At 37.0% G+C, this 143,903-nt stretch overlaps 1 protein-coding gene across 1 annotated transcript; it reads right to left on the reverse strand.

The window, feature by feature from the left end:
• Positions 1-43,346: 43,346 nt before the first annotated feature.
• Fgf10 (fibroblast growth factor 10) lies at positions 43,347-120,407 on the reverse strand. Its single transcript, XM_052159829.1, has 3 exons — positions 119,778-120,407; positions 54,929-55,032; positions 43,347-43,743 (listed from the first exon to the last, which is right to left on the reverse strand). The coding sequence occupies exons 1-3, from the start codon at positions 120,121-120,123 to the stop codon at positions 43,546-43,548; spliced, it is 648 nt and encodes a 215-aa protein (XP_052015789.1). The 5' UTR covers positions 120,124-120,407; the 3' UTR covers positions 43,347-43,545.
• Positions 120,408-143,903: the final 23,496 nt, after the last annotated feature.

A 143,903-nucleotide genomic window follows, 5' to 3' on the forward strand; every position in this document is an offset into this window, starting at 1 on the left:
CACACTTGCGTGGTGATCCCTTTATTCAATGAGCCATGTCCTCTGCCCTGATTTATCTCATCTTAAGTTTTAAATGATTTACTGTATGTAAAGTAAATTTAGTGTGTGTGTGTGTGTGTGTGTGTGTGTGTGAACAACTGTGGGTGCTTTTTTTCAAGTGCTGTCTACCTTTTTCTTGATTAATGGTTTTTCCCTGCTTTGGAGTTCACTGGTTATTCTAGGCTGACTGACCCGAGAGCTAACCAGAGAAAACTATTCACCTCCACTCCACAGGACTGGGATTATAAGCATGTGCTGTTATACTCAGCTCCTTTATTTGAGTACTGAAGCTCAGATTCAGGTCCTCAGGCTTGGGCGACAAGCACTTTACACTTTGATGAGTATACCACAATCCCAGGGTCCAGTTTAATTTAATTTCTGTTAAAATTTTCACAATACTCATTTTACATAATGTTTCATTTGTCATGGTTACAGGGGAACTCAATAATTAATGATGATGAAGGATCTGCTATTGAAAGAAATCTAAGAGAAATTAACTGTAATAAAGCACACGCAGACAAGGAGATGTCTTTGGATCACACATGAGTATCATCATTTGCCTTTGGGCTACTTTCTTAAAGTAAGAGGAGTGGATTGTTTTTATGGGCTGTGACTTGAGGGAGAAAGTATTTGTTCTGGCTCAACTCTACAAGTGTCAGCCCACTGGGGAGGAGTGACATGACAGACAAGAGTTCAGGCTGTGACAGTTAGGAGGCCCGGACAAAGCAAGCTACAAGGATGAGCCAACATGTTTTGTCCTCGAAGGCCTTCTTGAAATGATGTGCTTCTTCCAGCTGAGTTCTACTTTGTCACAATGCCATCGTTTTCTCATGCCATGAAAGTACTAACTCAGTCAGAAGTTGGAGTTCTTATGCTCTGGTCACAGATACCCGAGAGGTGTATTTCCTTCTACCTCCTCTGCATTCTTTAATACAATCAAGATGACACACTGTGCTTGGCTTTTCCGAGTAACATTTTCCAGCAATTTTTCAACACAAAAAGTGGTGCTGACTACTCCTTCTCTCAAATGCTGATTGTCAATGACCTTGCCCTTTCTGACACAGAATTCCTTCTGCTCTTAAAGGTCTTCCTCTTCATCCTTAGACTAGACCTTAGACCTTAGACCTCAGTGATCTCTTTGCTGGTATATATTTATACTGGCATAATTCCCTCCCATTTGGAAACAAAAGGTAGCTAATGTGACCTGTAGACTGTGGTGGAAGTAATGGGATGTGGTTTTAGGAACAGGTGATCAAAGTTACTGCAGCTTCCTTTGTTAACTCATCGGACTTAGGGAAAGCCAGTTGTCACATTGTGAAGACAAAAGGCTGTGTGGAGAGGTTCATGTGGCAAGGGCTTCCTGACTAGGTAAGGACTGAGGTCTTGAGGTAAGGAATGAGAGTGAACAATCCCTCCAGTGTGCCCCCCAACACCAACAGAACAAAATAGCATAAACAAAAACCAAACAAAATCCTGCATCCCTGGGTGGCTTTTTGATGTCTGTCCTATGAGGAGACTTGAGGTAGAATCATTTAACAAAGCTGTCTATGAATTCTCACCTCGAAGAATCTGACACAATAACTCGTTCTCTTCAGCAGGTAAGTTAGACTATATATCTATAGAATTAATGCACTGATACTCTCCCACTCATGGGCACCTCTTGGATATGAGTCATATTAAGCAAATAGAAGTCCTAAGTTGAACTACTAAGAAAATTAGGCTTACCCATGTTTAAGTTATTTTGTAACTCTCAGATAGAATCACCTTTCCTTTATTTTGCATTTGAAAACAGCTTAGGCTAACTATTTTAAAGATAAATGTATAAACGGAGGAGAGAATTTCAGTCATAGTATGTGAATTGTCATTTGATGATCTTTAATAGTCATAGAAACAGCTGAGTCTTTTTATCTCTCAGTAACTATGTCTAATAGTAATCTTTACTCAGTTTATCAATTTTCCAGTTGTAGAAAGGAAACTAAGATAACATAATTTTAAATGCCACTTGTTGATATTTTCCAGTTCTGTGTAAACTTCACTAAATGCATAAAACATATTTTCTCCTGCTGTTGATTTTTTATTGTTCTGAGACTGTAGTAAACATGAGACTGCTGTGCTTAAGGCTATAATTTCGTGCAGGAAGCCACAGTTTGGTCTGGGAATAATTGCCACAAGGACTGTGATTGAAAGATAAAGTTAGTGAAACTCTTGTGACATTCCTATTAAAGTCTATCCTCTGTAAGAAATGCCTAATTATTTCTTCAACAATGAACTCAATATTGGAGGAAACACTATAGGTTTCATTTTCTAGCATAACCTAGCAGCTTTCTTACCTACATATCTATGCTCACTTCATGCAGAAAAAAAATTAGTTTTTTCTGCTTTTATTTGAGTCAGACTATTTGGCTTAAGAACAAAGTGGTTCTATCTACAATAGAGAAACTTTAAAAAATTCTTTGCTTTGGCTCCAACTATTTCTATTATGTTCCCCATCCCCACCCACAATATCAATCATTTTTTGAACCTTCACTTCAATTTCATTTTTGAAATTATAAAAAGTAAAATAAAATTGGGACAAATTTTATATGCTTTATTATTCTGGAAGTAGTATAGGGGTTTCTCAGAGGCTCTGAAACCACTTTTGAGATGGTTTATTTCAAATAGGAATTCTTACATTATTATTAATTATTATTATTATTATTATTATTATTATTATTGTGATTTAAAAACTTAATATGAGTACTGCCTTAGGGTTTCCATTGCTGTGAACAGACACCATGACCAAGGCAACTCTTATAAGAACAATATTTAATTGGGGCTGGCTTACAGGTTCAGAGGCTTAGGTCCATTATCATCAAGGAGGGAATGTGGCAGCATCCAGGCAGACTTGCTACAGGAGAAAGTGAGAGTTCTACATCTTCTTCTGAAGACTGCTAGCAGAATACTGGCTTCCAGGCAGCAGGAGGAGGATATTAAAACCCAGGCCCACAGTGACACACCTACTCCAACAAGGCCACACCTATTCCGATAAAGCCACACCTCTAAATAGTGCTACTCCCTGGGCCGAGGATATACAAACCATCACAAGCAACTTTTCTCCTATCTACACCTTTATCCCAGTGCTACTCCTAAGTTAACATGGAGTGCTGCTCTTTGCCTTCACTGTTTTTGGGAGCTTGCTTCTCATTGTCTGTCAAATCTGTCATTTCAATTGTTCACAACACCATAGTTCTTTTATCAGGAGATATGAGTGAGATGAACTCATGGAACTTCGAAATGGTCACAGTGATAGCCACTTCCCTGTCAGGAATGTCTGCTGAATCCAACAAAATTTACTGAAAGAAAGAAACTCATGGACATGATGGGAACCTTGATTTCCTCCAAATGCTAATTACATTATAGACATACTCATCTACTTCATTTCACATTTATTTCATACTGCTTTTGAAATGGAGCTGCATGTAATTCAGGATCATTGGCTTGAGCCTTCTGGGAAGTCAAGAATGATTTTGGACTTCTGGTTCTCCTAATCCTGCCCTCTGAGTGTTGGGGTCATAGGTAAACACATCCACAGCCATTTTTATGGGATGCTGTGGATCATATCCAGGGATCTGTGAATCCTAAGCATACACTCTACCCATCGAAATACTCCCGTAGCCATAGATTTATTTTAAGTAGAAGTTTTAATTATCTGAATTTATACAGATATATACAATAAATAGGAAAGCAGGATGTTAAAGGGATATTTTTGTTTACTTTTCTAAAGAAAACTTTAGATTCTATTCTCACATGTTATTAATAATCCAATTCAAAGACAAGTCTCAAAACTGATAGAAGGAACTACGTTATGCTGACTTCACCATATAAATCCTTAGTTATTTCGATGGGACTGGAAGTACATGCTGATTTGTCGAGCCATTTGAAAATGTACTTTCTTTTTGGCATTTGTGTATAAGAACATTAGTATTAAACAGAAAACTAGCGAACAGTAACCTCAGCTGGTCCATGTCCAAAGCTCTGTTTTCCACAGACACATAAAATTAGCTGCAAGTAGCCAATATTCTAGGCTCTAGTGAGGTCTGGGTGTGCTTCCTCAGCCCCCATTACTACATCCCGTCTGCAAACCAGGTGCACAAAAAGTTGCAAGGAAGTAAAGTCTGCTCACCAATAATTAATGGGGTTGTTTAGTGAATGAAAGTCAAAGCAGTGGCAATATATTCTCCTGGAGTTGTTAGAAAAGGTTTCCTGAAGCTAAAACAAGGACTTGCAAAGGGAAGCTTATAATTCCAGTGAACAAGAACAGTTTTTACACTCATTAAACCTCAAGTTTAACCATCAACCCCTACTTAAAGAATGGAGGGGCGGGATATGTTTTTTACAGAGTGGATAAAATGTTCCTTATAAAGAAAGCAAGGCCAAGCTAGTCATGCTGATGAACTGTGAAAATAATGACTCACTCAACATCTTCCTGTGTTTAACTGCTGAAAGTGAGTCTACATTACATCCTTACATACTGAATATGTATCCTATGAATAAATTCAGCTTCACTGGTGGGAGAATCTATATTTTCTGCTCTGAGGTATTTGAAATAATTTAATCTAAGTACAACTATGTTTGAATCATATTAATGATGAAGATGTGAGCACTTATTTAGCAAAAGAAAGAAGAAAAAAGAAAGAAAGAAAGAAAGAAAGAAAGAAAGAAAGAAAGAAAGAAAGAAAGAAAGAAAATTGGAAAGCTCTTGACTCAGTTGCTTACAGATTACCTGACACATGCTGACTATATCCTCTTATATTGTATATAATCTTCTGTTATAACAGAAGGATAATCTCATTAATTTAAACCAATTTATTTTAGTTAGTTCCCAACTCAAATAGCATTTTAATCGAAAATAGTTATTTCTTCATAACGCATATTCTGAAAATCAACTCAAACTCTTAAGTAAGAATGTGAATTGATCCATTTTTATGTCCTTGTACTAAGCTCAACTCCAAGTGGATCAAGGACCTCCACATAAAACCTGACACACTGAAACTAATAGAAAAGAAACTGGGGAAGATCCTTGAGGACATGAGCACAGGGGGAAAGTTCCTGAACAGAACACCAATAGCTTATGCTCTAAGATCAAGAATTGACAAATGGGACTTAATAGAATTACAAATTTCTGTAAGGCAAAAGACTCTGTTAAAAGGACAAAACGTCAACCAACAGATTGGCAAAGGATCTTCACAAACCCTAAATCCGACAGAGGGCTAATGTCTAATATATACAAAGAACTCAAGAAGGTAGAACCCAGAGAACCAAATAACCCTTTTAAAAAGTGGGGTACAGAGCTAAACAAAGAATTTTCACGTGAAGAACTTTGGAGGGCTGAGAAGCACCTTAAGAAATGTTTGACATCATTAATCATTAGGGAAATGCAAATCAAAACAACCCTGAAATTTCACTTCACATCAGTCAGAATGGCTAAGGTTAAAAACTCAGGAAACAGCAGGTGTTGGCGAGGATGTGGAGAAAGAGGAACACTCCTCCACTGCTAGTGGTATTGTAAGATGGTACAACCACTTTGGAAATCAGTCTGGTGGTTCCTCAGAAATCTGGGCATGACACTTCCAGAGGACCCTGCTATACCTCTTCTGGGCATATACCCAGAGGATTCCCCGGCATATAATAAGGACACATGCTCCACTATGTTCATAGCAGCCCTATTTGTAATAGCCAGAAGCTGGAAAGAATCCAGGTATCCCTCAACGGAGGAATGGATGCAAAAATGTGGTATATATACACAATGGAGTACTATTCAGCCATTAGAAACAATGAATTCATGAAATTCTTAGGCAAATGGATGGAGCTGGAGAACATCATACTAAGTGAGGTAACCCAGTCTCAAAAGATCAATCATGGTATGCACTCACTAATAAGTGGATATTAGCCTAGAAAATTGGTATACCCAAAACATAATCCACACATCAAATGATGTACAAGAAGAACAGAGAAGTGGCCCCTGATTCTGCAAAGACTCAGTGTAGCAGTATAGGGCAAAACCAGGACAGGGAAGTGGGAAGGGGTGGATGGGAGAAAAGGGGGGAGGGAAGAGGGATTATGGTACTTTCGGGGAGTGGGGGGGCCAGAAAAGGGGAAATCATTTGAAAAGTAAATAAAAATATATCGAATAACAAAAAAATTAAAAATATAAAAAATTACAGTAAAAAAAGGAAACACAAAAAATTAATTTATAAAAAAACAAACAATCAAAAAAAAAGAAATTAGGGCAAAAATAAAATATCAGTCCATCTCAGCTTTAGACCTACAATATTAACTTGCCAGACAAGATGTGTCTTTAGGTAACAATGGTGCAGATGTTATGGGTTATGATTGGATGTGAAGTCTACTATACAGCAAGGAGTTCATACCCAGTGCATAAACTTTGACCATGGATTCATGACTGGGGAGGTCACAGGCAATAGAAGTAAACCTATTACTTTGCTGCTAAATGAACATATTGTCAGTCCGCCTTCTAAATATTTTTATTTAATACCCATAAACCAGTGCTGCCTTTAGCCTTGATCAAAGAAGCTTCTCTCCGCAGAAAATGGTGATTAAACAGAGACTCATGATGGTAAATGTGATGAAAAAAAGTGAATGCTGCAGGTTCTGCCTTAAACTGGACACACATCTCATACTCTCCAAGTTTTAGGAGAACCTTGCAGAAGGGGAGACAGAAATAATATGAAAGTTAGATAAAAGATAAAATATTCTCAATATATTGTCTTATGAACATGGAAAGGGCATGACGTACATGAATTCACAGAGGTTGCAATTCTTCACATGGGGTCTGCACAGAACCAAGTCCCTGAACATCCATTCATAGATCTGGGAAAGATTCAAAGGGCCATGATCCACCTGAGGGAACTAATGGCGACTGAAAGTACTACTGGGTCCTAGTTGATAGCTCCACACCCATGCCCACTTGCAAAGTCCTGGTTAAGTCTAATGGGTCACTAAGTAAAGACAGTCACAGAACAAAAAAAAAACATGAAAATACACTGGGGTTGAGAGAGGGGAGGAGATGGGCATGGGAAGAGGTTTTAAAAGGGTAAGCAGTGGGTGTGATGAGAATGTGATAGAATTCATATTATAAATAAATGAAACTATTAAGGAAGTTCCAAAAATTTCATTTCCAGAGTGGTTGTACCAGTTTGTAATCCTACCAGCATTGAAGGAGAGTTCTGCTTTCTCTACGTCCTTGCCACCATGCGCTGTCATTTGACCTTTTGATCTTAGCCATTCTGACTGCTGTGAAGTAGAATCTCAGTATCATTTTGATGCACATTCCCTGATGACTAAGGATGTTGAACAATTCTGACCCAGAATTGTTCCTGTCTAAAAGAAATGCAGGGACAAAAAATGGAGCAGAGACTGAAGGAAAGGCTATCCAGTGACTGGCCTAACTTGGGATCCATCCTCTGGCTGGACACCAAACCCTGACACAAATACTGAGGCCATGTTGTGGTTGCAGACAGGAGCCTAGCATGGCTGTCCTCTGAGAGGCTCTACCAGCAGCTGACTGAGACAGATGCAGATACTTAACAGCCAACCACTGGACTGAGGTCAAGGAACCCTGTGAAAGAGTTAGGAGGAGGATTGAAGGATCTGAAGGGGATAGCAAACATAGGAAGAACGACGATCACAGAATCAACTAACCTAGACTTCTCAGAGCTCCCAGGGAGTAAGCCATCAACAAAAGAGCATATTTGTGCTGATCTATGGCCCCCAGAATGCGCTGCAAAGGACTGCCTTGTCTGGACTCAGTGGGATAGGATGAGCCTGATACTGTAGGGACTTGATGCCCCAGGGAAAGGAGATACTGGGGTGTGGGGTGTGGTGGGATGAGTGGAAGAACGCGGAACACCGTCTCAGAGGCAAAGGGGAGGGAAAGTGAAGAACCCTGGAAGGGGGAACGAAAATAGGGGCAATATTTGGAATATAAATAAATAAAGTAATAAAAAAGAAAAGAAAAGAGAAAATTTAAAAGAGAATTCTGTCACCTATTGAAATTTGCCACCTTTTAATGTGCATTCATTATGAAGTAAATTTCTGGGTATTTTAGATGGAAAAGTTTAATCAATTCACAAGTGGCTATCAATACCCATGGGATATTTTACATTGACTTTCTTCTAAAAATTTGGTTTTATTAATAAGTTGAATTTTGCTCCAATTGATCTTATTTTAAATAAATTTTTATTAAAAATAGAATGGCATTACTTTATCCCTTCTTTTTCCTCTCCAGCTCTTCCCAGGAACATTCTATTTAAATCTCCCACATATTCCCCTATTCTCAAATTTATAACCTCTTTTTTGATTATTACCATTCCATACATATACACACATATGTATATGTATGTAAATACAAGATTTTTCAGAGAATCACCTGGGCCACTTGTAAATGCAGGAGAATGTGCTAGGTACTGCAACTTATTGGAAAACAGCTTCATGTTTATTACTCTGAAGAGAGTTATCATGAAGAGGTAAAAGTCCTAAGTGAAATATCTGAGTCCTTCCTTAGTGGGAAGAGTTAGGATGTATAACAATACTAAAGAGTTTACATAGTCACAAAAATGAAACTGTGACAATTGATGACACAATTTTCTTCTGACTGTAAATGTTACTTCCTATTTTTTTTACATTAAAACAATAAATTGACTATTAACATTCAGTCAAACTAGACACGTTACATGACTTGTTTAAGCCAGTTTATGCTTAATGTTTCCTTGGTAGTAGCTTCCTGTCTTAGTTTGGGTTTTATTTCTGTGAAGAGACACCATGACAACTCTTATAAGGAACAGCATTTACTTGGGGATGGCTTACAGTTTCAGAGGTTCAGCCCATTATCATCTTGGTAGGAAGCATGGCAGTGTCCAGACATAGTGTTGGAGAAGCAGCTGAGAATTCTGCATCTTGATACAAAGGCAGTCTGGAAGAAGAGCCTTTTCAGGCAACTAGGAGGAAGGTGTCAAAGCTCACCCCCACAGTGACATACTTCCTTCAATAAGGCCACACACCTACTCCAAAGGTCATGCCTCCTAGCAGTGCCACTCCTTGGTCCCAGCATATTCAATCTACCACACCATCTTATGAATGTTATAGAATCTTTTTTTCCAAAATGCCTATTAAAATGATCATATTGTACATTTAAAAATAACAATCAAACCATTCTAAATTATGTCACAATTTTATAATACAAGTTGTAGACGATTGTTATTAATTATACTTTGATGAAAAAGATAGTTGAGGAATAAAAAGAAAGTTGTGGGGAATACTTTTAGTTGGACTGCTGGAGGATGATTCGAGTAAGAAATGACAATGATGTCACTATGAGATGTGGTCAAAGCCGGAAGAATCATGGAGAACTCAGGATCTGATAGGTGAAATTGTCTTTGATGGCTTGTTTTACCAGAGAGAATGGATCTGTGCACAAGTGACCAGGCTAGAGATAGGTTGTGTGGTTGGATCTTTAATCAAGAATACAGTACCGTCCTTGACTTGTACTTTCAAATCCTTCATCCTAAAGCATCAGTTTCTCCACATCACTTAGAGGCTCTGTCCAGTATAAAAGATGGGAAGAAACAGAAATTTGGTTATTTTTTTCATTCTTTCTTACAAAAGATTAAGTCATCTAGTATAATAACAATGGGGCTTTATAAACAACACAGGCATGCGTAAGTCATAAACCATCACATGTCACTAAACCAAAGGCTTTGTTTAAAGAAAGGCATTGTTAGTTGAGTTCATTAATGTGGGCATATCATAGACCATGCACACATATTTAATTTCAAAGAGTCAATCACTTGTTATAACTTGAGCATGTTATAATATGAGATACTTAATGATATGGTCATTGTAAAGTTAGCCATTACTATAAGTAGAAAGAATGCAACATAAAATAAAAATTGAAAGTGTATCATCATGGATTGAAAGATAAATTAGTGATTTAGAGCAATTATTTACCTACTATAAGGGTCAGAGTTTGAATTGTAGCGGCCATATTAGACAGCTCATGAATATCTATAACTCTGGTTCTAAGGGACCCACTATTCTCTTTAGAGAACCATCTGATCTCCGTGGGCATTTGCACACAAGTGCTCATACACTCATGGAGACAAGTATACTTAGATAATAAAAATTGATCTTTAAAAATTTATATTATTTTTGTATATGTTTTCAGTGCTGGTAACAATGGTCTATTTCTCCCACTCTTGGAATTCCTTAGTAACTTGTAGTTTTTTGGAGTAGGATTGAAGCCTTGTGACCTTTCTATCATGCATGCTAGCATGTCTGTTGGTATCATCCTTGTTCAGGTCATGTTTAGGCACAACACAAGTAAGTGAACAAAAACCAGCTATCATTTTAAGTAATTAGCAAAATATATAATTATAAATCATCTGAATTGTCTCCTCCTAAGTGTGGGAATGAAGAAGGTTCACTCTTAGCAACTCCTTTCACAACAAACTTGGTGTCAGATTCAATGCAATAAGTCAAAAAAAGTTAAAATGACAGCCAATTTTATTAATTATCATAGATTGGAGAGAAAGGGAGTTGGTGGTCTCTACAGATGAGTATAACTCCTAATTGATTATGAGGAGTCTACAAAGAAAGATACTAGAACTTGGAAGTGAACTCAGCAAAATCACAGAACTAAAACAAAATACCAAAGCAGTTATATTGTTGAATCCTAGAAACCTAGAATTAATGTAATTATAGACTGTCTACTCATCAATTCAAACAGATTAGTTTTTACTGTATTGGGATATGATTTAAGAACTTGTTCAGAGCTTCTTCACTTTTTAATAATCTTTAAAGATTATTTAATAATCTTTAATAATCTTTAAAGTTCCAATCTCACTGAAAATTCACAATGGAATGAAAATCCATCAGTTACTGTGTGCTGCACAAACTGATGAGAGCTCTTACTTTCAACACTGGCTTCAACTAATTTTGTTGGATTTAAAATAATTTATGGACAGAGACTATATCTGATTTGCATCATAGCATCTCATCACTCAATAACACATAGCTAATGAGTTATAGGGAAGCAACGAAAATTAAAGATGTTCCTAATAGAGTTTTAGTGTGACAGTTAAAAAGACCCTCAGATCTCTTAGCACCTAACATGTCAACATAAATTTGACAAAAGGCCTGTCTTTATCAATTTTTCATGAAGTAACTTACAAATAAGTAACAATGTATGAATAAAGTATTCAGGTAATCTGTTGTGATTCAGCTTTTGTTTGCATTTAACTTAAATGTACTTTTTAAAACTATCAACTTGAAACATTGTATATGTATATATATATATATATATATATATATATATATATATATATATATAAAATAACTAAGTATTCAGTCTATACATTGCAAGATTCACTATACAATTTGGTATGGTCACATTCATAAACTGTCAAGGTATTTTCCACAACCTGCTTTCATGGTAAATCTCTCTCTTTCTCTCTCTCTCTCTCTCTCTCTCTCTCTCTCTCTCTCTCTCTCTCTCTCTCTCTCCCTCTCTCCTCTCTCTATCATATATGTCTATACCTATCTTTTATCTCTATCTATCTATCTATCTATCTATCTATCTATCTATCTATCTATCTATCTATCTATCTACCTATCCATCCATCCATCCATCCATCTATCTATCTATCTATCTATCTATCTATCTATCTATCTATCTATCATCTATTTAATCTTTGTTAGAGCTATGAGACATTGAAATCATTTCTAGGCACACATAAATCCTTAAGGCCCTCAACAAAGGAAATAATTATTTTCAAATCACCACAATGAGCTGAGTGAAAATATCTGCTACTTCTATTCCCACTATTATAGTAGAAAAACAGTCCCACTAAAGACTATCCAACTGCTGCTGGTCATTTTATAGGACAGGTACTGTACAAGGATATCTTGTTTTTTCTTTTACATTTCCCTATATAAATTATGCTATTGATTCTTCCAAATACAGAAGATTTTATATATTTTAAGCAATAAACCAAGATACATACATAATTAAGAGGGAAGAGATTTGAAAATTGCATTAAATTTTTTTGTAATCAATTCAGAGGAACTAAATGATTCAAAACTAGAGGCAATGAAGTGTTTAGCAGTCTCAGATTCATTTCATGAATCATCATTGACGGTTACTTTGTTCTGGGCTTTGGTGGAGAACAGTTGAAAACCAGTTGCTATATGACTCAAAACTATCATAGTTCTATTCTATGACTTTGGATTTTATGCCTGATTTTATTTCTTCAAGGTTTCAGAGGAAAAAATGACAATTCCAATTAGACAAAAAATTGAAATACAAAGTGATGCTAAGTAGGTAAAAAGGAGCTGTAGCCTTCTGTTGCTTCTATCAAAATAGTTTGGAAATACAGCTGAGGTGGAAGAGACTGGCTTTGCACATTATATAAGGTTATTAGTTTCTCTCTATAGAAATTTCAGCTCAGAAATAAGGAGAAAGAGTGTTCAGGAGGCAAAGCCTAATCAATTGTCAGCAATAGTTGATATTCATGTCCTGGAATTCTGTTTACCCCACCCCAATACAGGGTGAAGAAGCCCAGAAACAATTCTTGGGCAGCTTGTGTAGTTCAAAACCAGTTTATTTGCTCTGGTGGCTAACTCTTTTTAAGCAGAATCTTCTGTTTTTCCAGCCACAGTAGCCACACCATTGTTCAGAGTACTATACTTTCAGTTTTATAATATTAATAAATAAGAGTGAATAGTTACCACAAATGTGGGAAAGAGAAGAAAAAGAAAGAAAACAAGCACATTTCTTTTATATGAATGATGCCATTGGAAAAAGAATTTCATAAAATTAAGGGCCGGACAGTACACATAAATCGCATCTATTAGGTTTTACAAGGTTGTTTTGAACTTACAGTTTGAGTTTTGGAATCTAGTTAGCTGAACACATTGTTAAAGGCCTTCTATCCAGTGATCTCAATTCACATAAAGCCAGTTAAAATACATGTGGGTCATTAATAGGATTTTGAGTTGAATTTAGATATTTAAACAGTTCTAGAAGATGTGAAGAATAAAAAAAATCTCTTTGATATTGTTACTCAATAGTGAAGGCTCTTATGTGGACAACAGAGATATATTTAAATTGCAAGAAGTTCTTCATATCCAGTAAAAGAGTATTTGAATTAGCTTGAGTTGCGACCTATGCATTTTACAGTACGGTAGAAATTCTTTATTTGTTAAACACATGAGTTTGTGATATCAAATTGTAGATTTGGTTGAATACATGAAAGTTTAGGGATGTTAGAAAAACAAAAACATCCATATTAAAGTTTGGGGAATTATACATTTCTGATTTCCAGAAGTTGGAGGCAGAGGGAGAGCAAACTGGTGACTAATAAATTAGAGAGTGCCTTGTGCCACACAGTAAGTCTAATGGACTTTGAGTTACAGAAATACATGTAATATAAGGTAATCAGATTTTGAACTATGGAATACTCCAGTACAAGTTGTTGCTTTGAGGAGACCTACTGCCTCTGTAAATACAGAGTGTATAGGTTTAAAGTTGGTAATTATAGAGCCCACCTTGCAAGATATGGAGGATAGTAATATATTGCTTGATTCTCAGCCTGGACTGCAGTAGGTCCCAGATGTGAATTGTATAATGAAGTGTGGTCTTCAAAGACAAATGCATTGAAAGATTGATTGGTTAATTTCTTAGCTTTGTTGGAGAAAGCTTAGTAGCAGGGGAGGGTGGAGGTTAGTCAGTCTTTGGAAATAGAGTATCCTTGTCCTATTGCCGCTCTCTGTCTCTCTGTCTCTGTCTCTCTGTGTCTCTGTCACTCCTCTCTGTCTCTCTGTCATCTCTCAGTCTCTCTGTCATCTCTCTGTTTCTGTTTCTATCTGTCTGTCTGCCTGCCTGTCTGTCTGTCTGTCTCTCTCTCTCTTTCTCTGTTTCCTTTCTGATATGAGTAGGATTTCATTGCTAAAATCTTCCACTGCCATGATGCTTATTCATGGTGTCTTTGGCCAAAAACCTACAGACTGAACCCTCTTAAAACACTCTTCTGAAGTATTTTTTATGCCAACCCTGTTGTTCACAGTGATAAAAAGTAACTAATAATCCCTCAATAGAATGCCTCTTTACTTATTGTTTACCATGGCCATTATATTTCAAGCACAGTAAACTTTGCAGTCATTGAGAAGTGAACTGTGAATCATTTATATTTCAACTTTCATCATCCTGTCATGTAACATGTGATAACTGAGTTGAAACTAACAAATGGAGCACCAATATTGGTGTACAGGAAGATTGGGATGAGAAATATTTCATATCAATAAACAAGTTGAACATTATTTAAACATTAGTAGCATTTCTGCTTTGGTAATGTTCCTTAAACAGTCAGATAAGGCTCAGTGCAGCAGTATAGGGCAATATCAGAACAGGGAAGTGGGAAGAGGGGATGGGGAATGGGGGAGGGAAGAGGACTTATGGGACTTTCGGGGAGTGGGGAGCCAGGAAAGGGGAAATCATTTGAAATGTAAATAAAAAATATATCGAATTAAAAAACTATTTAAAAAAGATGAAGATTTGAGTGTGAGCAGTACTTTTGGGGAAAAAACTCTCTTCATCATCATCAACAAAAAAGTTCCTTCATTACAGAAGCTCTGAAAATTTCAGAATTATTCTGACTCTGAGTTCTGATCATTCCTGGAAGTCCACCTGATGTCTTCGAGCCAAATGAGTGGTCCTCTAATGCACTGTCATATGTACAATACATGGAATGATTGCCGTAAGTGACCATCCAGGAGACACGGGCTGCTGCTTTATGTTTGAAGCTCTCTCCTGTGCCCAGGGGAAGAGCAGAATCGGACAAACTAGGTCTTAGTTTCTGTGCAGTTTAGATGATAGTTGGCCTTTTAATGCTAATAATCAGATCTGGTTGATACATAATTCTGTAGCTCTCATGTATAAATCTTGTCTTCATGATTTCTCTTCCCATTAAGAGGAATGGTTACACCAAATAAAGGAAATTGGGCTAGGGAGATGGCTCAGTGAGTTAAAGAACTTGCAGCAAAAATAAGGACCTGAAGTCAAATCTCCAGTATCTATGTAAAAGCTGGGAATAACCATGTGTTCCCATATCTGCATCAATGGGCATATAATTGAAGATAAATGGGTCCCTCAGTGCTCTCTGGCCTGTCTAACCAACCAAAAAGCTGAGCTTCATTGTCAATTAGGGACCCTATATTAAAAAATATGAGGTACAGAGGGATAAAGAAAAACTTCTGTTGTATTCAAGAACCATGCACACACACACACACATACTGACTCACACATACAGACACATGGATACATATGCAGGCAAACACAGACATACAAACACAGACACATATATACACACAGAGAGAGAGAAAAAGAAGCATAGACTTTAAGACAGAGAGATGGAGACACAAAGATGGAGACAATGAGACAGAGAAACAGAGACAGACAGAAACAGACAGAACCAGACAGAAACAGAGACAGACAGAGATAGAGAAAATTATCACAAACTTCTTCCTTGAAATTATTCCTTGCTAATATTTAAACAAACAAACAGAAATCTTAGTACCCTTGATGAAAATGAATATTTTTCAGTTTGTGATTTCAGCCTTGCCACATTACTGTTAGCCCAAAGGACAGTGATTTCAGGAAGTAGAAGTGGGTCACATAGGCATACACCCCAGTAGGAGTGGTTGGAGATACTCTCAAAGTAGAAGCTGCCTAGGAAGAATAAGAATAACACACAATACCAGGTTCCCTCGCTTACGTCACTTTTATACCCACCCAAATTAGTGTGTTTGCCACATTTTTGGCCATAAATGTCCCCACATACCACAATGTGAGAAAATGATATACTGAACGGTAAGTAGCCAATGGAATGGGTTTGGTGAAATTGGAATGGTACAAGAGTCCCTCATTCTTCCTCTAGCTAGTGAGAGGCAGCTGAATGCTCGCCCTCAGATCCATGGCTTAATATTATGGTGGGTTGATTTATACTTGAGAGATGTCAGATCCAGTTACCAGGCTAACGGTGCATGAGAAACGACCCAAAATGTATTTGCTAACTGGGCAATGTTGTTGGTCACTTAACACAATAAAATTGATAAAATTCCTTAACAGAATACAAAAATTAAAACAAAGTATGAGAAAGTAATAAAACTCTGAGAAATAATTAAGACCATTTACAGACAAAACTTATTTAAAGAAAATCATATAGTTTAACATGAAGATGAGTTTTTTTTCTGAACAATAGTATTTATGAAGAGTGATTTATATATTTAAGGGTCAAGTGATGAAATAACAGAACATATTTTCTAGTATTTTGTACTAATATAATGAAAATAAAATGATAGAAATACTTTCCTTATGCACTATGTCTATTCTGGTTTTCCTTCTCAGTAAGATTCCTCCCTTGAGTGATTCTTATTAATTAGATTCTTCGGGTCTGTGAATTGTAGCATGGTTATCCTTTACAGTGAGTACATGCCATGTTTGTCTTTCTAAGTTACTTCACTCAGAATGATCTTTTCTAGTCCAGTCTCTTTTCCTTAAAATTCCACAATATCATTGTTTTTAATCCATTAATTAATGAATTATTTCACTTTACATCCCAGTTGAAGCCCTCCCATCTCCTCCCAGTGTTTCTTCACATAGCACCCCCTCCTATTCAACCTCCCTTTCTCCTCTGAGAAGAGGGAGGTCTCCTTTGGGTACCAACCCACCATGGCATATCAACTCACTGCAGGTCTAGGCATAGCCTTTCCAGCTGTGGCCATTGTTTTTAATAGCTAAGTATACTCTGTTGTGCAAATGTATCACATTTTCTTTATCCATTCTTTGGTTGAGGGACATCTAAGTTGTTTCCAGTTCCTGGCTATTATGATCAAAGCCACTATGAGTTGAGCAAATGTCCTTGTTGTATGGTAGAGCATATTTTGGGTATATGCCTGGGAGCAGCATAGTTGATTCTTGATTCTTAGTTTTCTGAGAAACTGCCAAATTGATTTCCAAGTGACTTGATGGCAAGTTTGCACTTCCACTAGCAATGCAGGAGAGTTCTCCTTGCTCCACATCATTGCCAGCATGAGCTATCCCTTGAATTTTTTTTACCTTAGCCATTCTTGTGGTTGTAAGCTCGAATCTCAGAGTCATTTTGATTTGCATTTGCCTAATGCCTAAGGATGCTGACCCTTTCTTTAAGTGCCTTCCCACCATTCGAGATTCCTCTGTGGAGAATTCTGTGTTTAAATCTGTACCCCATTTTTACATTAGGTTTAAATTGGGTTGATGCCTGACTCTTGACTTCTTTATATATTTTGAATATCAAACCTCTGTCCAATGTGGGGTTGATGAAGATCTTTTCCTATTCTGTAGGCTATGGGGCTGTCTTTCCTGGATGGGATAGGGGTTGGAGGTGGGAAAGGAGGGATCAGGTTGGGGGAGGATGGAGGAAAAGGGAACTGAGAGAGGCAAATGGAATAGGGAGGGTATCTCTGGGACAAGCTAGAAACCTAGAACAGTGGAAACTCCAAGGAATCTATGAGGGTGACCCTAGCTAAAACTTCTAGTAATGGGAATATAATGCTTGAAATGGCCACCTCCTGTAATCAGGCATGACTCCCAGTAAAAGAATGAGAAAACCTTTGACTTAGCAATTTGTTCTGCCTACAAGATGTGCAGGAGTAAAAATGAAGGAGAAAGTGAGGGAATGGCCAACCAATGACTGGTCTCGCTTGAGACTCATGCCACGAGAGGGAGCCTACCCTGGCATTTTCAATGCTATACTCCTATACTTACAAACAGGAGCTTCACGTAACTGTCATCAGTGAGGCTTCACCCAGCAACTGATAGAAAGATATGCAGAGACCCAGAGGAAGGTTTGTAGGAGCCAGAGGATCAAGGGTATCAGAAGAAACTGTGGACGGTAGAAACTGTGGACAGTAGAAACTGTGGACGGTAGAAACTATGGACGGTAGAAACTGTGGATGGTAGAAACTGTGGACGGTAGAAACTGTGGACGGTAGAAACTGTGGACGGTAGAAACTGTGGACGGAAGAAACTGTGGACGGAAGAAACTGTGGATGGTAGAAACTGTGGTCAGGACTTATTGTATTAGAGGAGCTATTTTTAAAAAGTGTCTTTTACTAAAGAATGCTAAAATTAGATTGAAACTGTTGCCTAACTAAAATAAACCTGAAGACAATTTCTGAGTATCATTTTTTCAGAGAATAGGAGTATGACTGTCTTACAAAACCTATTATTGTACCTCACATTAAAGAGTTGTGTTTCTCCTGACTTTTATGAAGAACAGGGGCTCATTTCCCAAGAAGATTCCTTTGGCCTTAAAAGGAAGAATAGTTTGTTTGTAAAGAGTGATGTTGTCATACTTGGACTAATAAAAATATTGAATTTGGTGTTGTATAATTGTATTGACCTGATTTTTGAATTCTTTTCTGAAAGTTACATTGTGCTTACACTACCTGCATTGAAACAGTGCAATGAAACCTATTTTTCTTTTTAATATAGAATACATATGTTTAGTATTATATAAATTTTTTATAAAATATTCTTCTCTTTCAATATTAAAGCTGCACTGGCAAGAATATATCTTTCCACATGTTAAAGGTATCAAGAACAAACAAAAGGATTTGGATGACCTCACTATTGACATAATTATAGTCTGTGTCTTGTTTCTAGGACAATGTTAAAATGTAAATGAATGTCATGTTTCAATCTTAGTTTCAGAATGTATTTTCACCTAAATTTTGTCTAATCAAAGAATAATTATAATTAGGTAACAAAATAAAATATAATTTGGGAAGGCAATTGTAGTTGTGTACTGTAGTAGTTTAATAGCAATACTGAAGTTTTAATACATAACATCCACAAATCCAGAAGCTAAACTATAAAAGATATTTATGTAGAGAAATTAATAGCAGATATTTCCATATTTTAAAGACTGGAGGACAGCATAGCACATTCCTTGTGGCAAGCTATGATGATAAATCCTGAATTAAATAAAATAAAATTTGAATGTATATTTGACTTAATAAAACATTCATAGTATCTCTAAAGTGAATATAGAGTATATAACTACAATGAGCATACCATTGTAAATATTTATGTGAATATATGCATATATCTTCAGGACCAGTAAATTTAATGTTATTTGTTTATTAAATAGTATTAAAATTTTGAAGATAAGTCAATAATATTTCAGAGTAAGTCTAACTGAAAGCAAATATTTTATAATTAGTTCAACTGATAAGAGAAAAATAAGTTTTAAAAAACCATGCAAGTACTTTGTTTCAAGTAAACAAATTATTACTAAATGTTTCTGTATCAACTTCATTTTTATATAATGTAAGTTGGGTTTTCATTTTTTTTTTTGGCGTTTATGGTGATATTTTTGATAAACAGCCTTCATAGTCTCATGTGTTTGAACACTTACTTTCCAGTTGGTACTGTTTAGAGAGAGTATGGAATCCTGGGGGCAGGTTTTAAGGTTTTATAAATTTGACCTTCTTCACATTCTCTGTCTCTGCCTTCAGTATGATAATGAAAATGAGATCAGTTATTTCTATGCCTCCCCTCTGTAATGTACTCTATCCTAGAAGTACCATTAGCCGAATGAACACTTTCTTCTCTAAGGTGTTTTTGGTCAAGATATTTTATCACAACAAGTAAACTAGAAGATAAATTGATACCAAGAGTGAGGTTCATGTGATAAAGTGACCATGTGTCTTTTGTGTCCTGGAGTTTTCTGTGGGAGAATTTGGAAGTGTAAGTGGAAAAGCCATCAAGTGTTGAAAACGGCTAATGCGTGTCTCTATGGAAACTTGGAGAAAAAAATGCTGAGATAAAGACAAACTGTAGAGGCCCAGCTCACAAAACATCAGAGGGGAGTAAAAGACTATCTCCAACCAGGCTAGAAGTGATTAATGAAAATTTTGGTAAAATAAATAAATGTCAGTATTCTGCCATTGTCCTAGGAATTTGAATGTAGCAGAATTTAAAAGTAGCAAACTAATTTCTTTGATGGAGAAAGTTTCAAGACAGTAAAACATTGAGTTTATAAAATAGTTATTAATGATTACTCTTATGAAAGGTCTATCTTAAAAATTAGCAGCAAATGGGAGAGACAGAAAATTTAAAATGTGAAGTTTGAAGAAGGAATGAATATTTAAAGAGCTTATGATTACTGAGTCTATATTGAGTCTATATTGTATAGCTGCTTAAAGATAATAGGGTCATTCAATAGAAACATCTATTGGCACTGGAATAATGGGAACAGTGTCCTGAGGGCAAGTGCCCATACTGCTGAATCTTGAATTCATGAAAGGAAAAGGTCTAAGTGGTTTCTGCTCCCAGAGAAAAATATATATAGGTAATATTTGCACTAATATCAATAAGCAGAAGCTACTGTAACTATAGCTCATGGACACAAGCTTTATCTCATGTTGGCAGTTAAACTTATTATATAAGATTTAGGGGTCATGATTTTGTCCTCCAGGTTTTCAGAGAACCACTAAGACCAGGAAATGTGACAAAGTTGGGGTCCTTGCAAGGAGGCCCTGAGAGGCCCCATGGGAAGCTATGACAGTGAAGCCTGGGTTGTTCTGGGACCTCAAGATGTGGGAGTTCCAAAGACTGGAGACCTGCCAATGAACTTTGCATAAAGTGAGCAGAATCAACCTAAAAGATAAATGTATGTTTTAGGCGGCAATGATGGAAGGATAGGGCTATTTTAGCCCTTTGAAACTGAGTCTCCGGGCAATGGACAGCAAACTTCAGAATTTGGTGACTGCCTACTGGGCTTTGACTAATATTTCCTCAAGTCTTCCTTCTTGAATACAATAATATATTCTATGTCATTGCATGATGGAGAAATAGTATCTGTTTATTAATTTTACATGAAGTCACACTTAAGAAACTGACTTGAGTTTTCAAATTATGAATTTTTGAACAGCTTTGAGACTGATTAATACTACAGTGACTTTTAAAGTTGTACCAAGTGTGTTTTTTATTGTTAGTCATGATCTGTGATGTAGGGTACAGAATATACTAATTTGAATGAGAGAAAATCTTCCAAATTCCATGTATTTGAACACTTAATCTCCTGTTGGTGGTCATTTGTAGAAGTGATGAAATCATTAGGTGGTGAAGCCTTGGCTACTGGCTCCATAGTCAGTGAGTGGATTTGATGTTATAGAATCCTCCCATTTTTCCTCTCTGCCTCCTGTGTTTTGATGATAATGTTATCAGCCAGCTCCTTGTTCCTTCTGCAATGCCTTCCTTGCCTGTTTTCATCCCTTCCTCAACATGATGGAATATATTCTTCTAGAATCACCCATAAAAATAAACCCTTTCTTCCCTAATTGCTACTTTTTAACTTTTAAATTAAAAATGTATGATATAGTGTGATTGTTTCAACCACTGAAATGATAGCTCTTAAACTTTTGCTACCTCACAACCTCATCAATGTATTCAGAATATAAAAATTGTACCACTTTTTAAAAATTATATTTCAAGTAAAATACACATACACATATATACATATATGTTGCAAGATATTTCCTATCCAATGACATTGAGGCAGTGAGAGGCTTATGATTGGAGAGAACAGAGGAGGCAGAGCTAAGGGTTGGGAGGTCAGAGGAGACACACAAGCGCAGGAGAGAAGTTTGGCAGGGGAGAAGAACCAAGGAACAATGGAGTCCAATGTTAGTTTGTCCAAAGGTTAGAAAATAGATGGTATTTTCCAGTTCCACCCATTTGCCTAAGAATTTCATGAATTCATTGTTTTTAATAGCCGAGTGGTATTCCATTGTGCAAATATAGCACATTTTCATTTTCTGTATCCATTTCTCCATTGAGGGATATCTGGGTTCTTTCCAGATTTTGGCTATTATCAATAGGGCTGCTGTGAACATAGTGAAGCATGTGTCCTTATTACATGCTGGAGAATCCTCTGGATATATGCCCAGGAGTGGTATAGCAGGGTCAATTCTCTAAGGAACTGCCAAACTGATTTCCAGAGTAGTTGTACCAGCTTGCAATCCCACCATCATTGGAGGAGTAGTCCTCTTTATCTACATCCTCTCCAGCATTTCCTGTCCCCTGAGTTTTTGACCTTGGCCATTTTGACTGGTGTGAGGTAGAATCTCAGGGTTGTTTTCATTTGCATTTCCCTGATGATTAAAGATGTTGAACATTTCTTTAGGTGCTTCTCAGCTATTCAATATTCCTCAGTTGAAAAATCTTTGTTTAGTCATCCTGAGTGAGGTAACCCAATCACAAAAGAATACACATGGTATGCACTCACTGATAAGTGGATATTAGCCCAGAAGCTTGGAATATCCAAGACATGATTCACATATCAAATGAAGCTCAAGAAGAAGGAAGAACAAAGTATGGATTCTCTGGCCTTTCTTAGAAGGGGGACAAAATACCCACGGAAGGAGATACAGAGACAAAGTGTGGAGCATAGTCAATCCAGAGACAACCCCATCTAGGGATCCATCCAATATGCAGCTACAAAACCCAGACACTATCGTGGATGCCCACAGTGCTTGCTGACTGAAGATGGATATAGCTGTCACCTTGTAGGCTCTGTTGGTGCATGACAGATACAGAGGGGGCCACTCTCAGCCAGCCATTGAACTGAACACAGGGTCTCCTATGGAGGAGCTAGAGAAAGGACCCAAGGAGCTGAAGGGGTTTGCAGTGTCATAGGAGGAACAACAATATGAGCCACTCAGTACTCCTAGAGCTCCCAGGGAGAAAACCATCAACCAAAGAGTACACATGGAATTACCCATGGCTCCTGGTGATAGGCAGTGGAGGATGGCCTTGTTGGACATCAAAGGGAGGAGAGGCCCCTGGTCCTGGGAAGGCTCGATGCAGCAGTATAGGGGAATACCAGGACAGGAAAGCAGGAGAGGGTTGATTGGAGAACAGGGGAAAGGGAGATGGGTTATGAGACTTTTGGTGGGGGGAACCAGGAAAGGGGACAACATTTGAAAGGTAAATAGAGAATATATTTAATAAAAAAGAAAATGGGATAAAACTTTTACTATAATTGATTGGCTCTGTTATTACTGTATTGGCATCTTGAACTTGTGTTTTAAATATATTTAAATCTAATTGACAAATTAATTAAGTGTTAAGAATCTGTTCTATCAGGTAATTTGGAGAACTGCAGTAAGAGACCCATGTGAGTTGGCGGTTGGTGGGTAGTGTAGCGCTGGGTGGAGACAGGCCAGAGAGTGGCATAAAACTACTTCAAGAGTCTGGGCCAGTCTGGCTCTCCCGCTGGAGAGTTCCCAGACCAGAGGGCCTTGGCAGAGTGTAATATCCTGGAGGGTTGCACACCATTAGGGCCCTGGCTGTATGGAACAGATGGGGCAGGTTATTTTTAATTAATTCCCATTAAAAATGGCACCCAATATGGGTTTGTCTATCTGGAATTAGATAATATAAACCTGTGAGTCTAGTTAATTGTCTCTGTAACTCCCGTATGCTAATACAAAACCAACAGATGTAGAAGTCTCTTGTCACAAAGCACCTCACTGTGTGCTTCCTCACGGTTATCAGACAGAGCCAATGTTCCCTGTCTGAGTGCTGTCAGGACAGATTGATTGTTGGTAGATTTGGTGAATGTCTGTCTTGTTGTTGTTATGTGTAACAAATTTTTGATACAGAGTGTAATCTTGTGCTTTTCTAGAACCTCCTTTTTGAGAACCCATGAAACTGATCTAGTTATTGTCATAGGACAGCCAGAACATGAAGAATTACAAAGAAACATCAGTGTTGTTGCAAATGTATTACCTCCTCTTGGCTACCCTGGGCAAGTAAAGGATCACTTGCCTTAGGCAATAAGTGGCATTTTACGCTGATGTAAAGAAAAATGAAATTCATTAGCATGGGCTTCAGTGGAAAGATAATTAAGGGTCCAGAAGTCAAGACTATCAAACAAAGGGCCTTGCCCAAATAGGATATACATTTTTTTGTGTTTTCTTCTTTTAACTCCATTTCTCCTTCATTTACTTCTTAAGGTGTAAAATAACTTTTAAAAATCCATAGATTTCAGCTGTTCTCTCAACCCATGGATGAAATATGTACACAGAGACAGAGCTGCATCATCAGAGCAGCAAGAGCAACAGAAATTCTGCTTTGATGGACTTTTGAGACAATCAGCAAACAAATGTGTCCTACTGGCTTTGATTTTATATCAGGTAGTCTGTTTGTGGCTCCTTAGATGAGTCATTTGATCCAGTTGGGTTCTTGGACCCTTTATAACTTGAAGGTTATACAATGTACATACTGCTGTAAATTTTAGGGGACAACCCAATTTTTCAGTATAATAGAATTTTTTAAATAGTTGTTCAGATATTCATTCTCACTCCCACCTGTTTCATATTTTATTGGGCATTTCAAAAATTGTGATAGGAACATTATAAATAACATTTCAAATGCTTTCAGAACCCTTCAGGAACAAATAATAATTACGATCATAGAATTTTATCATGTCAACTGAACTTCAATTTAGCTACAAAATGACAGACCCAGATTCGAATGTATATATGACTCCAGTGTCTCCAGTTTCTTCTAATGAGCCTGTGAAGTATATTATGGAAATGTCCTTTACTCTTAGACAGGTCAAAGAACAATAATTTTAAAACGTAAACGGTGTTTGTGATTTTCATTATTTTCTCAGACTCCTCACCCAGGCCTTGTGACACATTAACATGTAAAACATTTCCTATAGGTCTCTGTGTTTTGTTTTCCTGGGTGTTTGAGACTCCTATGTGTGTGTGTAAACTATCACATATATTTACCCCCAAATCTGCCATTCTATCTAGGTGGCAATAAATCTGTTATGTATTTCATGCTCAATTAAAAGGAAATCTTACAAGATTCCCATGTACTATGGAAAGATCGCCTTCTGTCCCCTCCTTAATTAGGACCATCCTGATTATGTTAAACATGTCCTGGCTCCCGTTAAGATTCTCTAAATACACATGAAGGAAAAATTGTTAAAAATGAGTTGTCAGCAAGAAACAGGAGAGATTTAAACAAAGAAAGAAACCCCCCAAAAGAAAGTTAAACAAAGAGAAATATCTCAAACCTTGAGGCTTAGATTGAATGGAATAATAACCCTTCCCCTTCACCTCTCATGACTAATCCATACCAAGACGCAAAGGCAACTTGAAACGAATCATTCTGGAAGCTTCGGGAGTTTGGCTAATTTTTCCTTCCTGTTCCTTTTTTTTTTTGCTTGGAACACCTTTAGGCCTTGGGATCTTATTGGAGCCAGGAGGAGGAAATGCTGAAATCCTATAGGGAAAGCTAGCTCTTGGGGTAATTTAGACCTGATTTCGGGGGGGCAGGCAGAGGGGGGGACACAAAATGTTTCTATAAGTTTTATGTTGCAAGATTTCTGCTTGTGAAATTTCGGCTGGCTTGAAAGCGTAGAAGAATCACAGATAACAACGCAAAATCTAGATAACAGTGGAGAAGAAAGTGATTTTTGGAATTTTTATGGTAAAGGGATGCAACTAGGCTGGGTTCTTACCTTGTTTTGCTCTTGGCTGTGTTATTATTTTCAAATGTTCTTCCTGGCTTTTTCTGTGTTAAAATGTACTGCAGCAAGGTCTAACTGTGCCCAGTCACAAGGGAAATGCAAGCATTCTACTATAGTGTAAAATTCTTCCCCTCCCGGCACCCCCCACCCCACCCCACCTACTTGACTAAACAAATACTTGCTCAGAAACAAGTGTTCTAGGATAAGTTCTGACCACAAAACAATCAACAAAACGTACCTGCCAGTATGGATCTTACGTTCGCATTGTAAACACAGACTGCGTTAGATCCTGTTAAGTGATGTGAGGAAAAACGAATCCATGTGAGAATTTTTTTAAAGCAGTAAATTTAGGACTGGCTTGCCTAAAATGAACATTTAGGATATTTAGGGGGAAAGTTTCACAAGGCAGGATGGGTGGCTCCCGATGTCCTATCTGCTAGGAGGGGAGAAAAGTAAGGGAAACTCTGTGGCTGGAAAGAGAATCAGCCTGAAGATGACCTAAAATGCATGTGCAAGAGATGAGCCGGGAACACAGACAATTCCCAGGCTCTGTTTCGTGCTCACATGTGAAAAAAACAGTAAAAGCGAGTTCCCTGAAACAGCCGCTATTTCACCCTGACCGGAGAATACAACTGAAAAGAAGTTGCCACCTGAGTTACTATTTGTCCTTCACCTAATTCTCCGAGGAGATTGCTAGACATAACTTTAGAAATACGAAATCCAGGCACACAAGAAGAGCTTAAAAAGCTTATTTAAATGGAAATCAATAATTTGAGAACAGTAACATTTTTTAATTTATTTATTTTTATGGAATATCGTCTTCATTTACATTGCCAGTGGTAAAACCTTTCCCGATATCCCCCCTCCCCTAAGACCCCCCAACCTCTCCCCCTCCTCCTTCCCCCTGCCTTCACATATATGCCTCTCCACCCAACATACTCCCTCCCCCTCCTTCGGTTTCCCTTGGTTAGGGCCTCTGTTGAGCCTTTACCTGACCAAGGACCATTCCTCCCACTGATGCCCAACAAGGCCTTCCTCTGCCACATTTTTGGCTGGAACCATGTGTGCCCCTTGGTTGATGGTTCAGCCCCTGGGAGTCTTGGGGCATTTGGGTGGCCAAAATCATTGTTCTTCCCTTGGGGCTGTAAACCCCTTCAGTTCCTCTGGACCATCCTCCAGCTACTCCATTGGGGACTCCATGCCCAGTCCAATTATTGGTTGTTAGCATCTGCCTCTGTATTTGTAAGGCTCTGGCAGGGCCCCTCCAGAGACAACCATGGCATGCATTTCAAATAAATCAATTAAGATGCAGAATGAGGATGTGCAGGCCTCATCACCATGTTCCTCATCCTGCCTTGACTCGTCCTCCCTCGTTTTTTCTTTCCTTTCTTTAAAGCTTTTTGCTTTCTCTGCTTCTGTTCTCCTATCCTTGCTATAGGTTATGGGCTGTATGAATCCATTTGTATAATAGTCTTAAAGTTACAAGATTATACAAATAAATAAGCCTTTTGGTTTTCAGCTATAAAGAGTGGGTTGGGCAGGGCCTGAGTACCATTGTGGTAGCAACAGAAGGGATCATGGTGACTATGAGACATTTTATAGCATGATGATCATCTTATGTTCTAGAACACTATACCTTTTTATTTTTAATGAATATTTTAAATTTTTTTCTTTTTTTTCTTTTTTATTGGATATTTTCTTTATTTATATTTTAGTTGTTATCCCCTTTCCCATTTCCCCTAGCCCTACAAACCCCCTATCCCATCCCCCCTTCCTCTGCTTCTATAATGGTGCTCCCCCCCCCATTCACTCACTCACAGGACCAAGAGCCTCTTCTCCCACTGATGCCCAACAAGGCCTTCCTCTGCTACATATGTGGCTGGAGCCATGAAGATAGCACCACTGGGACAAATCAGTTGGGTTTACATAAGACATCTTTATATTATTTCTTAAACCAGCATATGAATACCAGTACCTTAGGATCAATATTTATATTAAAATATTAAGTTATCTTAGAGGACACCATTAAGCATCTGACACCTTTCCTCACAACATACTTTACCTGTGATCTTTCATGGATGAAGACATTTTTGATACCAAAATGTTTCTGTTCTGCTTATTCCTGGTATAATAAGGCAATAGTACCAATAATGTAAACTTGCAGGTTTCTTCTTAAACATTAAACTGTGATACTGTGACATTTGTGTTTTGTGTATTGAAGCCAATGAGTATAGCCAGTTGAGATCAAATATTCAGGTGAACAGAAGTGGTTTTCAGAAAGAAAGATAAATTGATCTCATGTCTGGAAGGAGGAAAAGGAAGGGAGAAAGTTATATAATTCTATTTTAATTAAAAGGTATTAAAAATAAAAACTCAATTAAAAGGGGCCATTTAGAATGATTTTGTGGTGAGGAAATGAAGTGAAGTTGACAGTGATTATTAGCATTGATCATAAGCTTGATTGGAATCTGGTATTAACAAGGAGACACGCCTCTGAGCAGGACAGATTAGGTATTTTTGGAAGGATTAGTTGAAGCAGATGTATCCTTCCCTGCCCTGCACTGCAGAGGTTGCTATCTTCTGTTCAGCCAAGAGGAAAGCTAAACAGAAATAAGTAATGTTTGCCATCTGCCTGCCTTACTCTTGCTTTCAAATGCATCTACTTTGGTGTTGTTGCTGCTGCTGCTGCTACTGCTGCTGCTGCTGCTGTTGCTGCTGCTGTCTTTCCCTGACATCACCTTCTCCATCTCTCTGGGCTCTCCTGGAATCCTCCTGTTCTCCATCACTAAGCTGGGGCTGCTGAGACACTGAGCCTCTCGGATTGCACAGCTACCGTGATCTCTGACCCTCCACTGTTAAGACAGCCATTGTGGAATGACATGACTCAAGTTTTATAAGCCGATCTAATAGAAACTGTAGGGGGAAATCTCTTGTGTACTGTGCGGAAGCATCACCTGACAATAAAAAGCTGATGACCAGGAGGCTAAGGCAGGATTAGAAGGTAGGGTATGTGGCAGAAAGACTTGAACCCTGGGAGATAATCAGGGCAGGAGATTGACCACCAGGACTCTAGGAAGCCAAGCTGAGGAGAGGTAACCAGCCATAAGGTAGAACTTAAATTGGTTTAAACGGCATAATTGAGTTACAAACTAGTGGAAACAAACCAAAGCTTAAGGCCTAGGCATTTGTTATCAAATAATAAGCCTCCAAGTCATTATTCAAGGACTGGGACATATGTGGAAAAGCCCCATGGTTAGAAATGACCCTTTGTTAAATAGGTAATTGTTGTTGTTTTTCCAAAGACTAACATCCTTTTGGATCTTCATGCCCAAACCATTTTCCATCTTTCCAATTTTTTACAGTAGTTGGTTCTAAAATTTCTAAACTTTCTCTCCTGATAGGTATATGCAATAGTTTATTGTAACTTTTCTTATTTTACAAGAATTTATAAGTCTTAGGACAGTCTGTGAAACCTTAGTTCTCTTGAATATATACTGAAAATATAATTTCTCACTTTAAGTAATAAATGATTTTTCTGTCACATATGGTTTATTCTAATTAAAATGAAGAAATCTCTGGCATTTTCATCAATGATATTGTGTTCCCAGCAGTAGAAGCACCCAGAATATTTAATGAAAGGTCCAAGAGCATTAAAAGATAATGTGGTGTGCATATATACCATGGTTTAAAAAACACGGTCTTCATTTTGTGGGGCAGGTCCTGTCTTCAAGCACAATTATTAGCAATCAGCCTCAAAGGGTTTGGGTTCAGATGAAAAACTATGTGTTTATGTATTATATATTATGTATTATGAAATACATATTTCATTCATGTTCTTATACATGAATGGAACTGAATGTAGAAATATGGTATCCATATCCAAAGGAATAAAAATCAGTCCTATAGTCTGCACCATGTAAAAGTAAGTAAATTTCTAATAAGTAGAAAAATCTGAACATGAATATTTTTTTATTAAAACCCAGGAGTAATTACTAAATAAATATCTTACAACAATAAGACAAGACAGTTTTATAACGATATGAAAACAGAAGGGATGTTAAATATTAACATTTTTATTTTGGAAGTACCTAGAAAATAAGTTTGATAGCATATAGAAGATATTTTAAAAGTTCAAATTCTAAAATTGAATGGAGATTTTGACTTCACACACAGTGCCACTTTAGCATTCATAAGAACTCAGGAACAATATAAATATATATATATATATAATGAGTATAATTATATATATATATAATGAGTAGAAAAGATCTAAACAATGAATATTTTTATTACAATTATATATTGTATATGTATTATTATATGTATAAAATTATATTACATATGTACATAAATATGTATTTTATGTATGTATATATATATTTATATCAGTTTGAATCAGTTTGAAGGAGAGGAAATAAATGTGTAGCATTTTCATAAAGTGGAATGTAATATATTAGTTCATTAAATGGACCTTGCATAAAATTTGCACTAGTCATAGGGGGGCAGATATTCGCCGTTTTCTCTCTATCTTCACTGGATGGTCTATTTCCTATATTTTGTATATGAAGGGTGCTGAAGGCAAAGTCACATTAAAAAAAAAAACCCTGGAAAGTAGAAACTAGAGAAGCATAGATATTTTCATATTTTAAGATTTCTTACCAAATTCAGAATATCCAATACCAAAATATCCTGTGCTATGGTTTGAATCTGAAATGTCCCATGCAGGCTCAGGTGTTTGAATACCTGGTCCCTAGCTGGCTGAACTGTTTGGGAATATTGTATAATCTTTAAGCAATGGAGCTTTCTGGGTTAAGAAAGATTATTAGGGGCTGGCTTTTGATAGCTGGCTTTTTTGACAGCCTCCTTGGTCCTGCTCTAAGTTTCTGGTGACTGCCATGATATGGCTACTGCCTCTTGCTCTCCCCTCTTTTCTTTCTTGACTGAAATCCTCTAAAGTTATCATCGAAAATATGTGCTTCAACGTATGTTGCTTCTACCAGTTATCTTATGAAGACAAGAAGTGTGTCTAACGCATCCCACCGATATATTGTATATTGTCATATGTGAGCACTCTGAATGAATGTGATCTGAGAACAAAAATCCAGACACAATGTAGAACTTAAAATACTTCAAATTGTTATTTTGTATTATGATACACCTGGTGTACTGGCTGATTTTTGTGTGGCAACTTGGCATAGGCTGGAGTGATCATGGAGAAAGGAGCTTCAGTTGGGGAAGTGCCTCCATGAGATCCAGCTGTGGGGCATTTTCTCAATGATCAAGCGGGGAGGGCCCCTTGTGGGTGGTGCCATCCCTGGGCTGGTGCTCTTGGGTTCTATAAGAGAGCAGGCTGAGCAAGCCAAGGGAAGCAAGTCTGTAAGGAATATCTCTCCATGGCCTCTGCATCAGCTCCTGCTTCCTGATCTGCTTGAGTTCCAGTCCTGACTTCCTTTGATGATGAAAAGCAATGTGGAAGTGTAAGCTGAATAAATCCTTTCCTCCCCAACTTGTTTCTTGGACATGATGTTTGTGCAGGAATAGAAACCCTGACCAAGACACCTGGATATGTTACTTCAAAAAATTATGAGATCCTGAGAGCTTTAGACTCTCAGAAAAGAAAGATTATACCTATAAGGTGAAATAAGATATATTATTTTTAATTTCTTCAAGTCAAACTATTATAACTATCTATCTCCAACACTTATTTTCATCTGAATTTTATTTCAGCAGGATTTTTACCTACTTGCTTCTATTTGGGGGATCTAGTTGCTACAATTTTTTTTCTGACTTGTTAGACTAATACCTCTCTGTGTCTCAATAAAGCTAATGCAAAATCATTAAGTGTGAAGAATATTTCTGCTTTTCAACTTACTGTTTTAATTCTTGCATGGTGTTACCATTGTGCTAACCTGGATCTTAAAAAGTGATGGATGGATGCCTATCTACTAATTCATCATTGGCTCTCTCAAATTTCCATTGTGATTTTGATGCTAATGAATCCATTCATGGACTAAGACTTGTGTTTTAAATGAACTCAGTAGGTTCTACATACATGTATGTCTATGTTGTCACATGGATATTTGTTTTATAATAATTTTTCAAAAAGATCATGGGAACAAAGAATTTGACTGGGGAGGCACTGTTGAGAAAAGTAAAGATGCAGTGCTCATATATGTAGTTCTCAAAATTAAGATGAAATTTAAAATCATAAAACAAAACAGCATCCAGAGTTCTGAGGGCAGATGGTACTCTGGGTCTTTACTCTGTTTTGGATTTGGTTCCGTATTTGAGTTGAACCTTCCTCGTACTTCTGATTTCTCCTCTGGTGTTCATTTGTACATTCAACAGTTGGAAAAGTGACAAATGTGATAGAAGCTAGGATGGAATCATGATATAAGTGGATTAGACTAAGCAGTCCTTGCTCCTTCTAGTTCATGTTTTAATGAGAAGGCTGGGTTTTACTGTTGATGATCTGATATGAGTTACCTTAGTGACCTCCTTTGATAAGTCATTCATTATGTATTTTGGTGTGTCTAGCTATATTTTAGTGATAGGACATTTGTCTGGCTTTCTCAAGGTTTTGGGTTCAGTCCCCAAACTGCAAAAAACTATTGTCTTTCATAGGAGCAATGGTATTTAACAATTTATTCTTGGTTTCTCCAGAGGCATCCAGGCTGTATTCATTAGAACAGAAACTGGCAAACATTAACATACAAAATAACAACAGAGAGTGTCATTTGAGTTGTGAGAAGTGTGGCACTTCATTTGTTAGACTGGATTTTGCTTCGTAGTGATTCTTAGGGAGCCATCTGGTTAATGTCACATACTTTAGTATCCGATCTCATTGCATGACATTTTGTTCTGTGACATTTAGTTCCCACTTGGGACCTGAAGTTGGAAACCCAAAACTGAGTTCCATTCCCAGCTTAATAATAGGGAATTGTCTTCAGTAATGATGTTTGGGGTTCTCGGTAAGACATTTCAACACAGCACATTGGAAAACAGTAATGGGAAATTGTTATCAGCGACTTTCTCTATAGAAATGTGAGTTCACGAACAAGTCTCAGCAACTATTTTCAGGGCAAAGGAGGCCTTTTCTCAGTTTGGATAGTGTTCCTCTTTCTGTTTTGTTCTCTCATGCTGAAGTGCACGTCTTTCCTCCACACCTCTCCTTCTCCTTTTATAGCACATGCGTGGTTTGTAAGGCTATGCTGAAGAATGTGGTTTTTGGAATGTCCAAACATACATTTGGAAACTTGAAGCTTCTGCAACTCAACCAAGCTTATGACAGATCCTCTCTGACAGTTCCTCAATAAAATAAAGAAGAAAGGAACTTGGAGGGACCTTAGTTTTCCTTTTCCTGATATTAGAACATCTGTTGGTTCTTAACACATTCATGTGTCTTGTCTAGTTCATTGGGCAAATCATTTTACCCTTGATCCTTATGTCGCTACCTATTTCCAATTTAACCCTCAAGATTATCTGTCCCCATTAATAATTGGCTCCAAGAATGTGTTGAGCATCTCCAGTACACTTATTAAACTCCCAGGCTACGTAAGTGAAAATGAAGACTAGCATTCACAGGAGAGGGTAACTAGTTATTTGATATTGTTTTCTCTAATAGTCCTTGGTATAGTTTGAAATTGTCCATCCAAAATTCATGTGTCAGAAACATAATACCATGCCCTAAGGTTAGGCTGAATGGAAGATGTTTATGTCATAAAGGGTCTGCCTTCATGAAAGAAAACCTAAGTCAAATTACAGTTAAATCAGTCTTGACACTGCGAGTTAAAACTCTAGCTGGTATTCTGCCTTCTGCCTTCCATCAAGGAATGGCAGAATAAGAAGGCGCTCACCTGGTTCATGCCCTCACCCTTGACCTTCCTACTCTCCAACACAAATTATTTTCTTTTCTTTATAAATTACCTAGCTTTAGTTCTGTTCTTGTAACAGCATGAAACAGTCTCATTTCCTACCTTAAAAATAAACTAGCTTTTCTTAAACAATGTCTTAGGGCTGTTCCTACAGGAAACCTGTTGTAATGGAGAGACACATGTAGGAGCTTTGTGGGGAGTGTCTGTAAGGATGTGTGTGATCGGGGAAAGGAAGCAATGTTGAGAAGTAGGGAAAGTTGACATGATATCAAGTGTCAGTCACTGTTTCAGCTGATCAGAGGTAATAACTCTGTCAAGTTATTCTCAGTTTTGCATACTTCACAGATAGCCTGCACTGAATGTAGCTACCAGAGTGAACTTTCACGGGATCTTCAGCAGTTTTGGACTAATGGTCAACATTCTGGCATGAGAACAAATGTGACTTTTGTAGAACCCTTCACACTTGCTCTGTATGAACTATCTAAAAGAAAGAAATTAGAACAGGACTCCTCATAATTTTACCACATCATGAAAATTTCCCTAAATGCTCTTCATTCAGACCAGGTGGTATCATCACCAGGAGCTTTGTCTTAAGAACCAAAACATTAGAGAAATACACATGTATTGAATGTTCACTATTGGGCATCATCATGCAAAACTCTTAACAAATATATTATTTAACCCTAGAATTGAACCAAGTATTAGTGATTATTACCACCTTTATGGTTATTCATGTTTGCCTATGTAGAATGCCTTTCCCAAATGTACTGCTAGAAGTAGCAAGAATTAATATATTTGTTTCTCTAATTTACAAGTACAAAACATACCCTGTAAAATAATGTCAACAAAGAGGTACATCTTGAAAATGAAATACCTTGGTTGTCTTTAAAATTGCATTACTGAAAATTGAAAAGCAGGGTTATAAAAGTCACAGAACTTGCTTTTCCTGTGTAAAATACATATATAAGAAGGAGAGAGGTGTTTTGGAGTGTTAAGACTTCATTGCTTAACTCTGAATTCAGGGGAAAAAACCAAGCTTCAATCTTCTTTCTTATAAGCATTTTCGGCTATCATAATTGGTGGGACATTTTTATGATTCAAACACTGTAGTGCACAGGCAATCCAGCATGACATTTTGAAAGTATAAAGGCTGAAAACCCATTCCCTCAATAACACAAAAAAATCAACAGAGAAAAGCCAGTAATGATGATGATGATAATGATGATAATAATAATAATAGTAATAATAATAATAAAGATCACTTTTGGAGAAAGAGGTACTTGAAAAGAAGGAATACTTAGTCTGGCTCTGAGGTTTTTAGTCAATGTAGTACACTTAAAATTTTTATGCCCTGTAATACCAAATAGGGTTTCAAAATTTATTGTTCATCAAAGAGAATGATGAACTAAAAAAGCTGTGAGATATCAAGCTTTAATTGAAAAACACTATTGTGTGGTGTTCACACTTAAGTTACTGCTTAATTATCAGTAACATAAAAAATATTTTAGGGTGACTTCAAACATTGTGTCTTAATGCACATATCAAAAATTATAAGTTTGAAACCACCCTACAATATTTCTTTTATGTTACTGATAAATGATGCCCAAGAAGAAGGAAGGAGTGGCCCCTGGTCCTGGAAAAGCTCAGTGCAGCAGTGTCAGGGAATACCAGGACAGGGAAGTGGGAAGGGGTGGATTGGGGAACAGAGGGAGGGAAGAGGGCTTATGGGACTTTTGGCGAGGGCGGGACCCAGGAAAGGGAAATTCACTTGAAATGTAAATAAAGAATATATCAAATAAAAACATTTTAATTAAAAAGAAAAAGAAAAAAAGAACACAAACATAATTTTTCTGCTTTACCCTTTCTACAGTACCTTTTTGGTAGATTGGCCAATGAGGTGACACAGAGATGAGGAATTCCAGGCTAATATCCATATTCATGCTTATTCTTAGGAAGTATGTGTCAGAACCCTATTACTAAATATGGCACATCCTTGAATCATAAAACATGGAGAAATCAAGCTGATACTCAATCTAGAAACTATCCCTATCACCTAGTGTCCATGTGCTGGAGGATGCTATGTACATTGCTGGAGGAAAAAGGTTATTCTCATTCTCACTTTCCTGTAAACCCTGCAACAACTAGCCTCAACAGACATGATACAATTATGGCACAAATATTGTGCAAGTAACCAGGCCCTTTTTGATTGTATCTAAGGCCCACTTCATGAGATAGAACCCATGCCTAGCACTGTTAAAAGGGGCAGAAACTTGTAACTAGATAGGTTATAGGCCCTAACTCATGGCTCAATACTGTCATTTTGATAAACAGACCTAGTATTTTTTTAAATAAATTCTAATGAAATATAAATAAAGAATATATCGAATAAAAAATTCTAATGACTTATGGCTATATCCATAGATCAGAACCTCTTTCAACTCTCACTAGAGAAGCTTCTTCTTGCAGGATATGGCAACTAACTCAGAGACTTCCAACTGGTTAATGTGCATAGAATTAAGAACTGTGGAGTTCTTAGTCCTAAATAGGACATCTATGTCATATTCCTTCCCACGGGGCTCAGGAAGCAAGGAAGAAGGAAGAGAGATTGTAAGAGACAAAGGTGACTGAAAATATCAAGGAAACAGACACATTTTTTTTCCAGACACAACAGGATATTTGAAAATAACTCATATTGATTGTGGTAGCATGCATATGACCTGTGGAAAATCTAGTCAGACAAAATTCCAACACAGAGGGAGTAGGATAGCCTCAAAATTCTGCTACCAACTGAGAAACTGTTGTCATTTGATGTTTCCTGAGACAGAGAGAGTCAGATTTATTTATTTATTTATTTATTTATTTATTTATTTAAGTGAACGATCCCTGATAAACTGACCACATATTATGGTAGGCTCCACCCTCAAGATTAGCTGGAAAACTCATAATGGGCTCAATGGGGCAAAGGCAATAAAAAAAGAAATCTCAAAGTTTGAGGAGATCAGGCGAAAGGATATAAAGGTATGTTTTTCATCGGAGGAGTTTGGGGAGGAATGAATATGTTCAAATATATTGTATAAAATTTTCAAAATAATTAACAAAAATGTTGTTAAGAATAAATTAGGAAAGATGGTAAGCAGAGATGATTATATTTACAAAAGATCATTGTCTTTGGGGTATACAGACACAAGTAACTGTATCATGCACTCTGTGTCTCAGGACATATTCAAAAAAGGTTTAGAAAAGAAGCATTATCATTAATATGAAGGTCTTGTAAGGTGAATTATTTAAAGCTAAAGTGCCTATCTGTAGTTCAAATAGCTGTGAGTAAGATGCGAAGTTACTTTTGAGGAGAGAAATTTTGAAGACATGCGTTCTGTAGCTGCTTCCTTTGAACTGAAACATTTCCTTTCAGGGAAGGTAGTGGGGTTCATGGGATTCAGGAAATTGATATGTACAAAGTTCAGGAAGCACCTGAAATTTACAGGATTCACAAGGCCATACCACATACCCTAAGATTATATAAGCAGTGAGTGGTTGCTGAGAGACAGGGGACATTCTAGTGAAACTGTCTTCAGGTTAGAGAGGGTGCACAAGGGATTTTATTGATACTGCAGCCTCTCAGACATCAGATCTTTTATAGACAATTGCAGAAAACTCAGTTGTTCATCAAAATATATTTGGGTAGAATGGCTTCTTTAATTTGTCATTAGTTCCTTTCCTGGGATAAATGGATACATCTCCCCACAGTCACTCAACAGCATCTAATTTCTATGATGAAGTCTATTAATGTAAACACAATCTTCTGATGTATTTTTGAAATGGTCAATACTCACTAGAGTATACAAATTGTATTAGGGAACTCAATTATTTTATAGTCATGTCTTTTTGAATGCATACTTTCAAATATTTGTATGCAAAAATAATTACTAGAGCATATATCTAATTCATTTGTCTACAGAATCCACTCAAATTGTAGTGTTTTGTTACAGGAGTCTGAAGAGACTAAGATGGTTTTTTGTTAGGACATCTTATATCTATATCTAATCTATATCTATATCTAAATTGCTTTTATTCATTGTCCCTGAAATAACCTTGCTTCTAAATAGGAACATATTCTAGGGACTAACTGCTATTTAAAATTCATCTAGTAGTAGTTCCATTGCTTAAAATTTGTTTTGTTTTCTCGTTAGTACTGAGTTCAAACTGAATTGTGTAAATAATTGAAAAAACACTACTTTTATAAGGTAAATAATTTAATAATAAGAAAAAATAGAATAATCATCTTGCTACTTGTCACCAACAATCTCTATTTACAGTCTTATAGAATTACTAGTCATTGGAAAGTGTAGTAGATTATTGGTTCCAATAATAGCCATAATTTTCTCTTGAGTCTAAAAAGAAAATGCATGGCAAAAAGCTATTTAATATCCCTTTGAATTAAAACAGAGGAGAAGTAGACAGGTAAATGTAGTGTCCCTGTGGACATGGGCTGGCTTGATTATTTTCTAGGGCTTTAAGGGGTGGAATATAGAGCTCTCCCATGTGATTGGGGAGGAATGACGGCAGATATCAGCTTAAGACTACAATTTAGTTTCATTTGATTTCTATATAAACTCAATATGTAAAATGCATTTTGATTTCAGAACTCAATTTATCAGGAAATGTCCTTAAGGTAGCATCTTTATTCTCATTTAAAGACATACTTCTTCAGCGCTTCCCACTGGAAAACTCCTTGATAGGAAATATGTTTCTCATACAAATTAAATAGATATTGATTAATAAAATCAATAAAATTGATTTACAAAATGCCTGTTAGGGATTCTGGTTTAAATACCATATGTTAAAATATTTTAATGTTGAGTTGAATTAATAATTGACCTCTAACCCCATTGCTTCCCATAACCATAAAACACAGTCCTCTCTAAATCTATAATACCTCATGGAAAACTGGTTTTAATTTACTTCTCCTTGAAAAGACTTCTTTGAGTGTATTTGCATTGTCAGCAGCTTAAATTGACCACAGAAATGATAACTCAATAATTTAGAAAATTGTAAGATGATTTAGGCATTTAAGATGTGTATAAGGTAATTAAAACCAAACTTTAAGAGGGCTCAGGCCACACTGCAGTTGGTTGCTCTGCAGCTGGGGTCACTGCCTACGTTGTACCAGGGCATATGTTCAATTTACAGTTGTAATGAGGAACATGGGATGTTTTGATTCTTCATTTGCTGTGCTCATCTCTGGAGGATGCAATTGCCTGCATGAAAAAAAATTGAATATAGGCTCTTTTTGTGGAGGGTAATAAAAATGTGTAAAATAATACATGTCACATGCATGTATGGTTGGCATATGGCTTCTTTCAGAATTTGGGATTGCTGCCTTTAGCTGCTATCATGATGGAGACTCGTGGAAATGTCTGTTATTATCCACTTAGAAATAAGACCAGCTCCTTTGATCCCTCTAGTTTGGTCATGATCATTCCATTTTAACTAATGCATGGTGTTTATAAATATATTTCAGTAGATTTTTTACTTAGAAGGGAATTTTCTGATGCTTCCCCTAATCTACAAAAGAAAAGAAGAATGCAGGTTGTAAAGTTTTCTTTTGTCTTCTATTGTGAATATACAAGATACATTAAAAGATGTAGCACAATTTATTTTTCATTTTTATTCTACATTTTTATTCTATAATTAAAACAATAAATGATATTTGGTGTTCAATCTTTTGTACGTTGATTACTCAAGAACATTAGCACATATACATGGGAGACGTTTAAAGAAGTATTTACAGCATCTTTATGATACTAGTTGATATTTACTAGAAGGGCCAGCCTGTTTTCATTGAAAACTTGTAATTCATTCAAGTGATCTTTCTACAAAGTCTGCAAAGCTACAGAGAGCCTGGCTATATTTTTAATTATTTCCTTCCTTCCTCTCCTCTTCCTCATTTAGGTGACTGATCCTTCTTCACTCTTATGTGTGAACTTCCAGAAACTGTCCCTTGCATCTTTGTGCTCACATGAATGAAGACTAGCCCTTCAGAGCTAGTCTTGCTAGCCTCCCTTGCTAGCAGATTGCTCCTGATGCTGATTGGTAAATTAGTGGAAACAGAGGACTAGGAGTCATACTTACAGTGTTTCAATTTGTCTTCCTGAGAAATGGAAGTTCAGAGTTTTGCAGTTGGAAAGAAACAACTTGGAAGCGGTCAACCCTTAACCATCTACAGTCGGTGTGAGCGTACAGGAAATGAGGGAGAAGGGTAAGTGCTTCCTGCTCTTTCCCAACTCTGGAGGAATTCAGAGAGCCTCAGTATTCTTTCAAGGTAGATCGTTTTTATAGCTTAGTTTGAAGAGCAATGGTCCCATCTGTCAAGGTAGGCAAAGCTCTTGTTCTCCACATTTGTTTGAACCTACATGTGCTGTTCTAAAGTACAGTTCATCATCTCTTAAATATTTTTAACTCTATGAATGTAGTATGTATGAATATATGTATGTGTACGTATTTATGTTTGTATCTATGTATATATGTATGTACATATGTATGTGTATATATGTGTATATACACATATAAACAAACTTAGGGCTACCTACTTATTGATATAAGAATTTTAAGTTTACTGAATAATCAAACCAAGAATTAACGGCACTCTAATTATTAGAACTGTGCCTAGAACACAGACCCACTTGACTATGTCCACAAACTTCCTTGGGCCCTGGAATCAACTTTCATTACTACAGTTTTTTTTTTCCTTTCCTGCCGACTTTCCAAATCAAATTCATTGGTCTTTTCCATGCCCTGGAAGTCAGCTTTTGCAGCTCCTGGCTTTCCTCCAAGAGCCTCTCATTGTTGCACAAGCCATCCTTGTTTTCAATTCATTCTTCTTTATCCACTGTGTAAACTAGGTGGACCTGAGTAGTTAGGAGAGCCCGAAAGCATTTGGTTGTTATTAGGGTAAGGATAGCCGGCTCACACATGTAAAACATTAAAGAAACCTTACAAATGTTTGAGTAATTTTTTTTTCTGTTGTTGTTGTTTGGGGCTGTGGGGCACTTAACCACATCCTGCCATACACACAGCCCTGGAGCTGATCTCATTACCAGGTAAAGTTTTAGGCTAATAAAAAAAAAAAAAAAAGGAAGAAAGAAAAAAAGAAAGGAAGGAAGGAAATAAAATAAGGACAGTACTTTAATTTTCTTTTCCCAGCATTTTTATTGCCTTTATTTAAATGTAACATAATATACACTGTTGAGCCTTTTGGGGGTTAGGAGGAGGGAAGCGATTCTGTATCTTTAAGGAGTCTCATGTCAGCACTCATATGCTCTGTATCCATGGCTAACACACTTCAGCATGGTGGACCAGTGCCCACACTTCCCACGGAGGCAGAACTCCCAAAGTCTTGATGAGTTGGGTTTTTTTGTTTGTTTGTTTGTTTGTTTGTTTTTTGTTTTTTTACACACAAAATTTAGGACTGAACTTCTTTTCTTTCAGTAGTTGTAAAAAGGACCAGAATTCTCTATTCAGATCAAACAAATATGCATTTATTAAATGCAAAAGAATCTCCTCTCTCCTTACCGAATTCTTTTTGTATTTATCTCTGTTAGGATGTATACAGGGGGGAAATGTAGGGTAGGAGAGGGGGAAAGATGTTTTCTATTTTTGGACTCGGCAAGCTTTGATACATTTTGCTAGAAGCTGTTTAATGTCTTGAGTACTATAATGATGACTGTTTACACGTAGTCTCTTTAGTAATCTAAATGGCAATGTGAAATAAGAATCCAATGTCTGCCCTATTTGCTGTTACTCTGGTCACTGAATACTATAGTTTGTCTCCCCAAACATTTAATTTTGGTTGTGGGTGGTCCATGTTCATGTGTCAGGTATAATTATTATTTTAAAATAAAAGCAAAAAAGATACCTAGTTTTTCTAGAGATGCATTACATTAGAGCCTTCAGACTCAGTTACCAATTAAACTCTAACATACAGAATCAACCACAAGAAGTATACATTTTAAAAATCCCATTTGTCACAAAACAAGTTGAAAGAACACCATGAAATGCAACCTATACCCATAAACCAAAGCATCATGCCTCTGTGCATTTCTCTTGAAATACCAGATTTTCAAAGAAATCATAAATTATGACCTTTGTTGGATTACTCTGTGGGAACTTTCTGAAAACAAAAGCCAATTTTTAAATAATCGATTAACCTTTAATAATAATATTTTAAAAAACTGATTTGCACTGGTCAAGCATCAGCACAAGTAAGTTAAAAGAGGATCACAAATCACTGGTCTCTCTAGAGGTTAAATTTTAGTAAAAAAGACACATTTGTTGAGTCTTTTGGTTCATATTAAAATACTGTATCCAAATGATAAAAATAAACAGACTTTTCCAAACAAGAAAGAAGACTGCAGCATCAATATAGTCTTAGAATTATCATTTAAAATTATTTAGAAGAAATAATGTTTTCTACATTTTAAAAATCACTACAGACACTGCAAATAAGGCTTACGTGTTTATTTAGTGAACTAGAGAGCGAGGGTGCATGGTACACTTAGGTACTGCTTTCTATACCTTCTCTAAGAAAATGAATTTCAGTGTGTTTATATTATGGAAACTTCTAGAACACGTTACATTTACAGAAAACAAGGTTTAATTGGTTCTGTAAAGACTAGACGAGACAGTTTAAGCAGGTATCAGTATATGCTTACTCATATACTAGGATATATTTGTTCAGATTAAGTCCCAGGGAGAGTTGCACTTCATACTAAATTTCCTTTTTGGTTCTTTTGAGGGAGAAGGATTCTGTGAGACTTACAAAGGGCTCATATATGGGCAGATAACCTTTATGTCATTTGCCATTGTGACCTGTGGCAAGCCATCATCAGTAGGAAAAAGAAAAAGCCAACAATGTTAGTCTAACAATTCATTTTTCTTCCTTTAGTATAGTCTTGGAGAGAAATAAGGCAATGAACGAGAATTTAGCCTTCTATATTTTAAGGTAAGGGTCCCTCTGGACTGATATATGTTGACAAATGATGGCAGATATCTGTTACGTAAGCTATAGCAGAACTCTGCCATAGTCATCACTGATGGTTTTTATTGCAGAAGTGCAAATTAAGTCAACTGAGAGCACATGGGGTATTCATAGTGCTTCCTTGATCTCATCTCCTATTTCTGAAGTGTTTGCCAAGGTTTTAAAACACTTTGTCATGAACGTGCGTATGGTGCCAAAAGAGAGAGAGAGAGAGAAAGAAAGAGAAAGAAAGAAGGTAAATCAGAGGGCAGCGCTGAGGATACTCTTTAAAACCCCAAAAGATATTTAACATCCTATTAAATAAATAACTTAGAAGGAAATAGAAAAGGATGTAGACAGAATGCACAAGCATACCATACTATTTGTATTGTTAGGACAGTTTCACACTACTATGTTTATATTTGTAAATCTGATCCAATTCTTCCATGGTGCCACACCCAAAGCTCCTTTGGTTGTGCATATGATATGACCCAAGTGCTTTCCAGTAAATGCTTGCATCTCTTCCTGCTCATTGAATCATCAGGCTTGAATGAGCAAATGAAAGTCTTTGATATGTGTTCATATTCCATAAATAACTTTCCCAAAGATCATTCAACAGAGAGTTCCATGTTCTTTAAGTTCTAGCTCAGAAGTTCAGAAACAAAGACTTAAAAACGAAACAAAACAAAAAAGCCCAGCCCCAGCAACAATATTGTTCACTTGAGGATAACTTCGGTCCAAACTTGATTTGCCTCTATCTTGATTATAAGGCATGACACAATGACACAGAGCTAGTGAAAAGAACTTCATATGTCAGCAGTGAGTACAAAAACATCCAAAGCCTTTCTTCCTTTAAACAAACTGAACTCAGGGCTATGTCTTTGCCTTTTGAGCTACAGCCTTCAGTGAGGGTACTATCTCTTTCTGGCCAAAGAGTCATTGGTTGTACTGCACACAGCAACAGTGCCTTCTATGTGTTGATCATCACGGGGAGGAAGTGAGCTGAGGTGTTTTTCCTTCTTGTTTTTTGTCCTCTCCGGGGAGCTCCTTTTCCATTCAAAGCCACGTACATTTGCCTGCCATTGTGTTGCCAGTTAAAAGATGCGTAGGTGTTGTATCCATTTTCCTCTATTCTCTCTTTCAGCTTACAGTCGTTGTTAAATTCTTTCTGCAAAGGAAACACACAGTTATTTATTCGGATGGTGAGGATCGTGGATTCCATATGATACGAGCCATCTAAAGATCTACACTCCATTGTCTTGTTTACTGCTGCCATTTTTTTTTCTTACATAAATGGCTCTCTTCATATACAATGCCAACGAAAGAAGAGTCAAAAATCCTAACCACAAAACAGATTCTGTGTTTGAAAACACATGAGTCATCTTTGATTAATCACCACAGCCATGCTGTGTCTTCTGGCCCATTAAAAAGTCGACGTGCTTTGAATATAACATGGTTTATGTGCCTAGAATGATTATCTGGAAGCAAATATCAAAATAACAATATTTATGATGATCCAGCTATAGAGGAGACAGTTAAAAATCTTGTTTTTCATAGTGTTAGCTATGGATCCTATAAGTAAAATGGGATTACCAGAAAGGTGAACTTATCACATTTACAAACCTTATCTACTTAAAAATCAACTCAAGGAATGCTTTAAAGCTAAGATATAGAAAATGCTTCGGGGACTGGGAATGCTACTGACTTGGTAGAGTTCATACATAGAAAGCAAAAGGCCCTGGGTTCTATCTGAGCATGGTGGCATATGCTTATAATCCAAGTGCTTGTGTGATGGCTATTCCTGATTGTCAACTACATCTGGAATGAACTACAATCCAGCAAAGGAGGGTACTCCTGTGATGCAGATTTTGAGTCTAGAAGACACAGGCTTCTGACCTGGATTTTGACATGGAGATCCTGAGGCATCATGGTCATGAAAAGCTTAGGCCCAGGCAAGGTAGAACACACCTTTTTATTATTATTAATATTGTTGTTGTTGTTACTATTATTATTATTATTATTAGTAGTATATATTTTCTTTATTTACATTTCAAAAGTTATGTCCTTTCCTTGTTTCCCCTCTAAAAATCCCCTATCCCATCCTCCTTCACCCTGTTCATCAACCTACCCACTCCCACTTCCCTGTCCTGGTATTCTCTTACACTGGGGCATCAAGTTCTCACAGGACCAAGGCCTTTCCTCCCACTGATATCTGACAAGGCTATTCTCTGCTACATATTCATCTGGAGCCATGGGTCCCTCCATGTATACTCTTTGGTTGGTGGTTTAGTTCCTGGGAGCTCAAGGGTCTGGTTGGTTCATATTGTTGTTCCTCCTATGGGGTTGCAAACCCTTTAGCTCCTTGAGTCCTTTCTCTAACACACCTTTAATCCCAGGACACTAAGGCAAACTGAGTTCAAAGTCAGCCTGTGACAAAGTAAGCTCCAAATCCAGACAAGGTAGTACACACCTTTAATCTGGGCCACACCTTCTGCTGGAGACCTACAAAAGTACATTGGAAGAGGGAAGATTTGTTCTTCCTTATCTACTTGCACTTACTTGCCAGAACATCTATTAGAACCTATTTTTTCAGGATTTCAGTTTATACAGAAGACCAGTTGAAAACAACTAGCCTCCTGGAACTAACTACTGGATTCTTAGACTTCCCACTCACAGCTGCCCATTGTTGGGTAAATTGGAGTGCAGACTGTAAGTTGTTACAATAAATTCCCTTAATATATAGAGACATTCCATAAGTTCTTTGACTCTAGAGAACCCTGACTAATTCAGCTTGGAATGCAGAGGTGAGTGGACCACAAGTGAAGCTACAATTATGAGTTCTAGGTTAGCCCTTGCCACGTGAGGCCTTGTTTCAATTCTTCCTTTTTTTTTTTTTTAAAAAAAAATGCCTTGTTTTGTCAATCATCCTGTCAAAATAATTATGAACCTTCTCACTAGGATACCCACCTATACCTGCAAAATTCTTGCACTATTCAAGTGGCCAATGGTTTCAGAGAAGTTTGATAGGTCAAGAATTTTCTCTCATCTGCTTCTTGAATTCAGAATTTAGTATCTTATTCTGCAGTTAATTATAGACATGAAAACTGAAGAAATGTTCCTCTGCTCTTGAAGAAAACTAGAGTAGTTCAGAAACTAAGACCCCATAGCTTCTGAGATTCAACTCCCTCCATCTACCAAAAAGGCATTGTGGCAGATTGTTGACAGAGGCCTCAACTAGGCAATTTCTTTCATCTCAGGAATCTTTATATTTTCTATTTTTAAAGGACTTATTGACTTTTAAATATTATATATAGGAGTATGAGCCTGTATTAGTTTGAGTGTACTGCATCTGGCAGAAGATCACTTAGGACAGAAGAGGTTATCTGAGCTCTGGAAACTCAAGTTATAGACTGTTATGAACCACTATGGGGGTCCCGGCAACTAAATCTGGGTCGTCTGCAAGAACAGGAACTATTCTTAATCACTGAGCCATTGGTCCAGGCCATAAAGTTAAATTCTGGAATATACATTTTAGGTTTCTGTGCTGTAGATCATAGTTTGGAACATAGTGAAACATCACATGTTTACATTGACATTATCAGTTTAGTTTTTCATTCTTGGAGTTATATAGTAGAGCATGCTTCTCATCTATAAAGTACTATTATGTACAAAATTCATTCAGTTATAGGATTGATATTAAGAAGAAAAATAAATTATTTAAGATAAGTCTTTTAATATAATAAAAATCTGTATTAAAAATATTAAATCTTTTTATGAATGTATTTAATTTTTTAATTAATTTGTCTGAAAGTATATGTGTTTCACACTTACTAGAGTGCTGTATAGCTTTAAGAGTAAAAGAAGAGGCCAGTAAGACTGTTAATCGGTTAAGACACCTCAAAGACTAATGATTTAAGTTTCATTTCGAAAAAATACAAGGTGGACAAAGAGAAACAACTCTCAGGTTGTCTTCTCACCTCTGCATATGCGTATTGTAGCATGTACCTGCCTCTCACATTCACATACATACACACACACACACACACATACACACACACACACACACACAGATCGAATAAGCATAATAAACTTTTCAAAAGAATGATTGGGATTATTTCAGATAATTTCATATTGGAGATTCCATAATTGATGGATTTTTTTCCTCTCCAAAAAGAATTTAAAGTGTAATAAGTTTTTAAATGAAGTGTGCCTGATTCAGTTTTCTCACCTCAGATGTCTTGCCAGTTGGGATGTAACTGAGAGGTGCCAGAGTTGTGATCTCTGGAGGAAGGCCTAGATGTTCGTGAGATATAGGCCAATCATAAGTTCATATGTTTAAGAAATCTAGGTTGTACTAATGAAGGACATTCCTCTCTACTGCTAGCTTTCATACTATTGGAAGGTGCTATACAGGATACTGAGGAAAAGTCATCCACAGACTTATCTGTCTGTGACTCTGTGAATTACTGTAATGACTGATGTGACAAGAGATGCCCATGAATTCAATAGTGATACAAATATTATGAGCATATCCACCACTTTTGGATTATATGTAAGGCCTAATTCACAGGAGGAAACACATGCTTGGTACTATAAAGCCAAGGATACAAGGTTGGGGAGCATAGGGGACTTATTGCTATTAATTCGTGAAATATCAAACTTTCCTCTAAATCTCTATCTCTCTACTGGTAGATTAGCACACCATTCAGACCTCCATGGAGAAGTTTTGGATGTTTGTTGGCAACATGTCAGTGAACGATGTGTTATGAACTGATCAGTCAGTTCTATCTTACACTGACCTCCCTAAGCATGAGGAAATATCATGTACAGAGAAAGACTGTAAAAGTCAGAGATCAGAGAGAATAAGAGAAAACTGGCGGCTGGACATGGCAGAACTATTGCATTCAAGAACGCGCCATATCTGTGACTAACAAAACTGCATAAGATCAAGGCAGTCAACTTTGTAACATGGAATAGGAAAGCATTAATGGGGCCTCACTCCTAACCAAGATACTGTGGACAGCTGATGGCTTCAAGAGAAGGGAGTGAGTTTAATATTGAAGGTATGGATGCCACACTAGTGGGTGATTCTACACCTAGGAATGTATAAACAGCATAAAACTGAACCCATGGGTTATTTAAAAAGGAGGTGGCACCAAATTGGATAGAGATGATAAGGAGGTGAAGGTGTATCTTGAAGGAGACAGCGCCAGGGCATTGTGAGTAATTCTTAAAGAATAAAAGTACTTTAAAAGAATTAGGTAAGCCTTGTCTAGTCCCTGATTTTAGTGGGATTGCTTCAAGTTTCTCTCCATTTAGTTTGATGTTGGCTACCGGTTTGCTGTATATTGCTTTAACAATGTTTAGGTATGGGCCTTGAATTCCTGTTCTTTCCAATACTTTTAGCATGAAAGGATGCGGGATTTTGTCAAATGCTTTTTCTGCATCTAATGAGATGATCATATGGTTTTTTTCTTTGAGTTTGTTTATGTAGTGGATAGCATTGATGGATTTCCTTATATTAAACCATCCCTGCATCCCTGGGATGAAGCCTACTTGATCAAGGTGGATGTGTTGTTGGATTCGGTTGGCAAGAATTTTATGAAGTATTTTTGCATCAATATTCATAAGAGAAATTGGCCTGAAGTTCTCTTTCTTTGTTGGATCTTTGTGTGGTTTTGGTATCAGCGTAATTGTGGCTTCATAGAATGAGTTGGGTAGAGTTCCTTCTGTTTCTATTTTGTGGAATAATTTGAAGAGTATTGGTGTTGGGTTTTCTATGAAGATCTGATAGAACTCTGCACTGAAGCCTTCTGGTCCCGTGCTTTTTTTGGTTGGGAGACTTTCTATGACCCCAAGTGTTATTTCTCAGGTGTTATGGGACTGTTTAGTTGATCTATTTGATCCTGATTTAGTTTTGGTGTCAGATATCTGTCTAGGAAACTGTCCATTTCCTCCAGATTCTCCAGTTGTGTTGAGTATAGGCTTTTGTAGTAGGATCGAATGATTTTTTGAATTTCCTCAGTTTCTGTTGTTATATCTCCTTTTTCATTTCTAAGTTTGTTAATCTGGATACTGTCTCTGTGCCCTTTGGTTAGTCTGGATAAGGGTTTATCTATCTTGTTGATTTTCTCAAAGAACCAGCTCCAGGTTTTGTTTATTCTTTGTATGGTTCTCTTTGTTTCTACTTGATTGATTTCCTCTCTCTCCATATCTTTTCAATATAGTACTTGAAGTCCTAGCTAGAGCAATTAGACAACATAAGGAGATCAAGGGGATACAAATTGGAAAGGAAGAAGTCAAATTATCACTATTTGCAGATGACATGATAGTCTACTTAAGTGACCCGAAAACCTCCACCAGAGAACTCCTACAGCTGATAAACAACTTCAGCAAACTGGCTGGTTATAAAATTAACTCAAGCAAATCAGTTGCCTTCCTATACTCAAAGGATAAGCAGGCTGAGAAAGAAGTTCGGGAAATGACACCCTTCAAAATAGCCACAAACAATATAAAGTATCTTGGTGTGACTCTAACCAAACAAGTGAAAGAGCTATATGACAAGAACTTCAGATCTCTGAAGAAGGAAATCGAAGAAGACCTCAGAAAATGGAAAAATCTGCCATGCTCGTGGATTGGCAGGATTAATATAGTTAAAATGGCCATCTTGCCAAAAGCGATCTACAGATTCAATGCAATCCCCATCTAAATCCCAGCTCAGTTCTTCACAGAGTTAGAAAAAGCAATTCTCAAATTCATTTGGAATAACAAGAAACCCAGGATAGCTAAAACTATTCTCAACAACAAAAGAAATTCTGGGGGAATCAGTATCCCTGACTTCAAGCAATACTATAGAGCAATAGTGTTAAAAACTGCATGGTATTGGCACAGTGACAGACAAGTGGACCAATGGAATAGAATTGAAGATCCAGAAATGAATCTACACACCTATGGTCACTTGATCTTCGACAAAGGAGCCAAAAACATCCAGTGGAAAAAAGATAGCCTTTTCAACAAATGGTGTTGGATCAATTGGAGGTCAGCATGCAGAAGAATGTGAATTGATCCATTCTTATCTCCATGTACTAAACTTCACTCCAAGTGAATCAAGGACCTCCATGTAAAACCAGACACACTGAAACTAATAGAAAAGAAACTGGGGAAGACCCTTGAGGACATGGGCACAGGGGAAAAGTTCCTGAACAGATCACCAATAGCTTATGCATTAAGATCAAGAATTGACAAATGGGACCTCATAAAATTACAAAGTTTCTGTAAGGCAAAGGACACTGTTAAAAGGACAAAACGGCAACCATCACATTGGGAAAGGATATTCACCAACTCCACATCTGATAGAGGGCTAATATCCAATATATACAAAGAACTCAAGAAGTTAGACCCCAGGGAACCAAATAACCCTATTAAAAAATGGGGTACAGATCTTAACAAAAAATTTTTACCTGAAGAAATTCGGATGGCCGAGAGGCACCTTAAGAAGTGCTCAACATCATTAGTCATTAGGGAAATGCAGATCAAAACAACCCTAAGATTTCACCTTACACCAGTCAGAATGGCTAAGGTCAAAAACTCAGGAGACAGCAGGTGTTGGTGAGGATGTGGAGAAAGAGGAACACTCCTCCACTGCTGGCGGGGCTGTAAGATGGTACAACCACTGTGGAAATCTAGAGGTTCCTCAGAAAACAGGACAAGAGACTTCCAGAGGACCCTGCTATACCTCTCCTGGGCATATACCCAAAGGATTCCCTGGCATGCAATAAAGACACATGCTCCATTATGTTCATAGCAGCCTTATTTATAATAGCCAGAAGCTGGAAAGAACCCAGATGCCCCTCAAAGGAGGAAAGGATACAGAAAATGTGGTATATTTACACAATGGAATACTACTCAGCAATTAGAAACAATGAATTCACAAAATTTTTAGGTAAATGGTTTGATCTGGAAAATATCATCCTAAGTGAGGTAACCCAATCACAAAAGAATATACATGGAATGCAATCTCTGATAAGTGGATATTAATTAGCCCAGAAGCCCTGAATACCCAAGGCACAAATTGCATAACAAATGACTCCCATGAAGAAGTATGGAGAGGGTCCTGATCCTGGAAAGGATTGATCTAGCATGGGAAGGAAATATAAGGACAGAGAAAAAAGAGGGAGGTGATTGGAGAAGGGATGGAGAGAAGAAGGTTTATGGGACATATGGGGAGGGGGCATCCGGGAAAGGGGGAATCATTTGGAATGTAAACAATGAATATAGAAAATAAAAATATTGAAAAAGAAAAGAAAAGAAAAAAAAGTAAAAAAAAAAAGAAGAAAAGAAAAAAAGTAAAAAAAAAAAAAAAAAAAAGAATTAGGTAAAACAAGATCCCAAATTGAATTAGGGTGGATTAAAGAAAGGTTTGGGATTTCCTGTGCTCATCTGGGATGTTGATTTGATTCTTCAATGGTGATGCTTGAGGGCCAGACTAATTCATCCTCAAGACTTGCTCAGTTCTATGACTCAACAAAAACCTTGAAACGTAGGATAGTATTGCTCAAAGAATGACTTCTGAAAATGAAAGAAAGACAGAAATTCCCCATACATGAACAGAAGAAAATATTCAAAAAGAATAGATACAGAGAAAGTTTCACCAATCTCTCATGTGTTTGCTCAGAGATTCTTCCAGACAGGCTTACATAATCAATAGAAATCATTTTGGAAATAATAATAAAAAAATAAGAATCTCAGTGTTTTTTCCTGGCATGTAGATGTATACTAGTATGTAATCATGATTTTTAGCAGTATACTCTTTAGATATTTAGTTCTTATATGGACTAAAAGCAGAGAACATGTTTTCTAATGGAGCTACTGGGAAGGTAGGTAAGGTTTTGCATTATAATGCTCTGGAAACTGAGTGGATCTAGTGTTTATTTTGTAGTAGTAGTTGTTGTTATTCTTTGTGGTGGTGGTGGTGGTGGTGATAGTGTTGGTAGTGTGTGTATGTGGGTGTATATGGGTGTGTGTGTGTGTGTGTGTGTGTGTGTGTGTGTGTGTGTAAGCAAGAGGACAACTGTGGGAGTCATCATTGTCCTACTATATGAGTTCTGGAGACTGAACCCAGTTAGATTTGGGAGAACGAACATGGATCTAGATGTTGTATGCATAGTGAGAGAGATGGCTAGCTCAGTCTTCTTGAGGACTACAACCTGTTAGTAGAAGGTTGACAGCAAACACACCAATGATAGAAATACCAGATGATGGTCATTTCAGACACTGAGCCTATCTAGGTAATATCTAGGTAATATGGTAATATTATAGAGTACCTGGGCAACATGTTCGAACAAACAGGTTGAATGAAGAGGCTTATAGAGAATATAACTCAAGAAGAGGTATCCACAAAGCTCAGGAGATGTGCCAGCAAAGAAGGGAATGGGGAACTAATAAGAAAATGTCACTTATTTTTTTAATGTCACAGTTCATTTGAGAGTGGGTTATTACTCTCTTGATATCATAGTGTAAAATAAGCATGTTTTATCATTAAAATTGGTTTCATTTTTCTCACAATTTAAATTGTATACATTTACTTTCTTAAGCTAACTTACATTAGATGGCTCTGTATCATATTAGCTTTAGCTATGTGTATATTTAAGTACCTCTTTAAAGAGTATATGAACACACTCTTATATACTGACTTTGATACAGTGGAACAAGAAGGGACCTTTAGTTTAGTTTTTTAAAAGACCAAGACCTTTTGCTTTGTTGATCAAGATAGCTTTGAGCTCATGGGCTTAAGTTAGCCTCCTGCCTCAATCTTAGGTAGCTGAACATGAATGTGCAGGCTACTGCCTGGATTCAGACATTTTACTTTTGTTTGTTTTGTTTTGTAATTTACTTTAGAGGTGATTTATTTTATGTCTATGAATGTTCAGCCTGGGTATTTTTCTGTATACTACCTGAATGTCTGGCACCTAAGGATGTTAATAGAGTATTTTATGGTCTGGAACAGGAGTTTCCAATGTTTCTGAGCCATCATGTGAGTACTGAGAATTGAATTTGCGTCCTCTGCCTGAGCAGCAGGTGTTCTTAGCCACTGAGCCATCATCTCTCCATGCCTATGACGTTTTTGAAAGAAAAACTATAAGCAGATGTGTTTATTTTGTAGTAGTAGTTGTTGTTATTCTTGATGGTAGTGGTGGTGGTGATAGTGTTGGTAGTGTGTGTATGTGGGTGTATATGGGTGTGTGTGTGTGTGTGTGTGTGTGTGTGTGTGTGTGTGTGTGTGTGTAAGCAAGAGGACAACTGTGGGAGTCACCATTGTCCTACTATATGAGTTCTGGAGACTGAACCCAGTTAGATTTGGGAGAACGAACATTTACTTCCTGGACCATCTGGTAAGGCCCTAAACATGTTTAATAAAATCAAAAGCAAAAACCACTATTTTCTCAAAAGTTGTAAGAATTTAAAGCTCTAAATAGAGCTATTTTAAAAACTGTTTTATTGCCTTTTTAGGCTTCTTGAGGGAATAATATGCAATGAAGAAATTGAATTAACATTCCTGTGGCCCTCATACCAGGATTTGTCCTGGTATGACTGGATTGTCATTTAACAGTAGAGCTGATATGAATAAAAGACAAAGCTAGACCATTCCTAGACTTATGGGCCTCAACTCACAACCAATGACACAGACAGCAGCTTGCACCTTATGGAATTTATAAATGCTTAGTCCTTAGACTCTGATCCAGACAATATGGGACTGTGTTTCAACATTATGTTGTTTAACAAAGCTTCACACTGATTTGAAGCTTACTCAGGTTTAAGAACTACTGACCACCCATATGCTAATTAATAAAATAAATTTACATATTTAACGTTAAGTTTTTAATAACTTTGAAAAATTTAAAAGTGTATAATATATGGTTAGAAAAAATGTGCTTATTAAATACCCGTGTCAAATGTTACTATATATTCTCCAAACATATAACTAAAAATTTATGCATGATGTATTCCCTCTATGGTGGAATTCAGAAAAATTTAAATTCCTTTAGCGATTTTTGGTACAGTGCTGTGATCAAAACTACAAGACATATCCATAGTCATTGATTGTCCTGCTTGTATTATTCTTAAAATGGCAATTAAGAGATTGAAGCAGAGAGAGTTCTGACATCATCACAAGGTTATTGTACTACTAATAGTCTTCTCTTACAATACAAGATAGCTGTTCTGTAACTATTTTGTATTTGTTGACATTTCCCCATATATATTGTAAAATGCTTGAAGTCAAAGCTCTCTCTGTCTCTCTCTGTCTGTGTGTATGTGTGCATTCACATGAGTGAAGGAGCTTTGTTTGGGAATAAGTTATCCTACGTATCTGCACTATTATATTGAATATGTGATCTTCCTGCCTCAGTCTTCCAAGTGCTATGATCACAGTTGTACATTTCTATGTGCTACTCTATACTTCTTCCTTATACATTCTTGGGAGGTAGGCCAAACAGTATCTGGTACAGAGTAGCCAGCCACATGTTGAACTAAGACATTTCTTCTAAATGTCTAAATAGCATAATTGGTATACTATGTATAATACTGCTTTAATTATGACTGTGATTTTAATTATAACTATTATTTTATGTGAGGTTTCAGTCAAAAAGACTTTTTCTAAACAAACTGGATGTGAGTTTGAAGAGGTCATATTCAAAGTACTTAATACTTATCAGTCTACCCAAGACTACATGAGGAGCCTACTAAAAGAGTGTCCTCTATTATTGCAGGTAGAATTTTTTTGTAGAATTAGACCCTACTGTGAAGACAGTACTTTGTCTTTACATAATGTCTATAATGTTCATGCATAATTAAAATTAATCACTATTACCTAGGTATATGAAATTCTAGGGTTCAAAGTATAGCCTAGAAATTTATGAATCTCTTGACTTGTTTCATTATTTATGATTTTAACAAAGTACCCAGCATCTGAGCCGTGGTTTTCTCTTCAACTGTGGCAGATACACATAGCGCATGATGTTCTATTCCACCCAAGTTTTTTGTTTTAAGTTTCCATCCAAGTTGTCATCTCTAGTCCCTACACTATTTCATCCAGATGCTTCCCTGAAAGGCTGATTGGCTTGCAGTTTTGAACATTCACAAATGTCAGTAATAGCCTGTGTAGTAGACTCATTGGCAAGCAATTCAGGAGATTATAGAGTTGAACAAGATGTTTGCCAGCCCTTGAGATGCTGTGAATCCTATTAGTAGCGATCAAATAACAGCAAAGCCATTCAGTGTCTTCTCTAGGAAACCATCCAAATCTCTGGTATTAACAGTACAATGTGTTTTGAAAACAAAATCAGACTACTTACTGAGCCATAGAGTTTCCCCTTCTTGTTCATGGCTAAGTAATAGTTGCTGTTGATGGCTTTGACGGCAACAACTCCGATTTCTACTGATGTTATCTCTAGGACACCTAAAATACACAATTACAAAAATGAGCTGTAAAGAGTCATCATATTTAGCTGGGAGAAGGTAAAAAATCAAAAGACATGATAAAGTACATTTTATATTATTTTCAAGGCAAAAGACAAACAATGGGATAGCCAAACTGAGCCAAAACTTTTGAATGTGTTGAAAACCCCAGCGAGCATATGAAACCGGTAGTGAGGCTTTGAGAGGTTGTCCCTCGATTTGTACTCTGAGCATATACAGGCAAATGCTGTTTTAATTAAAATGCTTCCTTTGCAACCTCTGCATTTTCAACCCCATAAATATTGAAACTACTCTACTCATCTTAGCCTAGATTTTTACAAAAACTTATCAGAGCCTACATCTGTACTGTGGTATTAAATTAAATCTGTAGCATATGTCAATGATCTGTCAGATTTACCTCAATCTGTAAAAACAATGGTAAACTATTTTTCCTTTGGAGCACATTTAGATAAACTAAATCCCTTGGCTGCATTTAACTGATAAATTCATTTCTTTGACCAACGTGTTGACATTCTGAGGTACAAAGAAATTTGTCTCAGCATCCACACCATCTTACAAAAGCAGATACAATACTCCAGGTTAAGGGAGCATCTCTTTTTCTAGAAAGAAGGGAAAATGGACAGAAGTAGTGATTAGAAAACAAGAGCATTTCTTCCAGTAAAAGGCAGAGTTTGGTGTAGTAAAGATGATATATTCTTTGAAAAGTTTGTAGCCATTTGATCCAGAATGCAAAAGCCCACTTGTTTTGCCTAAGAAGATCACAGATTAAAAATGACTTGATGACTTTTAATAGAGCTTGCTCAGGTTGGATGAGCAGGAAAATGAAGAGAGTGTAGCACTGGAAATGCATTTGACTCCTGGCTCTGCATCTCTTGGGAAATGCCCACAGAAGTCAGCAGACTGCCCCAGTCTCAGAGTCATTTGAAAAGTGGCCAACATAACAATATTTCTTACAGAATCTTGCTGTGAAAACTATACACAAAACAATGATTAGAATTTGTTTAGAACTCAGGGCATCAGTTAGTATTAGAGGCACCTTTTCTCCTAATAGTTCTGAAACTTGGAACTTCTTCCCAAAGCTATGAAACTTTTCCATACATCAGATGAACCTTCATTGACTTAACCAGATAATGTGGAAGAAAATTGTAAGTTCCCACATATTGTGTATCACCTAATATGACACACACCATCTTAAGTAAACTATATAAAATGTATATTCAAAGTTTTTCCACAAAAGAACAAATGGCTTGCTTATACCCAGGGCATGAATGGTTTCTCTCCTTTTCTTTTCAAGGCTAGTCTACTAGAAGCTAGAAGAAATGAGAGAACAACAAAGTTGGCATTAAAGGAGACTTGTGCAGGGAAACCTCTGTCCACGTGTAGAGGAAATATCTAACCTCATACAGCACAATCTTCATCAACAGAGAGCATCCCATTGCATTTGCAAGGACAGATTATAAGGTGCATTTGGGACAATGTTTTCATCATTAATATTTATTGCCTGTTGGAGGATATTTGAACCTATTTCTAGTTAGGATGTGGCTCAGCCACACCTTTAATCCCTCTGGCTGGAATACAGACAAGCCCTTAGTGTTTACCTTTAATCCCAGACAAAGTAGTTTGAAAGCGATGTCAAACTGAGTGGATGAACAAGTGATGGATTAGAGAAAGATTTGACAGGCTAGAATATGCTCGACTCTCATGAGAAGAGAGAGCAAAGGGAAGCGACTTAAGGGAGAGCAGACAGTACAGGAGGAAGCGAGTCCAGCACAGGACACAGTAGAGCTCGTGGAGAGCAGGGCAGCAGGGCTGAGAGGGAGAGTGGAGCAGCTCAGAGGGAGGAAGAGGCAGCTTTACCAGAAGAGTTTTATAGAGACAGATTGAAGAGAGAGTAAGCTTGACACAGGGAAAGACAGAATGAGCAAAAATGAGGAGCCATAAGATTAGAAAAGATTGGGGCTGGAGAGATGGCTCAGCGGTTAAGAGCACCGACTGCTCTTCCAAAGGTCCTGAGTTCAAATCCCAGCAACCACATGGTGGCTCACAGCCATCCGTAATGAGATCTGATGTCCTCTGCTGGTGTGCCTGAAAATAGCTACAGTGTACCTACATATAATAAATAAATATTTAAAAAAAATCATATTAAAAAAAAGTTTAGAAAAGATTGCTAGAGTTAGTTTGAGGCCAAGCAGGGCAATTCAGAGAAAAAAGCCAATTTGAATAAGTCATCTATCTGGGAAAGGACTTTGAGCCAGAACATCTGAGTTGAACCAGCCAGGTAGAGTTCAGAAAGAACAAGGAAGGGTAAGCTTATTCAGCCACAAGTCTCAGAGGCAGCAAACATTCTAGGCCTAGATTAGATTGTATTGTATGGAGGCTGGAAGCTTCCAGAACTAGGCGTAGCACATGGAGGCAATAAGGCCCCCAGACAACAGTTACATCAGGTGAATAAAATTTATTTTTGCATTACCCTATGCCAGTTGTTGCCCTCAGGGCACTCACAGACATCATTTGAATAATTTAAAATGTGCTCTCTTGTGGTTAGTTACTGTAATATCTATAACTGTCCATCAAGGAGGTATTGCCATTCTTGTCATTAGTAATAGATTGGAAAATGAACTATAAAGGTACATAATATAGCTCACATACAAGGTCAAGACAAATCCAGTCCTGTGACTTCTTTTCTCTACATGTCTGGTTATTTTCCTTTTCTTTCTCTTTGGCCTTCCTACAATTGGTTTCTATAGAAACCATCTGGCACTATAACTCATTATTAAACAACAGCATGCTATTCTCCCAATGATATTGGGGTGCCACTTGGGAAAATATCAGAGTTTCAGAGAAGGGAAAACTTTAATAAACTTATGACAAGGAGAAGATTCTAGCTAGACAGGAAGTGGCATTCTGATGTGATGTAAAACTACTTAAGCTGCTGTGCTTTCAAAAGAGGGAGCGCAAAGTGTCAGTAAACTGTGAGATATTCCACAGGGATTCTACTGAGACCGGAAATTGATAGACAAGAGAGGCAGGAAGAACGATTTTAACAAACAATTGTTTAACAAACAATAAGGCCACCTTTCTTAAGGATAGGAAGTAGGCTGGAGCTATGGTAATGATACCATGCTGAATAGAGGAAAGGACACAACACCAAATCCCTGGCTGTCTGTTTGAAGACTCTGTGGCATACAAAGTGTCAGAGAGTCTGCTAAGATACACTCGGGGCTTTTTGTGTTTTACCTCCAATGGGAACTCACTGTTTAAAGGACTGACCCACCCCTCATTTTTTTAAACTTTACAGCTAATTTGGGCAAGCATATAAATATTTACTTTTAAGCATTTTAAAACTGAGGTATTAAAATGTACATATTGAAGGGCCATCACATGATGCTCTAGAATGTATGTGTATTGCTTGATGTTATATCAGAATAAGTTTGCCTCTATCTTCAAAGAAGGTTTACTACTCTTTCAAAATAGAGAGAGGAAAGACTTAGGTAGCATAATGCCCTTTTGAGTTCTGAAAGTAAGTCTGGGTTGTACCACAGGTCACTAATGTATAACTTGAAGGCTTTGTAGGACACAGACAGTGGCTGCATGCATCGCAAGCACCTGTGAGTGTGGACACCTCTTTCAGAGGGGCCAAGCCTGCAGGTGTCTCTGCTTTTACATATGTAAATTGTACAGTTCATTTCTGGAAAAGAACTCCAGGTTTTTCTGAAGACTCATCTCCTCTATTGAAGGGGTTTAAAAAGAGATGGGGTTAAGGGAATGTGGCACGGCGGTGTGGGGGAAGGGGGTGCCCACACAGGCCCTTATCCAGGTACCTCTTCCCCCTTGAGGGGCCACACACACATAGGCATGGTATAGAATAGAGTTTATTCAGACCTCTTCCCCCTTGAGGGGCCACACACACATAGGCATGGTATAGAATAGAGTTTATTCAGGGTAGAGGATGGGAGTTAGTGGGAGAGAGAGAGAGAGAGAGAGAGAGAGAGAGAGAGAGAGAGAGAGAGAGAGAGAGAAAGTAGAGTGGAGGCCGGCCATGACCAGAGTGGAGAGAGGAGGAGGGGAGGGGAGCCCAAGGGGCAGAGAGGTAAGAATATGTGGGAGAGCAGAGAGAGAGAGCAAAGAGGGAGAGGAGAGGCAAGTAGCCCCTTTTATAGTGGGCCAGATCTATGGGGTGGAGCATACCTGGCTATTGCCAGGTAGGTATGGGGTGGAGCTTAGACAGAATACCAACATCTATAATTCATCTTCATTGAAGAACCACAATAAACTCCTAGTTTTTTATTTGTTAATTGGGACAAACTGCTTATAGCTCACAGGGCCATTGGCATTTTAGGGAAAGGCTAGTAAATCTGTGTCCTGTGAGCTGAATCACTATGGTACCAAGTTAAGTAATTTACCATAGTGGTTCCCACGCTCAAACCTGCCTAGCAATCATCTGGACAGCATGTTTAAACACAGATTGGTAGGTTTTTCTACTCTGTAGAACTAGGCTGGGACCCCGGAATTAGATTTTCCAGCATGTTGGTTTTCAGGCAGTGTTAGCTCTGCTAGGGCAAGGACCACCCACTGTTCTATACATTACAACTGAGAGGCAGGGACAGCTTTGATGTACAAAAGCAAAGGCAACACCATGTGGAGAGAAGTAGAACCATCCCAGGAAGAGATACAAATCAGGGCAGCAGTTAACATCCCTGGCAAAAGCTTTTGACAGTTGTGCATAGAAGAGGGTTTTCTTCTGAATAATCAGTTTCTTCTTGATAACTATATAACTGTCAAAATATGAATTCGGGATCTAGGTACTATATCTGTATTGTGTCTCTGGCCATGTTTTTAAAGACCTGGAGTAACATTATTACCAGGAGTTAGAGAACAGCTCAGTGGCTAAAAGCACATACTGCTCACAGAGGACTGGGGAAACCCAATTCTTTCTTCTGCCCTCCATTGGTGCCAGACATGTACATGGTGCACTTAACATGCATGCAGATGAAACGTACACACATATAAAATAAAAATAAAGATTTTAGTATCAGATTTGTTTTCTTACAAATATGATTGTAGAAATGTTAAAGGAAATTTAGGAGACTTCAACAATTTTTATGGACACTTTCAACGGATGATTTGTATCGACAATCTAAGGAGTAAAAATCTGTATGTTGTCCTTAATACTGTGCTCCTCCTGGTGAAGCTGGTTTAGTACAACTGGGATTCATTTTATCCCCAGTCTTTCAACCCAGGGTTGAAAGAATATGCTTTTTCTAGAATGACCCCCCCCCCTTGTTTTTCAAAGAAGGAAAGCACAGTAGACCAATGACTAGTCTAAGTCTGGGCTAATTGGTACAGTTATAGACATGGACTTCCTGTTCTGCATAATGCAAGACAGCTATTTGGTTTTTCTATCAGCTGCAGTGCCTTCCAAGACACTTGACACTGACTTAGAACTACAAATAGCAATAAGTCTCAAATGAGAAGAATCATTACCAATGTTCCAGGCGGAGATACATAGTTCCTACCTTGGTAAAGACCAAATGACCTTTCTTGTCTCACTTAGTAACTCAAGACCTAGAAAAGAACTAAGCAATCAGCTTGATCCTATAGACAAGAATGGAGGCCAGTCATAAAAGAATTATAAATTTATGACTGTGTTTAATTAACTGGTAATTTAAAGAAAACATTTAAGCTTTTAGTCTGGGAGATACAGCTCAGTGACAGAGAATTTACCTAGTATGTTCAAGGTCTTGTGTTCCATACATAGCATCAAACACACACACATACACGCATGCATGCACATAACTAAATAATCAACTCACTGACACTGACCTAATATTAAATAATGTGAGAAATATTACCATGAAATCCAAATACAATTCTTTAAAATTTTGCTGACTTGTTGAATTCTGTTTAAGACATTTCCTACAAATAATCCTTGACTCCAAGTCTTTGATGCCCATCAGTAGTCAACAAATACTTGAAGTTAGTGATCTCAATGTGTCTTTTCACAGTCTTGGCTTGACATTTTTTCTAGCTGTTTTGTCTCATTGGTTATTTTGCTTTCCTTTCTGTTGCTGTGACAGATACTCTGAAAGAGCACGACTTTGGGGAAAAGGTTTTATTTGGCTTATGTTTCTGGGTCATAGGCTGTGGTTTCAGGGAGGTCAGGGCAAGAACTCAATTAGTCACATCATACCCACAGTCAAGAGCAAAGAGATTACATGGATGTTCCTTTCTCTCTTTTTGCTCTCTCATCTCTTCTACTGTTCAGGAAACCCCTGTTTAGGAACTGGTGACCTTTCCAATAGCATAATAGAGTGGCTTTTCCTACATTAATTATCAATTAAGACAATCTCCTACAGAGTTGTCCACAGGAGAACATGATCTAGGTAATGCTTTATTGAGTGTCTTCCCAGTGAAGATTAAAAACAACAAAAACAAATAAACAACCCTAAACCTGCTCTTTTTTTATTGGATATTTTCTTTATTACATTTCAAATGTTATTCCCTTTCCCAGCCGCCCTGCCCCCGCAAACCCTCTATCCAACCCTTGCTTACCCTGCTTCTATGAGGGTGTTCCCCAACACATCTACTCTGGCATTCCCATACAAAATGCTCTTAGGCTAGATCTACTGGAGTAAGGAGGCTTTGGTAAACATTAATTCTTATGTAGTGTGTGTGTGTGTGTGTGTGTGTGTGTGTATGTGTGTGTGTGATAAAACTAAGCTATAAATCATTTTCAAAAAGCTGTATGGAACTAACGCCTGTGATAACTCTAATTTAAGGCCTGATGTCACAGCCTCAAAATAATAAAATATCACGAAATAAAAAGACTATTTTTGTTTTGTTTTGTTTCCTTTTTTATTTTAAGTGAGAAGAACTGAAGGTATTTAAATCTCAAGGAAGGCTATACTCTAGCCCATTGTAAAATCAGAGAGGAGCCTGAAGAAATGTAGAGAATGTCTGCTTCACATCCCTTCTCTTGTACAAGAGATAACACCAGGGATCCAGAGAGATTGAAGAGCTTATCCAAGCACCTGTAGAAAGGTCACTTAGGACCAGAAGTAAATCCTGCGCCTATATTCTTCCTGAGGCTCCTATAAACATTTATAAACTGTTGGCAGCCAAGAAAAGACTTTATATCGACTTTATGTTTTATAGACTAATTCATCTTGTTCATTACACTGAAACAATTCAGTCTACTGGACTCTGACCATTGCTTTTTATTTATAAATGGAGAAAGAAATTAACATTAACAAAGAGGGTTAGATGAATTACTGCATGGAATAGTCCAACAAATTATCATTATGCTAATATAGATATTTATCTTAAAGAGAGTCTAATGTTTACCATTTTATTACTTTTAAGGTAAATTTTTCTAATGAGACATTGGAGCACATATTGATTTTTCCCCCACAAGAAAGTTGTGTTGAAGGATTCATATGTCAGGTAAACATGGATGGTTCTAAGCAGTAAAATACTTAATATGGAACAAGTTTTAGGCATGGCTCAAACACATACATGTGTAATGAGTTTGATAAATTCTCACAACGATATAAATTAACCCTAAATTCTTTCTATTGCTACTTAGAAATGTGAATTTTGATTTGGTTGTGCAATGTATTAACAGATTTTTTTTTTAAATTATAACTAACTTGACAAACTATATTGTCTGTTAATTTATAATTAAATACTCAGCTTGGTAATTTATGGTGTTGGCTATGAGACATTATGTCCCCATACTTAGGAAGTTCATATCTCTCTAGAGACTAGCAAGAGTGAGTTAGACCAAGGGTAGAAGTGATATTCCCAAAGTCCATGGAAATGCTTTGTATTTGTACAACCCACAAGACAAAGAAAACAAGGCTCTGGACAGAACCATGTTCTCATTTCTTATCACTACTAAAGTGCAGGCATTACTTTGCAATGTAGGCTGGAGTGGGTACTTTCATAAATTAATGTAAAGTGCTTGCTTGGTGCAATAGTTTGAAATCATATAAAGACAAAAGGTAAAGTAGTGTAAGCCAGTCATTCTAGTCTGGACAGAGTAAGAGAGTAGCACTGGGCTGGGAAATATTCTAGGAATAAACCTATTCCTTTAACCACACAGGAGAAAGGAGGAATGCTCCTTTTTCAAGAAGGAGACTAGGTACCAGAGTACAAGTTTATGACTCAGGTTAGTAACTGTGTATAGGATATAGAGTGTTAGGGTGTTAGGTTAAGGTGTTAAAGTCCCAACTGAACACTTCTGTTGTTGTGTTAACAATCTGCAAAGAAATTCTTAGAAAGAGTGGATTCTACCTAACACATTATGAGCTCCTCATGTGGACAAATAAAATATATTATTTTAGTATAGCATTATATTAGAAAACCAATGCTGATATTGGTTGAAATCTGTCTGTTCCTGAGAAACAAAGCTGCCCTTTCAGAAAAATTCAAGTTAATAAACAAAATGAACATACTTGTACAAATTCTGTGCTTACAATACTATGATCGACAATATTGTAGTTTTAAGAAATGTTACATGCATATATAACATATACACATGAGAGAGAGAGAGAGAGAGAGAGAGAGAGAGAGAGAGAGAGAGAGATTTTGGAGAAAGTTTGAGCAATATTATAAGTGAAATGATTTGAAAGCAACATTTAATATTTAGAACATTTAGCTAGCAATTATAATATATTTCAGTTCCAGTTCTCATACACATAAAATATCACCATGATAAGGAAACAGAGGACAAAAGAGATTAATAAGAAATCAAATTCTAAAAGTAATCAGAACAAAAGAGACCCTGAACAAAATAATCTAATCATTGGACTTACTCCACTCAATTGTGTTCACTATATATATATAATTCTAAATTTGAATATTTGAATTTACTTCATTTGTATTTTATTCAATAATATTAAAACTTAAAAACAATTAGAAAAATATACAAGCTAATAAAATTGTCTTAAATTTCATTTGGGTATATCTAACTCAGCCTGTGTGTTTAATAACTTCCAGCGCTGGCTTGGGCTCTAGCTCCACAGTCCAGTACTCACCTAGCATGTGCAAGATCCTGGGTTCAATTGGCATATATGTGCACACAGGCATACACTAATAAACTACAATATTGTATCATGAAAAAAATGCTTCAATTTACAGTTAGCTGTAAAGATCTAAATGTCTTCATCTCCAGAAACACTCTGTATTACATAAAATAGGTAGTACATTACAATGAGGAATTTGGGTCAATTTGCTCAATCTTGATGGATTTAAGTATTGTTGGGCAATTACACACTCAGTGAGAGGCATCAGTCCATTATGATATATAATATCCATAATTAGTTATAATTAGTAGTTCCATCACTAGCTAGCAAGACCAAAAATGTTTGAAAAATCTTACCAGATTTTCAGTCCTGGCTATTTAGGTTAGGTTATGAAGTTTTGGAAATATCTACGAAGAAGAATTGGTTGCCCAGTGGCAAATGAACACCCCTGAAAACATATATGCAAGGACAGTAACATTACACAGACTGAACAGGTTATATTTACGAATATACATATACACATATATATGCAATAACAATGTTTTTAGAGGCCATGAATTTGAAGGAGGGTTTGGAGGAAGGAGAGGGAAGAGAGAAAGCTTGTAATTGAAGTGTAATCTTGAAAGTAATAATAATAAAATAATAACTAGCAGGCACCAACAGCCCAGTAATGCTCAATTTCTTTTTCAGCTGTTTCACTTCTCTTGCTAAGACTAGATGAGAATAAAATTGGTTGAAATCTCCTTATTTTAGTATAAACACTGGAGAATCCCAGTGACAGTTGTTCTTGGATAAGAGTCAGAGCAATTTTGTTTTCACATTAGGAGCTCACAAATGGTATTTTGATAGATGAAAAGTTAGAGTCCTTATCTCAATGTTAGGAGATATATGTGTAGTTTTCAATTTTATGAACACAAGCTAAAACGTAGCACAGTGGCATGGCCTGATTTTCACAGTTGCTGTTATTTAGTGGATGGAGAGACAGGTAGATGAATAAAAGAACAACCAGGAAACGACTTCAAATTCAAATTTTAAAAATTAACCAAAACATCCAATCAAAAATAGAGATTCCCTCTAATATACATATATATATATAATTGTATATATATACACATATATATATGTATATATGTAAAGTAAAGTATGACAGATAATAGCAACAGAAGGAACAATTTTTGTTATGGGTAGATTACAACTATTGTGTAACCAAATGTCTTTCTGTTAGACATAAGTTAGGCATGTACCATTGTGAAAAATTTGTAGTATGTTGGTTTCAAGCCATTTCATATTGCTAACCTTTGTCCACACAGCAGAGACCAGAGCTGTGATGAAGAAAGAGGATGGGGAGCTCGAGTGGAGGCAGAGGAGAGACAGCTTGCTTGTGGTTTGCTGAAAGCACAGCACTCTTATGTCTTCTCAGTGGCCTCACCTGTCACCCTTACTTCTTGCTAGCCTAGCAGTGCAGGGTCATGGAAGATAGCCAAAATATAGCCTTGGGAGAACTTCATTATTCTGAAAAAAATGCTCATGGGAAATATATGTTTATCAAACTCATTTTCCTTTAGATAGAAGATAGAAGTACGTGTGCTCCTGGTTTCTGTCCTCCACAGTTCAATTCTGAAGCTCTGATGTGACTTTAGGTGAAAAATGGAAGCCAGCTTTTCTCTCTCTTACTGCCTGCACCCCTAAGCATGGTACTCAACGAGGCTAAAACTGGAAGAACTACAATTGTCCTCTACACTCAGCACTCTCAAGTCTATGGAGGAATTCCTTACGTGTTTTTATATATGTGTATTTTTCTCAAAAGCAATACCTTGAAAGACTCATAGCACAAAGCAACGCTGACAAAACCTCGTTGACACTCTTTGATGTTTAGTGCTTAAGACCCTTGTGGGGAACAAAAGAGCCACTGTCCATTTCAAACTCCAAGAGAATGAACGATAAAAAAGAACTTTGAATCTAAATGAGAATTATTGTACTTGAGGTTTTCTTACTGAATCCACTTGTTTCATTCACAAGCACCAAGGACTATTTCTCTCTCTCTCTCTCTCTCTCTCTCTCTCTCTCTCTCTCTCTCTCTTTTGTGGCATAGTACAGAGTCCTGGGAACTTTTATTAAAAAGAGAATTCTGAAAGAGGTCATCTAAGCACAAAAGGCCAGCATCCCAGTCGTAGCCCTGGAAGTTCTTTGTCTGAGAAGCTTGGCCAGGGATGTGAAGGTAAGGAGGTCTACTACAAATATCCAAATATAAACAATTGTTTGTTGACCCTAAAACCCTGGTGAGTGTTTTCTTCTTGAGTACTTAACAGCTCTCTGACATGGTAGCAGATCCTATCTTTCTTCCTCCAGTGAACAAACAGCCTTCTCATCCTTCTTTGCCTTCACAGTCATTCAACACTCTAACTCTGAAGAGGATGACAACATCTTTCCTTTAGGTAGACTTAAAAGACTCAAGGAAGAACACAGCCGTTTAACACCCCTCTTCTTCTTCATTATTGCCGTCTTCTGTTTGTATTGTTTTCCCTACTTGCCAGTCCACAAATACCGCCGCTAATACTTACGTTTGTGGGCCTGGGCTCTGATCTAATTGCCCAGGCTTCTGTCACATGTCTTGTCTAGCTACACCAACTTGATTTGCAGAAAGAAAGCTTGAGAGACATTTCCTTAGATGTCTTCCAAATCAGATTTTGAGGACTGAGAAAGCTATTCTGCTAGATTTGCTTTCACCTTCAACTACCCTGAAAAAGGAGTGACCTCCACAGGAAATGGAATCTTGTGGAATCTGATACTTTTTCCTTTTCATTTCTCTCTGCTAGATGACTACTACAACATAAGCCACCCAAACTGGAAAATCAGAGATATACTCACATCAAAATTTATGTTAGCAAAAATCTGCTGGCATAGGAGTAAAATATAAAATCAGTTATTTTCTAACAAGATAACTTTTCCAGAAAGATATTATATATTTCCCCTAGTCCGTACTATCCTCCTATCTGTGAGAATATAACCCTTAGTTTCTCTATATCTGCACATAAAATATTTTGAAATTGAACAATAGGGTGCTGATAAGGATTATTCAAATGGATTCCTATCTAAACTAACTGGTTGACATAGTTGAAGATTTATAAATGTAGACTTTGGCCTTCTATTAGCAAAATGATGCAAGTCATTGACTTCTCTTAGTTTTGTACAGTCTAGGGTTTTTTTTTATTATATATGTCAAAGTAGATTTATCTCAGATTTGGTTGACATGTTTGACGGTAACCTTTTAAGTTTGCACCTTTTTTTTTTTTTTACCTCAAGCAGAACCCATAGCCTCATGATAATCTAAATGAAAATATCACCAAATGAATATGCTTCCAATGCCAGAAACATGTGATTTAAAATTTATGGATTAGACTTAAGTGGTTCAGTAAAATTTACCAGTCTCCAATACAAAACAGCTGTTTTTAGTGGCATGCCAGGTGAAAGTTCCCATGCCTTAAGGATTGTTAAACAGACGAGTCTAGCTCCAGTTCGTCTTTAGAACGACTAAATCTGTGAGTTGGCACAGTTTCCTTTCCTACAATAGCCAGCTTGGCTTCCCACTGAGACATAGGGTTCTCAGTGTTTGTCTATAATGAGCCACATGGATAGTAGTTTCCTCTTGTGTTTCATAAGCTGGCCTTTTATATGTATGAACTCATCTATGACTTACTTATTTTAAATGTAGTTTACTACCTCACCCTTCATCTGGGAGTTGTTCCCAATCTCTAAATTTGTCAGTAAATAACTTTTCAAAATTTCTAAAAGGGTTGCATTTTCAAAATCAAGTTAGTTAGATGAGTGGTATAAACAAGGTGTTAGGAGACAGTCAGTGCTTGTCTTTCTCAACAGTGGTCTTATGTTACAACTGAGACAGCCTCCTTTTTTTCTCTGTGGCTTCAGCTGCTCATAGGTCCTACTGTCTAATTAATCCTTACTTAGAATTCATCTAAGTAAGTTTAACATGGGTAGGAAATTGGGTTTTGTTCGCTCTTCCACCTTTAACCCCCATCAACATCTGGGAAATATTCAGTTTTAGAACAGGTCCAAGCCTTTTGGCATTAACTACCTTTAAACATTAAGATATCACCAGGAATTTGCCTCTGTTTCAGAAAATGAAAAGCATATTTGAAATATAAACATGAGTGTGCCACTAACATTGCTGGTAGTGATTGCAAGACACATTCCTTTATTATAAGAGGGTCAGAGAAAAGAAACTCTTAGATGAAACTTGCAGAATCAGCCTGAATGATCTGTTTTCCTGAAGCATCTGCATACAAATACATCTGTGATTTCGGCAAGCAACACACAGTGAATGATACTGTGTTTGGCTTCAAGGTTATTGTACTTTTCCTAAGAGAAATATATACTCTTAGGAAAATATATAAAATCTTATCTTACTCTTGGGAAAATATCTAACTTATAATTTAAGTGCTAAAATTGTATAAGCTGTTAAAAATTAGGAATTAGGAATTCCTAATTCCTAATTAGGAACTTATAAATTAGGAATTATAAACTCAATTGTTCAAACAGCGTTTGTTTGTTTATTTATTTATTTATTTATTTATTTTTAAAGTTTCCATTAGTTTAAATCCTTATTTGGTTGTTTTCTTTAGTCTCCAATCAAGCACAGTGATTAGATTTTACATTACTATTGTTGCTAATTAAAGGACAGCTGGAGGGGAATCATTGTATGACTGCTTCTTGGTCAAATTGTGGCAGTGTAATTCAGTTGAATGTTCGAATGGTAGAAGGAAAAATGGACAAAAAGGTAAGTGTTTCTGCTGTTTGCTTTTAATTTGAAAAAAATAACTTAAAGATGTTTCTGGAAGTTGAATGTACACCTTGGTCAGACCTTATCCCTTTATAAGGATAGGAACTCAGGTAGACCAGATAGACCTTCAGGTTTTTAGGTACATATTTGAAATGTTGATCTGTTGCTAGAATCATTGTGGAAATACCTTTGTCCGCTACAGTTTTCATTTTGGAGTTTTACTCAAAAATCTAGATCCTTTGAAAAATGTTTGTAAAATATCTACTAACGCCTTAGTGACTATGCTCATATTTCTTACTTAATTTACACATTCATTAAAAAGTTACCTTGGTAGGAAAATAAAAATAAAATACAAATACACAAAACAAAAGAGAAGAAGAAGATGTTAAAATGTGGCTCTCTGTGCTTTCTGTCCAAGATTATTTTTTCTCAAGCAATTTCTACTTTTTTGTTCACTTATTTATTTTGTTTTCTAAAAACTGCTGACATTAAAAAAAACAAACCATCAGTCTTTTTAAAGGTCACTTTGAAGACATGCACATTGCGCTGAGGGTGTTATATGTGCAATAAGGCTCTTTAAGATGTGAAGCCTTGTCACTGTGCCAGATGAATGAACATCTCCTAGCCCAGTTCAACAGTTTTTTTATCTGTGTGTCTGAAACAATGCTATTAATCCCACCTTACTTGCAAAAATCATGTGGAACTCAGGAGAAGTGGTTACTAGCCAAGTGTCACAGGAGCAAGGCCTACCAAGAGTCACAGTCACGGAGGCATCCTGCTAAAAGGAATGTGAGTGAGCATCATGTTATGGTTACACAATACTTAGTGGTTTGTTAATGTTTACAAGTGGACACTTTTGGAAGCATCCAAGCTGTGTTCTGAATGTAGGTGCTGATGACTATAAATAATGAAAAAAAGGAAAGAAACATAAAGGAAGGAAAGAAAGAAAAAAAGGAAGGAAGGAAAGGAACAAAAGAGAAGAAAGGAACAGAAAGAAAATCCTACACATTCATTTGTAGCTTTACACCCCTTGAAAACAGCTACTGGAATTTTATGCCTATGGCATGTGACCATTGATCGCATGAACCACATTTTTACCAATGGGATAATACAAAGAAAAGCTTAGCATATTTTTAAACCCTTCTTTTTTCTTTTGGTTGAAACTCAATTGACAACAGTTTTAAGCTTGTCTTAGCCAACTGTAAAACTCTAGTTTTGGAAAAGCTGGTTAACTTCTCATGGTCTGCTTTCTCATCTGTAAACTGAGATGGTTGCCCCAGAGGTGAGTATCAAAGTTTTTCCCAGCTTTATAGTTCTGGGATCTAGGAACAAGAGCCATTGTTACAATTTAGGATTTGGCATCTGATTTTATCCGGCTAGTGTGGTGTGCTGCTTAGTCCATTAGCCTCACATGTTGAATTTCCCCATGCTAAGCTAGTATGACTTTGTTGTTTCTTTTTTCGAGCAAGGATCTATGCTTACCCCCTTTGGCAACAAGAGGTGATTTTACAAGAACTTTTAACCCTATTTTGGAAATGAAGGCAGTACTGGGTGGTACATATGTCCCACTGCCCTCTAGTGGGTGAAACCACATATGGCTTAGATTGTTCATGACCTTGGTTGGGTAGTTTCTCAAACATTTTCATAGATCACCTGAAATAAAGCCCCAGTTTCTTCATTTCACACTCTTAGATGATTTAATAATCACCAAGAGATGTTCAAATGATCAGGCATTTTGTCTTAACGACACAGGGCAATGACTACTCTCTGTTTCTAAAAGTCCATGTAGACTCTAAAAGCCCTGTAGACTTTCTACCAGTTTAAGCTTCAAATGTAGTTGTGCTTCCAATCCTGTTCATAGCTAATGTCCTACTTAGCATCAGTCTGAGAATTACATTTTATAAAACATCCATTTAATAAGGATATTTTAAGGAAGGTAGAGGAAAATTTACATTTAAGTCTTCCTGGGAATTGTATGTTCACCAAACTACATGCCAAATATAATTACACCATTCTAAAGTGTTCATTGATTTATGTGTAGAACATTGTTCATGAGTATCAAGTAAGTTCAGTAGAGTTAGGTTATTACTTTAAGTTATGGCGTTTATTATTTCTTTACTACACTAAACCAATTATGAAAAGTAAGCCATCTGACACTACACTAATCTGTACTATATATGCTTGCTAGTCTGGCTTTAATTTACTCTTTTCCCTGTTAACCATGTATAAAAAAAGATTATTGTAAAAAAAAAGATCTTGTTAAAAAAAGATTATTTAAGGAAACTATTCTATAAACTAACTTGGTAGACAATGCTATTTAATATGAGCACACTCATCTTAATAATCTATATAATTATTCATACTCTTGAATATATAAACACCAGAATGTAATTTGTGACTGCTGTTTTATCAGAAATTAAAAAACAAGAACAGTTCTATGACTTCATATCTTACTGACTAGAAGATGCAAACACGATAATCAAATGTGAATTATTTCTATATGGATATTGGATACATTTGTAGAAGACTTACCTTTTTATGTTACTGAACCCATATGATTTCCAACAATGTTACAATCAATTTCATCAGCATTTCATTAATGTCTTCAGAAAGATGTGATCCCATTGCTACTGAGTTCCTTATACCTTACACCTTTCATTTGCTATTTGTGTTAAACAGTTAATCCCTCTCTATATATACAAATGTATATTTTTATGTATGTATGTATATAAGCACATAAGTTACTTGTGTTCATATATGTATGAGTACATATAGATATATCCACACATATATTTATACATATGTATTGTACATGCATTGTTATATAATGTATATACTCTTACTCATACTTTATGCTTCAGTATTCTCATATACATAGTCTAAATGGTTATTTTATATATTATTTTGGTATGCCTATGCTTTGACAGAATCCTGTTACTTGAAATCAAGTATGATTTTCTCTATTTCAGGTATTATGTTAGTATCTGAGACTTCAGATTTTGGAGCACTTTGTGTCAGCATGTTGGACTAAATTTCTTTTATTTATTTTGATTCAATAACACTAAAAATAATTTGTCCAAAATATTTAATAAGATAAAAATAGCACAGACTTCCAGAATCCATCATTTGTTTTAACCAAAGTGGTAACTATCTTCCCATGCACTTTCTAGAGAAAAGTGGCAGCCGACCTCCTTCTGAGGTAGGTAATTGAGGAAGACTCTATTGAGCAAATGAATCTTGGCTTTGAAAGTTCCCAACTGGTTTGCAATCATGCAGTCCCCATGCATTGTCTCTGTGACTATTGTGGACTATGAAATCTTGATAAATCTACAGCTTTCAACCACGGTCTCAGAACTCTGCCAAGAATGAAATGCCATGATACCTTCAAAGCATCCATGGCGATCCATGATGATACTTATGTGGCAAAAATACTATTTTACTTATTTCTGAAGACAAGGTTTTCATTTGAGTTATGGTTTGTCCAGTCTGAATTCCAGAGTGAAGAAGTGATATAGAAAAACAAAACAAAACAAAATAAAACACAAGTGCTTACTAACCAGTTTGCTCGGGAGAGAGCAAAGCATGGTGGAAATGATTGCTTAATCAAGGTGACCCTCCAATTTCCTCCCCTTGGCACTTGACTCAAACAAGAAAACAACTGTCACAGTAAGATGTAGTAACAGTCTCATGACCGCACCACTGTACCACTACAAAAGAGTTTTTTGAATCTTTCCCAGAATTATGGGATTTTGCTCATACACACTATTAAAACATCTAAAACTGGATAAGTCCATTCTTTCTGAGTGATCTCAACTGATGTAAAAATATCACAAGACCATGGTACTGAAACATAATAAAGTTAATAAATACCTAAGGAAAGCTATGGTTGAATCTTAAGTAAAATTGTAGTCAATTGAAGTGAGCAGGGTTGTAAAGGATAATCACTATAAGAAGTAAGATTTATGCCCCCGAAATTACAATAGAGTTTACAGTTATATACTCTATGTCAACCATCTATTTTTGAATGGTACGCAAAATGTTAGGCCAGAGCAATGCAACAATTGTGGAGGGGCAGTGGTAAGGAGAGGAAGCCACACTACCATTAGGAAGAATAGATAGGTCAACCTGGAAAACACAGGGTAACCTACTGAAATTATTAAGAGTTCTTGAAGTTTGGTCAGTACAAGTTATTTTAAAGCAGAAGTATTATTCTAGGTGCCCAACACTATTGGAAAATAAATAGAAGGTGACTAAAATAATAGAATTACTTGTGAAGTAATGTCGAGATCGTTATGAATGCTGGTGATAAAGTGAGACAATCTAAGTGTCCATCCAACCAAGGGCATGTGTTGAATACATTGTTCCAACATATGATCATATGAACATATGATCAGGACATTCTAAGAGTCGCAGAATGGAGAAAAGTATAGTGAATAGCATTAATAATCTCAATAATTGCTCATAATATAAATTCTAAATATACTACTAGATATCAGTGATTCTATGAAAAATATAATCCAACTTGTGTGACACCATTTTCATAAACTAGAAAAGGAGGAAGGTGATCCAAAATAGTGACTACTGTGAGAAATGGCATTATTTCTGTTTTCCTTTCCTTCCATCTTCCTTCCTTCCTTCCTTCCTTCCTTCCTTCCTTCCTTCCTTCCTTCCTCTCTCTCTCCCTCCCTCCCTCTCTCCCTCTCCCCCTCTTTCTTTCTTTCTTTCTTTCTTTCTTTCTTTCTTTCTTTCTTTCTTTCTTTTTTTCTTTCTCCTTTCCTTTCCTTTTTCCTTTCCTTTCCTTTCCTCTCCTTTTCTTTCCTTTCCTTTCCTTTCCTTTTTCCTTTCCTGTTTCTTTTTTTATTTTTCAGGATTTTCCTAGAGCTGGTATTTGTAACTTTTATCTCATTAATAGAAAATCGATTTTGAAAAAAGTTGACTTCATAATCAAGGTTGAAAAATACCAAAACAAAGAAAACGTGTGCCCTGTGTAGATGATCTGGCTCTGAGTCCTTGTAGTGACCAGAGCACCTTTCTGTTATTAAGAGATAAACGGGTGTCTACACTGAAAGATGCCTCCCAGCTCCCATTCAGACTGATAAAAACATCCTTCTAGCCTCTAGCACTTCTATGTGTTTTAAAGATAGTTAGCACTTTCTCCTCTTCTTCCCTCTCAGCAACATAAGTTCAAAGAATCATTTATTACGAAGGGGTTAAATGGTAACAAGGGCCTCTTCCTTGCTTTGATTTATGATGTAAAGTTTCTCTATAACTTTATCAGAAATTCACCAATTTACTTAAAGTTCTTTGTCAATTTCCATTGGCTTTTGTGATTAATGACTTCTGATTCTAGTACCAAAGACAAAAGAATAGAGACATAGTTATTCAGTGAAAGGATTAGTATAGGAAATCAAGTAATATCCAGGCGGAGATTACTCAACAAGGTACTTAATGAATTTGAAGCATGAGGAAAATGTCAGTCAGAATGTGGATAGATGTTCCTGCAAAGCCAAAACAATGAATCTAATTTCCTGTTTGTTTAGAATGAACTACATCTGATTTTAAAACAAAAGCAACTCTTTCCGATTATTTTTCTTTCTAAAAGTGATCTAAGCACACAATGAATATGATTTAAAGAAAGACAGCTATGAAAATATTCCAAGTAATCTTTCTAGAGAACATTTCTAAGTGGATTCAATAATTTTTATTTGTTTATCTTAGGTTCTCAGTGTTAAAAATAATCAGAATAAATTATTTTACAATTCATTACACTCATTTTAAGTGATATTAACGTTTAATCTATTGATACAAACAAGATTCATCTACACCCAAATTATAATTTTATTTATTTTAACTGTTAAGCATACACTGACTTTTTAAAAAATGCTACCTTAGGAAGTTTTCAGAAGTAAGTTCTTAAAAAGTTCTTCAGAAGTGTGAAGGCTTTAAAAAAAAAGGCACATATGCACACACAAAGTTTAAAATCTGGATAGTAAGGCAGTCAGTCTATTGGGGGAAATTTTCCTTGTTTAACTGAGTCAGCTTTGTTCTGTTTAGCCAAGACAATTTCCTTGCGTGTTTGCAAATTATCTGAGCCACAGTGACAACCTCCCACCAACGCTCTGTGTGTGAGAACAGTACCCTATTAGACGCACGCTGAGAACTGTCCGTTTACCTCTTTCTCCACTTGGAGATTCTTTGACTGGTGTCTCCTTATCATACAGGTTTCCTCTGGACATTTGACCCCTATCTGTAATGTCAGGCTTCCTGCTCTCTGCTCTTCAGCTCCTCACCTCGACACTCTGGGCTATACTCTCCCCCCACCCCTTTCAGGCTCCTTATCTCAAAGGAAGGGTCATCACTTCAGGCCATCTGCCTTCATTCTTTTCATGTCCTATCAACACCAATCTGTCACATTGGAAGCCTTAGGTCTCTACTTTTACGAGCTGTTTTCAAATAAAGTACTGTTTTTACCGTTTTCTACATTTCTCTTGCTTTCCATTTACTTTCTGTACTGTTTGTTGAGTGGAAGAGAAGATGGTAGGGCATTAGTATTTAGGGGAGACCCAAGAAGGGGGAATTTGGGGGTGCAGTTGTATCTTTTGTTCTCACCCTAACTACCACTACTCTTCCTTTGTATGTATCTGTATGTATCCACACATCTCCAATTGGGGACACTGAAGAAGAGAGGAATATGTAAAAGGGGTGCTAACAGGTGATACAGCAATCCTGAGTATAGATAGAAATGCAAATATTTGTATTATCAGAATTTGGAAGGTGAAATGAACAAGAGTAACAATGTTCTTTGGGCTTTTTTTTTTTTTTCCTCAGACTCAGAATACTTGAATTGCCCCGGTGTGGTGGGACATGTCTGTACCCAGTATTTCTCAGTATAAGATTTGAAAATGGACCTGAGTTCAAGGGCAATTTGGATTACATAGTCACCTAGAAATGTATCTGGGCTATATTGCTTTTTTAAAAAGCCAATCTGGACAACATAGATTCTCCAGGAAAAAACAAAACAGAACAAAACAAAGAATGTGAGAGTTGTAAACTCAGGTGAGACTCAAAAACCTTTGCATCTATCCTGTATCCGTAAGATGACAACTCTTGGGTCTTTGGTGTTCTCCTTTGTTTGACTCTTAAATCAAATAACATTGACTTATTAGACAATCATACACAGCATAATAAAAGTATTGAACTTTAAAAGTAAGACATGTGAATATGTATTTGTGCATTAAAATAAGGCTCATTAAGATCAAAGCTTAGTTCCAGTCTTTCTTGTCATAATGTGAAATACTACTTTTCATTAATTTTTTTTGAATTGACATAATTAATTTATAGCTCATATCTCTCACTTTTGGACTACACAGCATATACTAACTGTGAAATTCTAAGAGAAACTGCCTTTTAAGAATTTAGGTTATAAACAAAACAAACTCAATGGTATTTTTGGAGATTTTTTTTCTCATACTGCTTTGTTTAGGTATTTATTACCTTATTGGGTTTTTTTTGTTTATATAATGGTTTCCGATTTCATGTTTTTAAGGAGGGACAGGGTGAATATGTTTCTTTGCTTTGTTTCTTTGTTTGTTTTTCATTATTGTGGTTTTTTTTTCTTTTAAATTATCTGTTTGTTTTCTAGAGAAAGAGAGAAGGAAATTCTGGAGTTGGAAGGGTGGGGCAAATGGGGAGGATCTGGAAGGAGAAGGGGAGAAAACCCATATTCAGAATATATTATATGACAAAATATTTTCCATAAGAAGGAAAAGGAAAACAAAGAATGTAGGCTACATTGGAGTAGGTTTAGAGAGAGAGAGAGAGAGAAACTTGAGAAATTAATGTGAAAAATTCTCCAAGAGCTAGTTAATGCTTTGACTTCAAATAAATTATCCAACTAATCAGAAAAATATTCTAACCAGGTCTTCCTTTGCTGTTATTTCTCAAAGTCTGTGGGGGTGCATCTGATTATAGGCTCTAAAATAAAAGTTTGCATGGGAATTCAAGGACAAATCAACAGCAAGAGATGCTTGTTGACCAAGCAACTCTCCTACTATAACAGCCTATAATGAATTTTGTTTCTTTCTCATTTACATTGTACAGATTCAGTGTCTAAGTTTTCTTGAATATTTAATATATGAAATACATATTTAGTTTAATAAAATGAGTAGCTTTAACTTAGTGAAGAACAGTAATTAAAAATATAAGTGTAAAACACCATTCACTTCTACTTTGTTGAGACATGGAATTAGATTTACTGAATCCAATAAAGGGTAAATAGAATATAGTTTTTATTTTACGTATTTGGGTAGATAGATAAAAACATGGACACGTAAATGATCAGAGACATTTATGTGCCTTGTTTTCCAGTATGAATAAAAGAATATAAAACGTAAACATTTTCAGGTAGGAGAAAACCTATCCTTTGGGGAAAAACAATAGAAGGTGTGTAATGCCCATGCTCTGCTCATTTTATTACATGGAAACTGTGGTGGAGACTTTGCAGCCTTCTAGGAAGACTCACATTAGCTAGAGAACTATCAGGGCCTCTCAACACTGCTCTTCGGCTGAACTGGGAGGACAAAAGCATCCATGAATATGACCTGAAGTGAATGGGAAACCATATGTCATTCTAGATTCGCAATGGAATGTCAGTCAGCAACCAGGTCTGATTTACACTCTTCGAATGGTTTTGAATGATCTCAGATTATGGACTATATATAAAGAACAAACTAGCATAAGGAAAGCTTTTAAATGGATATTCTCATCTTCATGTTGCAACTATTCTAGCAGGCATTTGGTAGTGATAGAAGAAGAAAACAAGGCATGAGAATATTATTATATGTTTTATATAAATTTTTAAAAATTCAGCTATGTATATCTAAATAATTCTATTATGAATATTTGGGAATGTAAACCTATTTGGAAGTTAATGAGTGTCTTTTGAGTTTCTTCTTCCTCTTACTATATATTAAAAAACTAGTTATGTCAGAAATTAAATTATTTAATCCTAAATTTGATATTATGAGCACCCAGACAAATCAATAACTATGGAACTGATTATTGATATACCTGTATGATAAAAATAATTGATATAAGGATTGCATATTACAGAATACAGGGAACAACAACTAAACTTTATCTCTAATTCAAGCACTAATATTACTAAATATTGTGTATTTTGCCCAGAGATGAAACAGTTTCCTGAGAATTTGGAAATAGATGTCCAAACATCAATATAGACATCACAAACATGAGCACAAATGTTAGTTTAGATATCACAAACTTATAAATATAAGTAGCCAGATAACTTGTATAAATAGCAACTTTAAAAGCAGTTAAAAGGAGTTTTAGATAAGGAATTTATGGAAGGCATGATGGAAAAACCAGAATTTATTATTAAAAGTATTTGCTGACTGTTCATTGTAGACTTAACCCCACAATAAATCTCAAGCAGAAATCCTTACCACAATCAGATAAAAATGTGAAGGAAACTCTTGTTGGGATAAGGGGGATAACCCAGGTCTCACACAGTACAGGCTGGACTAGAACTCCCTTTGTAGCTGATGATGATCTTTGAACGCCATATCTTCCTGACTCCATCTTGCAAATGCTTGAATTATAAAGAACTGGGCCATCTCACCTGGCTGCAGGTTATTTACAACACTGAAGCCTGCTATGAAAACCAAAAGTCATGAATCTGAAAGGGACTGGTAGGGAAGGAGAGGAGTTTGAAAGGTTGATAAGAAATTAGAAACCATTGTATATGTATGAAATTGTCTAAGAACAAACTCAATTAAGTAAAATAAAAACTCATCAATTGTGTGTTTTGGGATTTTTTTCAGTGACTTAATCAAAGGAGTTGGATGATGACTTTTTGAAATTTAAGGATGTCAATTTCACTTGTAAATTGCTAGATGGAATCAGTAATACTACGGTAGTGATAGTTTAAGACTACTGCATTACATACTAGATTCACAGCAGGATCCTTCTCAACTGTATCACAAAATTTGGTAAGATTGTCTTATTTATAATTTCATAAATGAATACTATGTTTACATCATTTCAATTCCTATCTCCTTCTCCCACGTGCCTCTACCTCATCTCAATTTCATGACCTCTACCTGTATAATTATTTTGCATACACACACACACACACACACAGAGAGACAGAGAGAGAGAGAGAGAGCCCATTTAATGTTGGTCTTATGTACACGTGTTTAGGGATGACCATTTGGGTTAGGATAACGTACTAGGGGAGGCATCCCTAGAGAAAACTGGTTATTTATCAGCACCCTTATGAGCATTTTCTCATCATATTGTCAATTTCTGAATTGCAGGGTTAAGAATGATACAGGGCTGTGTGTGTATGTAAATAGTGAGGGGTGCCTTCACAGAAGCAAACACAATCTGATCATTATATGTACTACTCTGATTATTCACTCTCAAACTTAGATTATTCTGCAGAACACACTATATAAGGCAGCCATAAATCAAAATTTTTTATATTTAATTATTACTTTTTATTTATGGCAATAAATACTGGCTTTCATTTATGAGAGTATATGAATGATAATTTCTTTTAAGAGGCATATTACATACAACAAATCAGTTTAAAGGAAAGAATTTAGTAAGTCATAAGATAGGGGTCTAACAGACATGGCCAAGTTTGTAGCAGTAGCATTTGAAATAGTTGGTGAAGAAACTATGCTAACGAACTAATGATGATGTCATAACACAGCAGTGGGTAACTGACTACTTACTACATGTTGACACACAACTAAGAAGCCAGAGAGGCAGATGGAAATGACGTCACCCACGGAGACAGAAAAGACAAGGCATAGTGAATGGCTAGAAATCTGCTCAGAAGGGTAAATGAAAGTGTGTCTGCCCACTGTGACAGTGAGCCATTTTTGACTGAAATGACAGGACAGACATCAGCTTCAAGGCCGAAGCTCACTGTGTTCCCCACCCAAAGTTTACGGACCCACTGCCACATTTCTGTTTCAGGAAATCCTGAATCCCGTTGGACCACAGGGGTAAGTTCAGGCTTGAGATGGCACCAAGCTCACTTAGAGATAAGTGACTGGGATAACGGCCTTGGTGCACTTGGATTTTTAAGTAGATTACTGGAAAATCATTTAGAAATGTTTTAAATATCACATGAGTGATTGCTTTTCTTCTAAATTTCAAGCAGTGAAAAAAAAAATCTCAGCTTTTAGCTGAGCTGTAATTTAGGAATTTCATGGCTTGCTCCCATCCCCCACCCCCAGTACTCTGGCCTGCTTCTGCTTTCAGGGAGAAATACTTTGTGTTTCCAGTGCTTGAGATTGAGAGGGTTCTGGTCCCTTCAAGAGGATTTTCCGTGGCCTAATGCTAATAATAACAGTGTTTCAACATTGTTCTGATTTTATGGTATGCACTGGGTCAGTGATCTCTATGGGTCATTAAAAGAAAGGAAGTGTTTGGACTTTCAAAGGATTTCATTTGAAAAAAATAACTGAATTTGGATAAAACTCATTTGTCTATTCCTAGTAACATTCCCAATTAAACTACATGTAATAGACATTTCTTCAGGTTATTATTATTATTATTATTGTGTATGGACTATTGAATTTTGGCTTTGAGTGTCAAAAGTTTTGGCTAATTTACTTCATAGTTACAGTATACATTGTTGTATGTGTATATACTATTTTTATTCAATTTGATGTTCCTAGGCACAAAATAATACAATTTATTTTAAAGGACAAAAAACTAACTTCTCACCATGATGCAAATCTAATAATACTACAGAGAGGGTGGAAAATACCTTCTTGTCTCCTTAAAAGATAGCTTTGCAAGCATGCTTGTACATGGATGTAATCTCCGCACTTGGGAAATAGAGACAGGGAAGTCAGGAATTGGGAGCTTTGCATGGCTTCATGGTGATTCCAGGCCTGAATCTTTTTTTTTTAAACTCCAAATATTAAAACTGAGGGTTGATGATAATATTTTGTATTGTAAAATAATGAAGAATACAATGAAAATAATGGAAAGATTTGATTTGAGAAGCCTCTGGAGAAAAAATAAAAGCTTAAAATCTAAAATGCTATTTCTAATACAAGCCAGATTCTATCAAATTTGTTTTCTTCTGTCCATAAGAATATTAGTGTAATTAAGGTTTCCATTATTACCCAACATCTAATCACGTTTGACTACCAAATGCTTATTTCCATCATTAATATCTGTCTGTATGTGAGGCCATGACTAGCAACATGATCTCTCACATTAAGAACAACCTTTCTTTGACTGACCAGGCATAATCTACCTTTCTCGACATTTTGGTTCCGTGTTCCCTGTCTCAGGAGAACATACAGTTTTCTGCAGGTTAACCCTTCATTGTTTTACTCTTCCCTCTCTATCTCCAGCTCAGTGAATTTGGGACTCTACTTAACTCTGGTCACCATTAGAAGTGCCTGTGTTTCCCCAAAGGTCATAAATCAAGCCTTCTGTGGAAACAATTTTCTCACCTGTCATCTTTGAGAATACTCTTGAACATTTGGACATCCTTTGACACCACTTCTGTCTTTCTCTATCCTTTCCCATTGCTCTCCTCAACATGGAAATGCTGTGTTGACTTTGGACTCAGGCCCAGATGCTCCGCATTGTTTCCACAGGGATCTGTTTCATGAGTTTAAATCCCAAACACATGTTGACGGTGCCCAAACGGACATCTTCAACCGTGACATCTTTTGTTAAGTTCATAAACCTCTACTTAACAGCCCTTGAAAGTTTAATGATGATCTTAATAGCTCTGAAATTAACTGAGTTGTCCTCCTGAAGTTGTTCCTTGACCCAAGGTATCTCTCAGCGTAAAGGAGCACAGATTCACTGTGCCGCACGATGCCTGATGTCCCACTCCCATTTGCACTGAAGCTGAAGACTGACTGGCTCTACCTCCAAGGTGTATCTAGAGTATCCCTTCCTTACAGCTCTACCCTTCTCATCTAAAGACAGGTTCTCATTTGCATAGAGCATTTTCTTCTTGCTCCTAGCTTCTCATCTCTAAAATTCACTCCCATTAATTCCTTCACTAGCTTCCAACTGTTAGGACAGACGTCAAGCACTTTAATGGGCTTCATAGCCACAATCTACTTCTTAACAGCCTTGTTTTTCCTTCCAATCAGTCTCAAGTTTTATTCTTATTATTTCTTAAACTCAATCATCTTATTTTTCAAGGCTTCTGAGACTCATTTCCCTGATATTGATGTGGCACTGTATTTGCTTCTCTGTTGCTGTGATAAAAATACTGACCAAAAATAACTTGTTTATTTCATTTAACACTATCATCCCATATAGTCTGTCATGATGGAAGCCAAGGCGTGGACTGACTGAATCAGGAATCAGGAGGCAGAAACTTGAAGCAGAAATCATGGAGAGTGCTGGTTACTGGCCTGCTTTCCAAAGTTTGCTCTGCTTGCTTTCTTATACAACTTGATATTTTATTTAAGTATTTCATAAAATGTCATTATGTGGATACCTGCCATATGAGTATTAATCTAGAAAATACCCCAAAGGCTAATCTTACAGGGGCAATTCTTCAGCTGAATTCACTTCTTTCTTTCCAGCTGACTCTAGTGTGTGTCAAGTTGACAAAACTAACCAGCACAGGCTTGCGCTATCCCATCATTTAGATCTCTTTGCAAACAGCATTCCCTTGTATTATGGAAATGAATATATATCATACCTTCCGGTAGCTCTAGCTAGATATTCCTACAATAATACACATTTTTTGATGACCTATGCTATGTAAGTGACTTTCAAACATTTAAATTGTGTCTATTTGTATTGGGAAAATAGAATAGTTTTATTAAATGTCTTTCATGATGTTAATTAATTTAAATTAAAATAACTATACATGTCTATTGTTGAATAACATAGCTCTAGTTCATCAGCTACTTCTGTTTGAAAATCATTCATATGAACTTTATTTTTTCTTAGAGTTTTGAAAACCTTTACTTCTGAATAGTACACAAGAGATGGCTCGGAAGGAAAGGATGAAAGCCACCAAGACTGATGACCTGGACTCTATCTCTGTGAGCACATGCACACAAAACAAATAAATATAAATATGGAAACTAAAAAGATCATTGTATTGAGTGATAGAGTCAACTCTAGCTTAGGTTGCCACTAGCAATACTTCCTCTTTTCTTTGGTCAAGTTATATTCATCTTTCAGAAATGTGAAAGTCTGTTTTTGTGTAATATTTTTTCCTGCCAAGTCTTCAGTATCTTGCTAGGAATTACTTGTGCATAGAGAATTGGCCGTACTCTGACTGTTATGTGAATAAACTGCAGAGAGTATAGCTTGTTTCAGAAACTTAGCCCAGAGTGAAAGATTTGGATTACACAGAGTTGGTACTGCTGAATGAGTAGCTGTTCATCAAACTCAGCTCACATTCATATAGCAGAAGTCCACTGTTGTCTCCTAGTGACTGTCTTGTATTATTATTAAAAATATTTTTTCATTTTTTTGAGAGAATCTTACATTATAGCACAGGCTAGCCTACCACTTATTACATAGTCCAGAATGGCCTTGAATTATTAACAATTTTCTTGCCTCAGCCTTTTAAAAGTTATGATTGCAGGCATCAACCAATCATTGTGACAAAAACTCTCCCATTTTTGTAATATAGGAAAACACTTTTATTGTTTGGGTAATAGAGTTTGATTTATGTTCAGATAATGATATGTTTTTATTTAATTTAGAAGGCAAATATAGAATCCTTCCAGAAAATCAGTCTGCAGTGTAATGTTTTTCTTAAGAATGTCATAATTTGGCATAAACAAATAAAAACAGAATGAAATGTCTGACACATCAGAGACTGGTCCAAAGAAGCCCAGTGAAGACTATGCCTGCCTTCTAGCTGTATCATAGATGAGGTGGGTAATGGCATTAATGCAACATTTCTTTAAATAGAGTTATGCATTGCAAGGAGGGCCAGCAGTGAGCTATTAAAAATCCATTTTTGAAACCATTGACAATAATAGAATAAAATAATCTTTAAGCACTAAACAAAGTTAATGCTAATAAAACTTCCTAATGGTCTCATGTAGCCATAAATAGAAGGAGAACCAGGGACAGAAGAAAGGGCACGTGACTCGGGATCTGGATTTCATAATCATTCTGACGCTAATTGTGCATCTTTGTGCTCCCTCGGCTGTGCTCCCTCAGCCCTCAGATCTGCAACAAAAGTGCAGCTCAATTTTCTATCACTCCCATTCCAGATAAGATGCAACCTGTGACCCGTCTCAGTATTTCTTCCCAGGAGCAGGTTGCCAGGAAGAGTGAATGAAACGTGCACTATCCAGTTAAAGCTCAACTGTATATAAACATCATCGTATTAATCTTTACTAAGTGTGTGTGCGTTCCATGGGAGTTTTTGCACGTCTATTTACAGTCAAAGTCTTTGTTTAATTGAAATCTTAGTATGGAATATTCTTTAAGGAAAGGTGCACACTGATGAAAATCTGGTCATTCTGTGTGGGGAGGGTACCGGCAGGCAATACTTCCGGTAATACTGCATTCCCAGTTGTCATGTCTATTTATTCCTTGGGCAATGTGTCAGTTGCCTTGTGAAGTGGGGCTGATTTTCTGTAGAGTTTCCCACAAACTCATTCAAGACACTTGGACTTGGCAAGCATCTGTGAGAAGGGAGGGGCAATATGTTATGCCACTGTGAACAATAAGATGCTGTGCTTTTTTCCCCCCACAAAACTTTGGTCCCTACTCATTGCTTCCCCCCCCTTTTTTTTCCTACAATCCATAAAGTTTTCATTGTTCACTTGCCTCTATAGCAATTGTTCTCAACCTTCCTAATACCGTGAGACTTTAATGCAGTTCGTCATGTTGTGGTGACCCCCAACCATAAAATTATTTCATTGCTACTTCATAACTGTAATTTTTGCAAGTCTTATGAATATAAACCTATGGTATACATTAATGGCTTGGTAAGATATGTAGAGATCATAATAGTTAAATGTGTCAAACTAATATATGGATAGGTTAATGATATGAAAAAGTTCCAGAAGTAAATTTAATTATAACTACTGTAGAATGTACTATGTACAGTATAATATGTATGCAGTGTATCCATTTATTATATAATCACATAATTACATATAGGTGGATACTACATTAAGATCCCATCTCTAATAAGAATGCCTATAATTAAAAAAGAAAAACAACTGAAAATGTTGTTGAGGATACAGGAAAAATATGTACTTATAGACAGCTGGTAATAATATAAATTAGTCTATCCACTTTGAAAATCAGTAGGAAGATCACTCAAGAAGAAAACTACCATATGGGCCAGGCACACTATTCCTAGACATCTACCCAAAGAAATCAAAGTCAATATGCTGAAGAGATACATGTTAATCTATCTTTACTATAGCACTAGTTATGATAGTTGAATTATGGATTCAACTTTGGTGTCTGTCAACAGACGACTTGGTAATAAATGTGATAAATACACACAAAAAAGATTTATTAAGCCATAAAATGACACAATTATGTCACCTGTAGGAAATTGGAGGAAATAGCTAATTATCTTACTGAGAAAATAATTCAAAGCTAGAACCAAAAATAGACGAATACTGTGTAATCTTTCATATATACCATAAATCGTATACATGTATGCATATGAATAAGCATATGCATACACATATACCTATGGCATGAAGTCAAGAAAAGACTATTTAGGGGGAGCATGGATACTAACAGGTTCAGGAAGTAGGGGACTAGATTGGATGTGAGGATTTAATATAGTCAAAGTGCATGATATACTTAAATAAAATACATTGTGAAACCCTTCATTTGTGCAATAATATATGAGAATAAAAACTATTAATTACATGATCATAGATGCAGAGTAAAAAAGTAAAGAGAATTTCAAAAAATACAAGAGCAGATATTTCTTTTTTTGTTGTTGGTTTTGTTGTTGTTGTTGTTTTTGTTTTTTTTTTTAAAGGAACAGGTGTAAAGACACCTTTAATTCTTTATTTGAATCTATTCACAGCTCGTATATTAGGCTTTGTAAAGTCTCTCAAGTATACTATGAAACTTTAACATCTCTGCTCTCTTCCCCTCTCCCAGGGTCCGTTGTTAGTTCAGAGCAGATATTTCTATGTGGTAGAATTATGTGTTATTGTACTAACTCTTACTTCCCATACTTGTAAAAATGGACATGAATTAAAATTAGTCATAGAAAATAATGCATATATGCATATAAATGGCATATATACCACATACGGATATATGTACAATATATGCTCTTCAGTTATATAAAATATGTAATTTGTGTGTATAATTTAATGAATGTATTCAGTTTTAAAGTTCTATAGGAAGTTTTAGAAATGAGGGTTTTTTAATTCCACCTGCAATTTATCATTCTTTGATGTTAGCAGCAACTTTATCAAATTTCTATGGTACATTACTGGTTTTGTTCCATATATTTAATCACACCACAGTTTGGACACATTTTGTGTTTTAGAAATGATTTTAAAGAAAAACTTTTCATTGAGTTTCCAAGCTGGAAGAGAAACCCTACTTTGATTTTCATCTCTTGCTATCTTAGTCAGCAAGGCCCAACATGAAGCATTTTATTGTTATTATAATTACATCTAAGAAGTTTAAGAGTACCTAAAATTAACCTTCTTAAGTCAGTTTGCTTATTCTGTAAGTGTTAAGTGAAGAAAATTAGCTTATCCAGTTCAGTCCACAACATAATTTAAGTGTTCATGGCTCAAAGAAACTCTCTTCTACTTTTTAAGGAAAAAGATAAAACCCATGATACAAACTTCTATTTCTTTCATTTAAAGTGAATAATTAATTGCACTAGATACAGTTCCATGAAGTGAGGGGTCTGCACATCTTCTCAGAGAAAGGAGGGGCATTAATTATCATCTCACAATAGACAGATACCTGTAATGTGTGTAAGTGATTCATTCTGAGTCTCCCTAAAGATTGCACAAAGATGCCTCATAGTTGATGTAGGCCAGGCCAATTATTTTTTTTTTTTGTAATGTATTCATTTGGAAAGGATCAAACTTTAATTTTATCTGAAAAATTCCTGAGGGGTTGAGAACTATATTAGAAGCTTCATTCAAATGACTGTTTACTAGGGCTGGAGAAATCTCAGCAGTTGAAGAGTCCTGGCTGCTCTTCTAGAGCACCTGGGTTCAATTCCCAGCACCAACAGGTCAACGCACAACTGTTTGTAATTCCAGTTTCGAAGACTCTGAAACCCTCACACAGACATGGATGCAGGCAAAACACCAATGGATATAAAATAAAAATGATTTATGCAAATGACTTGTCACAAACTCTGTGTTTGCTTAATTAAATAAAAGGCTGTCCACAGTAGGAACTTTCCTCTGTAATCAAGAGGAGCAGGTTTCTCAAGGCAGCTTCAACATTAAGATTTAAACTCTGCCAGGGAGGAAGACTTCTAAGTTAAATATCACTAATTTCTGAGAGAACATTTCTTTCTCTGTTTACTATTGTTACTAGTTTAACATCTGAAAGCATTATAGCAAATCATGGGAATTTCAACTTTTGCACAACAGTAAACTTGGAGAAATATAGTCAATCATATGAGTTAAGGTAATAATTTGAATGAAAAGATATGCAATATAGGTGTTCAAGTGAACATATTACATACATATTCTAGAAGTGAATGCATTTATGAATATATACTTATGAAATACAAGTGTATTTATGGTTGGAATTTGTTTTCAATGTCTATATTTCTTTTTGCCAACTGGGAAATGTTTAACCTGAATATAGTAGTAAAAGTTACTAATAGAATCATAGAATAAATTAGTTTTCTACTACTGGTGAGTACATTGCAGCAGATCAAAATGAGCCAATTAGGAACTTACTTCACAAAAGAGGGACACTTTAGGCATTATAAATAATATTTCTCATACAGGATTAGAGCATGTATACTTATAATTAAAAGTGCTTCTTCGAATTATAAAATACAATGAATTGCCTGACTCCATCTACCCCATTACAAAAATAAAATTATGATATAATATTAAGACAAAGAATTACCTCTTAATTTAAATGTATACAGAGCTGTCGTAGGGCCCTGTTCCAACTTATCAATGTACAACATAATCCCTCTACATAAGGCTTACGTATCACTTGGGAATAGGACACGTAATGACACTAAGAATCACAGGAACATGAAATTTGGTGTGAGATCGTGTCTCCTAGAAATGCTGGAGAAGCTTCACCCATGAAGTTACATGGCGGCCTGTCAAGACCTAAGCAAGCACACTAACATACAAAGAGGCTCATGAGGCCTCAACCCTTCGTGAAGAACTACAGGCAGCTATGAGATGCTGAGAGAGGTAGAAGCACTCTTCCGCAGGGTAGAGCATAGCGTTGGTTAGCCAATACCAAGTGGTTAGCCCTGAAAGTATACATACACACAACATTAAACAGATTGAAAAGGTTGTGTTTATATATATATATAAATGCATGTATATATATATATGCATGTAACAACAATTTTATTTAAAAACATGATTTTTGAAAGAAAGCAACTGAATACACAAGGAGGGTTATAAGGGAGAAAGGAGAAGGGAAATAGTATAATTATAATTTCAAGAAATAAAAAATAATAAAAAATTAGTTGCATATGAAGAACTGTAACTCTCAAATTTTATCTATTGTTACAGCATAATTGTAAATGGTATCATGATAAGGTGATAAGGTCAAATATCCATCCTGCTAGAGAAAATGACATACGGATATCAGTCCTCACATACATGTTTCAAAAAAAAAAAAAAAAACTCTGAATGTGGTGCAATGTTAGGCTGAATCACCAGGTCATGTGTAGGAATTTGGTCCATTAGAAATCTGTAATGCAGCTGGAGTTTTAATACTAAATCTGTGATGGATAAAACCCAGGACTACCAGTTCAGCTACTGCCTGCCCTGAGTCACACAATCTCCTCTCCAAAACATATGTAACATATTAACAATCTGATAATTAGTGCACATTCCTGCCTGCTCCTTAAAACCTCTCTCCCAGATGCTGCTTTGGTGGGATCTTGGTTTTATTAGCTTACATGATTCACTACCATTCTAACACCAACTTCTTTTCAACTCATTAGGCTTTCTACGCAGCAGAGCAGTGTTGATGTAAGCTCAGGCCTTTGAAAATCAGCCAATCATTTTCACCCTCTTTGCATGAAACCAGTCTCTAAATGGTGTGCTCATACAATTAGAACTAAGATCTAAATGGCATCAATGGGGAAGAGAACATAAAAGTATATTTATTTTAAATGCATGTAGAGTTAGGAAAACTCTGTAGAAAAACAAACAAACAATTCACCGAGTAAGGCCCATAATCTCCTGGCCTATTCAGAATGTGTAAAAGCCTCATCTTACCAAAGCCCTCTGATAAAGGAGTCCCCATTGAATGTTACAGAGGCTATGTGAAATCTAAGTACATTATCTTTCTTTTATGGCATAATGTAATTTTTTGGCAACTTGATAAATGATAGCTATAAGCAAAAATAAGAAGTTATTTATGAAGTTCTAATATGAAAGGACTCAAGGGCATATTCATTATATATGCATATTTAATCTATATTTAATGTGATTGTGTTAATTAAGAAGACAGAATGAACAACCACCTCAAATTTTTTTAGTGTAAAATAAAGTACATGACATATAGAAACAAAGAAAACTGAATGAATGGCCCATATTTTTCAAAATACTTTTGTAAAACTAAATAAGAACAATTAAAGCACACCACAGATTAGAAAGTTCAGCTGCCTGACTGCTGGCCATGTTGAGAGCAAGATACATTATTTATACTTCAAGCATCGTGATTCACTTTCCCTATTCTGTATTTGATAAGGAACATAAAGTGAGATAAATTATCTTAAGTGATAATTTGAGCCAAAGATTTGGAGTACATCACTGACTTCTCAAGAGACTTGACTCATTAATACTTAAACAATAGATGCTGATCATTAAACTCCCATGTCAGGAAAGGGAGAAAGGTAAACTTAACAAAAATTTCCCCTAGGAAATCAACGATGAGAATTGAAATTCAATTCCATTCCTAATTTTTTACCAACTCCATCCTAGTTCACGAGGCTATCGTCAGTCAAAGGGACAATGCAGGGTATGCTTTGCCAACTATGTTTTAACAAATTTGGGAATCAAAATCAATTAGGTGACCATTAGCAATACAGTTAATATTGGCCAACTTCTTCCATCGAAAGGGAGAGGTTCCCATGGGCAAAATCTAGATAAAAGAGTGCACTCCCTATTAACAATGAAATGTTGGGTACATTTCAGTTTATCACAAAATCAACTCTCTTTGTCCCTGATGGCGAATTAAACCCAAATTCAACTTAGATTGAAGTCTAAAATAAGTAATTTTATTAGCTGATCTACCTAACACTTTATTATACAATGAATTTGGTGTCGTAAACATGCGTTTTGGCAATCTGTTACTTTAGCTCAGGAACAAACTTGGAAAACCCTGGACGACATTTGGATAATGACAATCTCATCTTGTCTGCTTTGCAGATTAATAACGTAAACAAAATGAAGTCTGTACTGGCAGCCAAATGTAACAGACTTTATCGCCATCCCAGGCGCTTTCGTGGGTATGTTTCTGGAGGAAGAAGAAGACTCCACGTCTTTATCCAGGGATAGGATCCTATACTGCACTATCAACTGTTTTCTTCAGTGAGACGTTCTCTATGAGAAGTGTTACTCAAGAAAGTCATTAATTTCTCTGCTAGTTTAAAAAGCAATTCTAAAGTTCTCTGAAGCTTTAATGGAGGGAGTGTACGTAAAAAGGTGTCTAGGATGGCTTTGGTTGTTAGGAGGGGTAAGGCAGCCTTATCAAACTGATGCAGTATTACCCAACTGCCATTCTAGTGGAGCAGGAATGAGGTGAGAGAGAAAAGAATTATATACTTGAGTCTAACCGGGTGACCCTGTATCCCCTTTCCTCCCCATATACTTTGCTCTTTAAAAAAAAAAAAAAAATCTAATGTTTCACTTCTTCCTGTTTCAACTGCCAAAACTTCTGGTAAATAAATAGTGTAACAAAGAAAATATATGTCTGTGTAGGTAGGAGATGCCACTTAGATCACTGGCACTACCTGAAGTTTCCTGGGATTATAAAAAAAACAAAAACAAAAATCTGGATTTGCGACAAGTTATTTTGGCATAGACATAACAAAACTCTAAAGTTAAAATAATTACATGGTTTACTCAAAAGAAGCTATTTGAGTAATCTCTCATCTGGGGAGACTTCAAGACTGAAAGTTCAGAGAATTGCAAAAAGCCTCATCTTGCTAGTTCTGGGTTCAGAGAAAATTGTCTTTTCCAGTTACATTTCTATTTTTTCATTACTTTGCAGATACAAAAACTGTTCTACATGTGTAGACTACCCATGAATATTAAAGAGTCGGGTGGAAGTGAGAACTCTCAGTTGGAATGTTGTATAATACTTGCCAGGTGACACTTATAGAGTCCCTATGGTGGCCCTGAGTAGGATTCTACAGGCATTTCCATTTTATTGCAAGGTGGTAGGCACATAATCCTCAATAGCATACTTTGTAAGTGGTGCAACTCTCAATTCAGGTGTTATTTTATCATTACCTCTAGAGTCCAATTTATGCCAAAACACTCCTATGATTTTTTTCTTCAATGTGTCAGTGAATTCTGTAGAATTAGTAAGTACATTTCAATTGCAAGGAAAACAGGACCCTAAAATCTTCCTGAACATGTTAACCCTTGAAGTCATGGGTTCCCTGCAGGAATTGTGTATCTTTATCTCCTCTAACATGAACCACATTGCAAGACATTGAAGCAGCTTTCATCAGGAAAGATGGAGCTTGTAGACCCCTGGACTTTTGGCATCAGACCTGGAGGCTTGATGGGAGGAAAGGTCTTTTCAGATCATCCTAGATTATCTGGCTTCAATCTTTATCTTTGCTTGTTTAAGAACAAAAATAGTGTTACAGACATTGAGATTATGGCTTGTTGAGAATAAGATTTTACATGACTGAAACTCAAATAGACACATGCAAGAGACTAGGTCTTTAATCTTATTGGGTAACTTCTTTAATACAATTTTTGCTGATTAGTCTATTTTCTGAAGTTATATCACATAACTTGAAATTTGGGGTAAATAATGCCATACTTTCTTGGGGTGCAATGCGTGGGAGAGGTGCTATACTGGTACATATCATCTCCAGCTAAGAACTAACCCTACACTTAGATGATTTAATTCAAGATTTTATCATCTTTGCGATTAATTATTTGATATTACAAGCATACATTTGGTTAACTATACATCAAATAAAACAGAATGACTATTAGAGTCAGAAGCTCTGAAAAAAATTAAAGAACATTATAGAGCACAGACAGCTAGCTGCTTTCTTGCTCTGCTAACAAAGGTCTCCCTCCAGACTGTTTAGGTCTTATGCACATAGTGTCAACTGATGTAGATTGTACTGGAAACTTTCAGACATAATTAACCTCAGTAGCCTCGTAATGCAATTTCACCTATAACACACAGCGAACTCAAACCCAGAAGAATCTTAACAGCTAGCTTACCCTAGGATTGTGACACTTCATGTAGAATCTGTGATTAAATCCAGACATATAGACAGTAAGGAACCATGTGGTGTGTATTATCTCCATACATCAGTTTTAATGGTACATGCTCTCTACCCATGACAACACTAAAAGTCAGCATGTTGAATCTTAAATTGAGATATCTATTTTAAAGGCTAAGAAAAATAGAAATTATATAATTTATGGGAATAGCCTCCCAAAATAGAAATTACAGAATAACAGTCCCCAAGACCAGCTCTGTCTCTGTGTTGTGTTTGTTTGCTGTGTGATGCAAAACACACATATGCTCAAATCCTCATGGGTACAAAGGATTTTACCCAATCAAAATTTCAACAGTAGATTGTGCACTGACTTCTATCCTTCTGAGATCCTCCAAAAAGGACCAAGCCCCATAGGGTAGGAAACCATCTTGTACTTTTTTTGAACCATTCATAGCACCTTGCAGAGGACTAAGTGAGATAATGAATATTTGAGGGTTTTCTTCCTGCCCTTAGGTCTGATCTGAACTCTCACCTTGTATATACAGGAGGTTTGTAAGAAAAAACATAGACTGAAACACATTGTATGGATACAAGATGCAAGAATTAATGCACAGGCAGATAATGATATTATATAGCCCCCACAGAGAACACAATCTCTAATTTCTCTACCTGCCATTTGTTGTTGTGAAGTTTTTAAAGGGGAAATCACCGTCTCACAGAACCATCTGTATTATCTGGGAGGCATCGCTTTCAGGTCTGTCCTACAGACTGAATCAGAGAGGCAACATTATGTGTTTGATGTTTCAAAGAAACGAAGCTGAGGACTTAAATGTGCTAGTCTGGAGACTCCAGCAAACTGAGGGAGCATCGCAAAATCGAGGGTTTTCTCACTGCAGAGCAGAGGCTACAACATGCCTTCCTGACTGGTTTATTGGAGGGACACATCCAATCGCATTCGTAAATTATTTATACACTGACGACATTTCCCCTCTTGTAGCTTGAGATGTCTTGGTGGTTAATATGATTTGGTCTAGATATTTTCAGTTCCCCACCAAAATCTACGATGTAGGTCCATCACCATGATTGTTTAGAAAATACCCATTTCCTTGACAGAATCCCTTTCATGAAGGACCTATATTTTTTAATGGGCCTGAGAGCTGCCCTTCACATGCCTCTAGTCATCACAGTCCTGAAAATACAAAAAAAAAAAAAAATTGGACAATCGATCCATATTCCTGTAATTCTTTGGTGCTCTGTGACATATCATGACTTCATGGGTGACTTTTGCCAAGATACATTTGGATAATTTTGAAAGCCAGATGATATCTAATCCCACAGCAACTATCATTAAATTACAAAAAAAGATAGCATTTAATTGTTTAAAAAATCTATTCCACCCAGAAAAGTGATTTTCGAACTCTCCTGTTTGTCATGTGTTTGAGATATTAGGATAGCTTTCCAAATGTCTATCAAAATATGAGTTCACCAAGTATCTCCCACATTATTTTCCCTGATGTCATTATTTTTCTAGCCACATGTTTTTGGCTTTTAACCCGTGAACACACAAAGTACATTTCAAAAGAGGACAGAGCTATTAGTGTGAATTATCTTCAGTCTCTCCTCTAGAATATATGCTTTCCTCAAAGAGCATTTCTCACTGTGTGTCCACCCCAAGACTCTATCATTCCCACCACTGTCCTGAATATTACACTACCTTCCTTAGGTTCTTTTTTTTTAATATTTTTATTTTCTATATTCTTTGTTTACATTCCAAATGATTTCCCCTTTCCCAGATCCCCCCTCCCCATATGTCCCATAAACCTTCTTCTCTCCATCCATTCTCCAATCACCTCCCTCCTTTTTTTCCTCTGTCCTTATATTCCCCTCCAAAGCTAGATCAATCCTTTCCAGGATCAGGACCTTCTCCATACTTCTTCATGGGAGTCATTTGTTATGCGATTTGTGCCTTGGGTATTCAGGGCTACTGGGCTAATTAATATCCACTTATCTGAGATTGCATTCCATGTGTATTCTTTTGTGACTGGGTTACCTCACTTAGGATGATATTTTCCAGATCAAACCATTTGCCTAAAAATTTTGTGAATTCATTGTTTCTAATTGCTGAGTAGTGTTCCATTGTATAAAATTACCACATTTTCTGTATCCATTCCTCCTTTGAGGGGCATCTGGGTTCTTTCCAGCTTCTAGCTAATATAAATAAGGCTGCTATGAACATAATGGAGCATGTGTCTTTATTGCATGCCAGGGAATCCTTTGGGTATATGCCCAGGAGAGGTATAGCAGGGTCCTCCGGAAGTGTCATGTCCAGTTTTCTGAGGAACCGCCTTAGGTTCTAAATTAGGTAGTTGTAGAAGTTTTAAATATAGGGCTAAAGTCTTCTGCTTCATTGTTATTATGCATATGATTATTTCTGAGACAGTGACTTCCTATATGGATTAAATGGGTCCGAAACTAATTATCTTCTTAATCCAGCATCCAGAGTTATGTACTGAGATTTCAACACTACCAGATTGGCATCCATCTCTTTACTATGCCAATGGGTATTCATCAAAAATTTGTATTGTATGATGAAAACCATCATTACTTTATTAAAATAAGCAAGACATTTTTATCAAGACAATTACCAACTGAATTACTGTCAACAATAGCAATGCCATTATGTTAATATATTTCAAGATTTGAATCTTTTAAGGCCTATGGTGATCTTCTGATCGTTCCTATCTTAAACTTTTAACATTTCTAAATGAATGTTATCTTAATTATCTCTCTGAGTTCGTATAGAACACAAGCTAAAGTATCCAGACATATCTAGATTAAGAGCAAACTCCAGATTCTTAGAAAAAATAATAAATTTTTAACAAATAGTCACTTGTAGAAGAAACTCCATGTCAAGATCATTCTTCAGAACTGACTGAAGAATCTTGACTGGAAGGGTGATAATCAGAGGGTTTGCTCATTCCGCTCTACACAGCTTCTGTTGCCCTACAGAAGCTCCCTGAGTCTTTTTTGCTGCTAGTTTATTGCCAAAAAAAAAAAAAAAAAAAAAAAAAAGTCAGAGAAGTAACAGCTGAGATTTTTCATACATTCGTGGGAGCCTGCTAGGAAGAGGCATGCGAAGGCCACTTCAAGTGTACTCTCGTCTTTTCCCCAGGGGTAATGACACAGATTTGAGGATCTGACAGTTTGACCCATAAAGAACTACTAGGCACATGGGAATGACCCACCATGTTAATTAGGAGAGCAAGCCAAGGTGCATCCCTCTGAAAACTCAATGGGGAGTCAGAGCTCCACTCCAGATGACAGATCATCAAATAAGAATTTGGAAAGGGTCAGAACATCTGGAATTATCTCTCCAGATAAAAGCCTTGTTTAGGAGCTGAGCCAGGGAGGCAAGAGAAATCTGCCTAGCATCGTCTGGCAAGGCTTACACTTACTGGACTTCGGCAGACTTTTGCTTGACAAACTCATTATGATGCTGCACTTAATAAATCTGCATTTCGTATTGTGTATAGGTTGCTTTGAGTTTTGATTCTTTTTTTTTTATAGCAACTGATTTTGTCTGCTCAGCACTTTCATAGTCACAATTTTCATAGCACCAAGATACCGTTACTTTTGCCATTTGTCTGCAATTGTAAAGTCCTTGAAACACACACATACATAAAGCCACTGCGCGCCCTTCTGCCTATTGCTACGTTTCCTGGAAAGGTGGTCTTAATCACTTTGCTAAAAACACACCCACCTCATTTCTTCTTTCTGCTTCAACACTGAAGATGTTTTGAAGGGACCACGAACTCTAAAAACCTTACCACAGAAGGGACATGCCACTCTGGATAATAATCATTGGATCCAAGCAGTCCTAGCTTGGGACCAGTGTTTGGCTAATCCCTGTACATGCCAACCAGCTTAAGTTAGCCCTGATTTTCCTGAATATTGAAACTATCACTCCTTGCTACATACTATCTGTGATTGAATTGATTAGGGTATATGGACAGCTCTTCTATTTTAGCATGTGTCTCTTTACATTTCCATACATTTGACAAAACTAGTATTCCTCACAGGGATTCATGCTATGAGTCATGTACGTACTGCACCACTCTATCACATACAGAGAATTCATCTAGTGCAAGCAGACACTATCGGTTAAATAATAAACACTTTGAGATCTTTTGTTACCTTACCATGATAGATTTGTTTTAATTCTCTCTGCATAATATGGGCCACTATTCCGTATTCCCCATCTCCCTAATGCCTTGAAAATGATCTCCGTGTCCTTTATCCCCTGATAAAGAGAAGTCCTCCCTGGAGAAACTGGAGCTGGTATCATTCATCTTAACCCAAACACTTAGACCCTCTCAGGTTTACAGTTTACTCGTCTTTATTCCCCTCCCTCTCTATTATTCCGGCGATTATGCGCCTGGGTGAATACATATGCTTTTCTCTGCTTCCAGGTTGTGGGCTTCATGTAAAAAACAACAACAACAACAAAAAAAAAAACTAAGAACTACTCATCTTATTGTCTTAAACTACTTCACAAAGTACAGTGAGCACTGAGTGTGTGTTTCCTGAATGGTGGACACACTTCTGAATGAGAGGCACTGGGACTTCCCTGATATTCCACAACACTATTTTTATTTATGTATTTTCTGTAGTTTAATTTGGGCCAAACAACAGGTGCATCTAATTGACCTAAAAGGATGTCATTTAAAAATGTATCCTGACTTGACTCTAAATGTCTAATACTTAATGCATTATGAATATTGTTTTCAACTTTTGGTTAAAAGAACAGCAGTCCTTTGAGTGAAAATCTGCAGTTAAGGAATTGGAGAATCCCAATTGATGCTCTCTTAATGATGCTCTGTGAATGCTACTTTGACATTCTGGTAAACAGGAGTAATGAAAATGTGAATTTAAAACTTCAGGAAAGAGTAATTAAACCAGCAGGGAAACAGCCAGATTCAGATGTAGGACATTCTTGAAATCAGTTAGCAATTTTAAGACTATAAGTTAAAAACCATTCACATGAGGATGTTTGACTGTTCTAAGATTTCTGTGAGTACTTTGAAGCAAGTGCCACAGCTTGTGGTTTTGCCTGAATTGCTGTATTTACCCCCAAGGAAATAAAATCCACGGTGAATGTTGTCAAACGCATCTTGGAAAGTAGAATCAGAGAATGGAATATTAAACCACTTTAATGAAACATTTCAGTTATGTTATTAACAGTATCATTCCCCATTGAAAGATTCTCTTTACCATGTGAACAAAATATTCTCATAACCCTGTACTTGTATTGTGTCATTAAGCAATGTATAAGTTACATGGATACCAATGACCATATCCTGTACTTGAAATCATTTATACTTTTATATACAGTTTGGCCTATAGCGATCCTCATTCTTTCTTTTCTCTAGCTATTTTCTTATTTGTCCAAGACACATTTTCTTTAGACTTTATATAACACAAACTACCTGAATAAAATTATGGATATAATAAAGCAGCAAATTAGTGACTGAAGTAAACATGACATTTTATACTTAATATGCATTGTGTAGTTCAGAAAGTTATAACTCCAGGAAGAATAGTAAAAAGTAAAAAGATACAAATCCTAATTATAGATCAAGGTTTACTGGCTAAGAGACTCTCAAAAACATCTAAGTTATATATTTTCTTTTGCAATCTAAATTGTGTGCATATGTGTGATGTATGCATATGTATTCACATATGTGTGTCTATGGGTGTGCAAAGGCGAGCACGTGCTGTGAAGTCTGGTGGTTGACACTGGTTGTCCTTGTTGATTCTTCTCCATTTTAGCTTTGGAGATAATGTTTGTCACTGAACCCAGAGCTCACCAATTCTGCTGCACTTGGTGGCCAGGGAACTCAAGAGACCTGCCTTCCACTACCCTGTCCACCCACCTCCTACCCTTTTAAAACCCTGAAAATCTGAACTTGGATCACATCTACATGCTGTGGTAGAGAAGCTATTCGAGCACTTTACCAGTTGAGCCATCATCCCAGCCTCTTCAATTCACATTAAAAAAACAAACATAGTTCATTACTGAGACTCACCATGTGTGTGTGTGTGTGTGTGTGTGTGTGTGAGAGAGAGAGAGAGAGAGAGAGAGAGAGAGATTTGACATGAACTGCCTTATTTATCCCAAGGAGTAAATTTAGACATGCATGCTGAAAAGGGAAAATAGATCATACAATATATATGAATAAGGAATATATTCATTAATATGTATTACATATATCCAGATATTCAACCAAACACTAGACCTGACTATTAACAAACACAGTAGACTCTCTAATTGTGATTATCATTGTTAAGAGTGGGAAAGAGATGTCAGGATGATGGGTATGGTGTGTGGAAGGAGCATGGAGTGACCTAAGTGACCTCTGGAAGCCTCTTCTGTACCTCAGATCCTCCACTCTGACTTTATACTCCAAGATTAGCTGTCAGCACACGTTAGCAGGGTATTATGAAGGATTCTAGACGTTGCCGCATTCAGTTCTTTAATCAATGTCTCTTTGGGTCTCTTCATACCTCACTCCTGATACTCAATGCCATTCTCAAGTCACATGACAACAGCAAAATCTTTCTCTTTATTATTTTTCCCTCCTTCCTAGATCCTGATTCTGAAATGTTATTTAAAAATACATTTGGGAGGAAATTCAATACCTTGGTTCCCCTCCCCCTTCTTACTCCATAAAATTCCTACACTGCTCGGAGCCATGACTAACTTATACAGTATGCTTGCAATGAAAACTTTTCCCTCCTAAATGTCCTCACTCCAGATATTCACTTTTATGACTCTAAGCTTTGATTAAGACATACATTGAAAGCACAAATCAGTTTTCATCCCAGACCCAGGTTTTTCCCTTTGTCACTAAAACACTCATGAGGGTGACCTCACTCAATGATATTTAGTTGCCACAAATAGCCAATGCTACTAAAAAGGAAAAACACATCAAGTCAAACTAAAGATCCAACTACAGGCACAGTGGGTCATAAGTGTTAGAACATGTGGCGTGTCTTCTAAAGTAAAAAGAAAAACAAATGTATATATGAGAAGTATTAAAAATAGTATATCCTGGGCACAATACACAGAAATTAGATATTAACTGAGTACAAACAATAAAGATAAGTCAATTCTCTTCCTCCTTTAGTATTCTGCATTTTATCATCCAATCTCTTGAAACTTACCTTCACAATTTTAAAACTCCTGGATTTTTAGCTAAGGCAATGTGGAGTGTTTACTTCCTCAGCTTTACATTAATTAATTTCTATTTTGTGGCATTTTATTCTTCCCACCCTCTCCCTGATGGAAACCAATTAGAATAATGAGGGCAAAAGGTTATATCTACATCTGGCCCTTGCATTTAGCATCCTGATTTATCTTGTACGCTTTGCTGAGAAGAATGGTAAATGTGGACAGGGGGATCCTTCTACTTATTTATAACACAAGGAAAACGTGAACTGTTCTCTTTTTCCACATATGTGACATCTGAAAGGACTCAGACATGGCAACATTAAGGAAATTGCTGTGTCTTAATTCCATGTTTAATTGTCAGAGCCAGGAAGAAGGAGGTGAAGAGAGAAGGCGGTGCTTGCATGGGCTGATGCTTCTTGAGGAGCTGAGCTGAAGAGCATGGCTTTCATTATATGTAAGTGAATTAGTCTGTTTCCTTTAAACAGGGGAGATTAACAAGCCACCAAAGGCCTGCTGTGGGATTCTGACACTTTTAGTGGCTTGTGACATATGATTTGTGAATATCAATTATCCTTCAAAAGCAAAAAATAAAATAAAATAAAATAAAATTTGCCCTTAGCATGGAGGATGCCAAAAGCTGATTGTGGATTCATTTAGTTGGAGTTGATTAGAAAAGCCATTTCCTAAAATGGGGGAAGAAATCTCTCATTTAATCCAGAGCTCTGATAATTCTTCAATTATCTTTTGGATTTAGAAATAACTATATGTATATTTAAGGATTTACTAAGAGTAAGTATTTTTTTTATAAACAAAATTGGTTGGGGTCTTGAATTAGAGGACTATGGGGAACTTCAAGGGAGAATATTAGCACTATCAAAAGAATTTCAAATAATTGCATATGTGTGTGTGTGTGTGTGTGTACAAGGTCTCACTATGTAGCTCTGGCTTTCCTGGAACTCACTATGTTGACAAGCGAGGCTGGCCTCAAACTAAGAGACCTCCCTGCCTCTCAAGTGCTACTTCTGGCCATAAAAAATTGCTTTCTTAATGAAATAATATGCCTTCAGGCAATATGGCATGAGAATAAAAATTTCATAAGTGGAAGAGAACAAGTAAACATCTTCCTCGTATGTAAATAAGTAAAACAAATGTTGATAGCAGAGGAATTTTGTAACAATTCAAGCTGAAAGAACTTATATTAGAAAAGAATTTACAGTATAAAACTACCTTCTAAAATATCATGTTTATCACACTGAGAAGGACATTATGTTAAAGATACATACTATTTTTTTCAACTCTGTTTCCTTTTTCAGAATACGAAGACAAAAACAGGAGCCAGATTTTTTTGTAGTTGTAAGTTAAAAAAAAAATCTCTAAATAGTAACAAGAGATATAGGGTCTTTATGTAAGAAAAATTGAATAAAGAAAATCTAATATAGCTTAAATTCCCAATAGTTATAGAGCCCAATTTATGGATATACATTTGTACACTGGGCCGATGTGTTGATAAAGGATTTTAAAATATGGTCATGAACAATAGCATAGTTGTTAGGTGCACAGAAATGAGAACTACATTAACAGGGCTCAAATTCTAGGGCCACCATTGATTGATAAGGATAAAATTTTAGTTACATTAATCAGTGATCATGAGTATTTCCCTCTATAAAATGACTATAAAGTGGGTTTTCCTGGTATTTACACCATTTATTTTTTATTTATTTATTTTTCTGAAATGAGTACAGAGGTAAAGTAAGGGGAACTGAATATCAGAGACAATACCTATTGTTATTATTTTATGCAAGTCCAAAAACGGTTGACAAGATGTTTAAAACCAGGAGACAGATAGGTATCAACATCCTTCAACCAGTTTGCAGCAACCATTCAGTGCTGCCTAATAAAAATCGCACACACATATGTTCTCAAAATTGACCTGCTTGACAAACTGATTCTGGAGATGTCCACAAAGATAACACAAAAATTACAATGACACATGCAAACAATGTGATCTGATTAAAACTAAAGTGATAATCAGAGCCCACACATTGTTCCTTGACAGACTTATGGAAGCCAGAGTTTTCTGTCAGATCTAAGTAAAAATGGGTAGCTTTACTGAATTGTTCATCTGTTTTTACAGCAAAATAAGAATTGGGTAATTTATTACAAGTTCTGATTTTTCTTTTACTTCTTATTCCACCTCTTCAAAAAGTCACTATTTCACTAAACTTCAATATTTATTATTATACTTACTATTGTGTGTGTGTATGAGTGTAAAATATGGGAGGGGCATATGTGCCGCAGTGTATTTGTGCAAGTAAGAGGATAACTTTGTGGAGTTGGTTCTCTTCTGCCTTTATGTGGTGAGTCATCTCACTGGCTACCCCCTATAATATTCAACTTAATTAAATTTATTATTATTGTGTATGCATGTGTGTGTGTAGAGGTCAGAGGTCAAAGGACAACTTTGAGGAGTTGATTTTTCTCCTTTCCAGCAGGTGTCCCAGGTATCAACGACAGGTCACTAGGCTTGTGGGCCCCTGCACACAAGATGTTGAAACATCTCTTCCACCAAAACTATTACTGCTGGAGATCTAGTTCAGCTGGTAGGGTACTTGTTTATCATAAATGAAGCAATGGGGTTGATCTTTAAGACCAGATAAGTTCAGCTTGGAAATATTTGTATGTAATTCCAGCACTAGGGAAATAGAGGCAAGAACATCAGAAGTTCAAGGTCACTCTTGGCTACATGTTGAGTAGGAAGTTAGTCTTATCTACTTGAAATCCTGGCATAAGAAGTCACTCTCATGGGAACATTAAAGTCTTAGAGTGTCAGTAAACAGAAGTGTATGTAGGTAAGATAGTTTAGGACAAAGACAGTAAAGTTTGAGTCTATAGTCATTGTTTCCAAAAGGTGAAGTAACATTCAATGTGACAATCAACAAATGGTGTTTTTCTGGTAATTAAAATTAGTGGTCACAATCTTGATTTTTTTTTAAATGAAGCTATTGTTTATATGCAACAAAACAAAACAAAAAACCAAGGTGGACAGAGTAACCTATTTATTTCTTTTTGTTTGTCTGTTTTAATTTAACCACGTGACCAATTCCATTTGTTTGAAGGGAAAAAATGTTGTATTCAGGAAATAAAGCTCAATTCTAACAATGAAAAGAAAGAATTTCTCTCACAGCACAGAGGCATGCTCCAAACAGCTTAAGGAATGATTAAGTTCCAGAGAGAGCACACAAAGCTTCTCTCTCTGGTATTCTTTAATACTGCCCAGCTTTGGAAGTTTTCCTTCAGTCTCAGATGGTCACTTGGAGAGAGGTAAGGTGCTGGTAGAAGTTTTAGGGTCAGACAGAGGCACATGCACCGAAATTGCTGTGGCTTCTAAATCAATGTAGAGCAAAAGCCCCAAAACTCTAAAGTTTGTTTACACAGTGTCATCTGGTGTAGCATCTCCAGCTCTTTCTCACAGAGAGAGTGTGGCAGAACACAGTGACACAGCAAGGAGGAAACAGCCAGTTTGAGGAGAGGATCACATTTTCTTCTCCCTCCTCCCAGATTTAGCACACACACATGCACTCAGAGAGTGAACTGAAAACTGACCCAATCTCAGCTCTATCAGAAAACCTCTGTCAGTAAGCAAGGGGCGGCAGAACGCAAGCATCTGTTTCAACTTACGTTAAAAATGACTTCCCTTTTATAGAACACCCTGGCACTTTCTCCCTTTCCAGAATATATGTAAAAGTGGAAAGCGTGCCAGCATGGGAAGTGTGCACAGAGATGTTTCTGCCAAGTTTTCAAGTTATCCTAAACTCAAAACAACTTGGCCACTCCCGGTGTTACCTTTCTTAAAGATTGATTGACACAGTAAAAATCAAGTGGAGCTGTTTATCACAGTTCAGATTACTGTCTGTGAACCTGTTCTGTTCCTCACCCCACTCTATAAATTATCTCTGGATTAAGATTCATATGTTGCATTTGAATAATCACACCAATACATTCTGGTCATGTGCTCTAGTCTATAAACATATGTTTGAAAAGTACCAATTATTTGTCCATTATAACATAGTTCCAATCTGGATTTACTCTCCTGCTTTAATACTCTTTTGTTAAATGTTAATTGGAAGGAATCTTATATATTATTCATAGTAATGAGTAGAGGCTAGCTCCAACGGACTCTTGTAGCCATTTTACTACTAAAAACAACTTAGAGAATGCCCTAGAGAATTGAACTACCTCATATTATATGACTGATTTCAAAGTATAAAACTGAAATATTCTGTTAAAAGTTATTCTGGGCTGCATATATTACCTAAATTTTTTTGCACCATAATGTTGTTCATAATTGTAGTCACCCAAGTATATCCTTTAAAAAAAAAAAATCCTATAGGACAAGCCTGACTTAAAAAGGAGCATTAATGAGAAAAAATAGATGCTGGGGCAGTCAGCCAAAGCTTGGCAAAAGTCCTGTTGTCTTAAGGCTGGACAACAAAATATTTCTCCTTTGTAAATTCTGTAGCTTTCACTGCAATGGGAGACGCTCATATCTTTAAGAAGGAAGTTAGTTGTAGAACCATACTGCTTTTCTACACCCTACAAATTCAATAGATAACTATAGTACTATGCAAACATCTTGAGGAAGGACAGGTTTGAATGTCATCTATCATTTGAGTTTTATGCATTTTTGCATATAGAGAAGAGATATTATAGCTAATTTTTAAAAAAGAACAAACATGTAGTCATGTCAGGCAACTCTTAACAGTGAAGACATTCTTCAAGAAGTAGTACTAATTAAGTGCATCAATTAACTACTTTAAAACACCTTTATTTTGTGTGCATGGGTGTTTTGCTTGCCTGTGTTGCTTGCCTTTCCATCTGTGCACCATGTATGAACCATGTACACAGGAGACCATAAGACAGCATCCAGTCCACTGGAACTGGGGTTATAGATGATTGCGTGCCACCCTGCAAGTGCTGGGAATTGAACCCAGCTCCTACAATAGAGAAACAAGTTTTCCTAAGTGCTAAGCTATTTCTCCAGCTCCAATTACCTACTTTTATAATTTGGTCTTTGGTCACCTCCAGTTACAAAGGGGACTTTTTCAATAGGAAGAGTTTCCATGGAGTTAGTAAGAGTCTTAAGAGAACTGATCTTAGAATTACACAAGGGAAACCTTTCAACCCAGCCAACATGAGTTCACATCACTGCAAAAACAGACCATCTGGATAGTCATATTTTGTACTGAATAAGCAGTGCTTTTGAAAATTGGAGTAACATAAAGGACATGTTAGCCTAAAGACAAACAAACAAAAAGTATTATAAACAATGTCCTATAAACAGGTAATCATTTAAACTTATCCACTGATATTTAGGCAAGTTTGGGGTACCATTCTGAGACTTGTGCTTTGCCAGGTAGTTTTACATCTATCATCCCATTGGCTCTTTACAGAAGAGCTGAGAAAGCAGGTGCACCCAGGCATCTCCCTCATCCAGTTAAGAAGTAGATGAAATACTGTTGTAAACACACATGTATTGGACTCTATGCTTAGTGTTGTCTACCATAAGATATAACTTTGTCTGTTCTTTATTTGGTCCATATAAGGCTGCCATCATTGACTTAAACATACTGGTAGCTTAAAACAGCAGCAATCTGTCATTTCAGTTTTGGAATCTGTACATTAAGTATCAGTTTCCATGGGTGAAATTAAGGTGTTGGGGGCTATATGCTGGCTCAAAGCCCTTCAGGGGAGATTCTAGTCCACGCCCCTTTGAGAGCAGCATAATCTTTAAATCTCTTCATCCATCATTGACTGACACTCTGCCTTGCATGTATATATCTGATCTCCTTTTGTCTTCTCATTTAAGGTTATTTCTAATGACATTTAGGGTCTACCTGGATAATTATAATAATCTCATCTTAATATTTTAATTACGTCAACAAAACTTCACCACATAAGGCCATACTACGGCTGTCTATTGTTTTACCTTTTAAGACTTCTGGATGCGCCCAAATTTGCATGCATTCCATGATACGCTTTAAAAAGATAATCATCCCTCGACATCCTTCCAAAGTTTCCCTCAATTATAGCATAATATTTTCAAAATCAAATACTAGCAGTTCAAATATTTCCAATTTCATATTTTAAATAATGTGATCTATCTGAAAACAACTTTTCTCTCCACCACTGTTTCTATAGAACCAGAATATAAGTAATTCATTCTCAAATGTAGTGGTAAAAACGTGCACAGAAAAGCAGCTATAGATAGTACAGTTTCCCCAAAGAGGCCAATGCATAGAGGAAAGGGCCCTCTATAGTCCCAAGCCATTTGAGACCCAACAGAGCATATTGTCAGCTTGGGAACAGTTCTTTTCACTTGAAAGCCCAGCATCTGGCCACAGATTTGGAAGATTTTTGCCTGTCTACTCAAAAAGTTGAGTTTGGACACAAGACTCTGTGGTCAGGGTGACCTTTGTTTTGATTTTGAAGATAGCATGTGTTTGTGGATGAAAAGTTTTACTTAGTTTTTCAGTCCCTGGACTGTCCTTAGAACTCGTGGGGTGCTTGACAATCCTGCTTCATCTTGCATATTTTTATCCCATTTCATTCTAATGAGGCATTTCTGCTGATTCTCACCATCACTGTGGGTCGTTCACATGCATCACAGGAAATCCTCATCAATGTACCTTGGTTAGTTTCATTGCTATTCCTAGCTACTATCGAAATGACACAAGTGTCATTTGTCCAGGGACAGTCTAAGAATACTCTAAGGCTGTCCGGCAGCTTCTTGGGCCTACTCTTTCTAAAATTGAGTCTCTTAGTTTGAAAATATCTTGCAACTGAATACGCTGAGGTTTCCCCCCCCCCCCAAGTCATCCAATGCTTTCTCTACTTAGCAGGTCTCTTTTCAAGGTTTCACCCTTCTCTTGAATTTTATTATAGCAACAAGAAGCAGGCTGTCTGTCAACATTAGCATGAGGGATGTTCCCAGACTGTCACATTTACCACTTACAAATTGAGCCTCCAACTGTACAATCACCTGTCCTCCAGAATCCAATAACACATGTCATTTTCCCCCACACCAGAAGCAATGTTAATAATTATATTTTCAGCAATGCCAGTTTATTAAGGGATGGATATTTCTAGGTGACTTAGGCTTTACTATACCCAAGAGTCTTCTATATTATAACCAGAATATCTTTAATGCCCACCTTTCTACCGGGTACCTGTTTCAGAAAATAAAACTCTGCATTTTAAAATACATGTCTAAAAATTCTTCCCATCTATGCTCAGTGGCCAACTCCAAAGTCACTTTTACATTTTTTTGTCATCTCTTATAAGAGCCTTATACTTTGCATGTCAAAAAAAACTATGACTTCTCTAACAAAAGACTACAAAGATTGTTATTTTAGCATAAATGCATTATTCTACTACCCTGGGGGCGGGCAGAGCAGATGTCCAATAGCAATCTCAGTTTCAGAGGATCTGCATCAAGGAACCAGAGGGATCAAGCTATTTTGTGGGCTCTGGAGGGAAAATCTGTCTGTCTGTCTCCTAATCCAGCTACAGGATCCACACGTCTTGCCTTGAGGCTCTTTCTGTCATAATTAGAGTGAACACTGTCTCATTGTATCTTTTTACTTCTCATCAAATCATCTTCTCCCTTCTTCTTTTAATATTCCTCTGCATTTCATAATAAGAACATTGGCGATAGCCTATTAAATCCACACAGTTAAAGAGATATAATGACTGTCATTTGTAAAACTATCATGGAAAGTATGCAGTTTAACATTGCATCTACAGGACTGAAGGGTTGGGCCCTGAGGTCTATAAGCAACTATTCTTAAGCAGTTTAGCATATCTTAGCTATTATTTCTCAGTACAGGTACGTTTCTGAAATCTGTTCCTTAATTTAGGGAATGAGTTTAACCAAACTTGAATAGTTTCGGATGATTTAGCTCAATTCGGTGGCAGTCATTTTGGAGATAAGTCTTTGAGGCCAAGATAAAGTAAATGACCTGTTTAAGATCTCACAGTAAATGTTTTGACAAAACCAAGACTACATGCCACATCGCTTTACTCCCACTGTTTGCAGTACATTATTCTTATCTTCTAAAGGAATTACTAAGAATTTCTAATTTCTTACCAGCCATCATATTGTCCAAGAATAAAAATAAATAACTGAAATAAGAAACAACTCTCAACAGAAGCATTAATTGTGAAGGAGAGGAAAGCCATTATTCATCTCCATATAATATAATAAAAACAATCTTGTAAAAATAGGAAATATATAGGAGTTATGAAAAATGATTGATTTCATGCTAACACAATTTTAATTCAGAGGTTTGGGTGAACATAAGTATTTCAGAGTCAGATAACTAGCAATGACCCTTCTAAAGTATTTTCCCATTTCTCAGAATTGGAGAATAAAAGCCCAACGGAATTTTATGAGGTCATTTACCTTCTCTACAAGCACACAGGATATTAATCATGCTTTTCAGAACATAGAAGTGACCCCAGAAAAGTCTCAATGCCTTGACTAAAGGTATAAAGTGAGGATGATTAACTTGTTTAATAACAAATGTGGAGAAAACTGATCACATATGTCAGGTACTGAATTAAGTAATTAAAGCTCATGGAGACATAGTATGCACCCTTAACAACTTTCTCAATTAGGATGAAGGTAGAAATAAGCAGTGGCTAGTCAAATGTAAAACTGTATTATGTTACATGGGAGAGGGTTTTGTAGGCATCACCTATTGACTCATATCTTCAATCTGGACACCACCTTTAGGCTTAATTTTCTCTTCCAGAAATAGCAGGGAGTAACAGTGACTATCTTACTTTTATACTAGTATTATTTGGAGAATCAGCTGATGAAAACATTAACTATATTGTAAACTATAAAGCAAAGTTAGGTAGTATATTATCAATGTTATACCTACTTTAAAAATATTACGTAATCCAAGGCTCATCCTAGATAGTGGGATAATTGGTGACAATACAAGTTGGTCATAATATAAAAGACTGAAGGGGCAACCAATTCCTCTGGGTTCTGTACAGTGTCTGATATTACAATCTACATTTCCAGTCACAGCTGTAAATCTATGAACACATCTTTGTATCAGTAATGAGGTAGGTTATTAGTAACATATTTTGCTTAGGTGTAAAACAAAGCCTTGGATAGTAACTTGGCCAAGATCGTACCACCATGACATTTCAGAATTCAGATTTCTTTCTCCCCTCCCCCCACCCCCAGAAAGTTTGACTAAAAAGCACCCAGCTCCATTGCTGGATATCATTATATATATGTTGTCAGCACCAAGGCTCTTGTTTGTTTAAAAAATACTGAAGTATTTCATTGGCCAGATAATGAGCTGTAGCCAACTTTGCTATTTCCTATGATCATGTACATCAAGTAAGCCCAAGACAGTATGGGAGAGGGACGAATGGACAGTATGTCAGTGCAGTGTAGCATTCCAATAGTGCTGCTGTGGAATTTGCTGCTATGTATACAATGCTTCCCAGTGATCCTTAGTATTAAGAGCATTTAAAGCTGGTCATATTTTACATTTTAAACTAATGACCATATCAAGATCTGCTTCTTGTCCTTACTTTAAAAAAATGTTCTGAGTTGTTTTGTTTTGTTTTTAATTCAGCTGGAACTTTTTGCTACTAACTACATTTTCCTTATGCTAATTATAATCCTACATAATGACTTTTTTCAAAATATTTCTGTTTGCTTGCTTTCTGTGTTTTTCTCTATTTCATAAAGTGAGTGAGGGGGCTGGAGAAATGGCTCAGAGGTTAGCAGTTCTTGTTGGTCTTTCAGATGATCTGGCTTCAGTTCTTAGCCCCCACATGGTGGTTCACTATAACTCAAGTGCCAGGGAATCCAGCACCTTCTGGCCTCTTTGGGGATCAGGCATGCACATGGTACACATATATACATGGAAGCAAGACACACACACATACAGACACACACACACACACACACACACACACACACTAAACCAAAAAGATAAAATGAACTGGGAAAAATGTTATGAATGAAGAATATAAGTTTTAAATCAAAACCATGACCAGATGACACCATAACAGAAAAACAGAAGTCCTAAAACATAGGGATATATACACAGTTGCTTCTTACGTGACAGCAAGTTCTAAGGTTTTACTGTGTGCCCACCAGCCTGCAAGCCATTCGCTCTGTCACCATGCTATCTCCTGATGTGAATGTGCATGCTCCAGTGTCCTATTCTGGGGTATTCTTACTCTTCTCTGTTGTCATTGCTACTGGAATCTCTTCCTACTGTGATCTTATGCCATCAATCTGCCCTTGAATTAATAGTTTCTCCTTACATAATTCTACCCTGCTTCTCAGCTCTGAGTGTGAATTGCATTCTATTATCTTTCAGCTTTTGTCTCAAGAATGAAAACTTACAAAGGAGTAGCCCAGAAGGTTGAAGCAAAGGGGCAGGGAATAAATACGAAGAGCACAGTATCTTGATAATCCTGGTACAAAACCAGATCTGAGACTTAAGATATTTAATTTTAGAAGAAATTGTTACTTTTCTCTTCCTACCTTTCACTCTGTAATCTGTCTTTATTTCTCTGTGCTACCTGTTCTTTTGTTGTTGTTTTTTCGAGACAGGGTTTCTCTGTGTAGCCCCAGCTGTCCTGGAACTCACTCTGTAGACCAGGCTGGCCTCGAACTCAGAAATCTGCCTGCCTCTGCCTCCCAAGTGCTGGGATCAAAGGCGTGTGCTACCACTGCCCAGCACTACCTGTTCTTCATTATTCTTAGTTTTCCTTCTTAGTCAGCCTTCGATGTCCGATGTTCAAATATCAGCTCTTTCTTCAAACTTAACAATATTATGAGCATTATAATTCAAATCAAATTCCAGGTGATTTGAATGGTGCCTCAGATCATATTTCTTTAATGTTAGTGTGGTTAATTTAACAAATAACAATTAGTTGTTTTTCCTTGAAAAAAATGAAAGTATTATATTCATTTTAAAATACTATATCTACTTGATGAAGATGTAATATGTGACACATAATATTAAGCTGTCCATGTATTAACTCCCATTTCTGTGAACTTTGCTCAAGCTGGCCCCAGGGCGTCTTCTCCTAGCTTCCCGCACCTCCCTTTCCCCATCTCTCCAGGACCTTCACTAGCCACAAGGATCAGCACAGAGCTGTGTTTCTAGTCCTAGTACATACTTACTTCTCCCATAGCTTTTGCTATAGCATTCTCAATTGTCCTGTTTCTATTAAGTGGGTTAAGTAATTAAGGATTTCTCTATTTTTATCTTTACTATGTAGGAAAGAGGAATAAAAATTAATATGCTTCTTTTACTTATGACGCCTTGCACAAAGCTATACACTCTTGCTATTTGCAGCCAAACCTGTGACTTCTAAGTCTACTTTCACCCTCCGTCCATATTTAATTACATTGAATCAATGCCCATGCATTTTTTTTTTTTTTTACTCCATCGTTAAGGTATAGTTTCTTTAGCAAGACTTGGGTCTGAGCTTTCTTTCTGCTGATACACAGGCTATTGGTGACCTCTGTGGGATTTCTCTTCTATCACAGGGTCTCATTTCAGTCTCATTTAGCATCGAGTTGAATGCCAGGAGTTGGGTTATATTTTCTTGTCAGGTCAGCCCTTTTGTTCTGCAGTGCTTCTCATTTGCCTGAACTCTATCCGTGGAGTTAAAACACTAAACGCTCATCTTCATTGCTCTAGTAAAACCCTGACCATCTTCTTGGAGTATATACCTGCATGCTTTGTATATACCTATATGCTTTGTATATACCTGCATGCTTTGTATATACCTGCATGCTTTGTATATACCTGCATGCTTTGTATATATCTGCATGCTTTGTATATACCTGCATGCTTTGTATATACCTGCATGCTTTGTATATACCTGCATGCTTTGGGTCCTCTCCTTGTACTTTTCCCTCAGCTCCTAGAATTTTTGTCCCATGTGTTTTACACCAGCTTTCTGGCTGGTTGGATGTCCCCTGAATCTTTGTTCATCAGGCATTCATATTGTGATCTGATTGGGGTCCTCATCACTCTCTCTCCACCTCTATGCAATGGAATGGAATGGAATGCAAATAGAATGTAGAGAGATACATTCTAAAAGTACCGAGAAAAATCTGATGAGTATTATTACTAATATTGTTACAAAACCATCTCCCTTTGGATGCATGTGTTGCCATACTTGCCACATTATGGAGTATTAATACCTGTTTCTTTCATTCTACTAGTAAATCAGACACAATTTAAAAAGCTTAACTTTGAGTTACTATTACAGTAACATAAATTTGATGCCTATAAATAGTCAGACTCTCTTTGGGAACAAATAATTCTGATTTAGCAGGTAGTTCCCAAAGGTGCTTTCTTAGGAGAAGAATATGAATACACTTATATATGGCTAGAGATTGTAACTACTGTGCAGTATTTCAAAATATTCCTAATAGAGATAAACTTATCTGTATTTCTTTAAACAAAATTACATGTGTACATGTATGTGTGTCTATATATGTATATGTATTTTTCTCACCAATAACCAGAATTAATAAAGGTATGGATTTAGTTTTCTTTAAAGCCAAATACATTTGCCAAAGCTATACAAAGGTGTTTGATAACCTTTGTGACATTCTGAAAGTTGGGAGTATCAAATACTGGTTTGGGAGCTCCAAACCAGGATTTATGTCCTCCTACATACAGAGTAAACATTCATTTTTTAAATTATCTTTGTTTTCCTTTATATAAGTTTAGAAGAAGGTGTGAAGGCAGGAAAGGTAGCAGAGGATCAAGAGAGTAATGCAGGGGCAAAAACAGTGAAAAGAATAGAAAAAAAAACCTTTAGAATTAGGTATTTGGTAAGTTTCCCCCCTGGAAACCAAACACAGAAAGATGCTCAAGTAAGGGTCTTCTACCCTTTGGTGTAGGCAGAACTTAGAAGACCCTGGCCTGCAGACTAGAATAAGGAGGAATTAACTGGCAATTCAATATAACGAGGCTACTGGTGACTGTCCAATTTAAACTGATGAAGTTCTTATGCATTGAATACAAACCATCTGACACCTAAAGTATCTGTCTGGGCTTCTGGCCCTGGATATCACCTTGGGTGCTAAGTGGTGATTTGTTTGCCTTTGAAGATATGCAGTAGGTTTAAGAACCTGGAAAAAATGAATTAAAAATGCAAACAAACAAAAATGGAAGAGAAAATAGTGGGAGAGGAGATAAACTAATCAGGGATTCACAGTGTTTTAAAAACAAAGTTGTCATAGAATACCTCAAAACAGGACTACTAGCAAGTAACTGAGCCTTGAGTCCAGTTGCAATACCACAGATGGCAACTCAGGCACAATACGATAGTAAAACCTTAAGAAAAAATAAGAGTAAAACAATAGTTATGTTTATCAAGAAAGTGAGCATTCCAAAAGGTACCTGAAAGAAAAAAAATACATTCTTTTTCTGTAGTATAATATGGTTTCTAAATATGTCTTTCATCTTTCAGTTTACCAATACTGCAGAATTAAGTTATAATTGTAGTGGAATTATTAGGTTTGTTTAGTTAATTTAATTATTTAACGTTTAGGATACATGAGCTCAATCAAGACATTACCTTCTATTAAGCTTAGTTAGGTAATAAATTAACATTTCTATCACATCATTCATTGCAGGAAGCATGCCAAACATCTGAAAGTTCCTCATTAATGATAATACACATACTGACAGGTTAGGTATAGGTAAAGGTAGACAGATTTAGGCAGAAGAATTATTAGGTGAGCTATACAATGAGGTAATGCTGTACTGCCAGCACTATCAATCTATCAAATGGTAATTGGATGCACGTGTTAGCAGCAGTAAAAAGTCACTGTCCAGTTATCCACCTTACATGGGAATCTACTCAGAGTGTCTTCTTTGATTTATTGTTCCAATTAGAACACAATGTTCAAAGAAAGAACACAAGTGACCTGATTTAAAGGCAAGGAGCCTTGATGGCCATTATTTTGTAGGTTATCTGGCTCCCTAGTAGATATTGTGAATGTTTCTATTAATTTTGTTCTTTAAAAAAAAGTGGTTAAAAGTAAGTTCTCCATTTTAAAAATATTCTATATAATATAAAAATTGTGTATCCATAAATCCAGAATCAGAGTATAACTGCTGGCTCTTAAGACTCAGATATATTTTCTTCTTCTAACTTTAAAGGAATACTTTTTATGATTTTTTTTTTTTGGTTGTATTCACTGCTGGCTCAGGTGAAAGTGACATTGGGAGAAGACGTGCTGATATAGAAAGTCAAGAAAGTCAGCACCTTAAATCTCCAAAACAAGTTTAAAAATGTTTTCAAGTGGTGAATAAAAAAGATCTTAAATAATTGTAATATACCTTGTAACATTTAGATACATTTGTAAAATAGTACTTGAAACAAATGATGCTTGCTGTATCTCTGAACTATTAAAAAAAAACTATATTAGAATTCAGTGAATAGGGATCTGTAGTTTGTCTCACTGTAAAGTAACAAGAGATCTTTAACTTCTTCAAGGGAAATGCTAATATTTTACTTATATTAAGCAAACATCAACTATTAATGTTGACAAATGTTGGAACAGTTGTAGTAAAACTGTCATTTGAATTACTATTCATTGCAAAGTTCAGAGAATTGATGTTAAAATAGATTAAAATCACCTTGAATACTCATGTATTCTCGTCCTTTGGAAGGATAATAAATATAATTTGCAGTATAATTTTTGATAAGCATAAAGACATTAAGACTTGGAAAAGATGCAGATAGATAGCCATTGGCAGCTCATAAGTGTAAGGAACAAAAGTTCCGTTTTAAAGGAGCTGCCAACCTTTTCCTCTACATTTTAGTTTGGGGAAAGCTAGACATTTGGATAATAAATGGGTTTTTCCTCTGAACATTAAGGTAATTGTATAGGAACTTAAAGTTTCTATTCATGTTCATTAGAAAATATTTAATTTCTAAGGAAACACTAGAATAAAGGTTTATGTGTAAGCTGACTAGTGACAGTGTAGAGAAACGCGCAAACAATGGGCTTTGATTTAATGGGACCCTTCTTTTTCAAAAATCATGTGTTTAAATATTATTTTGGAAGTATGTGCTATTAATGAATGCCCGGCACCTTTAGGTACCAGGTTTCTGAACATGCCAAGACCTAGGGATTGGTACCTAAATTTTCCTCCTCTAATACCAGCATGCAATTCCAGCCAACCGGTTTGTTGGGTTCTTCTACTAGTGGTTATAAATCAGGTTTATGAAGAGGAAACTCTCAAATTGTGCATTTTAATGGATTTATGATAAAGCCGTCAAAGTGGAGGGACCACATGGTACAGACGCAGTAAAGGTAATCAGGCAGTGTAATGTAAACACTAAATACAGTGACTTCTACCTTCATAAATCCTCCACGCTGATGATTAAATGCTTCTGGTTATAAATTTTGCAATCAAATTCTAGAAAGAACCACAATTGTAAATAAGACACCAGCGGTAGCCATAAATTGCTCATCGGATTCCCCCCACACTCCAGAAAACTCATGAGTATTTATGATGAGGCAATACTGTAGTTCCTTCTTTCCTCAACACGTTTTTAAACCTGCATTCAATAATAAACTTCATTCCTGACTAAAGAGTCATAATACCTTTAAGGTTTCTTCTACCATTACAACCTGCCATTTTTAAGTGGCAAAGTATCTGTTTGATTTGCTGATTCACTTTGCAGCATTTTTCCTATCTCCAGCTTTAAGTCTCTATGTCAGTCTCTACAGAGAGTCAGTCTTCTGTTAGAGGTTCCTGCAACAGCCTAAGCTCCCACAGGTATTTACAATCAAATTATTTTATTGCACATGGGAGCAATTAAGCATTTGGCCCTCAGCTGTAAACAATTACTATATACAATGACATCCATGGGTTTTCTTAAATAGTCATGTATTCCTAATGACCTCTGTTAACATAAGTGAGATTGATGTATGCGTGCTTTGTGTGTGTCCGTAAGCAATTATATTCCCAAGCATAATATCAGGACCGAGCCCTGACCTGAAGGATACAGTGACAGTGTCTGGTGCCACGTGGCCACCTGCAATGATTATCTTTTAACACTCACTTTATCCCCATGGTCCTTTTACTTCTCTTCCAATGAAGTTGGAAATGGGTTAGTGTTCACAGTGAAAAGCGATGTGAGTTTTAGATGGTTCGTTTGTAGGAGATTTGGAGTGTCTTGGTCTAGTAAACTGAGAGCTACAGCATCCAAGGAGGGATCATTAGATGGAGTGGAATCCTGTTGTGCTGTCATCAGTTTGTAATTGGGTGATTCCAAAGTCCACTCATTCTGACCTTAGTTTTCATCCTTTCTAATGTGTATAATTTTGTCAACCTTATTGAGTATCGTAAGGATGGAGTGTCATGAAAGATGGATTTCATGCTATATATTCCTTGTCTCTCTCTTTCTCTCAGAAAGGCCCATAAGCTCGGGGACTCTGTATTGGGAATATCTATTTAGTTGTCTCTAGTTTCAGGATATATTTTCCTTTTGCTAGATTCTTCTCTTCTTTAAGTGACAGCCATGGGAGAAACTCACAGCTGTTTTACTCATGTTCAGAAATAAGTCAACCCCAGTCTCCTTTGCAAAGGGACCTAACAGCTGTGTCCAGCCTTTCTAGGAGGTCAGAACTAGAGCTGAGTAGTAATGTTTCAAGGGCAAAGCTCTCGATGTAAGGAATGATAAAAGAAAACCTAAAGGAGCTTGCACATATCTAGCGACAGACACACCATAGCTATTCTCAATTATTCAAGCTTTCTCAGTCTTCCAGCAGTAGAAACATAACTCACCCCTACTCTCTTTATTCTACTTCTATACAATAGAAAAGAGCAAAGAAAATATGCACCCCTACTGCCCTACGAAAGAAAAAAAAAAAGCTATAGTAATGATTGGGAATATCTATTTAGTTGTCTCTAGTTTCGGGACATATTTTCCTTTTGCTAGATTCCTTATGAGTGAGTTCCTTTCTTCCCCCTTTGTTAGCATTTTGCTGGCAATGAGCCTGTGAAACAGCTGTTGAATTATCCAAGGCATCACAAACATATAAGCCTGTAGGTAAGCTGTGATGGTATTCTAGCAGCCATAACACTGGGGTCAAATGTAACAAAAAAAAAATTAGTCTTAAAATAAGCACACCCCAAAAGAACAGCATTGTGTACTGGGACTAATTAATATCTTGTTTAGGGAAATGGTACTGAAATGTGGTTTTAGACAGGGAACTAACACTCTTCAGAGATTAGATATCCTAATATTTAACAGGCTACTATTTGGTGGTCTGACTGGCTGGCTACCCCTGTGGGTGTGGCAAATGTTCCTTATGTGCAATTATGGAATATTTAAACAATATCTTAATGAGACCATGTATTTCAGCTGAATCAGCCCAGCTGGAGATGATAGCAGCACACTGACTGCTGGGTCACATGTGAAATTAAGGCCTCCTCAATCTGTATCTTCACTTGCTGTGCTGTGATACACATGTTCTTGGAAAGCTTAAATTAGTTATGGTCTGACAATATTTAGCAATATAACCACCCTCCTTCCCTTTTAAACCATTAATTAAGACAGTCTTCCTACATTATATGTTTAGCTTATAATTTCAAAAAGAGAGTATTAGTAATTAGTATATGTTATCCCACAAAAAAAAGATAATGCCTATTTTTTTTTTAAAAAAAATGTTAGGGTGGAAATTTGCTGCCCTTGTTTATGCAATAAAAGTTGCATAATTTTCTCATTTGGGATAGTTCATATTGTAAAAATAAAACCCAATGTGTTCCCTGGAAGTCATTTTGCTAAGTAGCTCATGGCCCAGGAATCATTATTTTACAAAATAGTCATCTAAGTATCATAAACTAAAATAGCAGCAGGTTGATCATTACATCACATCAAAAACACTTAAAGCAGAGCAACAACAAGACTGAGTTATTATCAATATATTAAAAAGAGGAAAGTAACCTAAAGATTAAAACTTAGAAGTTTTATTCCATTTCTTCCTGTTTTTCATATGAACTGAAGGAAATCAGCCCTTGGGGTATTTAAAGCAAAACAAAACAAAACAAAACAAAAAACCTCTGCAAGTCCGGGGGTTATTTCTTCCTGAACTGGGTACTGCCACCCGATCCTACTTTAGAAGTATTAAATTAGGTAATCAAACCATAAAAGCTATCTATAGGATCTATAGCACTCCTGGTGACAGACTTTCAAGGAGGAGCGATCGATCATCTTTACTAATACCATTTCGGCTGCTTTCTGAGCATCAGAATGAGATACTTATGTGTGTGTGTGTGATAAGGTATTTAGTATTTCCAATGCTAAACTTAACATAGATTACTTTCAAATGCTTCTGCAAATGTATTGCTCATAAGCACATTGCTAATTTTAACAAGCCATTACGATGATAAAAGCCAGCGAACAAAGACCAGCAAAAGTTAATCTTGGATGTTTCTAAGTCCTCCGAGAAGAAAACTTAAGTCTTAATTCCTGTAATCTTTATTGAAAAATAAAATGCTGAATTCTCCTCATTTGTCACTTCCATCAGGATCTGATCCACGCTGAGTCAAAACTTAAGAACTGGATGGCTCACATATTTAAATTTGCTGGCCAATATATACTCAGAATTCCCAAAGAACTAACAACAAAAAGTTCCCCTTGAAAGGTGACTTGGAATTTACCAAAGAGATAAAGCCAAGTGCTCATTAAAGATGTTTAAATGTCATTGTCTACTGTCTTCAGTGTGCCATTACATAGCTTTGGGATCCTTTCAAATAACAATCAATGGAGGATGAATACATCTCAGCACTTGAAAGTAACCGGGAAAGGGAGCCAACAGAATAATCTGGCTTGGCTGGCTTGATTCAAGAAGAGACATGGTATCCACCCCTTCTCTTCCCAGTCTTCCTCCTCTTTCAGCCCCCCAGCTCCCCACCCCCATCCCCACAAGACCGAACGAAAAGGAAAGACCAGAGAGAAAGGAAAAAGGAGAGAAAGAGATCCAAGGATCCCCTGCAGAATGTGTGCTGGGGAGACCCTATGGGATACAGCCTTGGAAACAGACTTGGGCTTTTACTTTGAAAATAAAAAGATGACAATGAAATTTGTGTGAGGTCTGCGTGAATCCAGTCCCAGATGTTTACAATGCTGTAGTACTATGCCTCTGCAATATGAGAGGTTTCAGAAGAAACAGTACAACAAGACACCACAAAGCAGCGCATATGCTATTGACAATGCAGACATGAGCATCATGTTACCAAGAGAAGGCAGGCAGGGGACAAATAGGGGCAGCGGCACTGCCGGAAAAACTAACTTCATGGACTGCAATCGCTCAAACCGAAATGAAGGACCCAAAAGGAGGGGATAAAAAAAAAAAATCAAAACCAGGGAAAATAAACTCTTTGGCTTCTATCTAGAAGTGGTGGGGCTTTTGCTGGGGACCAGGGGACAGTGGAAGTGACTTTTCTTCCTCAGAGTTCCCATAAAGCTCCTATAATTGACACTGGATAATTATTTTCAGCTTGAGGAGTCTGTCCCAAAACTCTTAAGATTGCCAGCGAAAAGAAACAAAATGTGTTTACTTGAGCCATTTCCAGAAGGGAGGGAAAAGGAGACCTCTGGGTGAGATGGGGGAAGGTATTGGAGACAGAATGGGGTATCTCCTAGCAGCAACATCTCTAGAGCACCAGGAGTGATCCTGTGAGCGACAAACTAGAGAGATCAGGAATCAGGCTGCAAGGGATGTGGAGGAGACTTGCGCCTGGAGGAAATGCTGCGCACAATGTATACTCGGGAGGGGGCTGATTTAGTGTGAAAGTATTCCACTTCATCATTTTACAGGGGTTGGGGACATAAATATTTAGCTGGCCACATCTGGAACAGATTCTGCCCCCCCCTCCCCGCGTGGGGTGGGGGTGGATAATTGGAAGGAGAGGAGCACGCATTTGTTACTTACTGTACGGACAGTTTTCCAGCTTGGTCCCGCTGACTTTGCCGTTCTCAATCTTGAGGAAGTACTTGGTGAAGGAGAACAGCCTTCTCCAGCGGACATCTCCTTGGAGGTGATTGTAGCTCCGCACATGCCTCCCCGCACTGGAAGGAGAGGAGAAGGAAGAGGAGGAGGAGGAGGAAGAGGAGGAGGAGGAAGAGGAGTTGGTGGCCTCCGGTGACACCATGTCCTGACCAAGAGCTTGGCAGGTGACAGGGACGGAAGACACCAAGAAGAGCAACAAGAAGCAGCAACAGCAGCCCGGCAGGTGGGGAAAGGCTGAGGCACAATGTGTCAGTATCCATTTCCACATTGTACTGAAACTCTCGGCACTGGAAATTGTCTCATCAGAAGGAACATACTGGAAGGGTAAGACCTGGTGCGAGGCAAAGAGACAGCTGGAGGTGGTGGCTACTGGTTAGCTCCCTCTGGGTACGGATCTGGTCAGAAGCGAGTGCACCAACATCCATAACTCCTCGGAAGGGCCGGCTGCCTGTCCTCGCTCCGTTCGATCCGCTGCCTGAGTCTCTCCAGTCTCAGGGTGAACAGTGGACGTGGGTGGCCGAGGCAGTAGGAACTGGTGGTGTCGGTCACCAGAGCTCTTCGCTCCCCCGGGGGTTACTTTGTTCTCTTCTTCACTCCTTTCTTCACCATGTTAGATGCAAAAGAGGTCTGAAAAACAGATGACAGGACGGTGAACAAAACCCAAAGTGGGTGGGGTGGGGGTGCAGGAAGACATCTGCGCCCCTCTGCGGTTGGCACCTTCTGGTCCTTCTCTGCAGAGTCCCAGCCTGCTGGCCACTTAAAAAGTGTGTCTCTTTGGAGTTGTCAGAACTGGAGGCAGCTGCCCAGGCGCTGTTGTTTTCTTCTCCTTCCTTTCTCTTTTTGGTGGTGCCTGTTGATGTGAAGTCTCCCGAAAGCCACTTCTTGTTTGGGGGGCGGCTGGCGGCTGGTGTTTTGTTTGGCCCTTCCCTCCACCTCCAAGTCCCTTGGAAAGCCGCTTGTAAACAGGTTGAAGCCTGGAGTCTAAATGTCAGTGCTTTTCAGCCAGAGGTGGGCTCTGCCTCTGCTGGTCAAACCTCATTTGCAGGGGTGGAGAAGGGGGGAGGGGGTCAAACGGCGGTGGGACATCTGAAACCCTAAGCTGCTGGGAACGCCAGAGAAAAGGGAGGGGGGAAGGGGCGGGGGGGGGGAGGATGCGGGGGGGGGGGGAGCCTGGGCGAGAGGAGTGCGCAATGCCTTTGCTCTGAGCTGGGGGCTGCGGGTCCCTTCCTCTCCGCCTCCGTGGGCGCAGCCTCCCCGCAGCCTGCAGCTCCTGCTAATTGCGGCTCCGGCGTCTTGTGCTTGCAGCGCTGGCCACCAGCGCGAGCTGTCCGCGTGCTTTCCGAATTTTGCTGCCCTCCGGCGGGAACCACTCCCCTCCCCTACAGGGAGCCCCTTGCTCACTTGTTTTTCAGTGTAGTTTTCTTTCTTTCTTTCTTTCTTTCTTTCTTTCTTTCTTTCTTTCTTTCTTTCTTTCTTTCTTTCTTTCTTTCTTTCTTTCTTTCTTTCTTTCTTTCTTTCTTTCTTTCTTTCTTTCTTTTTTCTTTCTTTCTTTTTGGCCGTGAAAATAGAGTTTGGAGCTTGGCTTTTGTGTGTGGGTGTGTTTCTGCCTTCCAGATTCCAGAAGCAGGGAAGAGGGCTGGGGAGAAGTCAGAAGGGATGCTCAGGGTAAACTCTCCCCGAGAGCAGATTATAAACTGATAGGAGCTAAAGTTGAGAAGGGAGACATAAAGAGCTAGCTTCGCTTCCTCTTCTCCCGCCAGCTTCCAAGGAGGTCTCGGGTTTTAATGAATCATTGATTTCTCGCTTCCGTTGCTGAAGTACAAAGTTCACACTTTGGCCCTCTCTGTCTTTTCAAGCTCAGGGAGATTTATCGTCACCCTTAAACATCGCCTCTCTCTTGGCGCAAATGAAATCAGGGACCCAAGTTACTGATTTCTAATTGGTAACACGAGTCCTTTACAGAATCACGCATGGACTTCAAAGCCTACGCACTTTCCTGCAATCGCAGATTTTATCACACAGTTTTGACCAAATCCCCTGCTGCCTGTTTTTTTCTCTATGCAATTTCCTTTGCATTTTACCATAAAGAGGAGGTCCCCGCCCATCTTCAAACTTACTGTTTAAAGGGCTCTACTTTACAATGCAGCTTCATTACCTACCGATCTTCCACACTCTTGTGCACAGCAACCCCCAATTCTACCTCTGCTCTCAGAAACAAGCTTTCAACCCAGACACAGACAGAAGTCAGCAGAGACCAGGAGACTACTACCCAGAACCAAAAGGCACAAAGAAGGAAATACTGTAATAACCCATTCCTACCTGAGTATAATACAGTTCTGAGTCCCAGAAGATCATTTCCTTAAGAAAATATCTAGACTAGGGAACAGCCGGCTGGAAGGATTGCATGAACATATATTACTCTGCTGTGGGAGGCAGCTAGACATCTGTGTTCTAGCTAAGTAAAACAAATGGTCGATATCACTCGGTGGCGCTTTCCACCTAAAAGGCTGAAGAAGAGGCAGAGGTTTCAAGGTGAACTTGGGAGTTAGCAACTGGCGCAGTGATTCAGGAAGAGTTTACAAAAGGAGCTTGAACAGGAAGGTTCCAGTCTGGAACTGGAGAAAGACAATTAAAATGTAAAAGTCCTAGAGATAGACTTTGTTAATGATTCCCCCAAATACATTTCAGTGACTTGAAAGCATGCTCTTCCATTTTCCTGTGTGTTCATTGCCTTTGAAATAGAACTACTTAATAGCAGAATCAGGATATTTAATTGCATTATTCATAACTCATTGCAGTGTTCATTCAAAAGATTTCAACAATGTGATGAACATCACAGCAGATTTCCAACTTTAATATGATTAGCTGATTTCTGTAGCTATTAATTGAAAAGTTAAACAAATAAAGAGCGTGCGTCAAAGTCTTGCTTCTTTAATTAAGGCATGGGTATTGAAAAAAAATGAGCCCACGGTGCTAATTTCAATTTCCTATTTCACAGTTTTATACCTGAGCAGACGAACAACTGAAGGAGTCGATGGTTTCTAAGGAATCTAAGTCACATCCCCCAAAGAAAGGAGAATCCAAATGTCTGCATTGACAACCCATTGAAATTGCGTTTAAAACTATGTTTGATGGAACCATACAGTAAAGATTCTTTTGTGAAAAATTATGAAACACAGGAAGTAATTAGTTTGGGGTTTCTTTACACTGGATACCAACATTACTGATGCCAACTTGAGTGGTTTTTTTTTTTTTTTTTTTTTTTTTTTAATTCACACCAGGCACTCACTCCTTCAGCCCAACACCCCACCCCACACTGCTCCTCCACCCATCACCTTTCTTTCCAGTTAAAGCTCTTCAGATTTCCTAGCTAAAAGTTTGCCTTTGAATTCTACCTACAACGAGGTAAAGGGCATTCTCAAAACTTTCCCATTAAAACTTGCTAGCAGCAGGTGCCACATTTGAGAGTTCCAGAGTCCTTTTGCCTCTCCTCTGTACAGCCTGATGGCAGGGAGGGGCATTTACTCAACTGCCCAAAGGAAAAGCTGACATAGCTTTTTAGATTATATCTCATTCTTCTTTTCCTTCTCTGCACTGCCTTTCTTCTGAGGCACAGTGGAATCCCTAAATCCCCCACCACTTTGTATTGTGAAGTCACCTCTTAGTTGAGCCCCAGAAAGCCTGAGAAAAGTTTCACAGGAAAGATGCGCTATTTAACGGAATCCAATCTCTCCCAATAGATTTGAATCACTAACATAAATGTATGAATGTAGATTATATCTCTGTAATGAGGCCTGAATCATTCTCAGTTACTTCAAAGGACTGAAATTCTACCTTCCTTTTTTTTTTTTTTTTTAGCTGCAATAATCAGGTCTTAATGGGTTCCTTTATTAATTGTTTCTCTGTTAAGATTGAAAGGGCAGAACACACTCCAGATTAGAATGGTACCCACTATTCTAAAAGGCTGTCTGTCTCTTTCATCCGATCCTTGCAAGGCGTGCTCTGTTTCTATGGCCTAAGCAAGATCGAGTGATATTAGTCTAAATCTGTATTGAAAGAAAGAGAGGTGAGCTGTTGTTCGGTGAGATGATTTGAAGAGTTATAAACTTTTAAAAGCAAGTTTTGTGAGAAGAAAGCATTAACGATCTCTCAAATGTGGCTCTTTCGTGTAAAAGAGGCCCCATGAGGGTCTTCTTCCAGATGCCTCAGTAGCTACACTCTCTGAGCAGTTTATATAAGAGACATATCTGTCCTGGCCTCTTTATGTTGTCCACTGCTGTCTGTGGTTCAGCTACAAGATGTGTGTTCTAGTATATGAGATGGCACTGACAGTGTCAGTAAGCCGCTTCAAGTAATGCTAAATCAGGTCAAAAGTCAGCCAGGCTGTTCGACAATTATGACACGTGCAGGCCTTGTTTTGTTTTGTTTTTGTTTTTGGTTTTCTTTCCTTTAAAGCCTATGGGACAGCCCTTAGGAACAAGTGCCTCTTTTCCTATTCACATATAGGAAATGTCAATAGGAAGACATTGTTTTCTGCTTCTTCTCTTCCAAGGCTAAAACTAGAAAGGATGGTCACAATCAGCTATGTTTGAGCTAAGTACAGAAACAGGGGTTCATAATTATTGCTTTCAAATTAAGAGCTTCAAGTGAGATGAAAAGAGGGGTTAGCTCACAGAGAGTAGGAACTCAATACTTGCAAACCAATTGGAAGTGTGGCCAGAGGAACTGAGTATCCCTCACTGAACTAACCAGGACCAGAAGTGTTTTAGTTTTCAGAGTTATTGATTTTTTTTTAAACATTTGCATATACATGGTGAGGGCACAAACATCTGAACCCAAGTCTACCAGTGACATTTATGTTTCAAATATAAATTTCATGCATACAGTCTTAAAGGATTTTGTTTGATATTTTAGGAAATTGGGGAGATAGCTACAAGGGTCAGAGTGCTTACTGTGTAAGCATGAGGACCTGAGTTTGAACCTCTGACATCCATACACAGGAAAGGAAAGGTATTGCTCTGGACTCCAGCAATCCTGATATTGTAGGGTATCCCCGGGGCTTGCTGGTTAAGAGAATGAGGTAGAGTTGGATACCACAGGGCAAGGCTTTTCCTGGCCTATGTATAGCTTGCTATATGCTACATACAATTCAATCCACTCACATGTTCATGCATGAGCACATACAAACCAGATTGCTCACTTATTTTAGTATGTGTCAGTTTCAATTGCAGCATGGCTTTGGAAGTCAGATTTGGAATTTTCCTTTTGTGGTGTCTTGGACTTTCCTGAAGTAAAGATGGTCATCCTGAAACTGAATGCAACTCTTGGACTTTATAGAAAGACTAGAGTCACTCAGAAGGACAGACAGATTTGGAGTGCCCGCCACAGGCCTTACAAGTGATCCTTATCACACCCATCTACCTGTCTTCTTCTTCTTCCTTTCTGTTTATCTCCTTATCACCCCCTACTTATCTTGTTAGGGCTGGGTTGCCCGCAGGGAAGAGATAAGGAATCTTCAGAGGCCTTAGTTATGGAAAACCAGCATATCTTTGCTACATTTGATTAGCCGGAGAAAAGCAATAAAATGGCCTTGTGTTGAATTATTAACTATCATTTGATTAGGCAAAATAAAATAAGGGATTTTGTGGTTTGGGTAAAGCAGACCTTTTAAAATGAAATGAACTCATTTAAAAGTAACTTATGCTGGGCGGTGGTGGTGCACGCCTGTAATCCCAGCACTCTGGGAGGCAGAGGCAGGCGGGATTTCAGAGTTGGAGGCCAGCCTGGTCTACAGAGTGAGTTCCAGGACAGCCAGGGCTACACAGAGAAACCCTGTCTCAAAAAACCAAATCCAAACAAACAAACAAACAAAAAAACCTAAAAGTAACTTATACCATCCATTTTCAGGATATTCATAGATTCTTTGGGATTTAATAAGCGTTTTTAAATTGCTCCCGCAAGCAATTAATGATACTATTTACAAAAGTAATCCATTAATTTGAGTTCATTCTTTACACCATCATGTTAAGGTTTCCTACAACAAAGTGGTTCTTCAAAGAATACACATTCATATAAACATTTATTATTTAAGTTTGAAACTAAGGTGAATTTTCTGCTCTTTTGTTTTCGATGATACAATGATCAGCTCTTGAAACAGAAATGTGGCCAAGGTAGAAAGGAATGGGATCTTTGTAAGAAAAGTATCTATACTGGAATATTGGATAATTTATTGCTCACATAAATTATCACAGTTCCAGAAAGCTGAGCTCTGTATCTTGAAACCAAACACAGTGAACATATTTTCACAAAGCTGTTCTCTGTCACCTCTGAGATGCTGACAGGCAGCCTTTCCTTGAGAAAGTCGTGAGATCTCTGAAGAGCTAGCTTTATTTGGTGTTTCCTGCTCTCCCTTTGCAGACCTGTGTCTCCTGCCAAGTCAAGGCCTCTAGTTCTTAGTTGTGTAACACTTGTAATATTTTGTTTGGAAATTATATATATATATAATTTATATTTATTTAATATACAAATGCATATTTAAATACATAAATTATATATATTTAATTTTGGTTCATTGACATGAAAATATTTACAGTGTGGTCATTTTTCATATATTTTCTTAATTTGTTTTTTAATTCAAGTGATGTTTATTAAATACTTACTATGTGCTACTAGGCTATAGTTGGCTATGCTTAATATTTTTAGAGCTAACAAAGAAGATATGGAAATTTAACTCTTAAAGAGCATACATACATATATACATGAGTAGACCATTTATTTATTTATTTACTTATTTATTTAATTATTCATTCATTCATTCATTCATTCATTCATTTTTTGACATGAGGGATGGGGAATCTAGAATTGTCTAAGGACCTAGAAAGGATCTGAAGGTATTTGGATCCTGTCAATTAGTTATGCTGTCCTTCTCTACCAAGGAGACTGTCACATCTACTCTCTGACTTCATGAAGGAATAAGATTTGCTAATCAACTACTCTGATTATTTTTTTTAAAAAAAATTATTTATTATTATATCTAAGTACACCGTAGCTGTCTTCTGACACACCAGAAGAGGGCATCAGATCTCATTATGGATGATTGTGAGCCACCATGGGGTTGCTGGGAATTGAACTTAGGACCTTCGGAAGAGCAGATCAGTACTCTTAACCTCTGAGCCATCTCTCCAGCCCTACTCTGTGATTATGATACAATCCTTTGATCCAGATTTCTTCTACTTAGGGTTTGAGCAAAGTCTCTGCCAGGTAGCCCTGATGTTCTCTCCTTTCTTTCTGCTTCCAAAATCATGGATAAATTGTATCTGTATCCTAAATGATTAACTGTTTTCTGATAAAAATTCTATAACCTCTCTGTATTCTAATTTTTATCAGACTTATTTATTATTCTTTATTTAAGACTGTTGTATGGTAGAGAGACTGCCCAGAGTAATATATGTACTACATGTGTGCAAGAGCTCATGAAGGGCAGAAGAAAGAGCATCCCCTGGAAATGGAATTACAGGAAGTTGTGAGCTGTCATGAGAGTTCTGGGAACTGAACAGGATCCTGTATAGGAGCAATGGTGTTCTTAAGCACTGAACCATCTCTCCAGGCCCATGTGCCTAGTGTGAAAACATACCTCTTGTGAAATTTGTTTTGACCTAGTATCTACTCTGTGACAAGATTTTTCTCCTATTCAATAGAATTAGGTACAGGAAATGTGCTGTCTATGAATTGCTGACAACAGAAAAGTCACTGTGTTGTAGTAAATGTAATCTTTGTTGTGCCCCGTTTTCTTGGGTCATTCCTAGGAACACATTCTCTTCCTTTGTCTGCCCAGCCCCATGCTGACATCTGTACCTCTCCAGTGTTCCTTGACAATAACTTGCATTTGGTTTTATCAGTGCATAGATCAACATTCATAGAGAAAACTTATGGTGGTTCTTTCTATACTTGGTTCTATTTCAGTGTCATGATTCTAATAGGAGGTGTGCTCTTACAGATTTACACATCTCCTTGAGGAGTCTTCCTCCAGGTCACTAGCTATTCATTGAGCCCATGGGATAATATTTCCTTCTCTTTCTTACTAGTTAAGTTCAAGGAGTTTTATAAGTTCCTCTTCATTTCTGGTTTGTCAGCATAGCACCTTGTTATTCATTGTATTACTAAAGTTCTCTTCCTGTGAATCATCTGAGATCAGTCTTGTCTTTGTTAGAGCAGTACAGACTTTAGATTGGAATACACATCTTCCAGTCTGTGATAATGTGTTTTTGTGTTTATTTGAGATTATAGGGAAGTGCAATTTAACACAAAGCCCATTGTAAAACATCCAGTGTTTGCTAGGAGATGTGCCCAATTCTTTGATTGTAAAAAGAGATAATGATCATTGGACATTTGCACTACTGAAATGTATAATCTAGATTTACATTTGGATTAAAGACTACCAACCTTTTTATTTAGCTAATGACTTTTGAGGTCCAAAGAATCACTTATTTGATTGTTACAGGTTTGATAAAATACTTTCACAAATAATAAAAGGAATTTAGTAAATTTGAAATTATGTCTATAAATGACGTGCTTTTCTCAAAAGCTATAATTAAAACTTCCATATTAAAACTACCTTTTATATGGCAAGAGGGATTAAAAGAATTACTATTCATTCTACAGATGTATGAAAATGTCAAAGAATAAAAATATTAATTTAACAATTAGTTTTATTTCAAGTTAACTATGAAACCTTTAACTATTTCCTAGGGTAAATCCTTACAAATCTTGAAAATAATTGTTTTTGCAAATTAAAGTATTTTATTAACATATTTATACTATTTTTAAGAAGTTAGGATAGGATTTAATTATGTCATGTTTCTGGGACATTATTAGTATTACTGTTTGAATATTTTGTTTTCATCTAAAGACATTATTTTAAAATGGAGAAGTAGTCACATATAAAGTTTAAGGATAGGCATAAAACTCACATGGAGCTCACATTCCATATCCTCACCTGGAAAAATCTCAAGAGGAAATGCTCGTGAAGATGATTGGCAGTTGGCCGTTGTCCTTTCCTGAATTCCATACACCAACTGACTTTCAGGACTTTTGTAGAAACTGAAACAGCACAGAGCAAACAATGCTTCTCTTTTGCTCTATCATCTGATGGTCCTAGGCAAAGACACAGCTTGATAAGACTGGGATTCCTGGTATCCTCCTGTCCTTACTTTACAGGTTAAAAAAAGGTGGTTCTGGGAAGGGTGAATGGAATTCCGTAGGCTTTCTGATGGTGACAGTCTTCTTTGTGTATTCCAGATAAGCAAACAGAAAAGGTTTCTGCCCTTCCATATACTAAGGACAGAATCACTTCCAGGATAACAGACGCCCTTTCCTGGCTCTGAAGCAGGCAGGGAGAAAAAAAAAGAGACACACCTCTTAATTTTGAATACTTCTTTCTCAGCACTCACTGCCTTTAGAAGATGGTGTTGTGTGACTGAGGATGGACTAATCTCCCTATATTTCAGGGAGATCTTGGTGAGGCCTTTGCATCCCAACTAAGGCCAGCCATTCACAACTGTGGCATCTTACAACCCATTTCTGCTAAAAATTCTTTTCAATGTCTCCTTGGTGCCTCCAGTCCCAGGAACGAGTCCTTGTTTTTCATCCCCATTGCAGTTAGTGGAGGCCAGGATAGCCTGGATTGTAAGGTTTTATAAATCTTGGCTTCTGTGTTCCCACTGTAGTTAGTAGAGGTGGGGATACTTTGCTACCAAACTTTTATTGCTAGAAGGAAAATGGCCTTGGTCCCTTTGGCTAATCTGTGAGAAAGCAGCAGTCTGCCTTTTACCAGGGAAATCATGCTTATTTGTAAATGGATTTGTCTAGCTGCTATTTTTTTTTCTTTACTACCTCAACTATATTTTTTGTAGCTAAAATGACATGAGAACTATTTTATTTCTATTTTTATGTTAAAAGCTTATTGTTGGAATTTCCTTCACTTATTACAGTTATTGATGCACTAATATGCACACCCAGACACCCTCCATCCCAACCCCCACAATTGTTCAGTGATCTCTAGCTAGACATCTAGTCCTACAAGGCAGATAGAAACCAGCCAACAGATCCCTAGGACATGGTAGAAAAACAATAAGGGCTCAAGGTTCGGTTCAAAGACGGACTACTTATCTAGCATGGGCAAGGCCCTGATTCAGTCTTCAGCACCCTCAAAAAATATTTTTAAAGAAAAACTGCTCAATCTTAGATAGCTTTTATACATGTAAGTATTAATATATGCCAAATATAACCAACTGGGAATGGCAAGGTCTTCTGATTCGTCAAAATCCAACTATTGTGACACACCCGCAACAAGGTCATACCTCCTAATCTTTCCAAACATTTGCACCAACCCTGGAGTAGATATCCAAGAGCATAGAAACCAATGCAGATTCTCTTTTTCTGTTTTGTTTTTATTCATTTGTTTGCTTTTAGTCAGGGCTCTGTGTAGTCTGCTGCTCTTGAACTAATCCGCAGTCACAAATGGCCTTGAACTTCTCATCCTCCCACATGTATCTCCAGTGTGTTGGTGTTGCAGGCCTGTGCCACCATTCCTGGTGAATATGGTGCTGGCAAGCTCTCCGTGAGCTGAGCTATATCCTTAGCCGTTTGCTCTCTGAATTCTTCAACCACACTGTTCTTACCCCCTCTTTAATTGGTTCCACCATCCGATGGGGTTCCATCTGATCTCTCACTTCTTACATTTCTCCAAGCTTATAAAATTATCTAGTAATTAATTTTTAGCTGCACCACATTGCACAAGTGTAGGGCCCACAATCCCCGTGTTCGTTTGTGTGAAAAGCATCTCCTGGGATTTTGCAGTGCAGAAGTTTCTGTAGCAGACACGATTGACTGTCTATCTCAGACCCATTACTAGTTTTTTCCTTTGTGGTAGCGCCACTGACTTATTTGGAAAGCCCACTCCTTCTCATGCCATTAAACTCACTAAGCCAAACATAACACACCATTGTCTTTCCTGGTGATTGGTTTTTCGGGTGGACACATGACACAGGTCTGGCATAAGGGAAGGTTTCTGGCAACCTCACTGATAAATAAAAAGACATGTCTGTTTTCTTATGCCAGCCATTGTCATCTGCAGATGTGGTCCCTGGATCTGGGGAGAGTTTGTGGCTATAAAGGGAGAAGCCTGAGGGCAAGCAACAGTTAGTGGCCATGTGGCATGACAAATCTGTGACGAAATACCACAGTTTTCTGGTCTAAAACCCACAATGACAAAATGACAACATGGAACACTATAAAGTGTGTGTGTGTGTGTGGGGGGGTGAGGCTATGATACAAGAAGACAGCCAGGGAATGAGCTCTCTCTCGTGTCTGCCTTACATGTTAGACAATTATCTGCCTAAGCACTGAGTCATGTATGTGCGGAAAAGACCTCAGCTGTAGAGGCGAGGACTGAGCTGAGATTGTAGCTAATGCAAAATTGATGGTGTGGGCTCAGTCAAACTGAAGAGCTATGAGACTACAAGATAATGTATAGCATGCCACTTACAATGTCTAGAATGCAACTGGAAGTCTCCCAACAACATGTGAATAATAGAAAAGGAAACATAACAAAAACAAAACTGTGGACCAGCATTGACATGACTCGATATCATAGTGAACATGGAAAGAATTAAAGCTGTGCTCACTGGGAAATATCAAGGTAAAGGTTACAAACCAATAAAGGATTCATACTATCTACAGAGCAGTGATGAAACTCTTTAAAAAAAAAAAAAAAAAAAAAGAAGGCAGAATACTGAAAAATAGCATTCCAAAATTTTCTACTTAAAGAAGAAAGACTTCCAAGGAAAGATCCTTAAACTGAACTTAACAGCAATTATACATGTTAAAAATAGAAAAACTTTCTGATAATCAAAGAGGAATTTAAGAGTAGTGGCATGATGGCATAACTCACAATATTAGGCCAGAGAAAATGCCAATCTGTGGCACCAACAAGAACAAATAGAAAAGTCTCCCCAACAAGGTAAGAGACAAAATTTATAGACATATCTAAGTGTAATAACTCCTAAATTTGTATAAACAAGAGTCCTGAATCTCTTAAAGAAATCTTTAAAAAATTGCAAAAATATTAAAGACTAATATGTTTTCTCAGTACAAAATGACTTAAGAATTGCCATATGTAGCCAAAACAGTAAAGAATCCCATGGAGTCTATTAAATGTGACTAAGCATATTTTATCCCAGAAATACCTTTGCATTTTCTTCCTTCTCCCCCTCTCTTTATCTCTTCATTCCTCCCCTCTTCCCTCACCCCTCACGCTCTTCCCTTCCTCCTTTTTAGTCTGACAATCAAACTCAGGGCCTCCCGTATGTGGAACATTTGTGGTACCACTGCCTGAAGGATAGCTGAAGTTACGGAGCGAGCTGCGAGGTAAGCTTAGGATGCACAATCACAACTTTTGGCCTCATACACAAAACAGCACAATCACTGCTGTCTCTCTGGGGAACTGGTATAATGTCCTCTGTTAAAATCTGAAGATTTCCAATCAGGATCAGATACAAGAACTGTTGTCTCCTGACACCAGTGTTTTCAAACTCTGTACTAGAAGTCATAACTCAGACAAAAGTAAAATAAAATTTCAAACATGCACACACACACAAGCACACACAAACACACACAAATTGAGGTAGAAACACCGTCTTTGCATATGTGGTGATCATCTATGGAGATACTAAGGGACTGATAATGAGGAAAGGGAGAGTCAGAGAATGGGAGGCCGAGTTTTCCTCTCTAAGTTCTAGACGATTATGTGGCTTACCACCGAAACATGCATGTATAGACGAGGCTCCAGTTCTATCCTCCTCAGCCTGCGTACTCTGGCATTGTTTTTAAAGAATCTCAGAAGACTGAGGCATACAGTTTTTAGTTTTGTGCATAATGAAAAATGAAAACATCAATATTTGTAAGTATGGAGCATACATATTAAAAAATGGAAGATTTAAAATTATCTATCTATCCATCTCAAGAAACTTCAACTCAGAGGAAGCAAAGAAAAAAGGAGAATTAAGACAGAAGAAACTGATAAAATCAAAGGCGGGAAATCAATAAAGAAAATCAATAAAATCTAAGACAGATAGTTCTATGAAAAGGTTAATGAGATTGATAAGCCTCTAAACAGCCAAGGATAAAAGAAAAACTGTAATTTATTACAATAGATACTTTAAAAAATCATTAACAATCCCATGGATATCACAAGGATAATAAAGGAACATCAAGAGAATTCCTCATTCATAAATTTGATAACCTATATAAAATTAGTCAATTCTTTGAATGACATGAATGACCTGTCAAATCTCATGTAAAATCAAATAGAACAATATGAATTGACCTATAGCTATTAAAGAAATGTAATCAATAACTAATAACATTTCAAAACATAAAGTACAAGATCAAATTTGTTCAATGATCAAATCTTTCAAGCTTTTAATTATAAAAATTTTATGAGTCTACACTCTACTTCAGAAGATAGAAACATTATGGATGTTTCATAACTCATTCTACAATGTCATCATTAAACACAACTGCACCAGGTGAGGATATTTAAAGCAATGGAAATTATAGACTAGCGTGTTTCATTAGCATAGGTATAAACATCCCTAATAAATTCTGCAAATTGAATCTATCAATGCACAAGTTAATTTACAGTGAATGATTAAATGGGATCTATCCCAGGTTTTCAAGGCTATTCAATATTTTAAAATTGATAAATATCACATCAAGAAGCTAAGAAAGAAAAATATCACATGATTGGACCAATAGATACAGAAAAGGCACACGTTCTGGGCCCATTCATGATAAATAAATACTCTAATAAAACAAGGGATAGAAATTAACTGTAAGTTTGAAAAAGACCAGTCTTGTATAAACAACTACAGGTGATATAATGTACTCTGTTAAAATCTGGAAACAAAAAGTGCTGTCTCCTCTCGCCAGTGTTTTCAAACTCTGCACTAGAAGTCATAATTCAGACAAAAGTAAAATAAAGTTTCAAACATGCACACACACAAGCACACACAAATGCACACAAATTGAAGTAGAAAAGCCATCTTTCCACATGTCATGATCATCTATGTAGATACTAAGGGACTAATGGCTTCTCTAAGAAGTGATTGCTACCAATGCTGGATGTTGTAATGTTAGCCTACAAAATCAATGTAATCCTTTCCTAGGAACAAAGACAAGGAGAACTTGATGTTTAAAAGACAATCTGACTTACAGTATCACCCATACAAGTGAGAAATGCAGGCATAAATGTAACCCAGTGCATCCAAGCTCTACCTGGTGAAAGGTATAGCTATGCGTGCTAATACAAGGCAGCAAAGCAAACTTGAGGTGGAAGGTATATGAAGGCAAGGACTCTGAATTTGTTAACCTAGTCTACATTTTTCAGAGCAATCCAATATAAATGTCCTCCAAAATAGTTGTTTGGATATCCTCATCATTATTTTAAAGTTTTTATAGAGAAACAAAACAACAAATCACCCCCAAAATTGAGTCCCCAATAATGTTATAATCAAAACAGTATTTTATGGGAGAAGAGCTGACAAATGCATCAATATAATAGAATAGAGAATAGAGAAATAGATTCACATCATTTTTTTCAACTATGTGTTCATGAGGAACAATACATTGTGGGAAGAAAAGATAATCTTTTTTGCTCAGTGGTAGAAGCAGATGATGAAAGAGTAACTTTGGAAGAGTTTGGCAGTTTCTTAACAAGAGTAAACATGCTCCTAGCATATAATCCAGCAATCACTCCTTGGAATTTTCCCAAATCAACAGGAAAGTCATGGTTCCGCAAAAGGTTCCACATAAATATTTATAGCAACTTTATTCATAATTGCTCAAACTTGGAAAGAGCTAAGATATCCTTCAGTAGGTGAGTGGATAAATAAACTCTTGTATTCAGATGATGGACTGCTGTTCAGTTAAAAGGCATGAGCTAGTAAGCCATGTTTCATCATGAATAGGCAGAGTCTCTGAGTCCAAGGCTAACCATATCTACAGAGCAAGTTCCAGGATAGCCCGGGCTCTATAGGGAAACCTTGTTTCAAAAACCAAGAAGACAAAAGAGTAGAATGGTCATTACATGTCGTTTTTCATTTGTACACACCCACAGAATAGGAAAAGGTAGCCATCAAGTAATTGTTGGGGTTGCATTATGATACAGCCATCCAGGGTGACAGATTATTATAGATGAAGCTCTCTGGTGCAGGATAATGAGCTTTCTAAAGATGAAATTCATGAATGAACAAAGGGAATTTTGGACATTAAAAACTAGTAACAGGTAACAAGAACAGTCACATAACAACAAGTTTGACAACTTAGGCAAAATGAGTGAACTTATCAAAATAAGAAAAATGCTATCCTCTCCTTCATACACAACAAGTTTGACAACTTAGGCAAAATGAATGAACTTATCAAAATAAGGAAAATGCTATCCTCTCCTTCATACAATAGAACATTTGGAAGTATTAATGAAATTGTATTTCCAATTAATAGACCTTACCCCCAAAGAAAACTGCAAGGCTAGTATCCTCAATGGTGAGTTGTTTCAAGTAGTTTAAAAGGTATTCTGATAATTCTTCACAAATTCTGCAAGAAGTTAGTCTAGAAAGGATCACATTTTAACTATGTAAAAACTTAACCCTTACCTGTCATTCTTCATGCAGAGTAACTCAGAATGGATTGTAGACTTAAATGAGTTGTAGCCTTAAATCCAAATCATTAAATGTTTTATGAAAAACATAGAAGGACTTCATGATGATAAGAAAAGGAATAATTTCTTGGGCTTAGAAATAATAACTGAGAAAAAGACCATTTGTGGTTTTTCAAAATTAAAACTTTAGGTTTATCGGGACACCAGTTAAAGACAGGAAGAGGCTGAACACAGGTATGGAGCAAAGATACGTAAGCTGTGCATCTGAAATAACTGTGACCTAGGTGTGTGAAGGCGCTCCACATCTTCATAAGCAAAACACAACATGATTAAAATCATGAAACGTGTACAAAGATTAAAAGGTGTATTAAAGAGCAGCAAACACATGTAAAGGCATTTGGTATCATCAGACATTATATGAATTACACCTGATATCTCCTGTCAGCAAACCTAAAGGGATATACTTTTCTTTTTTTAACCAGGGGAGTAAGAGAATCCATTTTAAGGTAAACAGAAATCATTCTGGCTATTGTACAAAGCTGGCCTTGAAGGGAATAAAGTGTAAAAATGGAGAGATCATTTTGACTAGAGCCACATTCTTCTTTTTTAAAATATATTTACATTTCAAGTGTTATCCCTTTACCCTAGTTGCCCCCTCCCAAAAACTCCCTATCTCACATCCACTCCCCCTGCTTCTGTGAGGGTGTTTTTCACCCACCCACCCATTCCTGCCTCCCTATCCTCGATACCCCTACACTGGAACATCTATTGATCCTTCATAGGACCAAGGACCTCTCCTCCCATTGATGCCCGACAAGAAAAATAGTAATGTGGCAATCCTAAAGGTATAGGGAAATGCCCATATCGTTGATACACACAAAGGTATGAAGAGTGTGGTGCTGATGAGACGTGTGTGTGCAAGAGCCAAGGATGGAACAACACCAGGCCTTGTTTGGGAGACTGAGTGTGGGGTCCCCAATGGAGGAGTTAGAGAAAGGACTGAAGTTGCTGAAGGGCTTTGTAACCTCATAGGAAGAACAACAGTATCAACCAGATCCCCTCCCCCAGAGCTCCCAGGGACTGAGCCATCAACCAAGGAGTACACATGGCTCTAGCTGCATATGTAGCAGAGGATTGTCAGGCATCAATGGGAGGACAGGTCCCTGGTCCTTTGAAGGCTTGATAGATGCCCCAGAGTAGGGGAATTGAGAGTGGGGAGGTGGGAGTGGGGTGGGTAGAGGAATACCCTCCTAGAAGTAGGGGGTGGGAAGATGGGATAGAGGCTTTCCAGGAGTGGGGAAACCAGGAAAGGGGATAACATTTGAAATGTAAATAAAGAAAATATCCAGTAAAAAAAAGATACCGAGAAAGAATAGAAGATGAATTTGAAATGTTACTAAGTATATTACCGAGGTAAGGAGGAAGGGAGGGATGGAGAGAGGGGGGTATCTCCTGACCTAATTATATATCATATCATATCATATATACTATTATATTGACATATCATATAGATCATTATAATGTACCTGGCATGTAATTATAGATCCTAAAAAAATGCATGGTGATTTTTGTTTATGGAAGCTTTTAAAATTTTAAAATTTGGTTGCTCCTGGTTTTGCATTAAAATAGAAAACTGGACTATCAACTGCAGTTATTTTTACCTTCTTAAATTTAAATATGTGCACATTTACCCCAGAAATGCAACTTCTAGGCATACTCACTGACAACCAGATGTGGTCCCTTACCCCTGACTTCCCAGCACGTAGAAGGCTGAGGTGGGAGGACAGCCATCCCTTTGAGGACAATTTGTGTTAATAATGGACCTCTCTCCCTCATTAATAAACTTTACTAGCAGAGGAAAGAAATAAAACAAAAGGGCATAGGTACATATTTTAATATATTTTAGTATATAACTATGTATAAATGTTTACATAAATATGGGTAGAGATAGAAAATATAAAGATTAGTAATTTTAAGTTGTTTATTTGAAACTGTAGAAAAGAAAATTATTAGTGACAAGAATAATTTTATTTTCTTCTTTTCTTTTCTTTTCTTACACTATTCCAGTTATGGAAAGAAATACACATTGCTTTTTTTTCAAGATTTATCTATTTTATCTATATATCTATATATATATATGAATACACTGTTGCTGTCTTCAGACACACCAGAAGAGGGCATTGGAACCCATTACAGATGGGTGTGAGCCACCATGTGGTTGCTGGGAATTAAACTTAGGACCTTGAAAGAGCAGTCAGTGCTCTTAACCACCAAGCCATCTCTCCAGCCCCACATTGCTTTTGAATACTCATGTAAAGAAAACTAATTTTGTTTAAGTTCTGGCCTTATTTCCTGTGTTTAGATCTTACATGTATATCTGCTGTTATGCTCTAGAAGTATTATTTGATATCATTAAATTCTCATGAGTTTCTATTTGGTTATAGGTCTCAGTAAATATAATTGTACTTTATGGGTTATGTCCATTGACCACCTCTTGAAAGTCTTCCAGGTTTTGCGTCATATTTTAAAAGCTTTCATTATTTTTAAATTATCAATACTGCTTATGAAATATTTCAATTAATGTCATTTTACAATAATTTTACAACAAATTATCATTTATTTAGTAACTTTAGCAGAGAAAATTTTATAGTAGTTACTTTATTACTGCATGTGTCAAAATTTTTCTTTTATTATTTTAATCTACTTCATGCCACCGTTTCCCAAAATGCATCAGTGAGTTTGTATTTTTTTTCATCTTTATATGGTAAGGACACTCAATGCCCATTCCAGATAATTTTTTCTTGTCATATTTCCCTTTCATTATAGCTCTAAAATGATGATGGTGTTGCTTACAATTAAGAAGCAAATTCTCTTGATTTCTAATTTTTGTTGCAATTCACAAGCATTTTCTCATAATACATTTTCTTTATATGCATATATATATATATATATATATATAATTATTTTTAATGTATATGAGCTTTTTGGTTTTAGGTATTATGTGCCTCACATGTATGCCTGGTGCCTATGAAGTTCCAAAAGTTTGTCTCCTGGGGTTGGAGTTATAGACAATTGTGAGTCACACTTTGGGTTCTGGGATGCCAGGTCCTCTGCAAGAGCAACAATTGTTCCAACCACTGAGCCATCTCTCTGGAACCCTATAATAATTTTTCTACAGCATCCTTTTCTTACAAAAGACTATTTTATTTCATTACAGTCACCAAATCCAGACACTATTGTGGATGCTAACGAGCGCTTGAGCCTGACAAATACAGAGGGGGATGCTCTCAGCCAAACATTGGACTGAGCACAAGGTCTCCAATGGAGGAGCTAGAGAAAGGACAGAAGGAGCTGAAGGAGCTTGCAGACTCATAGGTGAACAATATGAACCAACTAGTACCCTAGAGCTCCCAGGGACTAAACCACCAACCAAAGAGTACACATGGAGGGACCCATGGCTCCAGCTGCATATGTAGCAGAGGATGGCCTTGTTAGACATCAAAGGGAGAAGAGGCCATTGGGCCTGAGAAGGCTCGATGCCCCGGTGTAGGGTAATGCCAGGACAGGGAAGCAGGAGCGGATAGGTTGGTGAGCATGGGCAGGGGGGATGGGATAGGAGGTTATTGGAGGACAAACCAGGAAAGGTATAACATTTGAAATGTAAATAAAGAAAATATCTAATAAAAAATTTACTTTAACAGATTAGAGTTCAAATAGTGAAGTTAGGATCTTCCTGAAGTTTGCACGTTGATATCTAAAACCTTTTATAATAGTACTTCAATGGCATTGGACTGAGTGCTTAAGGAAGGCTCCACTCTCACTAATAAGATCAGAACCCCCATAATGCTCAGGGACACTCTCTGGACTTTTCTCCTTGCAAGTATGAAGCCAAGAGGGTGCACGCATGAAGCCAAGTGAATGTTTAGCAGGGACCTTACTGATAACTCAGTCTGGGACTTCCCAGCCCATCGAAGTGTGATCAGTACATTTCTACCACTTAGAAATTACCCCACTCTATATTTTTTTTGGTATAAAAGCCCAAATGAATTTTGATATATACATAAATAATATCTCTAAATCTATCACAGTCATTAGCCTTCATCCCAGATATCTAGTACACTTCCTGATTCAGGACGCCCTAATGTAAGATCTGTTGTGCTTTTGCTTCCATCAAAGTGTATTTCTGACATCAGGTTAGAGAGGACCACTTCTACCTCCCCGTAAAGAAGGCCTGGGGGTCTCTTGAAGGTGACTCTTAATGATGGTCAGTACAATGCAATACTCTGAAAGCCATGTCTCTTTTGCTAAAACAGGTTAGCCCTAAGGAGTTGGGCATACTCTAGGAAACTCTAATCAAGTTCTGTTGCATCCAGGTTTTAGAACAGGAGGCTTTACCTGAAATTGTATCTTATTTGGTTCATTTCCCTCACTCCCTGCTTCTGAATCCACTGTTGTTGTTTTGCACTGGGAGTGCTTTCCTAGGAAACCACCTTCACAAGAGATTTTTGTGTTGGATTTTGTTTCAGGAAACCCCAATTTAGGAATGTTACATGTGAAAAACCTATTTTACTTTGTTACTTTAAAATGATACATTTACGTTACTTTACTTCTAAACTTAGAAGCTTGAGTGTATTTTATTCTGGAGAGAGGTTTTTAAGTAACAACCAACTAAGTTCAAAAAGAAATTAGCAAATTGGGGTCTTGTTAAAATTCTAAATAAATATATGTATATACATGAATTAATTTATTACTTAATCGGAAATATATTATTGGTTGAAATTCAACTCTATTTGGAAGCTGAATCATTAAATACACGGTTAAAAGAAGCCAAGATCTATCAGCATTTTCCAGTCAGGCTCCATTTGCTATCACAGATTTTACATTCCTAGCAATCCTCTCTGGTAGAGTTAATTTCTACAGCTAAGCTTTAAAAGCCAGTTTGCTTGCTGTTTGTCTATCTTGTCCCGGGACCTTTTAAATAACCCAGCTTGCTGTATCTTCTGCTTTGCCCGGAACAGTGACAGCGCCAGATATGACTTTCTGCTCACTACCTCCCAGCTGCAAGTTCTGACCCATGGTTTCTCCCTGTGCTGTGCTGCAATTCCAGTTATTTTGGCTGTGGATATCTCAGGCTTCTTTGATTTGACAGCACATTTGGACACATTTCTGCAAACGGACCCTCGGCATCTCTCCATGGAACACACCTTGGTATTCAAACTCTGGCATTGTGCCTTACAGATGCAAACAAGAAATACTTCCACCTTGTGAGACAGCCCTCAAACCCAGCCAGGGAGGCCAGATAATCCAGCTGTCCTTCAGAGCTGAGCATTGGAGAACTGCCTCTTACTGACTCTCCCAACTGTCAATCCTAAAGAGTGTTCTAAAGACCAGGCTTTAGGAACACTGGATCCTTTCCTTGTAGTCACAATCCTTTTTTTTTTAAGGATTAAATTTTTCATGCAATGTATTTTGGTCATGTTTTTCCCTCTCCCTATATAATCTGTGTGTGAGATTAAATTTTAAATCAATAAATTTTTAATAATGTGAATGAGAATCATCTAATCTGCTGAAGAATCTATGGGAAGAAAGAAGGAAGTCTCTTGGGAAGAAGGGCATTCTGCCTCCAGACAGACATTAAACTAAAATGTGATTCTTTTCCTAGGTCTCCAGCCTGCTAGTCTGCCTTGAAGTATTTGAACATGACAGTTCTCACAGTCACAAATCTTCCTTTTCTGAACACACACACACACACACACACACACACAGAGAGAGAGAGAGAGAGAGAGAGAGAGAGACAGAGACAGAGAGACAGAGAGACAGAGAGACAGAGAGACAGAGAGACAGAGATAGATATGATTCTGTTGTTTAAAAAAGAACCTCTAATACATGTAGTTATGTTATGTTCTAATCTGAACTTGTATCCCAACCCTTTATAAACAAGTGAATGTAATGTGTGATCTAAACTTATATAAGCTCTTGAATAATAGCTGAGTGAGCTTCCCTTGATACAAGTTTCCAAATTAGTAGCCTGTTCCTGACCATTACTGATTAGCTTTTAAAAAGGGCAAACAAATCATTTGCATGTGACATACTCAAATCTATTTCTTTACAGCAGAGCTTTTCAACTTTGGCAACAATCTTACCCAAAGAACTGCTTCAAAGATATCCATTCCTTAAGAACCGCTCAAGACCATTTTACCCAACTTTCTGGGGGAGGAGTCTGAGTTGCACAGTTGTTTTCATTAAATTTGACTAGACTGCTTTAAGGTAGGTATCTACTTGTGAGTTCACCACAGATCTTCCTCCTTTCTGTTCCTTCTCAGATGACAATTTACAAATTAGCCTCTCCCTATCAGTCTTTGATAGTTCTTGAGATAATGGTCTCTGAATTCTAGGCGATAAAAGACTACCATCAAACTTGCACTATGACCCTAGGTGGAGGGGATAAGGGTAAAGAAATAAAAGTTGGAGATTGCATTTGGCATCTCAGGCACAGTATACACCCAGTCTGGAAAGTATTTAGGAAACACTCATTGTGAGGACTTCTAAAGAACATGAAACAATTTAATTGTTTTCTTTCTTTTTTAAAAAAAAATGATGGTTTAACTGTATTTAAGCATATATGCTGAAAAACTATTCTTGTCAATACTATTGTGTTTATTAGTTTATAATATCTTAGCTTTTCATTTGATGTATCATAAAGTTCTTCAATCCTGTTCCCACTTCAAATATATCTATGCTCTCCATTTTTCAAATTTAAGGAAAATGAACAGTTTTGGCTTTATAGTTATAACATTTTATTTAAATGTTCTAGTAACAATGTCCAACAAACTTAGGTAATTATTTGATCTGAGCAATGATGTCATTTATATTTTATTGTTCAGGATTTTTTTGAAAAATAACTTTTAACTTTAATCATCACTTTTCGTTGAGATAGTAGAATTATAAAAGATGCAAAATTCACCTCCAATTTCAGTTCAACAACTTCAAAAGAAGTACTACCAAAGTATGGATTCGAAAACTGAGGTGCTACATGCAGCACTGAGCAACTGGTCAGATTGTTCTCTAGGCTCAAGTTGATCCAAGCAATAAAGTTTGTTGTGGATCCATACTGAGTGACTCTACCTCATTAAACTCTATCTTCTTCTATCTCATTAGCCATCCATTTCCATCCAACTATCATTTCCCTTGCAGGGGGTGGGGGAGGGAATCTATGACTCAGAATAGCATTAATTTACAAGAAAGTATATCAAGTGAACTTAATTAAAATGTAAGGGATCAAATATAAGTTAAGCTTATTCAAGGCAGCAACTTTTCAGTGGTGTTCTACTTTGTTTTGTTTATTATCCTTTGAAAATTTAATACATGTATACAATGTATTTTGATCACATGTACTTCCAGGCTCCCCAAATTAAATAAGTACAACAAAGGTCATGGTTTTATGATGAAGTCGGAAGGAAAGAGTGCTCTAAAACAAGACTGTGTCTGTTACTAGTTTATTCCCAATCCACTATGTAAATTAAAGAGTTGCCTTTAAATACAATTACTTTTGTTAATTCTATTGTCTAAGCAAAGAAAATACACATTTTAGGCATATACAATTATAAACCTTTCTGCTTAGAGTTTAATGGGACTGAGGAACATTGATAAAATGGCATCATGCAAAAAAATATATAAAATCTTGCATAATGAAAACTTGTCAAGGTTGCTTCATTGGAGTGCTTGCTGCTATTTAGCAGTACATTCAATGGAATGACCTTTTAGTTCTCAAAGAGCCCTGGATTCCCTGCAGCTGGTGTTACAGGCAGTTGTGAGTCATCTGACTTGAGTGCTGTGGAGGGACTTGGGTCCTCTGCAAGAGCAGCATGCCCTCTTAGCCCTTGAGCCATGGCACTAGTCTCTAGATACACTAAACATTGTTTGCAGAAGATTTATGTATCCAAAGTAGCTGGGAGACAGATTGATACATGTTTGGGACAATGTTTGTAACATGGATACAAGCTTGTAACTTGGTACCACCTTCTATCTCTAGAGCAACACTTTATCTGAATGAGAGTGGTGGTTATTCTTCCAGGCTCGTCCTTGGTTGTGATGGTAGTAGAAGTGTTTATCAACTTTTCGAAATATTTTTATGCTGACTTCAAATAATCCATGTTATACTGTGTTAAAAATCTATGATATTTGCGGCATATGGCCCACTCAGTGCAGGGAGATGGGCCAAATAGAACAGTCTTCATTTGGAACAATTTTCTTTGTCCTGGAATTTGATGAGCTAGGCATCTGAGCTCAATCAACAGCAGTCAGAACTTTGCTTTGGGTTGCTAATGGTACCA

Source organism: Apodemus sylvaticus, chromosome 16, assembly GCF_947179515.1.
Source record: "Apodemus sylvaticus chromosome 16, mApoSyl1.1, whole genome shotgun sequence".
Classification (NCBI taxonomy): domain Eukaryota; kingdom Metazoa; phylum Chordata; class Mammalia; order Rodentia; family Muridae; genus Apodemus; species Apodemus sylvaticus.

Coding starts and splice junctions, on each gene's coding strand:
- Fgf10 (XM_052159829.1), bottom strand. CDS start 120,123: ATGTGGAAATGGATACTGACACATTGTGCCTCAGCCTTTCCCCACCTG. Junction 55,033..119,777: donor GCTGGAAAACTGTCCGTACA/GTAAGTAACAAA, acceptor TGTGTATTTTAG/GTGTCCTAGAGATAACATCA. Junction 43,744..54,928: donor AGGGGAAACTCTATGGCTCA/GTAAGTAGTCTG, acceptor TTTCCTTTGCAG/AAAGAATTTAACAACGACTG.